Genomic DNA, 124,597 nt, shown 5'->3' with positions numbered 1-124,597 from the left:
TTGTTGTTGAGGCTGTGCCAGCTCAGCCAGGCCTCCTAGACTTGCATCCCACTGGCCCTGACTGGGCCTTGAACCTTTCACAGTGGCCAGGGTATGGGTTAGATCACACCCAATATCGTGCTTCATTGCATGAGCACTGAAGACCATCTGACCCAAAACTGGTACGCAGAGGGGAGCCAGTTGCTCCCAGAGGGAACCCCAGAGTCTGGGGCCAAAAAGGGAGGAAGTTGTGTATTTGGGGGGCAAACAGTAAATGATCACCCCAGGTTCCCTAAACTCTTAACTGTTACTGTCCCAGACAGGCAGCGTGGGCCTTACATGGAAGCTGGTTAGACAGGCAGAATCTCACACTCCACCCAGACCAGCTGAATCTGAGTCTGCATTTTTAAAAGATCTGCAGGTGATCTGTGTACCTGAGTTTGAGAAGTAGCACTTCAGCACACTGCCCTTTTACAGTGCACCAGCAAACTCAGGGTACTTACACTGTGACCTTACACCATGGTGTATTACAACACTGTTACATTGCCACCATCCAAGGGGCAGGCCCAGTTCAAGATGCACTGATTGTTCTGGCGAGGTCCTTCACAGCAAAAGGAGCAAGCAGATCAGGTTGGCAGTTCTCTTTGGTCTCCTTCAGTTTAGAACAGTCCTCAGCTTTCCTTTACTTTTGTGACCTTGACACTTGAAGAGTTTACAGGATAGCTCTCAACTTGAGTTTAGTGTATATATATATATATTTTTAAGATTTTATTTATTTATTTGACACAGAGAGAGAGACTTCACAAGTAGGCAGGGAGGCAGGCAGAGGGAGAGGGGAAAGCAGGCTTCCCACCAAGCAGAGAGCCCGACGCAGGGCCGGATCCCAGGGTCTTGAGACTGTGACCTGAGCCGAAGGAAGAGGCTTAACCCACTGAGCCATCCAGGTGCCCCAAGTTTGGTATATTTTCATGATGAAATTCAGACCATGAATTTAATGGGATAGCACAGGGATTTTCTTTGGCAGAGATGTCACAGAAGTGACACACTGTTCTCACTGTATCCTGCCAGTGAAGTTGCAGTGAAGATACACACTTGGATCACTTGAGCACAGGGGTGTCTGCCAGGCTTCTTCCCAGCCGAGTTCCTTCTTTGGTAATTGATAAGCATTTTGTTGGTAGGTGCTTTGAAACTAAGTTATCTGTTGCTCATTATGCTTTTCATTTATCCATTTTTCAATTTCTATGAATATAAACTTGTAGTTTCCTGTTTTTTTTTTTTAATTTTATTTATTTATCAGAGAGAGAGAGGGGGAGAGAGCAAGCACAGGCAGACAGAATGGCAGGCAGAGGCAGAGGGAGAAGCAGGCTCCCTGCTTTATTTATCAGAGAGAGAGAGGGGGAGAGAGCAAGCACAGGCAGACAGAATGGCAGGCAGAGGCAGAGGGAGAAGCAGGCTCCCTGCTGAGCAAGGAGCCCGATGTGGGACTCGATCCCAGGACGCTGGGATCATGACCTGAGCCAAAGGCAGCTGCTTAACCAACTGAGCCACCCAGGTGTCCCGTAGTTTCCTGTTTTATTCAATGGCTTATGACCCCATAGTATCATCATTTATTTTTATGTTCAGACCATCCTGGATTTGGCCCTGGAAGCCCATTCAAGCAGGCTTCTACATCCTTCTGATCTGTCCCCATCATTGTGTGAACACTTCTTTTCACAAGAAAGTGTTTCAGGCTTGCTTTTCCACCATCAGTCCTTAGACCCAGTGCTTAGAAAGCAGAAATCTTCCTAAAAAATCTTGGTGCCCTTGAGTGGTAAATGGTATCTAGAAGCCAAGATCTGAGTGGTAAGTCCGCGCATTGCTACTTGGGCATCACTGCCCCCAGACCCTTTGAGGAGGCAAAGTTAGGAATGCATATACGTGTACACAGGTCTGTATATGTGTGTGTGTGTGCAAGTGAGCACAAACATATACACACCTACCTGTACATTAATATATCCAGTTCCCAAATTCTAGTACACCAGAGTTGATTATAATATTCTTCTTTTCTGTGTTTATAACTCTCCTTTCCAATTGCAAGAAACCTGGATTCCACTGGCCTTCATATTTTCATTCATTTTGTTAATTCTCTATATGTAAACCAATCTCCCATCCACACGGCATTTTTTTCTGGTGTGGGGATACTCTCCTCACCCTGCTGGGACTGTATCTCCCCCATCAACTGTCCCCTAGTCCACACAGATGCCGTCCTCATCCTAGTCCAGCCCACCCTGGTTCCTCATTGCATACCCATACTGTGGTCACCTAAAGGCTTTAGGTCTGAAAGCAGAAGGAGGAAGAGAACATGGGGCTTTTTCATTAACTCTCGAATGATTCTAAAGTTCATGAGGGCGACAGCCCTCCATCATCTACCACTCAGTTTACAAGGGACCTTAAGAACTCAGTGGGCTCTGGTGCGCAGAGCTGTGGGGGAAAGGGGCAAAGTGCCAATGCCGGAGAATGGGAGAAACTCCAGCAGCTGCCATTTCCTTTTTTGCTAGAGGATCCTGCTTTTCCACCCTGGTTGTCCTCCCTGGAGCTTTAGCAAAAACCCACTGTGGACCCACCCTGAGATTCTGATTTCACTGGTTTTGTTTCTGAAACCAACCAACCAACCAAAAAACTGCTCCTCCCCACTGTGTGCAGGTGGTCTCCTCAGCCCTTCCCTGCCCTGGAAGGGGGAGAGGCCTGCCTGTGAATAATTTTCAGAAGCAAGGGTTGCAAACCCTTTCTGTTAAGGGTCAAATGGTTGCAAGCTTTGAGGGTCACTCAACTCTGTTGCAGTGTGATAGCCACCACAGACAATTCTTTTTTTTTTTTAAAGATTTTATTTATTTATTTGACAGAGATCACAAGTAGGCAGAGAGGCAAGCAGAGGGAGAGAGAGGAGGAAGCAGGCTCCCCGTGGTGCAGAGAGCCCGATGCGGGGCTCTATTCCAGGACCCTGGGATCATGACCTGAGCCAAAGGCAGAGGCTTTAACCCACTGAACCACCCAAGCGCCCCCACCACAGACAATTCTAAAGCACGCGTGGCACGCTGCGTCCCAGTGAGACAGTGTTTACAAAAGCAGGCAGCACACTGGATTTGTCGCAAAGGTTTTTAAATTTGCAGTTTAAGACCCTCAATTTCAAATTGTGCTATTTACAGGAAAATTTTAATTAAGCAGAAAGTAATGACCTGTGTTGACTCAAATATTTTTTTTCTTTCTCTTTTTTTACATAGGCACCACACTTAGTGGGGAGCTCAACACAGGGCTTGAACTCATAACCCTGAGATCAAGACCTGAGCAGAGACCAAGAGTCAGATGCTTAACTGACAGAGCCACCCAGGCGCCCAACTTAGTTTTTCATTTTTTAGTTTTTCAACTTAGTTTTTCATTTTTTCCTGCTCTTGTTCTATAAAAATGATTTAAGACCTAATCTTGCCCTGGGTCAAGCGGGTCTCATCAGTCAGCTTCACAAAGAGAGATCTTGCACTTTTCTTTCTCCCTTAGGACCTCATTTCAATTCCAGATTAAATAGCCAGCAGTAGGGGTATTTAAATGGCTGCCAAATCCAGATGCTAATCACAGACCTGGAAGACAAGACTCAAGTGTTAGTCACTTAGTAGAGGCCCCTTCCCTCATCCCAGCACTGGGCCTGGAGCGCCCATCAGACTCTTGAGGGAGAGAGCAAGGGACTGACAGGGAAGCCGACAGTGAGGAAGCCTCTCCCTGGCTGACCTGTTATTTGGAAAATACAGCCGTTGCTCATGCCTGAAAGTAGACACCCCTATTTTCATAGTCAACTAGATCATTCAAATCTCAAGTTGTCCATTTGTTTTTGATAGTAGGATTGCTTCTTCCTTCCAAGTGGCTGGGGACAGAGGAGTATCCTGATCGCTCTCACACCAAGACCCCTCTGGCAGGGGAGGCAGCAGGCCGTTTTCTGCCAGCAGCACATGGGCTGTGAGCAGCTAACACTTAGAACAGTAATATTTGAAGCAAGGGGTTGAGATATTTTTAACACACACCAACTCAGAGGCCGGATAACACTTCTCGGCTTCCCACGTTCACGGCCTGTGTTTACTGTTTTCTGTGAAGTTGGAGCTATTTCTCGTTTCCCCAAACTGTGAAAACGCTCCACTGCCCCCGTTACAAGTGAACCTCTTTATTTTTGTTGATCCCACTCTTGCACCGAAGTGGCTTCCGTTAAAAGCTCTCCTCCTCCTTTCAGTAAACTGGAACGTGTTTTCATGTAGGAACATGGGTTTTAAATGACTTCTTGGGCCTCAACTCCCACTCTCCTAGCTCTGAGCTTCAAAGTGACATTTTTTATCTCTTCGGAGGACAAGTGTGTGAGGAAACTCTCCATTGCATGTATACAAGTAATCTCTGCTCAGGTCTTGATCTCAGGGTTATGAGTTCAAGGCCTGTGTTGAGCTCCACACTAAGTGTGGTGCCTAAGTTTAAAAAAAATTTTTTTTTTGAGTCAACACAGGTCATTACTTTCTGCTTAAACCTCAGAAAGCACAGGACTTGCAAAGCAGGACAGGAGCTGGGCTCATTGTTCGTTCGAGGATGCTTACTGGATGCCAACCAGGGCCAGGTTCTGTTCTAATTGGTGAATAGGAGAGGAAAAGACATAAGCAAGTAAATAATTTAGAGTTTCAGCATGTGCATGCCTGGGGCAGAGTTGGTGAAGATACTACTTTCAAGAGATCTCTGTAAGCACAGATCCCAAAGGCCAGCCATTATCCAAACAAATGTTGAGGGACACGAAGTATGAAGTCGCTTAAATGTTTTTGCTCTGCCTGAACTGGATTTTGTTTCTTTTCTTCTGATGTTTCTTTTCTTTGTGCAAAAAAGAAAAAGATAAGTGCTTATTTTGAATTTGCAAATGCAGCCATTTCCTTTATTTGTACTAAGGCTGCATAATGTGGGCTTTGTAAAGTCCGCAGGTCTGAAAGCAGGATACATTCCTAATGGAAAACAGCAAAGTGATAAATTACCATGATTGTGTACCCCCTGCAGCTATTAGCTCGACCATACTTCAGGAATGTTGCTTTCACTTTACAGAAACTCTACAAATATTGGTTTGTCAGAAAGACAAATATTAAATGGGAAAATTGTGCTCAAACACATGAGAAAACATATGCAGAACACACATTGCAGACTTGGGGAATAAATTGTACAGGAAGAACAATTTGCAATATAAGGCTTGCTTAATAATTTACTGGAATTCACAAACTTAGCATTTATGCCAGGCACGGGGTATTTGACTAAATGGAAGAAAACCTTACAATGTAAGGCTGTCCGAACTGGAAACATTTGTTTTAATGTGAAAGCTTGCTTTCCTAGAGAAACACCCAAACAGTTCAGAGGTTCTAATTTGACTTTTAACTGAATTTAAAATTTAACTGGATTGTTTTGGGGAAGTTAGAGTCCTAGCCATGTGATAAATCACTGTTGATTCTGATCACCCTGGGGGAATTAACTGCTGTAAGCCTGGATGTTTCTCAACTTGAATGTGAGGGAAGACGGGTGCCCGATGCACAGTAGCGGGTGCCCATGGTTAGCCCCGCAGAACTCACAGACCTGACAACAGCAGATGGGGGCTCTGCGGCCAGAACTGTGCAAGGTCTGGGCTTACAGACATGACACAAAGAACCAGGCCCTGGGGAGTTCACAAGCTGTGGGGTACCTGCTCTTTTAAGTGGCTGTGGGAGTCCTGGAGAGACAAGAGGCTAGGTGGGGAGATGGGCCAAGAAGCCACAGAGAGTAGCATTCCCCCCTCTGCTGGCCACCACAATCTCACCCCCACTCCCCAGGAAGGAACAAGGGGATAAGGCAAAGGGGAATGGGGAGTATGCAAGGGACAGCTCTGCAGCTGTCGGATGCTCGTTCTGACACTCAATACAGATAAAACCCCTTCATTTTCAGCGTCCATTTACCATATATCCTCTTTTACTAATTAATTCTCGCCAACTTTGTACCTCAGGGATCTCAAATTAAGTATCTGTTTGTCCTTGTAACAGAGAAGCTGTGATACTATCAGTTCTCTATACACAAACTACACCATTTAGCAAAGAAATTCTGGCCGCAAGAGGGGCTACCACACAATTTTTAACTTAAAATTTTAACACTAAAGTCCTTGCAATGATAAAAGTGATTATGTAAAAATTTGATAAGACCAAAAATGAAGAAGCTTACAGGTTTTTGGAGTATAATTTATTCAAAGCATTTCAATTTCACATTAAAATTATATTAGGTTGAAACACATGAACATAACAATCACATGTAAAACATGATACTTTCCAAAAGTTTACAATGACATTTACTTTTTTTAAGAGCTGTTTGTTTATAATTTTAGTCTAAAACATATTATTGAGTGCTAAATAGTTCTCTGTTTCTATTTGTTTCAATTTGGCTATCAGATATTTAGAAAGCATTTCTTAGCCCACCTAGAATATACAATTACATTGTAAATATTTAAATTCAAAAGGGGAAACCAGTCGAGCCGTTAAGAATGCTAGATGAGGGGGGTTTGTACTCAATTTTCTCTGCACACACCTTGCATTTTACCAGTGTCAATATAGAAGGCTGGCTTAGAGTCACTTCATGAGAATAAGACTGTACTGTCTCTGGAGGAGACAGAATGGGGAAGTCCAGGGTATACCCCAAGGTTACACCTCCTCTGAGACCTCTTTCAATGAACACCAATAAACTGTTGCTCCTAACTGAGGGTTGGCATAACTGCAAAAAAATAAGGTCTGCTTCAGTGGAATCACTAATGGGAGTGAGGTTCATGGCCAACCAGACAATACAGGTACATACACAATAGCTCCAGTTTCTGCCCCTGGGGAGCAAACAAAGGAGAGCTTCATTAATTCCTCGAGACTGGGACTTGGCACTGACCAAGGCCTCTGAACCCCTAGGTCTAATTACACATAAAAGAGATAAAGGAAAGCATGGCCAATCCCACCATGTTTACTTCTTGGCTTCGCTCCATCAACCCCTCCCTTTCATGCCACCTGCAGGCTCTAGATGAAGGATGGGTGGGTGCCCAACTCAGGTCAGCTTACTTCCCACAAGGCAAGGGCTCTCCTCATGGGAATAGCGGGAACCACTGATTTCAAATGGATAAGGAAAACACCAAAATGAGGATAAACCTCAAATAAAACATTTTCAATGTTTTGGATAATTAATTACCTAATCCTCAGCTAGGTCACTGTTACATATTAAGATACTTTTGTAATGGTAAAGTGTTTCACAACCCAGCCTGAATTCTTTTATAGTAGCAACAGATAATATATATGTTAATAGGCATGAAAGACAATTTGGGGATAGCTTTGATAAAACTGAAAACAAACCACAATTTCCTTCATATATAAAATCACACATTCAAGGGATAAGTATGAAGTAACAAGAGCCTGGTGTAGGGGTATACTTGTGCCAACAAACCTGAAACCGAGACAAGAGGAAATGCACTGCTCTCTGCTTCAGGATCAACGTCACGGCTAGGACTCGGTCCTAGAGATGTCTATGAACAGAGCCTCTCAGAAGCCTCCACGGGAGAAGAGCAAACATGGCGGGGAGCATCCAGGCATTGCCAAAGAGCACCCTGACCACGGGCAAGCAACAGTCTCTGAGTTTCTGTTTCTCACCGGAAAATGAGTGCTAGGTGTGACGACTTACAATATGCCTGCCAGTGCCAGCAATTTACAAAACTGGAATATTATGCAGGGTTTCACACATGAAGAGAATTCCTATCATGGAATAGTAAAGCCTTAGAAAGCTCACTGAGCATCATTTTGTCTATGTCCACAATTTTCAGATAAATAATATTAACAAGAAAGTCTTAAATAAAGGAATAACATTTTTATGAAAATAATGAACAAAACAGAACAGGGGACCTGAAGAGTCACTGGGAGAAGACCCTGAAAACTTACAGCTTCAAACATCAGAAGCTGTGAAAAAAATGCTGTAGATTTATGCTGTAGGTGAAACCCCCAAAACTCTAGTGACTAACTGCACACAGCTCTTGTTAATAAAGTGTTGGACATATACACATTATGAATAAAAAAAATACACAAAGTAACTTTTCATTTATTTATTCTGTCCTCTCAAATGTATTTAAAAAATAGCATTTTAGACACTGAATCAAATACGCACAAAATAAAGTAGTGCCTGCTTGCTTCACAAAGGGTTTTCCCTTGATTCCTTCAACTGCTTTGCATAAAATTCAAAGCTTTCCTGTTAAGGAGACAAAAAGGGAGGGAAGTTACAGTTACCAGCAAGAACTCCTGGGACAAAACTCGAAAGTCATATAAAACAAAACAAAGCCCTCAAATGTTACAAAGTGCTGTAAACTGAGAGCAAAGACCGCCAGGCCCGTGGCAACTGCTCTCCCCTCAAGCCTCAGCACTCCTTTCTGTTCATGAAGTTGTAAGGGCCTGCTTAGCCAGAGCGAGCCATTTTGTTGTTTATGCAGTAAACTTAGATTGACCCCGCCCCCCTCAGAGGAACTTAGAAACAAGTCGGGGAAACCAGAAAAATACGACTGACCAGCCCCTGATAACGGAGCCCAGATACAAGGACGTGTCCGGCCAGGTGGAAACGTCCAATCAGTGAAAGCGCACGTATTACCTCCCTACCCGCCAAGGATGAGCCAAGCCAGGTGGAGACATCCAATCAGGAAAGCACCTCCCTAACCACCCAAGACTGTGGGCCCTGCCTTTTGGGCGCCAATTCTGACCAGAGTGATAGGCTAGTTCAAATTAACTACTATAGGGTAAATTGTAATTCAATTGGCCACCTGTGTGTGGCCAGGCTCAACCACATGGCCTTTACTCTATAAAAGTTAGTCTGTGAGGCTGGGAGGGGTCGCCTCTTTGCAAGAGACGGACGGCCCTGGCCGGTCAGCTTGATTCTCGATGCTTGGCGTGAAATAAAGCCCTGCTTAACTTTCGCTTTGTATCAGTCTCGTCCTTTTGTCCATGGACCCTTTCAAAGTCACTAGTTGAAGGGCTGCAAGTCCAGAGTGAAAACTTTACCAAGAGCCTCTGGTGTGTGTGCGCATGTGCAGGCAGGCCTTTACGCCTGGCTATGGGAGGCTCAAATAAACGTGTACCGACTGGCAGCTTAATGACACAATAAAAACGAATTTTGCATGAATGATTTCTCTTATTAAAATAGAACAGAACAAAACAAAATTTCCTGGGCAACTGATTAAAAATGGGCAGAGGATTTGAAGAGACATTTTTCCCTGGAAGACATCCAGATGGCAAAGAGATACATGAAAAGATGCTCAACACCACTCCTTACCACAGAAATGCAAATTAAAAACACAGCGAGGTAGGTAGCACCTCATATCTATCAGAATGGCTAGGATACAAAAGATAAGAAATAACAAGTGCTGGCAAGGATGTGGAGAAAAGGGAACCCTCCTGTACTGCTGGTGGGAATGTGAAGTGCAGCCACTGTGGAAACAGTATGGAGATTCCTCAAAAAACTAAAAAATGGAAAGAGCACATGATCCAGCAAGTCCATTAATGGATATCCACCAAAAGAAACCAAAAACACCAAACTGAAATTAAAACACTTATTTAACAACACCCCCCGCATGTTTACTGCAGTATTATTTACAGTAGCCAAGACATAGAAACAATTTAAGTGTGCATCAATGGATGAATAAAGAAAACGTGCTATGATACCCACAGAATATTATTCAGCCATAAAAAAACCTAAAATCTTGCCACCTACAACAACATGGATCGTCCTTGAGGACTTTAAGCAAAATGTAATAAATCATACACAAAAAGACAAATATCATGTATCTCACTTATGTAGGAATCTAAACAAAACAAAAATCAAAAATCAAATAAACAAAAAGCCCCAAGCTCACAGGTGGTAGAGAATAGACTGGGGGTTGCCTCAGGTGGGGGGCAAAAAGGATGGAGGGAGTCGAAAGGTATGAATTTCCAGTTATAGAATGATTAAGTCATTGGGATAGAATATGCAGCATGATGGCTCTAGTCAGTAACACTGTACTGCATATGGGAAAGTAGCTGGGAGAACATCTTGAATGTTCTCATCACAAGAAAAAAAATCCGTAACGTGTGGTGATGGATGTTAATGGATTTACTGTGGTGATCCTTTTGCCATATACACAAATACGGAATCATCACATTGCACACCTGAAACTATTAGAAGGTTATGTCAATTCTACCTCAATTAAAAAAAATAAAACAATCCAGGGAGCCTGGGTGGCTCAGTGGGGGTTAAAAAAATAAAACAATCCTTCCTCGATGAAAAAATAAAAACCAACTTGCATAAAATGAACAAGTAGTTCATGGGGAGACAATGAGCTTGGCTATTGAAATACAGGCCATTTTAAATCCTATTTCAAGTTGAAATGATGAGAGAACTGTCCCAAGGACATTTGATAAATCCATACCTATAGCTGAAGGTCTGAGACTGACCTTGTATTTCAAACCTCAGCCCCACGGGGCTATGTTCTCCCACAGCCAAACCTGCTGGCCAAATGCTCAGTTCCTGAAGCCCTCCTCTGAGGCTTCTTCACAGAGATCTAATCCTTATGTAATTAAGTATTCAACTTTTTTTTTTTAACACATTAATAGGAAGCATACATGAATCTGTAGAGTTATCTACCCCCCCTTAATTAAGAAATACTCACAGGGGGTTCGGTAAAGGGGACAGGCTCTCCAGCATTCTTCAGCAAAAATGCGTAACGCTTTAGAAACAGATTGTTCAATTTTACATTCCTTGCCATCAGATGTTCATATAGCGCTTTAGCAGATACAACATCCTTGTCTGAGACTGGAAAAAAGATATTAATCACAGATAAATCACTATAAATACCTTCCTCTTTTCCCAACAACAGTTAGCCATTCAGGGACTCCTGAATCCCTTTATTCCAAGACAAATGAATACTTAACTACTTTAAGCAAAAAGCCACATCCAGAGTCTACCAGCTCCCTCACTCCTCCCCACATCTCTCATTCAGCATTATTCAGGATAAAAGAGAAGGAAGATGACAAATGAGGCTATTAAAAGACCCGTACCGTAATAGTTAAAGTGACCACAAACCAAAGTCCTCAATCATGGAGTAAACACACACCATTCAACCCTCTTCTGCTTAAAACCACACTTGAAATCAAGCTGATTCAAGGACTGTTGTGGTGACGGTCTTATAAAATACGTGGAAATCTAGACCTCCATCGAGATACAGATCATCAACTAAACAATACCAAAAAGACTGGCAGTACATTCTGCTGTAAAATAAGCAAATATGAGGAACATATTTGGCTACCGTAACAAAAAATATTCTAAATACATTATCTGCATAAGAAAACTATACACATCGACCTAACATTAACAAGTTATACTAATATTTATTTCACTTCAATGACTGATGAAATAAAATAGCCCAGGGGCTAAATTCAGCTGGCTCTCTGGTCATGGCTGCCGGTATGGGGATTTCACTTCCAGGTTTACCATTGAGATTACAAGGGCTCTACTAGCAATTACTGCTGGTAGTTCAACTCTTTAATTTCGCATTAAATTGTCAACACCAACAATCCCCTACCCTACAACAGTGCTGCAGGACCAATCCCAACTCTAGCAGTGCCAGGGCGAGCCCCCAATATGGATGCAATAGAAGTCAATCCAAGGATCAATCCAACAAGCCAAGATCTCCCAAAAGGGAGCAAGCATGGATGCCTCATCAGTTCTCACTGGACTTCAACAGATGTCTGCTGTTTGGGTAAAGTCAATTTCCTGTCTATAGGAAAACTGGTACCTGTAGGGGCCAAAAGCTTTCCTGCACCTTCATGGTCTCCTTGCTCCTCCCCATCCCAATTCCCAAGGGGGATTATACAATTTAGTTAGCAGTTTTATACTGTTTTGACACTATTTTATGGTTATTTACTCATTATTTAACATCTCCCAAACCCCCTAATAGAACTTTGAGAAGTTTTACAATTATTGCCTCTATTTTGAAATGTATCACTGTCCCCTCATAAGGATGGAAAAGGGAGAACCAAGTTACTAATTCCGATTGTAGTTTGCTGTCCTGACAACAATAAAATCAATAAAGCAATACTTTGTTTATCCCTTGCCTCACATGAGCAAATCAGTGAGTGGCAGATGGACAGATGATCATAAGTAGGAAGCGAAATGCTCCCATTTATCTTGATTACCGAGAAAACTTTAGCCTGGCTTCCTTTTATGTGTGATGAGCTGGCAGTCGGGGTACAAACTGCTTAAAGACTGAAATTTCAAGTGTGATTTAAAGTAAAATCTTGGGGGGCGCCTGGGTGGCTCAGTGGGTTAAGCCGCTGCCTTCGGCTCAGGTCATGATCTCAGGGTCCTGGGATCGAGTCCCACATCGGGCTCTCTGCTCAGCGGGGAGCCTGCTTCCTCCTCTCTCTCTCTCTGCCTGCCTCTCTGCCTGCTTGTGATTTCTCTCTGTCAAATAAATAAATAAAATCTTTAAAAAAAAAAAAAGTAAAATCTTGGGGCCTGCCTTTTTTTTTTTTTTTTAAAGATTTTATTTATTTACTTGACAAACAGAGATCACAAGTAGGCAGAGAGGCAGGCAGACAGAGGGGAGGGGAAGCAGGCTCCCCACTGAGCACAGAGCCCAATGTAGGACTCGATCCCAGGACCCTGAGATCATGACCTGAGCTGAAAGCAGAGGCTTAACCCACTGAACCACCCAGGCGCCCCTTGGGGCCCACTTTTTAATTAAGGGGTCTGTTATTTCAAAAGTGTAGGCAGGTTGGAAGGGTACTGAAGGAGCAAGAAGGCAAGTCACGTGACAGTCTTAAATATGTACCTATTTCATGTTATGTTTCAGGTGGCCTTGGGGAGACTGGATTCCTTCCCCAGTATATACACCCAAGGGGACCTCCAAGTCTTTCCGGGAGCCTGGGGTCCTATTCAACATAACTGGGCCTTGCTGAAGATGCTCATGATACTTCTTTATGTTAAAGTTATATGCATAATTATATATTTTTCTTAAATATAGTTTTAAAACATTTTCTAAAGCTAAATCGATTATTCGTATCATAGTTCTCTGATATTTAGGATTACTGTCTTTGAGTGGAAGACTTAGTTGACTATACTACAAATATCTAAATCACTTAAATAAAAAGTCAGATTAAACTTATTACCATAGCTTTTCATGACTGAAGTATATGCTTCTTCCTTTTCAATTAATTCAGGAATCAATTCTAACAAAGATTTCAGAGTTGATGCCTAGGAAATTAAATATAGGAAATGTTAGCATAACTTGAAAGAAGAATGAAATAAAACACTGATATGTGGATACTATATCAGGAAATCTTCACAACTACAACACAACCATCTACTGAATTTAATAAACTTTTTTTCCTTCTGTATATCTTAATATTTACTATTCATTTAATAATTTACAGCTAAAACAAGCATTTTTCCAAAGTTAATGAAATTCCATTCACACTTCCATAAATATTTTTCCAAAATATCTTTTGTCAATTGGCAACCTTACCAAGGAAGTTACAAGAGTCCAAAGAGTAGAAAGAGATATTATTAACTGTATCTTCAGGTGGCAAGATTTTTAAATAAAATGTGAAGAACTGGGTCAAACATTCTGAAGTTTTCCCTGCTTTGTATATACAGAAGATTTCCAGATCTCACTGGAATATTTACTCCATGACTTTCAGAGGTCATTTGGACACAACAATGGGTTTACTTCCAGTCGTGAATACAGACCTGCTAACCTAGTGATAACCAAACACACGATACTGCCAGATGAATCAAGGATGGATTTCATAAACCTTTATGCCATGTTCCCATCTCACGAAGGAAACATCTGGCTTACTTATTCTGTCAAACAGCTAGACACTGTAACTGCAATTTTTAAAAAATTCTAATTCACTTTTTACACATTTATTCAGTCAATCTATGTAAGTGGACCCGCATCTTTCCAGGACTTCCTACAATTCAGTCTCCCGGGAGGAATGTTCTCAGTAGATAGATTACTGTACGCTCCCTTTCCATCTCCCGAGCAAGTCAGTAGGCCTATGCCTAAATGCAGAGTGACAAGTGCTTTTTAGAATTCTTAATATTTTTTTATCTCAAATTTAAAAAAACAGTCTCTTTGAAAAGCTGCTTGCAGTAAATAAATATGAGTCAGAGAGAAAAAGTTCAATTAGGTAAATAAAACACACACACACAAAACAGTGTGCTAGTGTGAGGGAAATTAAGGAGAACTAGACCTCTCAGATTGGAAACCGAAATGTTTCAGTCTCTCTAGTGCTTTTAGGTACGGCACTGAACCAAAGCTCTTAGGTGAAACTCAGTACACTGAACAAGACTGGCTTCTAGCATCCCTGATCTGCCAGTAAGTCAAGCACAGTACCTTTCCTGGTCTCTGAGAGCTCCTCATACAGAACACCAAGAAGATTGAAGTTTGTTCAGCAATTGCGCCACATCTCTAAAAATTGAAACATCATTCAGTCAATGAATGTTTTTGATAAACAAATTAGACCAAGGTGAGTATTTCCAGTTAACAAAGTTCACAATAATACAGTAATATATCATGACCAATGGGAAGGACTAATCGTCAACCGGTTTTTGTATGGTAAGAAAACAGAAAACAAACGTGAGCTACTCTGAGCTTTTGTGAATTATGTCGCCCTTGGCGCTGCGAGTATAAAGTTTGTTTAAAAAGAAAAGGGAAAAATTAAACTAATGCTTCAACAACCACAGAATAAGGTTTAGGCCTGCAAAGAAAGAGGAAAAAAAGAAGCACTATTCCTCTCCAATTATTCTGCCAAGCATTCACAAGTGAGCTAGGGATCATAAGGTTAATTATACATTTAATAAGGTGTCAGGGAGATAACTGCTCGTTTCTTTATAAAAATTAAAATGTACAAAGCAAGTTCTCTTTAAAGTATAATTACCTACACTTATGCATACAAAAGGACTGATTTCAATCTCTCTATTTTATAAAAGGCTTTCATTGCAACAGACAGCCAGCGCTTGAGAAAGAGACAAAAGTTAAACTCAAAAAAAAAAGTTTATATGACAGACCAGATAAATCAAGTGTCTATCCAATCTTAGATGCTATAGTGAAATCAAATATGGCAAGACAATATTTTAGTTTACACTCATCACAGATGTCATTCTTTTAAGTTTCTCAAAGCACATAGTGCTTTCAAAGCTTTAAAACATTGTCAATACTAAAACGAATAGTATAAAAAGAACTTTTGGGGACACACAGAACATTTACATTATAAACTGATGTTTTCGACATCTTTGAATAAAGTATTCTTTGCTGCAGCAAGAATAATCTTTTACTGTTTGACAAGCAGGTAAAGGATGGGTAAAGGGTTTATCAGCGGAAGCCTCCATCTACTGAAGGGATGACAACGAAAAGACCGCGGCTGCCGCATCAGCACACAGCTGTCACTGGGAGCCCCTGACAGGCCACTGTGTGAGTGCGGCTCCGAGGGCCCAGGCAGAAGCCCCACCGCCTCCCGGCCGAGGCTGCTATCAGCGTGCACTCTAGCCAGCGTCCCCGACGATGATGGCTCAGGACAAGCTGGCAGATGAACCGTCAAGTGCCGCCTTCTAAAGAACCATGAAAATAGTGTGTTAAAATGGAACGAGGACGATCACGTGTATAATGAGAGATGCACAGCCCCTAGTAGGCACACTTCGAAATGTACACACCAAGATAAGGCCTCAGAGTTTATTTCTTTCAGATGCAACCTCTAACATTAAAGGCAGCAAGGTAAGACAATGGAAAAGATTCCTAGAATCCCTCTATAACATAAAATGCCTTTTCTGTTAAAAAAAAAGGGGGGGTGGTGAAGGAAGGAAGATGAGGGAAGAAAAAAAAAGGCAGGGGGGAATCAAATCAAACCAGACAAGAACATTCCCAATTAGCTGGAGTTTATCTCTGTCCAGGAACAAAAAGTGAAAAAGCCTTAGACACAAGCACCGATTTCCACCTTTTACAAAACCATTCACATAGAGAAACTTCTCAAGAACTCCTTTTAAAAATGGTTTGGTTCTGTCCAACTAGATGGACTTTAAGGATCGAAACCAGAGCTCCAGCACAGGGGTGCAGTTTCACCCCACTTAACTACCACTGAATGTGCTTTGCAGCTCATAAAAATGGAACTGAATCTAATACTATTTACTATCAGAAATTGGTCCCAGGCCTCATTCTGACACAGGGAGTCTACACAAACACAGCCGTTGGCGGGATCACGGTGACTGTTTGACTGCCACCTGCTGGGAAGGGCTCCCCAGCGGTGCCTGTTTGTGTACACTGCCAGTGGCAGCTCCGATCACCCACCGTTCTGTCGGCACTTGGCACAGCTTTATATTTAGTGCTGTTAAAATGGCATGAATGCAGTTGTCTCCTTCCCTGAAGATTGCTAATTTAACTGAGAGTGCGGGCCACAGAGACCTGCATTTGTCATTTAATGTGTCTGTGACACACAACTGAATAGAAAGCAAATTCAACTCTTAATAAACCTTGAATAAGGCACTGAGAATGTTTGAGTATTCAAGTGAGAAGCTGTACTTGAAAAGCAAACATTTCCTACTTTTTGTTTGCAAACTGTGTTGCCATGGTGATGCTCGGTCTTTAGAGCATTAGAGAAATTAAAGTAGGAAACCAAAAAAAAAAAAAAAATAAAGTAGGAAACCAAAGGAATGGTTTTGCATTACCTATCTGCACAGAAACATTTGTCTTTAAATCTGCCAGCAAAACACGTCTTCCCTCACTCCCCTTTAAACCACAGAGTGTTTCTAGCCTGGACTGGCATCTTTACTTATAATCCAGTCCTTGTCACGAGGCTGTGATCCACACTGCACATAAAAGTACTGGAAATACCATGCATTCTACCCCACAACTAGGTCTAGTGATTTCTCAATTTACTTCTCACAAGCCCCAAGCCCCACTCCAGGTGTCATTACCTGTAGGAGAGCTCTGGCATCATCCACTTTGCCTGATTCCAGAAGCTGAAGGAAAAGATCAGTGACGGGTTTGTAAACTGCAAACTGATTGGCCAGTCTCTCTGCCATGATGCTTACTGAAAAAGTAACAGGTAAGAGAAAGCTTTTAACTCATCCACAAACGACATCAGGTCCAGCCTCACCAGAGAGAAAATGTGCTTCTGTGTTCTTTTTTTTTTTTTTTTTTTTTTTTAAAGATTTTATTTATTTATTTGACACAGAGAGATCACAAGCAAGCAGAGAGGCAGGCAGAGAGAGAGAGGAGGAAGCAGGCTCCCCACGGAGCAGAGAGCCCGATGCGGGACTCGATCCCAGGACCCTGAGATCATGACCTGAGCCGAAGGCAGCGGCTTAACCCACTGAGCCACCCAGGCGCCCCTGCTTCTGTGTTCTTTAGCAAGAACAGCTCACTTACTCTTTTCAACTGCTGGTTCCAACTGCTCCTCTATTACTTTTCTGAATAAGTATGCCAAGCCAAAGTACTGGGGTTCCACAGTTCGATTCTCTGAAGTAAGCATATTCTCAATGTTTTCTATTGCAACATCTATGTTATTGCTGCAAGACAGAGTAACATACATTGTTAAAAAAAAAAAAAAAGTCTCTGCTTTTGTATTAATATTGCGGGTAGTTTTAGCATGAGAACTTACTTTGAGATTCACATATACAAATACTTTAGGATGAAATGGAAATATAAATACCACTAACCAGATAAAAACCACTATGAAATTGGAATCAATCACATGGAGGTGGCAAAGACAATCACTAGGCAGTTCATGCTACAATAATTGAAATAGCTACTTTTGGTAAAACACTGCTCTGAAGACAAGACTAAACACTTAACATATAGAAGAATCAATGACAATAACTTAAGAAAACAGCTTAAATATCTAATTTGATTTTGCAGCTCTCTGGGTATAAAATGAAAACTTATTTAAGAGCTATAACTTTGGCTTTATGACCTACAACTGCTCCCTACTACATGAGGTGAAGATCACGTATAACACTTCAGGATTCCTAAAGATGCTAATGATGTCTTCAAAGGTCTACTTGCAGGTCTTTCAACCACAGTCACATGAATTTGTTTTTGTTGGTTATCACACAACATTTGAAAAATAATCCATTTACACTTAAATTCTCGGAAAAAGGTATCTTTACAGTTTACATTAAAAAAATCAATGACATTGGGGCGCCTGGGTGGCTCAGTGGGTTAAGCCGCTGCCTTCGGCTCAGGTCATGATCCCAGGGTCCTGGGATCGAGCCCCGCATCGGGCTCTCTGCTCAGCCGGGAGCCTGCTTCCTTCTCTCTCTCTCTGCCTGCCTCTCTGCCTGCTTGTGATTTCTCTCTGTCAAATAAATAAATAAAATCTTTAAAAAAAAAAAAAAAAAAAAATCAATGACATTAATCTCACAAAACAAACTGAGGGTTGCTGGGGGGAGGGGCGTTGGGAGATGGGTATGGGGTTATGGACATTGGGGAGGGTATGTGCTTTGGTGAGTGCTGTGAAGTGTGTAAACCTGGCGATTCACAGACCTGTACCCCTGGGGATAAAAATATGTTTATAAAAAATAAAAAATTAAAAAAAAAAAATCAATGACATAGCTTTACATAACAAGTTATGATAAAAATGATCTGCATGATTAGGTTTCTGGTTAAGGTACTCCTTGATATATACTTTACAGTTATGATACGCCACTCTGAAGCCAAATAATCAATTTTGTTGGAATTCTTACCTAACACATAAGAATTCTCTAATAAAAAATGAATACCCTGTTATAATACATTTTTCTTATGGGTTTTAGTGAGATAATTATTTAATAGTGAATAAAAACACATTCTCCATATCATATAAAACTGTTTAATATGGTAACATTCTAAAATTCATCCAGCTCTTCTTACTCGGATAACTTCCCTGATCTTCTGGCTTAATAGATCTACATTTTCTTATTAAGGGAAAAATTTAAAGTTCTATCTGGAGGGAAACAGTTTTAAAAGGGAAAAAAATAAAACTTCTCAGCCCAGAGAAATGGGAACAAACAAAACCCCCCACAAAAACAAACTAATAAATTTTAATGATCAAACCCATTAGCTGCATGTGAGGTTAACTACTAAAGAACACCTAAAAGCATGAAGAGTGTCAATTTCATAATCATCCCATGAATCTTTAACTTGGGCAATGTACTCTACTAGCCAGGCTAATAAAAATCAAGTATTTATTTATTTCTATACAGTGGAAAGTCTATGCAAGGAATCTACAGATGGTAGTAAGAGAATCGCCTCTAAACACCTTTTTATGGATATGTGTTGACAGGCGGGGAACGGTAGGACGGTGGGGAAAACAGACATGCACATTTTTAACAAGCTTGTGTGTGCCTCTGCTTCCACAATGTTCTGGTATAGCATCACCCTCAAGTGTTGCTGACAATGAAATTAATTCATTTTCCACATTTGTGTCAGTATTCAACAACAGGGGCCTGACACGTATGAGTGAGAAAAGTTATCAACCATGGAAAAAGTTTCATGGATTTAAAATTTTGATAAATGTCATTTCAAGGTCTAATTTAAAGCTAAAACACATTTCACAACATATAATTATTCCCTAATAGTTAGAGAACAACCAGCAACTGGCATCAATTATTTCCTCTGCAATTGATATGGTTTCTAACAGCCTAAGAAAGGTTTTAAAAGGTGGTATTTGAGATAATGTTCCTTCCAGTATCCGACAAAGGAAAAGTTGAAAATACTCACTTCTTTATTTGTGCCAAAGCAATATTATTGATGAAAACCATATTTGAAAGTCCAATTGAATGTTCGAGTCCATCTACCATCTTCTGAATCGCCTGAATGCTTTCTACATCACCCTTCAAGGCACATGCCTGAATAAGGCGGGTCACTGCCAGCCTAGAAGGTATCTGCTCCAGATCCAAGGCTGCTTTTAGTGTTGTTAGAGCCTCTACAAAGAAGAGCAGGCGACAGAGTTTTTCTTTTATGAACTATACTGCCTAATGCATTTTGAAAACTAGCTCTTAAATATGAACACCAAATGGCTACACAAAAAGCTATGAATAATTTATTCTAGATTACAGAAAATATTAATACTTTATGATAAAACTAAAAAAAAATAATGATTTATTTGAGTATAAAATATCAGAGACCAGAGAATTTCTTCTTTAAGTAAATCAGAGAGAAAATAAAATGCTACTGACAGAATGTGGGTTCCCTTCAGGGATAACATTCAGTGTTATTCAGCGATTTCAAGGAAATTGGCAAATTGAGAAAAATATAAACCAGAATCTTAAAAATCAGAGTCTCTCAAAATATTGTAACTTCTACCACATTCATACTTTCCCAGATTTTATAACATTCAATAATTATGTGATTATCAAAATCTTCTAATATCCAAGAGATTCTTCCTTGAAAACAATGTCTCTTTCTAGTCTAAACAGGATGGATTAGGCGGCAGCAGCCACATGGGGCCATTCAACTACCACACTATCAAATTCATTTTACATGACTGAACACTTAGTAGGTATTTGTGTGCACTTTTTTCAAAGAAAACAATGATCATCAGATTCCCAAGGGTACAGCCACAGTTTTTTTTTTTTTTAAATAAGTACCTGATTATGGATAAATATGGAATATTCTTTCACTATAGGGACTCATGTGCCAGTATAACGAAATCATTAAAGATAAAGTGGCAGACTGGAGGGAAAATTTAATACTCAGAATAACAATCACCACTACCGCTACCAAAAAAAAACTTCATGGCTTTTTCAAAATTAAAGCAATGTAACCCAGAAAACACTAAGATTCTGAAGGCAGCTCCCAAATGAGAACAACCTATCTTCTACCCAAGAAATGGGGAAAGGGTAATAATTAAGCAGTCTATTAAAAGTGCTACATTAAAAAACAATGCGTTCAGTGTTTATTACTGAGTCAACAATTTTTAAATACTCCATATCTACAATCTAAATCAGTAATTCTCAAATGGGAAAAGAGAAAAAAGAAGGTAGTTTAGAGGTACATTCACCAAAATTTTATAAATACAGGTGTATCTAAGAAACAAAAATGTTACTTATATTATTTTAGTAATATCATCTATTTTTTAAAAACCTTGATAAAATCTTCTTAACTGGTAGTCATAACCAAATAATCAACTTAAAAACATTCCTTTAGCCAAGAGTACTATCTGAAGGATGTTCTCACCACCGGAATTAAAAGAGTTACAAAAACAAGATAATGACAGTGATGATAGTAACCAGCATCCACTGGACCTCTTCTACCTTTGCTGAACATTTACTACAGGCAGACATAGTAGTAAGCAGCTACACTCACAAGTGCCCTTCTGAGGTAAGTACCGATTTTGTAGGTAAGAAACTGAGAGCGTTTCAATAATTTGCCCAAGGTCATACTGCTAGACACGAATCCAAGAATCCAACACCTAGAGCCTGCATCTATAGGCATATGTGTAAGTGAGAGAGAAAGAAGACTGGGAGAGTTGATCATTTTACATCTACCTGAAGGGGAACATGGGACCTTAGAACCTAAATCAAATTCCCGTAACAGGACTCGCCTTCTGAAGTTTAGGACCTAAGGTACACCCTGAGTCTTTTTCAGTCACCTTAATTTCCTAGTAATACTGATTATGTTGCAAAGGTGCCACAAATCAGCTATTCGCATTCTAGAACAGGATTTGCTTATAAAATCATGTTAAGATTGAACTGGTTTTATTTTTGTTTTAGATGGGACGGTGAAAAAGAAACCTGAAAAGGAGAAGAGGATTTCACAAACCGGGAACTCTAGTCAGCCATGGAGCAAGAGAAGGAGCCAGAGACTGTGCCAACACCATTTCCATCCTTGCCGACGGTCACTACATTAATGATCGGTGGCAGTGTCACAGCTCCTGCTCCTGCTTTCAAGCCGACCTCTGGCTGAACTCAACAGCTGAGAAGAAAAGATGTGAAATCAATCACATCATCAAGTTTCTAGTAGTTTCCACAGGGCACATTCTTCTACAAGTGAAGGACAGTAGTCAAGTTAAACAAATTCAGTTCAGATTCAGCTCAAAAATTAATCCTTTGAAATGAAAAAAAGTGGATCTTTATTTCCACGTCTATAGAAATACAAGCTTCTTTATATGGGGAACAACTTTAACTTTTCATGTTTTAAAACTGTTTATCATTTCTAAAGTATCAACTTGACAAAAAGGCTTTTTTTTTTTTTTAAAAATAAAAAATAAGATGAAAGCTTTTAAAGTTTTAGTAACAAGCTCTGCCCAAAAGGCTGTCTGGATGGACTGGCCCTGCCTGGGGAGTGCTGAGGTAGAATACTGCAAAAAGAGAAACCACCACTTACATACTCAGTCCTAATCAATTAGGAGGACCTCTAAAGACCAGCAAATTTAGGTATTATAGGTAACAGTAAAGGTGCACAATTAGCAACTTCTTCTCAGGGATGTGAAATTATTTTATAAACACGCCAAGTGAGGAATAACATTATTAAAGTCCAAGGAAGAAAAGGGATAGTTAGTTAGTTTTTCCCTTCAAGATTTTCTGCGTGGGTTTTGTTGTATTGGCAACACTGTGGTTTTAACAGTTTTACTGTATTGATTAAAATTCAAATGTAAAGCCCAAGGAGAAACGTTGCTTACCTAAATTTAAGAGAGTCATCATCTTTCCCCTTGGGAGCTCATTCCTAAGACCTCGGATTCACAAAAACCCTCCACTGAACAAATGGCCCCCTTCCCAGTCCTCCCCGAAGTCGTCTCTGCAGCTTTCTTGGGTTATCTTCTTAACATTAATTGAAAAACGCTAAATTCCAAACTCCAAACAAACACTGTATTTTATTGCTGTTGGTATTATGAACTATTGAAAAAGTATTAGATTAAGTTTTAAAAATCAATATTATAATCATTTGGTGCACAATCCCACACATTTAACACTCAATTTAACTCATTTGCTATCTCACACACAACCAACACAATATGCAAGAAACAACTGCTGGGAATTGTTTCAGATGCTCTCTAAAGTATGTTAATTTCCAAAGCAAAATGACTTGTGCTGTGAATTTTAACGCACTTGAAAGCCTGTACTTTCTCTCGTTCTGGAACACAAATTTTGCATGTCTGAAGAGCTGTGATTCATCTTAAGAAAACCCATCTTGTGTTAAATGGAATGGAAACTGGACTAAGTGGTCAAATGACAAGTACATTCATATTCAAGCTGTATTATAAATGCATGTACAGTAATTTACGTCTCTCAGCTACCACAAAAGGCTCTTGATAAGCAGGTAATTTGCTAAATGGACTCCTTTATCCAAGTATTCGAAGGGCGTTACAAGAAAAATCTGCAGAGGCATTAATGTGACGTAAAGGTCAAGCATTGTGACATACCTTTCAAATAATCCCGCCTAACTTGCGTTATGATGAGGAGGCTGTTGGCAGCATCGTTCAGTGTGAAGCCCTTGATGTGGGTCTCAGCGCTAAAAGAAGCAGACATTTAGAAAGGAATTACTGACATGCTTCTGATACGATAATAAATGGTTGAGCACCAAGGTGAAATTATAAAAACTACTGTTCGTATGTTAAAAATATTGCTGCAAAATATCGACCTGGAGACAGCTTTTGTGTTATCCTGTCAATGGTTATAGAAGGATAATTTTTTTTTGCATTCTGACAGATGACAAAGTTGGAAATGAGCAACAAAAGAAACAAAGTACAAGATTTTTTTTAAACAATCGGTTCAGATTCTTGAATGCTGACATATTAGATGATAAAATAACTGCGTGCCCTGCATTGTTCTGCTGTATCCTAAGCTGGATACTTTTTCCTCTTTTCTCTACATTCACCATAATTATAAAATGTAAAACTATTCTTTCAGCAACAAAAATGAACATTTATTTTCAGCACAGTATATTTTAAATATAAACGAAAGCATATTACTAACTAACACCGTATCATTTGGTTGATTAATTTTCAAATTTCTGTCATCTAGCTACATACAGTTTTTAAAGGTGAGCAAGCGTACTGCTGAACTAAAACCATTGTTACCTTAAAATTAAAAATCTCACACAACAATCTTGTCCCAGCCATTTCATTTGAAACAAAACCCCCCAACTCCTTAAAACTCGAGAGCAAAATTCGGTTTACTTATGGCTAAAACCTACATGATTAAAAAACAACCCTAGCCTGAGATGACTTCTGTTCGCTACACTGTTTGCACATGTCCTGTGATGAAATTTCGGCCTCCTTAATGCCCCTAGGGTTCATCTCCCGATTAGGAAATCTCCACAGGTCACAAGGAGCAAAAGCAATTGCCGCCATTTGCCTTATCAAGCTCAGCGATGATCCTTCTGCCAACAACCTCGGCCTGCCGACATGAACATCTAAGCCGACGAGATTGTGAGAAAAGCAGGGTCACTGCTAAATTATTCTCGTCAATCCCAAGAAAATCCTCCAAAGACACTGTGACGTGCCCATCCTCTCAGTCACTTCCAGCCTCAGAAATTCACCCCTGCAGTCCCCAGGCACAGGATTTTCTTACCCCACCCCCTCCACCCAATCCTCTTAATCCCACCAAAGCACCCATTGCTCAGTTTGACTTTTTTTCCTTTGTCCCCATCTGTCAAAGCTCTTAAATCAACAACCCGTGCATGAGACCATAAACGGCATAAAATAAAGGATTTACTTTCTCAATCTTAAGCATGATTAAGTAAACAGAAAACACTATTAAAATTAAACTCACTTAAGTCATCATTACATATATTATATCATATTTACATGTAAATATTACCTAAAATTCATTGAATCCATGCGGTAACAAAACCTCCGTTTTGACTGACACCGAGTGTGAACCGTTCACCTTTTAAAAACCTCAAACACAGAACATTTTCTTTCCATGATCTAAGCTGCCCATTCAATACAAATACAAAAGCGGGAATTAACAGGAGACAGAAACTCTCCCAGTATTCAGTATTATATACTGAACACTCTATCTTATATATGCACAAACTGACCCATCAGAACCAAAATATATTCCAAAATGAAAAAGGAGAAAAACGACAAAAAGTTACTTGCAGAGGTCTCCGTGTTCAACAATAAAAGAAGTTTCTGCTTCTGACCCATACTATGGATGTGACCTTTTATAAGGAAAAAAAATATCTAGTCCAGAGCTGTCAAATTAAACTTTCTGTGGCGATAGGAATATTCATTATCCATGTCGTCCAACAGGGTAGTCGCTGGCCACATGTAGTGACTGTGATGGAGGAATAGAAATCGCAATTTCCTAAAAATACAGTTTAGTGTTATCAGAGATCTAAAAAAATAATCTCCTTTACTGCTCTTCTTCGAATAAGCAGTTCCCCTCCCTCAAAAGAGTTCCCTACATCTAAATTTTGATTTTGAAACATGACAAAATGTAACTAACTCTAAAAATTTAAGAGAGTTGGCTAATCTTTTAAAGGCTGCGGTTACTGTTACTTTTGAGGTTCCATAACTTGGGAGAACAGTTTAAATATTCTTGTTGATGACACTCTCCTAAGTAAGGGTGCTTCATTTTAACCAACAAATCAGAGACAGTGAAGGTAGAACAAAAGCAAAGACTGCGTTCTTTAGTTTACAGAGAAAACTATTGCTCTTAAGACTTAGCAGGTAAAAACACGGACTGAAACAACAAACAGACTGCTCTTCTGGACTGACAGCAGAGGGCCAAAATTTGAGGGGGGTACTGCTACTTGCTATAGTGACTCATGTGGTCATACCATATTACAATAAACGTGGACACTAAAAAAAGCAAAATTCTCTTTTACTCAGAGCACAGATATACAACTGAAGAAGAGATGACCCTGTTAATTAGAAACGTGAACTTCAACTACCAGTTCTGAATTTCTAGCCAAGAGTTACTTTCAAAATAACCCAGTGTAGATCTAACCCAAGATACATTTTTTTAGATTTATTTCTTTGAAGGAGAGGAGAGAGAGAGAGAGCGCACACGCAACACCTCAAGCAGCCCCATGCTGAGTGCAGGGCCCAAACGGGGCTTGATCTCAAGACCCTTGAGATCATGACCTGGGCTGAAACCAAGAGTCAGATGATCAACCCACTGAGCCACCCAGGCACTTTACCAAGATACAATTTTTTGTAGTTAGATGTAACTAACATTTTTCTGGTTCAAGGGAAAGCATGTGCATCTAATCCCCAGTGAGGTGCCTATAGGCATGGTAAGGCTTTGCATCCAGGATTTTCTTAGGCCCACCCAGCTACAAGTGAAAGGCAGCCACAAAATACTCCTGGAAGAGTAACATAATTAAGATAGAAGTGCCCTCAAGAGTACAGAAAGGCTTTATGAAGATCTAGAGAAGGAGGGAAAGAAAAATCAAGCTACATTTTACACATCGCAGACAGAAGGGGAAATGGAAGGGTTGTGCTTGCAAACATCCAGATCAGTAGCTTTCCCACTTGTGTGAGCAAGATCCACAGTCACACAAAGAAGAAACATTTCATACTACCTATCAGTGCAAATACCAATACAACTCACAAAACAATCTTTACATACGAAGTGCTTCGATATTTTCTATTCTATTTAAAAAAATGCTGGTTCTGATCCACTAAAGAGATTCCGTGACCCAAGTGCTGGCTGCAACTGTAGTTTGAAAAACCACCTGTCGGTGAGCCATCCTCAGTGAAAGGTATGCACAATGCAAGAACACTCTAGGGTAAGGCAAGAAAATGTTGAAGCTTCTGTTTTTACATCTTATTATCCTCTGAAAAATTTCTATTTTATGAGTATGTTTTAAAATATACTTAACATATGCTACTTTGGTACAATTCACTATTAATGGTATCTGATCAAAATGTTTACAACATACAATTATTGAATCACTTGGGTATTAAATGCAGATCCCTGGGCCCCATACCAGATCAAATGAATCAAAACCTTTGGGGTGGGCTGTGAGGAATCTTCTCAAGCTACAAGAGTATGAGGCTCCAGGGGGCGGGAGGAGAAGGAAAGGAAATAAAAGAATGTGTGGCTCTGCATTCTAGGACAAGCCCAATTAAAATGGGGGAAAAAAAAGGTAATCTATATTTTGGGGGAAGTATTTCAGGATCAACCTCAGGATTAAGAATTTTAAAAAAACCTTCCTTCTCTGCTTCTATCCCCTCACTTAATTATACCCAGTTCTCAACACAAGAGGCTCCTCTTTTCTCTGTCCCTGCTCCTCCCAAATCACTGTTGCTTTAGAATGCCTTTGATTACAACAAGTAGTGTTAGGAGAAGGGTTTAGGTAATAATTTCCTGAGAAAAGTAATTTTAGGAAAAACTCCCACCCCCTTGATGACTCCAATGATTACAGATGAAGGAACGCTGTTCAATGTCAAATTTTCCAAGTCGCTAATTTAGCATCTCTTGGGTATTTTAGAGATATGTAATTTAATTAGCAACTGAGCAAACACACAAATGAGATACAGAATACATGAAAGACTTATGTTTGAGAAGCCTTAGTGTGACTATTCTTGCTATAGGACATACAAGATGATTCAAGACTATAGGTATACAGACAATGTGCATATGTGTATACATACATGTCGTACTTGTATACAGATGGATCTATACACTCACTGTACATACATATACACTGTCCATGTTTATATGTATTTCCATAGACAAGTACAGTCATATACTTTTTCCAAAATATAATGAAACACAAGCAGTAAATATGGCCCAATGGTGCATAACTTTAACATAACATTGGTATTAAGAGCAGATCTTCCAGCAAACTGCAAGAATGGTACTTTCTAGTCAGGATTCTAATATTCCAAAAACACTGTGACTTAAAAGCTCTGAAGGTCAAAGTTGAGCCAAGAGAGATCATTTCAGAACTTGTAATACATTAGGAAAAGGCTGACCCTTGCCACTGAAAATAAGGCTACTAACACATCACCAGGACAGGTCTACATCACAGAGGTCACTGCGCTCCACTCCATTCTAAGCCTTCTCTGGTATCTCCTTTGGGATAAGACAACAGAATCTATTAACTGACACACCAGGTAGGAAAACTTTCTTGTTCTGATTAATTTTACTCTCAGGAACTATCCAGAGGAAAAAAACCCCTACCACAACCACCCAACAGATTTTTTTTTAAAATTCAAAATCAAATAAAAAACAGAAAGTTAAAAAGAAAAGGCATTTAAAATGTATTGAGCACCTCTATTTTCTCCACTTCACTCTATGTTCTTCAACACCTAAAAGGAACCTTTCTTTCTTTTTTTTTTTTTAAAGATTTTATTTATTTATTTGACAGAGGAGAGAGATCACAGTAGGAGAGAGGAAGGGAAGCAGGCCCCCTGCCGAGCAGAGAGAGCCCGATGTGGGACTCGATCCCAGGACCCTGAGATCATGACCTGAGCCGAAGGCAGCGGCTTAACCCACTGAGCCACCCAGGCGCCCTAAAAGGGATCTTTCAAGTAAGTCTTATCATCTTAGCATCCACTCATCATCATAAGAAGAAATGAGGTTCACAGAGGGGATAATTTCTCCAATAGAAACTCAAGTAAGATTCGAATCCCTGCCTAAGTTCAAAGCCCTTCGGCTATTTTCACTTTATCAGGCTCCTTCTACCACAAAAGGCTCAGAGAGCTAGACACTAAGTAAGAAAAAGAGTATGATAAAGGGAAAAATATTATTTTTCAGTATATGGACTTCATAAATGAGTGGAAGCTTTATTAGGGGAAGAAAGTGTACTGCACTGTGGAAGGCCAGTAAAACTTATATTTTTATAGATTAAAAAAAGCCCATAAAATTAGAAAACCAGGGGTGCCTAAGAGGCTCAGATGGTTGAGCATCTGCCTTCGGCTCAGGTCATGATCTCAAGGTTCTAGGATCAAGCCCTATGTCAGGTTCCCTGCTCAGCGGAGAGTCTGCTTCTCCCTCCTCCTCTGCCTCTTCCCCTGCTCATGCTCTAAAAAAAAAAATTAGAAAACCATTTCATAGGATTTTTGTATGTAGTTGAGGATAATTAAGCAGCTGCTACTACAACAAATCATTAGGAAAATCCTAATGATAGGTGATACTTTTTTAAATGACAGGTTTAATAAATGGACTAATACTTACAATTCTTTCACTTGCACTGCTTCTATGAAACTATCCTTCTCCAACAGTAATTTTATAAGATTGCTGTAAGTCTCACTGTTGAAAATAATGTTTTGCTTTTGTGCCTTCAGGAAAATAGTATATGCATCTACGAAGGAAAAAAAGCAAAAAATGAGATGATGTTATTCTGTAATGTCAAAAAGAAGGAAAACCCCCTAGAGCAAAGCCTCAAAGCCATATACGTGTTTGTTTTCATGTTCACCCACCACAGCACTCTCCAGAGACACACACACTGACCAAAACAACAGATACAGTCACACTCCTCATCTTGATAAAAACAAAGTCACAGTTTTGAACAATCTACTTAAGCCATGTGGCTGGTACCTGAAAGGACTTCCTTATAAAATTACTTTTCTTTTCTTTCTTTTTTAAGAGAGAGAGAGAGAGAGAGAGCAAGCGCACAAGCAGGGACAGACACAGAAGGAGAGGGAGAAGCAGGCTCCCTGGAGAGCAGGGATGGGGGACTCGATGTAGGACTTGATCCCAGGGCTCTAGGATCATGACCTAAGCCGAAGGCAGTGGCTTAACCAACTGAGCCACCCAGGCGCCCCTGAAATTACTTTTCATACTAGCTCTCTAAAGTCAATAAATTATTTTCATGCCAATAAAAATGAGAAGTAGCTCTTCTCAATTTGTCAAAAGATGATACCATTTTCAAAATCAATTGCAAAATGTGTGGTAAAGTCCAAATAAACCACAGGTATAATTTAAATTGAGGGGAGCAAAAGATGCATTTTAAAGCAATCTTTAATCTATAAGTGGGTGGTTACAATGGTTAACATTTCAACACAATAGCATTAAAGTGAATATAGCCTATAATTCTAAAATTAGGAGATCAAATTATTTGGCTACGACAGGACTTATACAAAAACATACAATTTTCAAATATACAGGTATCTAACAAGTAAACTAAGCAACATTTGTTTGACTGATTAACAGTTTTATTTCACTTGTTCACAATAACTGTCAGTGAATGAAAAGATGTTACCAAAAGAGAAGTATCTACACTTTTCAGTCACTTACTTTTCTGAAATAAAATTGCCTGGCTATAAACATCCAACTGAAACTATAATCCACTCTCTGGTGTGTATAAACAAATCACAATAGAGATGGGGCACCGTGAACGATCATGTACGACCTTCGGTGGGTATAAAGCTCAATATAAGAAAATACAATACATGCAACTAGGAGTGAGCAAGATATTAGTGCTCTGAAGAACATTCTGAACTACTTCAGAGGTTTCTGAACAAGCAGATGTTATATCTGTATTCCAAGGTTAGGGCAGTTTGCAAGAGCCCTTCAATTAAACTGAAGTGACAATGTCAGAAACTTACTCTTTCGTGCTAAACTCAGAGAAAACTAGAGAGAAAAGGTATGACATTAATATCTGCATCTTAACCAAGGAGAACAGATAAAATCCATCATTCAGTCGACAATGTTCCCTTTTAAGGAAGCTGAGAAGTCAAATGCAGTGCAATTATAGTCTACTCCCCAACAATCATCGTTTGCTCAATGAAAATATACAGGAGGTACAATTAGAATATTTAAGATTAACAAAATAATCAGGAAATCTTACTAGTTGTTTTCTAAAGTTGTAGTTTAAAGATTAGAGAGTGAGCATGCGTGTGGGCACACACACGTGAGCAAGGGGAGGGGCAGAGAGAGAGGAAGCAGACTCCCCAATGAGCGTGGAGCCCAACACATGGCTTGACCTGAGATCCTGCAATCTGTGAGATCACAACCTGAGCTGAAATCCAGAGTCAGACGCTTAACCAATGAGACACAGGCGCCCCTAAAATTACAGTCTTTGTGTGAAATTGCTATGGCTGTTTATTATTCTCTATTAGTTAAAAAAAAGAAAGAAAGAAAGAAAGAGGCAATCACTGTAATGCCCCAAACTCATTTGCCACAGGTTTCTGGTGTGAAAGTCAGTAAGTATACTAAACTATCAGAAATTCGATAAAGTACTAATGTTAACAATCAATTTTCAAACTATTCATGTTTTGCTAGGCATTCAAATCCTGGAATAGACAAAAGACTAGAAACTCTGAAGAACAGGATAAAACCAGTTAAATAAATATAAATTGTATATTAAAGCTAGAATAGGGGTATGTTTATAATAACAAACACTGCATTATATTTATTAACTGATTTTTACTTAAATGAAAATAATTTTTAAAAAGGTGACATATGAAGGGGTACTAGTCTTGCAGCAGTTAACTATACACTAATTTTATACTCCTTTCAATCTAATTAAAATTCCACTATTGGAATAGTACCCATAGTCATAATTTTGTATTTAGGTTTAACATATATATGGTGAAGACTCAAGGATGTATACACTGAATATGCCACAAAGGAAAATGACCCAAAGGATAAAGTCACTATTCATGATTGAGAAAATATAAGAGCTTAGCTTATTCTTTCCTCATATACTTCATGTCAGTGTCACAAAATTCTAATTAAGTCAAGAAATTATGAGGTTCTGTAAATTTCTAAATTGATTCTTTTCTACTGAACAGAGTTCAAAACTGTCAATATTAAAATTTTAAAAAAATCTGCTGCATATTGGTTAAAGTATCATAAAGCATACTTGAAAATCCACACAGTATCGAAGGAATTAAAGATGATGCTAGCATGCTATGGAGAAAAATTTAAAAAAGTGAAGGATACAATAGTAAGATATGATTTTGAAAGAGTACAATGAAGTCTAAATAGAAATGTCTATCATGTAATAGGCAAGCTGATACCAGAGGGTTCAAGATGGTCATAAAAATTTTAAAGCAGTCATAGTAGTGGTAGGCATGCCACTTCAAGAAAGTCTACCACGAGAGAAAAGGAAGTGCAAGACACAGACCTCATGTCCTGCCTCCAACCCTGAAATAGTGCTTGATCAATTCAACATACACAAGAACGGTGCTTAATTGCCCTAATCATTTTCTGCTTTCAAATAAAAGCGAAATACATAATAAATACATCTGCCAAAAAACACTCATGATCATGCTATTTTCAAAGTATACTTTTTAATAAAATGTATGCCTATTTTAGTTCTTATTATAAGAGATTTCAAATGTACAGAAAAATATAGACCCTTCCATATGCCCATCACCTACATCTAACAACTATTACCATTTTGCCATTCTTGCTTTATCTTTGTTCCTTATGGTTTAGCTATTTTAAAATATATTATAGATAATCTTGATTTTTTTCCATCTTTTAGTACTTCAGTAAGATCTCAAAAGTTAAGGACACTGTCTGATAGATCTTAACACCACTATTGTATCTAATAAAAATAAGACAGGGGCACCTGGCTGGCTGAGTCAGAAGAGCATGAAACTCCTGATCTCAGGGTCATGAGTTAAAGCCCCATGTTGGGTGCAAAGATTACTAAAAAAAATTATAAGCTTAAAAAAAAAGAGAGAGAGAAATAGTTCCTGAATATTATCTACTACTCAGTTGATGTTTGTTTTCCCAACTACCCCAAAATGTGTTTGTTAATTTAAACTTTTTTTTTTTTTTAAAGATTCTATTCATTCATTTGACAGACAGAGATCACAAGCAGGCAGAGAGAGAGGAGGAAGAAGGCTCCCGCTGAGCAGAGCCCGATGCAGGGCTCAATCCCAGGACCCCGAGATCATGACCCGAGCTGAAGGCAAAGGCCTTAACCCACTGAGCCACCCCGGCACCCCACATTAAAGAACCAAAGAAAATAATTAATACATGTAAGTTCCATCTCCATCCTAGAGCACTACTAATTTGTTAGAAGGACTTAGATCCCCTGTTGCTATTAGAAGCATACAGATTTACCTTTGCTTCTCTTTTGTTGGCAGGCATTCAACAGATCTTTCTGGATATTACTTTCTGTATGTGAGGGTGATGAAAAATTCAGGGAGTGCTTTTCATCTTCATACCACAACTGGAAGAAAGAAGTATTCAGTTAAACAAAACCTGGTATACAGAGTGATCTTTTTAGAATGAAACTGGGCTAATTATGCCCTACAGTTATACTGACAACAAAACCTGTTAGGTTTACAGTTAAAAAAAAATTACCTCAGGTACGTCAAACGGAACCTCTTGATTACTGTTTCTAAGGATTTCTGCTAATAATCTTAATGTCTTTGCACGTGGAATAATATTTTCTTCTTGCATTTTATTCCACACAGCATCAGCTTTTTGCCAGTCACCATTTACTTCTGCAAAATTTTGAATAAGCAGAAATTAATGAACATACTAAGTCCAATTCTTAAAAATGTTTAGAATATTTTCCCTATTTAATGTTAAAGTAAGCATTATTCCAAATATTGCCTCCAGGGAAAAGAACAGGATGATTGTGGACCCAAGGCAAAAAGACTTTCTTCTGTATGTCTTTTGAGTTTTCAACAATGGAAATTCCTTACCTAATAAAAAACAACAACCCCCATCCCACTTTACTACACACTTTGATGTGAATAAAAAGTCTGTCTTTCTAAGGTAACCTGAGAAACCCACTGCTGAAATCAGAATCAGAAATAGGTAACAATTCAACTATGCCCATGAGATTTTGGAAAGATAATGTGTACATGTATATAGTGTAATACACAGCTGGAGGTCTGAAGTGATTCAAAGTGCACAAATGTATGATTTTCTTCAAAAGTGTCAAATCAACAAATCCCTTTCACTTAGTAGAATAGGGAGAATTCTGTCTCTTCTGCTGACTTGAAGAATGTCTATGATATTATGTGATAGATTTTTTTATCCCACTAATGCCATCAGACTAAGTATTATAGGGCAAGGAAATAGGCAGACTCCTTCACATTGAAAAACTGAGTTCCTGTTATGTGTAACCTAATCTTCACAAATAGCAAAAACTTAATAATCAAGACTTAATTTTTAAACATTCTAACAGGTTTTGAAAAGAGAAACGGTCAAGTCATTTAATATAATAAACTTACGCTTGTGAAAAACCAGACCAATATATTAAAAATATCATGACACTAATTAAGTTCAGTGAAAGTATTACACACAAAGAAATACTATTTCAACTGTGGTTTTTGAAATTTTCATATATGAATAATGAGTATCTTCATTCTGTATAGTCAACTCTAGGAAGGGGGCTGTTTCAGAGCACAAATGTTCTAAAAAACATACATAAATATGTTTCTCAAAAATAGCAAAATACTGAAAGTGATGGGATTTTCCTAGATTCCCCCACACCTGTCCAACTGAAAAGCTACTTTTTTTTGGTAACCAATGACTCCTGGAAGTAAAAAACTCAAAAGAACAAAAACAAAACACACTTATGCTCCATCAGAAACCTACAACAAGGGGCGCCTGAGTGGCTCAGTCATTAAGCATCTGCCTTCAGTTCAGGTCATGATCCCAGGGTCCTAGAATTGAGCCCCACATCAGGGGGAGTCTGCTTCTCCCTCCCCCACTCCCCCTGCTTATATTCCCCCTCTCGCAGTCTCTCTATCAAATAAATAAATAAAATCTTAAAAAAAAAAAAAAAAACCTACAACAAAGAAAAAGGTAATAGTAAGAAAATTTCCCCAGGTCATACACAGATTGTAATGATTTTCTACATACTTTGGTAATAAAAGCAGTCCCATATAAAACCCTTAAATTTACAATCTCTTTTCCCAAAACAAGACTCTCATAAGCTAATTATGCTTTTCCTTCATTAAAATGTTCTCATGTAATATAAAATTCAAAAGTAACTTCTCAAGTATGTGAGTATATAAAACTAACTGGACTAAACAAATGAAAAACAAAACCCCAAGTTCCAGTATCTTTAACTCTACAGAAGAGAAAAGGTGGAACATTCTGTCCCCTGCCAAAAGGTATACCTGTGGATTGTGGAAGACATAGTTAGGGAAGGTTTCCAAGAACTGGTAACAGCACCGCTAAGGTGGTTTTTACAGAGATTCATTTCTAAGATAACATGAACACTGAAGAGAAGATGGATGGAAGATGGACAACTCTGTCTTCAACTATAGGAACTCTATGAAAGTAATTTTCTTCTTCTAAAAAAGGCACACATATATGAAAGCTTCCACTTTAGGAGGACAAAGATATTACAGAGATGCAGCTTTAATTAAAATGGACTAGCAACTTTAAAAAAAAATCTCAGAGTGCCTGGGTGGCTCGGTCAGTTAAATGTCTGCCTTTGGCTCAAGTCATGAGCCCAAGGTCCTGGGACAGTGCCCCGAATCAGGCTCTCTGCTTAGCAGGGAGCCTGCTTCTCCCTCTTCCCCCCATGCCCAATGCTCTCTTTCTCTCAAATGAATAAATAAAATCTTTAAAAAAAAAAAAAAAGAAATAAAGAAAGAAAGAATGAGCTCATAAAAAGTTCTACCAGGCCAAACATTTTCTCAGGTATTCACAATCCAAAATACAAATTTTTCAAGTACAATAGGACCACATTTCATATATTATCCCATATCATATGTTCCTTTTCAAATAAAATGGAGTCCATGGTGCTTTAATAAATTATTTAACTTCTTCAAATAATGGTCCAAGGGGAAAACGGAAAGAGGGGGCCACAAAGGAGAGGCTGGTTGAGAAAGGGGAGGATCAGGGTCATCACAACCACATTATCAACTTACAGCACCACAAAGGCATGAAGTATACAACCTGGGTTATAAAGTATACTTCATGATAATAATTCCTGACTTCCAGCCTTACAAGAGGCCACCCTCACCTTACAAGGATCTTCAGACTACTGGCTCAAACACAGAGCAAGAAAACTGAAGAAGGTGTCCAATACAGCCAAGAAAGGGGATGAAGGAGAAAAAAATGGTAATAAACCTCAAAGACTATTTATTCCTAAATGAAATTTTAAGATGAACCTACGGGTTGTTTTCTTTTCTTTCTTTTTAAAGAAAGCATCAGCAAAAGGTCATCTGTATAGGAAAAAGAGGTTTGTGAGGCTGGCTACCTCCACCTTCCCTGGACTACCCCTGCTCCTCGTACATCCTTCCAGTTTTTTTTTTTTTTTTCACTCCATATTCTTAATCTTGGTTATAGGCCTAACTGCACAAAGCACTACCCTATCTGCTGCGTCCTCCCCAATATCTAGCATAGTTAGGGATTATGGTCCTCTGTGGGGACTACTTTAACTGCTAAGACTCATTTGGATACATTCAGGGTTTTTCTTTTTTTCTGAAGTTGGTATAAAATTAGAATTTAAGCATGAAATAGTTCCTCAAAATAAAGGGGTGGGGAAGGACAAGAATTAGCACTTGAATAATACAGGTTATAACCCACCAATTAAGGACTACACTCCTAAAACCTAAGTTTGCTAACTGCGTATATTCAATAACAACCTCAGTATTGTGTGCCAGAATTTAACCATTAAACCAAAGAACTGAATTTCAAGAATTTTAAGAGTTTTAAAAATTACATAGCAAAGTGTGCATTTCAATGCAACCAACAACTGAAATATAAATTTTACAGCAAGTCTTATTTATACCATTAACATAGAAGATAACAGAGAAAACACAAGCAGGCAGAGAGGCAGGCAGAGGGAGAGGGAGAAGCAGACTCCCCACCAAGCAGAGAGCCCTGATTTAGGACTCAATCCCAAGACCCTGGGATCATGACCTGAGCCAAAGGCAGATGCTTAACTGACTGAGTTGCCCAGGTGTCCCAAAGATAAAGCTTCTAATGATAATAAATACAAATTCAAAAAGACAAATGAATTAAGTTATTCACTGCTGTCTATGTTTGGTGAAGGTAAATTTCCCATGAGAAAAACAAAATAATCTGATCAAATGTCTGGGGGAGTGGAAGGATGAAGGGATGAAGAGAGGGCGGGGCAAGAGGAAGAAAGGAAGAAGGAAGGAAGGAAGGTAGGTTAGTTACTGACTTGTCTAAGAGTTGCTCTTCTCCACCCAAATACCCTAAAAGAGACTGCAAAGTTCCCAGATGTATAAACTGGAACTGACATACTAGAACACTGTTTGGTAATAAAGATCAAGTGTTTCGGAACACAAATACAAATCCAGCCTAAGGAAACAACTATGGGCGTGAACAAAGATTAAGGCACAAAGATAGCACAAATACAGCACTGTTTTATAATGTGTAAAATGAATTTCTAGTCACATGTCTAGCATAAGGAGATTGGCTGGATAAATTCTAGTACAGCCATGCAATGTAGTCATTTATAGGTAAGAAAATGTTTATAATATAAATTCAGTCAAAACTATATTAGAATATAATCACATTTTTAAAAACTGTTTAGCAATGAGTCTGTGTATCAATATGCATTTTTCTGGAAAAAGATTTTTTTTTTTAAGATTTTATTCATTTGACAGAGAGATACAACAAGAGAGGGAATAAGAGCGGGCGCAAACGAAGAGGGAGAAGCAGACACTCTGCCAAGCAGGGAGCCTGATGTGGGGCTCGATCCCAGGATCCCAGGATCATGATCTAAGCTGAAGGCAGAGCATAATGACTGAGCCACCCAGGCACGCCTGGAAAAAGATCTTATACACATGAATGAACATGGTAGTGATTATGTGATGTATCGGAGTGACTAGTAAGTCTACCAGAGGACTTAAATAAAAAGAAAAAATTAGGGGCGCCTGGGTGCTCAGTGGATTAAAACCTCTGCCTCAGCTCAGGTCATGATCTCAGGGCCCTGGGATCCAGCCCTGTATCTCTCTGCTCAGTGGGGAACCTGCTTCCCCCTCTCCCTTTGCCTGCCTCTCTGCCTACTTGTGATCTCTCTCTCTGTCAAATAAATAAATTAAATCCTTAAAAAAGAAAGAAAGAAATAAAGAAAGAGGAAAAGAAAAAAAAATTGGTCTCTCCTCGAAAAGTTCTATTAAATTCTGTGGCCCTGATGAAGATTTTTCTTACCTTTTCATTACTGCAGTAAGACTGCCAGAAACTATGAAACTTGTCTGGTGTCTAGTGATACAATAAAACAATCTGTGATAAAATTCAATCAGGCCTCTACTTAAAACTCTATTGAAGACCACACATTTGACAATCACTAGACCTTCCCAATATTCCTTTCTTGCACCTGCCTTCAACAGAATTAATGTCTGAAGATGAAAACATGACGAACAGTCAGATTACTTACTATACAATTTTAGTAGACTGTAGTACAGCTGGTCTCTATCACATTCAAACAACTTCTGTGTCAGCTCCACTAATTTTTCTAGAACTTCAACCTTAAAAATAAGATTAACAGATGGATCTACAATGTGTAAAGGACATATTTTATAGCTGACAAATCTCAGTTTAATAATCCTTCCACCAATCTTTACCCAAAGGGCAGATTAACTTCACTTCAAAAGTTAAAGAGCCGAGCACACCAATGTGAATGGACTTACTGCCACTGAAGTGAACACTTACAAATGGTTAAAATGATAAATTTTATGTTATATATGTAGTTTACCACAATTAAAAATGACTTTTTTTTAAGCTAAAAAGCTGAAGAAGGACTCTGTAGTCAAGAACAAAACATGAACAATCATCTGGCTGAGGAAACCTCATGAAGATACATTCTGAGAATTCAAAGACACTGCTGGAAGAAGATCCAGTGAATACACTCTCCAGTTAATAAGAACACTCCTACACCCAAGTGTTATACTCCTCTTCCCCTGTGGCTTCCAGTTGGCGGGATATGAAAAGATATCTGCACTGGAGGAGACGTAAAGTAGAAATTCCACTGGGCTACCCTAAGTGACTCCTCGGGTCACTGAGGACTGAGGCAGATTTAAATTGCAAAAGAAACAAGGTTAGCCTGCTCAAGCCAACAACTTAGGATAAGCAGGCTAAAATCTTCAGGGCCCAAATTAAAAATTTTAGGGATTCAACTGCACCTCAGGAACAAGAATTAAGCTACTACTTATTTGGAAAACCACCAAAGATAGTGCTGCTTCCATTAATAATGCTCTATGTCCCAAAATCCCCGAATGCTCATACGACATGTAGGAAGGACACTTGCTTTCTACTCACAGTTTTAGGTGGTCGAGACCAGAAATTAAACACAAACCTGATTACTTGAAATACATCTTTCACAAAACCACTGAAGTCTTGTGGGTCGAGCTCTAATGCCTGGAGTCTATAAAATAAAATCATCAGAGAACGTGTGAGGTAAGGCTCAGCTAAATGTGAATTTTCCCTCAAAGACAATAGTTTTCATCTAATCCACTGCCTCCTTCCTAAACAAATATAAAAAAAGAAACCTATAACTTAATACCAGTTACCAAAGACTTTTAGGATTAAAACAGAGCATAAATAGGAACCTATATTTAACCAGTATCTAGAATATTTGGGTTATGTCAAAATATTGCTTTGCAGGTCAATTTTCATTCAACAGATCTTTAAACATTAAGATGGTTAAACTTTCTTTACTATACAAAGGAACCTTGACTCAGTGTACTAAATCAATTCTAAAAGATGTCAAATTAAACACACACACACTTTAGAGATCCCAATGGATTCAGGAAGCAAAAATTAATGTACACATACTTATGAACCATCATCACAACAATAAACCAATGGCTTTCACTTTTAAAAGTATTGTGACGGCCACAAATGTTTGCCTATTATCTAAAACTAAATGTGTAGAGAGCGAGGTACTTAAGCAAGCTAAGTACTTAAAATTAGTTCATAGTCTTGGTTTATTTCAATTACTGAGATATATGTTATATCCTCAATCAGAAATTACTAGGGTTTAGTCAATAACTCTGGTGGCAAAGCAGTTCTTTTTAAATTTTGGATACTGGAATAAAAGGCAAACTAATTCACACATAATTCCAAGGATTTGTCACTCTAACTACAATATTCTCATCATGTCTAAGAGGGTTTCCCCATTAAATAGTACATTTCAATCACAGCATTATGATAAGAAAACTACATACTCATTAGCCCTGGCTGCTCCAGCTTAGAGGAGGTACCTCCACTGATTTCTCTGCTCAGCTTTGTTGACTAAACCACAGATCCCTCAAATCTGATCTCTTATTTAGAAGTCCTCATGATTTTTTATTCCTTCAAGTAATACTGTACAATGTTAAATTAAGAACTGAAGCAGACAGTAACATCTCAGAGCTCTGGTAGGATGACAGAGAAACAGGCACAGCAGAAGTTGTAAAAGTATTCTCATTCTGACTGTGCAAGTATATGCATTCTGGGATAGAAGAAAGAAATGCTGAATAGATCAACTGCTGAAATATATTCTCAAATACATTAATATTTACATCTCCACACAATTTCTACTCAAGGATTTTCTCACATTACCTCTTTGATTTCATAGGCATTACTCTGAAAATGAAACCAATAAAAATGAAACCAAATGAAATCAAATGTATACAAAAAGCCCTTCCAAAAATACTAGACTATCCTCTTTAGAAGAAGGCAAAATCCAAGGCATACAATCAATTATAGCTTCAACTGACTGCTGATGCAAAACCAATGATCTTAATAGCACAACTTTTATGTTTGTAAACGCTTCTTTTTGGTGGCTGATTAATCTGCTTGTCACGAGCAGGACAGCTGACTTTATAGAGCAGATAGTCCTAGGTTTCATTTTGAAATTGAGAACTGTTTTCACATTGTAAATCTCTATCATCAAAAGAACATCTAGGTCAGATTAACTAAATCTCCTAGGCTTCTATAATAGTCTACATTTCTGTATCTCTTAACATCTTACTGAATTTTAAACACAAGTTGAAAGCAAAAATAGAAAATATAATAAAACTTTGGAGAAGAACAGAATTCTAATTGGGATGTTATATATATCAAAAACCAATTAATTAGAACAGTTTAATTAAAACAATAAACTTACCTAACTTTTTCTGTTTTTGCTACATACAGTCTAATTAATGAACACTGAGAATAAATTAATTACTCTAATAAAACATCTGGCAAGTTTGTTTCCACCGAGGTTACTGTGCTCTAAAATATTCTTTGTGAAGTTCCAATTTAGCACCAGGTTCACTTGTATAAGAATAACAGTAATGCAAAATACAAAATAATTTCTATTTGTTACATTACTCTGATGTAAATTTGTTGTTACCATAATAGGCTTCAATATATACTAGTAAAAAGACCTATCAGGTAATTATTATCTTTAAAGTGGAAAGAAATGAAGATTCTTCAGAAAGAAAAACCACCTTAAATTTGACCCAAACAGAAGTTTTTACCTGTTTGATTTTTCCTGCTGTTAGTGTTAGAAACATGAAATGGAAAACAAATGAACAACTATCCCAGCCTCATATCCTCTATTCAACATAGCGGGGAAAAAAATGAAGTGCATGAGAGGTAGTGGACAAGTAAAAACAAGAACCCAACTATTTATCTTTATAGCTAGAATAGCAAGGGGAGAAAAAAGTATCATGGAACTTGTTAAATCTTTCAATTATCTGTCCTTTTCTCTAAAATCTTCAGGGATGGGGTGACTGGGTGGCGCAGTAAGTTAAGTGTCCAACTCTTGGTTTCAGTTCGGGTTGTGATCTCAGGGTCAGGAGATCAAGCCCCACATCAGGCTTCACTTAGCATGGAGTCCGCTTGAGACTCTCTCTCCCCTCCTCTGACCCTCCTACTACGTGTGCATGCTCTTTCTCTCAAATAAAAGGACATCTTAAAAAAAAATCTTTGGAGACAGACTTAAAGACTATGTCTAGAATAAGGAGGAAAATATGATTGAGCAAACATGACCCACTTAACCACATGTTACCGGAGATATTAATAAGTAAACTAACTCATGGGTATGAACTGACACGAGAACTGACATCTCTTGAAATTTGGGAGGTCAGGGGAAAAAATATCTCTAAAAATCCTTCTGTATCTATAAGATCCATTCTGGCTTATTAAAGAAGGCAAATTAAGATGAGACCTTGCATGTGATCTAGCAAAGAGCAAAGGTAAAAGCCACAAAGACTGTCACTATAATCCAAACTTTTGGTCCTAAACACAAAACCATAAAAAGAGTTTTGCCCCTGAGTAGACTCTGGCTACCATATAATGGAAGGGTAACAGCAGATAAGAGGAGAAAAAAAAAAATCAAGAAAGAATAATTCTGAAAAAGGGTAAGTTCTTTTGGTGGTTCAGATACTGAGGGGTCAGGGGATCATGGAGATTATACTGCAATGTATATACAAATGCATCAAACCAAAACACTGCATACTTTAAACTTGCACGATGCTATAACTTATCTCAATTTTTTTTTTTAAGATTTAATTTATTTGAGAAAGAGACAATGAGAGAGAGCATGAGTGAGGAGAAGGTCAGAGGGAGAAGCAGACTCCCCGTGGAGCTGGGAGCCAGATGTGGGACTGGATCCGAGAACTCTAGGATCATGACCTGAGCTGAAGGCAGTTATCCAACCAACTGAGCCGCCCAGGCGTCCCACTTATCTCAATTTTTAAAAAAGATTTTATTTATTTGAAATAGAAAGTGCGCATAGTTTATGCCCGTACGAGTGGGGTGAAGGGCAGAGGGAAGAAGACACCCTGCTGAGCAGAGAGCCCAATGCTGGGCTTAATGCCAGGACCCCAGGATCCCGACTCGAGCTAAAGGCAGGTGCTTAATTGACTGAGTCACCCAGGCACCTCCATCTTATCTCAATTTTAAAAAGACAGCGAGATCACAGAGGTAAGAATGAAGAACAAAAAGAAAAAGTGAAATCAGGACCCAATTTCAAATTCCATGACTACCACTAACTAAACAAACTCCATACTAACACTCTGAACTAAAGATTCCTGCTTTAATTACTTCTCAGAGTTGTTTTGTGAGCCTCATATAAAACTGTACATGAAAATTAATTGAAAGTGTAAAAGTGTAACTAATATTACTTATATTGTTTAGCTTGTAATCTAAATTTGAACCTCAAAGGAAAAGGCTGAAATGAGAAATGCTAACCAAAATTAAAGCAGACTCTGTGTTTCTACCTAGAAAACTCAGCAGCCCCTGGCACATGGCAGGCATGAAGTTTGTGATCACTGAACTGCTCAAAGGGATAAGAATAAACATAAGTATTTCTTTACAGAAACCTTTAGTGTAGTTATTTAACCTTTCAAATAATAATTTAACTTTTCTCATACTTGTATATAACACCCCTCCCTGGACTTAATGTCCTGTCTTAAAACACAAAATGAAGTACCCAAACAATATTAATTCATTAAATGACCTTGCAATACTTCCATCCTGGGAGGTGACTTAAGTACCTTAAAAAATACTTTACTGGGGCGCCTGGGTGCCTCAGTGGGTTAAGCCGCTGCCTTCGGCTCAGGTCATGATCTCAGGGTCCTGCGATCGAGTCCCGCATTGGGCTCTCTGCTCGGAAGGGAGCCTGCTTCCCTCTCTCTCTCTCTCTCTGCCTGCCTCTCCATCTACTTGTGAGTTCTCTCTGTCAAATAAATAAATAAAATCTTTAAAAAAAAAAATACTTTACTGATGGGGCGCCTGGGTGGCTCAGTCTTAGTTAAGCATCTGCCTTCAGCTCAGGTCATGATTCCAGAGTCCTGGGATCAAGACCTGCATTGGGCTCCCTGTCTAGCAGGAAGCCTGCTTCTCCCTCTCCCACTCCGTCTGCTTGTATCCTCTCTCTCGTCATCTCTCTCTGTGTCAAATAAATAAATAAAATCTTAAAAAAAAAACCAAAACCTGACTGAAAAAATGAAGTCCTTTCTTAGTGAGAAAATACCATCTTAATATATGCCAACAAACTGGACAACCAAGAAGAAACAGATAAATTCCTAGAAACATTTAACTTTCCAAAACTGAATCAGGAAGAAATAAAAAATTTGAAAAGATCAGTTGCTAGCAATGAAACTAAATCAGTAATCAAAGTCCTCCCAAAAAAGAAAAGTTCAGGACCAGCTTTACAGATGAATTCTACCACACCTTTAAAGAGGAATGAACACCTATTCTTCTCAAACTATACAAAAAACAGAAGAGAAAGGAAGACTTCCAAATTCATTCTATGAGACCAGAATTACCATGATTAAGGGGGGGAAAAATGAATTAATGAAAGGAAAAAAGAAAAGATCATCTTATTTTATCATAACTTCTAGCAGAAGAGCAAGGGAGGCCTGGGCTTTAGACCAAATCTGCTATGATGACCACAGAAGAGGTATCACTTATAAGGATAGAACAAAATTTCTGTATTTATGCGTCAGGGGCTTTAACAGTAATGCATTTCACTTACTTCTAAGAAATAATCCTAAGTAAATCATCTGAAAACCAAATATACCTATACCTATAGATTAAGATGTGCATCATGATGATTTCTTTTAAAAGTAAATAATTTTCTCAGAAGACAAATGGGCAAATGAACTTTAGTTCACTCACACTATGGGGTGACGTGGTCATTAAAAATAATGATCAGAAGAGTTCTTAATTACGCATGCGTCGAATGCAGAAACAGTGATGTAGGATAAAACTATGGTTCTATGATTCTATTGATAAACATTATCAATTTACTTCAATTATGTACAAAAGAAATATGTGTTAACTAAAGGACAGAAAAACCACAGAAATGACTAGCTGAGTAATGGGATTAACAGTGCGTCTTCATACTTGGCCTATTTTAAAAAGGAATCATATGTAAATTTTATTTGAATCTATTCACAGGGGAAAAAGTCATATCGATCATCATCACTGGTGCAACATGGACTACAAAATACTGACTGGTATTATTAGATAGGTTTGTAAAAATAATTTGTGAACATGTCCCCAAGTTCATTCCAGAATGTGCCAGAAGAACATTGAGAGGATCTAGGGATAGTTACCCTGCAGATGAGACTGCAGGAGACTAAAGAGTTGACTTCAATACAGGAAACTGTCGCACAGAAGGAAGGGAATAAAAGTTAACACTTACTATTTAATAATGGACCAAACACTCTTTTGAGTGTTATCTGATAAGAGCCCTAAGAGACAACACAAAGACAAAAGATGGAGGCACTTTCCTGCCTCAGGGTCTTTGCACAGGGAGTTCCCTCTACCTGAAATGCTTTTTTTTTTTTTAATATTTTTTTTTTTTAAAGATTTTATTTATTTATTTGTCAGAGAGAAAGCGAGCGAGATCGAGCACAGGCAGACAAAGTGGAAGGCAGAGTCAGAGGGAGAAGCAGGCTCCCAGCGGAGCAAGGAGCCCGATGTGGGACTCGATCCCAGGACGCTGGGATCATGACCTGAGCCGAAGGCAGCTGCTTAACCAACTGAGCCACCCAGGCGTCCCTACCTGAAATGCTTTTGCCTCCACTCTGTGTGGCTGGCCCCCCTGGCATCCTTTAGTTCTTATGCCAAACATGACTTCCTCAGAAAGACAGAGTCTGTGGTATATCCTTCTATAGCAATTACTGCATTATACAGATTCATTTTTAAAGATCTTTCTCTAGGACGAACATCTTTCTCAAGATGTCATTGATATTATTTATTATTGGGACGCATAGATGGTTCAGTTGGTTAAGCGTGTGCCTTCGGCTCAAGTCACGATCCCAGGATTCTGGGATCAAGCCCTTTGTCGGGTTCCCTGCTCAGTGGGGAGTCGGCTTCTCCCTCTGCCCCTCCCACCACTCATGCTCTCTTCTCTCTCTCTCTCTGACATAAATACATAAAATCTTTTAAAGAAAGTATTTATTATTGATATGATGAAGGGAGAGAGGGAAGAAAGACAGGGAGGGAAAGAGGAAAGGAGAAAAGAAGGGAATAAGGGAGACAGGGTAAACTGGTCAAACAGGATAGACCTCAAGGGCACTATGCCAAGTGAAATATGTGAGGCAGAGAAAGACAGAGAGTATGATCTCACAAATATGTTGACTCTAAAACAACCGAACTTCTAGAATGGTGTTTGCCAGGGGCTCAGGAGAAATGGGGAAATATTGGTTAAAGGGTACAAACTTCCCTTGTAAGATGAACAGGTTCTGGGGACCTAATGTAGTGCACGGTGACTGTAGTTAACAATACTACAGGGACGCCTGGCTGGCTCAACAGAGGTGTGTGTGACTCTTGATCTCAGGGTCTAGAGTCTGAGCCCCACACTGGGTATAAAGATTACTTAAATAAATAAAACTTAAAAAAAATGTTTTTAATAAAAAAGAGAAACAATACTGTATATCTATATATGTTTATGTATAATCTATATATGTTCATGTATATATACACCTATATCTAGCTACATTTTTTTTTAAGTAGGCTCCACACCCAGTGTGGAGCCCAATGGAGGGCTTAAACTCCTGATCCTGAAATCAAGACCTGATCTGAAATCAAGAGTTGGACACTTAACCGACTGAGCCACCCAGATGCCCCACTAAGACAGTAAATCTTAAATGTTCTCATCACAAAAAAGAAACTGTAATTATGTGCAATGACAGAGGTGTTAACTAACGCTACTGTGGTCATCATTTTGTAAAATGTAAGTAATCAAATTAACATGCTGTACACCTTGAACAGACACAATGTTACATGCTAATTATATATTAATAAAGCTGGGGAAAAAAGAATTTTTTAGAGATTTCCCCTTTCCACCTTTTTGCTTGACCTCTAATATGTGTTAACAGCTTCATCAAACTCTCAGATGTTGAAGAATACCATATGCATCAACCCCTCACCTCATGCTGCATTTCCTCCAGAAAGTCTTGCCTAATTTCCTTCACTGGGAGTAAGTTCCATCCTTGAACTCTCAGAAGTATTCATACTTTTCTTATGGCAGTTAATACTTTTCAGTCTCAAATCATAATTATTCTCATACATTAATCTCACATTCAAGGAGTGGCACATTAGTTCTTAATAAATCTTCATCTGATTCTCTCACTCTTCTTCTTTTGGAAGAACACACTTTTTGTGAGTGTAAGAATTTATATGCTCATTATAGAAAATGCAGGAAATTCAGAAAAGTATAAAACAGAATAGCAGCTGTTAAGTCCACTCTCCTGTAATAATCCATGTATGGAAATAAAATGTAAGACAATATTAAAATGTACTGTATAGAATACATGATATGTGTACCCCAGTTCATTTAAAAAACAACATGAATCCTATTACACATTGAATTCTGCCTCTTCTTTCTTTATTTAATGTGAACATTTTTATGACTGGCTTATCTTCTCTCCCACAGTGCTTGAACTATAAAGAAGCTTCACTGTATACTTTGCTTTGAAATCTTAACCCTAGCAAATCTACCCATTGATAAGACACTAATGCATTTTGGGGAATGATTAAAAAAAAATATTGCTCAGTATTTATAATACTCTTTCACACGCTGATACAGTCACAATTTATTATTTTCTATTACTTTCTATATTCTCAATAATCCTTAGAACACTATAAGAGAAAATTCCAGATCTTCAATTTTAGTAGTGAAAAAAGCAAGTTCCCATTTTAATTCAAACCCAGCTAATCATTAATTAAAAAAAAAAAAGAAACTAGAAATGTGCTTCGGAATATTCCCATGTTTCACACACCTGCTGTCCTACCCTAAAATACCACAGGGGTTCTGTAAAGCCATTCTTTATCCTTTAAGCAATTTTGTACACATCCACTATGAAAATTCTGTCATCAGTAGACAGCATCCCTAAATGATTACACTCAATGATGCTGTATTTGGCAAAGCTTTAAAGTAATTAAGAGGCAGTTTTCTCTTGCCTATTCATGTGACAACATGTACCTTTATGCTAAACATCATACTGTGAATTAAGTGGGGTAAAGCAGATAACGCAATCCCTACTTTTAAGGGGCAAAGAGAATTAATATTATTGATTACTACCATAATCCAGAAACATGCAAGCTGCTTTACATACATTATGTGATTGAATCTTAAAGATACTATACTCCCTTTTATAGAAGAGGACGCTTAAGAAGGTTTAGTAACTGTCCATTACCGCACTAGCAAGTAGATGGCAAAAGGAGAACTCGTGATTTTGGCTCTTCTATTATGTCTTGATTATTACGTAAAGAGACACACGAGTTCCTATGATAGAGCCTCTCAGTCACTATTATCTGAATACCTGAGCTTCATTTTCCCTCTGATCAGTGCCCTGCTAATACTGATATCAGGCACACAGAGCAGCAGAACTCAAAAGGCAGACAGCTTCCTGCATTTTCAGACACACCAGACTTTTTTTTTCTTTTTTTAAAAGATTTATTTGAGAGAGAGAGAGAGAGAGAGAGAGAATCAGCTGGTGAGGGTCAGAGGGAGAAGCAGACTCCCTGCTGAGCAGGGAGCCTGATATGGGACTGGATCCTGGGACTCCAGGATCATGACCTGAGCTGAAGGCAGACACTTAACCAACTGAGTCACCCAGGTGCCCCCACCAGGAACTGTTATTGAAAGAATTTATACGATTTTCTAGAAAATACAAGTGAACTACTTGAGCTACCGAAGAACCTGCCCAAAATTGCATGTCCCACTTCCCTCTGACAGAAGGACAGATGGAGTTGTAAGACAAACTAAGAACGTTCTGAATCAACTGAACAGTCTTCCCTTTCCATACTTTTCTCTTCTTCGAAAAATATCAAGACAAACTATAATTTTCAGGGTTGTATGCCTCCATTTTCAACTTCATGATAAGCAGTCATCAATATACAAATAAGAAGGCCAAACACCACCCTGTGTCCCATCTGCCACGGGAACTTTTGGGAAAAGACATGGAGTCATGACAACGTATGATCTGACAGAAACAGGATTACTGATTTTATTTATTTCACATTAAGTAATTTTTCTTAAGGTAATGGGTCTATCCTCTGTGGAATGTTTTATTTAGAGGAAACAGAACTGCTTAATAGTGAAGTTAATTGTAATTTGGACAGACTTTATAGTTGCCCTTTGACTTACCAATTTCAGTAAGCAAAATTTCAATCAAGCCTAGATAAAATACACTAATCCTAAATAGGCCAGGTTTGTCACCTACCATTTCCCATAAGCTGCTTACCATAGTTTAAAAAAAGAGAAAAGGAGAAGAAGAGGAAGAAATTTTAAATTAAATGCCAAACAGTTGCAGACAGCACTTGTTTGGCTGATTAACTTGTAGACAAGCATTACAAATAAATCTGAGCATGGTCTGCAGCAAATTAAATTCCACCGCTTTTAAGAACAAAGAATTCCTTGGCAAAGAGGATTAGCAACTTTACACCCAGGAATGTCAGTTTAATTTAATTGTTCCACAATCCAAGATTTAATATGCAAATATCATTCTGATACATAACAGTGAATTTAACAAAGTGAGGAAACAAATTCAATATACAACCAGGCTGCCTTTACTGAGCTGTAATTATATACAATAAAGAAGCTGGCCGAGCAACCCCCCCCAGCCCCCATTATTGGGACTGAATTATATTAACATGAATCAGAACAACGGTAATTAAAGGTTAAAAATTTTAAACATATTCCAATTAAGAGTATAAACAGCTGTACCATTAGAATCCTGTAGTTAAAAACCATACCTCAATGATCTTCTTGGCCTCTTTGTAATTTCCTGTTTGTAGGAAGGCAAAGAAGAGATCATACAGCATCGTCATTTCACCTTGTTCTTGGCTCACAAAGTTCATCGCTAGAGAGTAGAAGAAAAAAATATACAAAGAAACAAATTATCACTTGAAGTTCTGGACAAATAAAAGAAAACTTTAAAACAAATATTTACAGTAACTTGAAAACTAGCACTGTATCAACCAATTTTCCATCACATTCCTTACCTGACAGCATACATTTACAACAGTTAAGTACCTACGACTAGCTTCAAAGAGAACTGGTGAGGAGAAGTGGGAACAACTCCTCAGAAAAGGCAGATCACCAAGAAGCAGAGCAAAAAATAACAGAGAGGCAACTATGCAAAATGAGTAGTTATTAAAATCAAGGATATTGACAACACTGAAAATCTAGCTGATCCTGTCCTTTTTATTTTAGAAGACTAACAAAGTTTCCCTGGATGTGCTTCCCTTCCTGTTAAATTTTCTCTTCACAGCAATTCATTGAGATTAAATAGCAAGAGGGGAAAAACAACTACAGCAAGATATTGGAGGTGACCAACCTTTCTGAATTAGATCAGTCTCGCCCTTCTCTATCAGTTTACATAAGATATCATGAATCCTTGGTAATACTTTATATTTTTCATAGCAGTCGATGGCGACTTCCAGAGCAGCACCTAAGTCATCCCTTGGAAACATCAAAATATGAACAATGAATAAAATATATCTAGACCCACAACCATGAGCAGTCAAAATGTATCCATTTGAGCTTTAAAAAAGGCAAAATGGAATAAGAGAGAAACAATCCTTATATAGTATAAATAAAGGTTCTGAGTACAGACATCAGTAAGTTACTTTCTCTATTTTCTTTCCTTCACCTTTCATTATTTCATTTGCAAAATAGCAGTCTTTTTATTTTTATTTTAAGTTGGGCATGGAGCCCAACATGGGGTTTGAACTCCTGACTCTGAGATCAAGACCTGAGTTAAGATCAAGAATCAGATGCTTACCCAGGCCCCCCTAAATAGCACTCTTTTCAAAAAAGTACAAATAAATGAAGGGATACTCTGAGATTATTATAAATAAAATCTGATTTCAGGGCACGTGGGTGGCTCAGTCGTTAAGTGTCTGCTTTTGGCTCAGGGTCATGATCCCAGGGTTCTGGGACAGAGCTCGGCAGAGCTCCCTGCTCTGCCCCTGCCAGCAGCCTGCTTCTCCCTTTCCTACTCCCCCACCCCCGCTTGTGTTCCCTCTCTCGCTGAGTGTCTCTCTCTCTTTCAAATAAATAAAATTTAATAAATAATAAACAATAAAATCTGATTTCAGGGGCGCCAGGGTGGCTCAGTCGGTTGGGGGGCTAACTCAGTTTCAGCTCAGGTCATGATCTCAGGGTCCTGGGATCGAGCCCCCACACCAGGATCCACACTCAGCAGGGAGTCCGCCTGTCCCTCTGCACCCCTCACGCTCACACACCCATGTCCTCACTCCTGCTCTTTAAATACATAAATAAATAAAGTCTTTTTTTAAAAATCTGATTTCATCTATTAAGTTGCCATAAAAATACATTATTTCTAAAAACAAGGACTACTATCAAATATTTTTTCTAACTACTTATATGTATTTACTATCCTCAAAAATTCTAGATTTAGGAAACATTAAGAAATATCTATCAGCAGTTACCAAGGAATTTTCAAGTATTTACAACTCTATCATCCTATTTTTAGTACTGCCACCTCTCCAGACAGGAGAGGGAGAAAATAACTTCAGGATTCATATATACAGAAACTTACTGTGGCTAAAAACTCAGACATTCTTAAGATCGGTGAATTCTAGGAGAACCCTCATTTGAAGGGAAGCTTTTAAAAATTATTTCCAGGGGCACCTGGCTGGCTCAGTCAATGGAGCATGAGACTCTTGATTTCAGGGTTGTGAGTCTGAGCCCCATGTTGAGATTACTTAAAAATAAAATCTTTAAAAGAAAAAATCATTTCCCGTTGTAAAGTCAAGGTTTCTCTTCTGTGGTAACAAACAAAAAAATTATCTTTCAATATTTTCATTAAGTCAGAATTTCTTAAGAGTGGAAATGTAGTCTTTTGAGTCCCCCAAAACTACTTTTTCCTTTAAAAGGAAAATGACAGTATGAAAAATATGTAAGACTTCGGAAAAACTGTAGAAATTATGTGATCCAATTCTACATGCCACCCTCCTTTATTTTTAAACAGATGAGGAAATTAAAGCATGTAAAGACTGAATGATTTGGCCCAAGGTTACTAGGGTAAACAGAGGAAGGCACTGCCTTCCCACTTCCCACTTTCCGCTGACTACATCTACTCGCACTTTATGCTCCAGTGACAACACTGCTGCCTGTTTAACCTAATAAGGTGGTGCAATGTGGAATAAGAAATTAAAAATTTTTGAAAAGAAAGTATGAAATATAGAGAGATATGTGGTTAGTGACAGTTCTTGACAGGCTCCGTGGAAAAAACACCTTTCTCTCACATGCCATAGTTTTCAAAAGGAGGAAAGCATTTTTAAAATTTCTGCTGAAGCCCTAACATTTTGGTCCATTATATAAATGTTATGTTGCCCGAGACTGAATTACTATTTTATCTAGATTAAGATTTTAAGCTGTACTAAAAGGAAAATACCAGGAAGAAGTGTTAATTTTATTGCAATAATACTTGACACAGTGAAAGCCAGCCGATCCTGCCAGAGCTCTCTACCTTATCCCCTTCCCAAGCCCTGTTTACAGTGCATCTTCCGGCACCCCACAGAGTCATTTGAATTTTTGTCATTTGGGGTGAAGACTAAATTACAGGTTAATTTCAAAACCGCAAGTAGATGTTGCAGGCTAGATTACTGTCATACAAGAGAAATGCTACAGAAGCTACCACATATGATATAAACCTTTATATAATCAGTATTTCCCCTTTGCTTCAGATACAGGTTCAGTTATTAGCCTTCTACAATTCCATTTAATGAAAAACTACTAAGATGTTTTCAAGAGAACTAACACATACTGATTTTTTTAATGATCCACTTTCTCAGATCAATTCCCAAACTAGAACAGTGTGTCTCAACTGTATTTCCCCTACATTAGGTCAAAGCTATCAATAAATGAATGAATAATTGTTCTGTCAATCAAAGAGACATGTTAATAGCCTTTGGTCTCCAAATACATGCTTCTGAAGATTATACATCCTCAGAACAACAACAGAAACGACAAGAATAGCAAAATGGAAATAATTCATATATTTGTTAGTGATTTTAAGTACCAATGTCACTGCTCTCAGGTTGCCAACAAAATGAGTTAGAAATCTATAATGAAACATTTCATATAAGTGGACTGATGACAGAAATGAACTACTGAACTGGGGAGGGAAAAAAAAAAAGAAATGAACTAATAATTAGTCCATTCTTCTCACAATCCCTATCATTTACATTCTGACTCGTGCTTGAATCACATATTAAAAAGAGAGAAAAATGTTCATCTCTCATATAATATGATGTCATCATTAATCTTTCCTACTAAAGCTTAAAAACCTGGGTGATAAAAATGAAAAACATTAAAAAGTATCTAAAATTGACACTGCTACGAAAACAGTTATATACTCACAGGACTTTTGAATCTCAATCCCACTTATTAAGTCCTGGCTCGGCTGTAGCCATGTGATAAATTTCCAGAAGTGGTGATGAAAAGCAGATTATCACAATGGCTGAACTCAAGGAACCTGTGGGTTCCCTCCCAGTTCGAATTCTCTGATTAGAGAGGTTCTATGTATTGGAGCTTATGAGATTTCAACTCAAATGTATCACACTGGCAGAAAAAATCATCACGCTAAAGTACCATTTCTTCTAGGCAAGATGAAGTCAGCAAGAACAGCAAAATATCCAAAGGAAAAAAGTGGATACTGCTTTATACCTGAGATGTGGGACAGCACTTTACCACTCTGTGTACTTCTAGGTACTGTGATCTAAGATAGAATGAGACTTCCTTGGTATACTTTAATAAACTACAGTAGATTTAAAACCCTACTCTAAAAAAACAGTAATGTTTTGAAGAAATCTTATTGGTAACATTAATTCTGGATGCAAAACAACTTGTGGTTCTATGCTTACTTCAGTATGTATTCATAATTCTGAAAGCTTTATATATAAACGTGTTACAAATTTTTAAGCCCATTCCTGATAAAAATTTAGCCTCTGCTTTCACACACTTCAAATAATGCTAAAGGAAAGCCAACTCTATAACATACTTATATCTCTTAAAAAAAAAAAAAAGGCAAACCCACTACAACTTTCTTTCAATTAGATCCTCCTCAAAATACTTCAATGAAGTACATAAAACAATCTTCATGAATGAAACTGTATGTCAATAAGTAAGCAATAATTTTAAAAAATCTGATTGATGCAAATTAATATAAGCTTTATCAAAATTCTGTAAGTCCATGAAAGAAGAACAGGAAAAAGAAAGATTCTATAATTCTAAATTTTAAGAACAAATATATACCAGAGGCTGAGTCCAGTAGGTAATTAGAACAGTTAAAAGAGAGTTTTATTTATTGGGGTGCCTGGGTGGCTCAGTTGGTTAAGTGTCTGACTCGTTTTTTTTTTTTTTAAGATTTTATTTATTTATTTCACAGACAAGAGATCACAAATAGGCAGAGAGGCAGGCAGAGACAGAGGGGGAAGCAGGCTCCCCACCAAGCAGAGAGCCGGATGTGGGGCTCGATCCCTGGACCCTGGGATCATGACCTGAGCCAAAGGCAGAGGCTTTAACCCACTGAGCCACCCAGGCGCCCCCCGACTCAGTTTTTAACTCAGGTCATACTCTCAGGGTTATGAGATCAAGCTCCACATCAGGATCTACGCTCAGCACAGAGTCTGCTTGAGATTCTCTCCTCTCCCTCCACCCAGACCTATGTGTACATGGCTCGCACTCTCTCAAATAAATCTTTTTAAAAAAGATTTACTACTAAGAGTTTTACTTATTAACTTCGATGTACTTGGCCCATATTAAAGTATACTCCAGACTCTCCAACTCACTTTTTTAAGGGCACATGGCCCTATACTCCACACTACAAACTATAACTTTGCATTATTTCATGGAGGAACTTCTAAAACTGTAAGCTTTTGAAGCCCATATGGCAAATCTGATACCACCTTTAGTTTTACTCAGTATTAATGGAATTAAAGTATGCTCTACTGTCACTGACAAAAAAAACAAATACTCGATATACATTCATATGAGGCATCCACTGATCATAAAAATAACCAAACAACGATACCAGGAAACAAAGCACTCCTAAGTCAAATTCCTCACCATTCCTAACTGTAAAAATTGTAAATGCATTTCACACAATCCCGTACTGTTAGAACAAGAATGACTAGTGGCAACTATCTATATTCACCTATCAACTTCAAACTTAATCTCTTTATAGTAACTTACTTTCCAATTCAGAGAGGATACTTACTTTAAACCACCAAAAAAAATGACAAATATTAATTTTTAATTGGAATAAAGTGCTTCAACATTATGCATAAAGTGTTAGTGAAGTGGCAATTTACCTAAAGGGATTACTGACTTGAAAAGCTCTCAAAATCTGAAATCAGTAGAGAAAAGGGGAGTTTATGGGAGGAAAAAAGTTTAAAACAAGGCAAAAAAACACTTCAACACTCTAAAAACAAACTATTCTGTAAATCTTAAGCAGTTGTTCAGTGTAAAGAGAAATCAATTCAAGAGAAAGCATCTTCATAAAAATTATTGTTAAGAGAACCAGCCTTTGAAAGAGCTAAATGTTTTTTTTTTTCCTGTTCATCATCTATAAATGAGGAATCTTCAAGGAGACTGGTGTTGCAATTACAACTAATCCTCCCCAAAAAATTAACTGTGTTGAAGGCTTTGTAATTTCCCTAGGTACAATTTAGCTGTCACTTACTTTAAAATTTACTCAAACATGCGTTCCGAACAGCACTAACTTCACATGTCAAGTGCTTTCCAGCCAATTGAGTCTAAACTGGAAGTCGGTGTTAAACAACTGAATGATTAGACAAGATAGCTCATTTCCCTGCTCTTTTGTTCAGAATAAAATGCCACATTTACATTATCAGGCTCAACAGGATTTTCTGACAGAGGCAGAAAAAAACCCTACTGAACACTGTCCGTACTAAGCACATGAAGCCTGTCATTTACCAATCATCCTTCAAAAAGCAATAGCCATGAATGTAACTTAATTACGACCCAATGATCCTTGACGAAAAATCATCTTATCACTGTCCTGTCCCCCTAGGGCAAATGAACCACTTTTGTCCTTTGGCACTGATGATGCTAAATTCTTAATTGCAATAATGGAGTAAAAGAGCCAAACCTCCTTAATTTCCTTTCAGCACATAAAGAGTTTTACTCTCCAAGGCAAGCATTCCCATAAATAATAAAAGTATCCAGTACAAATGAAGATGCTAAAATTGAAGGGGAGTGTATATGACAGAATAACCAGCATTTTAAAAAAAAGTGTATTTCCCACTTACATAACATTTTAAAGTGCTACAGTGAGTTTTAAAACTTTTATGATTATAGGTTCATCTTACAGAAATTGTGACCTTTATGAAGAACTCAAGATTAACTTAGCAAGAGTTCTGGGAGGATTAAATATACTAAGTCTATGATTCGCTTAAATGAAATGCATGTGGGCACATACAGATTATAGCACAAATCAGCACAGAAAAGTTCTTAATGGAAAGCAGAAATTAAAGCTTCTTTGATCATCTGCACTAAATAATCCAGTTAAACAGCTTCAGATATTTTTCATATGCAATGAAACCAAAACAGATAAGCTATAAAACAAGTGAATCTGAAACTATATCATACCAATTTTTATACTTTTAAACCTAATGGCCCAGCTTTTATTAATTTCATTTCCTTTACCAGCACATGAAGACTAACCAAAAGGTCTTTTAACCTATTTTAAAGCGTTTTTTTCCTTCCTTAATACGGAAGACCCAGATTATCTTCCAGAATCAGGTAGGATTTCAGTAAAAAAAAATTTTTTAAGTAGTTACCAAAAAAATGTTTAAAATAACATTCATCTGGACTACACACAGAGATGTGGCTTATAAAATAATTCTAACGAAACGAAACACATGAAAGTTTTGTTCAACTCTGCATTATCTTTCCATTTTGATAATACAGAAACAGATTAGTTTACCAACTTCTTAACAATTGTGCAAACCTGTTATTTTGTATTTTCCTTTGCAAATAAACAGAAACAAAATGTTTTTTCCTCACACCCATAAAGTTTTTTATACATTTTCCAAATAACAAATTGACACAGGATTACTTTCTCCTGTGTTTTTTTACTGCTATTAAAGTCAGCCTCAAAATTAAGATCTTACTGAATCTTAAAGATCATCTTTCTGAAAAGCCCAATTTCATGGATTTGTTCCAGAATTACAATATTTAAGGGACAGTCTCTTTAGAGTCTTTGCAGTGACATTCCAAAAAGATGCTTGTCTTTGAATGAAAAGATGAAGATTTTGTATGATGTTCTGAAATGCATTTCATACTTTTATCTCAAATCTGAATAAAAAAGGCTCATTCTCCAAATGAGCTCACACTTGCTGAGGTCAATTACATGATATTACTGAAGATAAAACATATTTAATCAAATCAAATACATGTGGACTTTTTGGCAAGCTAGTGTAGTTAATCCTTGTACTGTACTTGTCATGATTCTGAATTAGTTATCTTCCGTCAGTTCGGGAAAACACAACTGCAAAGAAGTTTTCAAAGATAATTTTTCCCCCAACTTATCACAGACTAGAGGTGCTACTACTGTTTTCTGCTACTTTATAAACATGAAATTTCCTTTATCTCTTCCTCATTATTCTCATGACTCTAACAGTCAACAAAAACCTTTTTATTACGATGAACTGAAAGATCTTGCCATGGAGACTGCCTCTGCAAAGCAAAGATAGCAAAAAAAGACTAGGCAAATCAAAATAGTAGGTAATAATTTCTTGATATATCTGAAAGTAGTTAAGAAATCATAAAAGAAAAGATACTAATTCAGATTTCTCTAGCCCAATTAACAGGGACAGCCACATTTTACTGAGACATACAAATCTCCGACTGTACCCTGCAATCAGAAACACAGAGGATGCTCCAGGTTAACATCTGAATCCCATGGTATTCCCATTTTCCTATGAGTAAGCTCTCCTTGGTTCATGAGCCCCATCTGCAGACCTCTTTCAGAAAACTTTCATGTCTTCTCTGTCTTCAAAGTATTTCTATTTGTAAGATACTTTTCTACCATGGCCTCATTTTCATTATAAATTATTTTATTTTTGCCCAATAGAGGAGGAGGGCCTAATTCTTCTGGGCACAGGGCCCATTTCTTTCAAATCCCTATGCAAAGCTCCACATGCAATTTGCAGAGATGGGTCTTTCAAATAATCAAAAAAATTCTAGTAGGAAGCATATTAATTATAGGATTTCTATATAAAGTTGGCTGTGAACATGAGAACTCAGTAACACGGTAATTGTTTGAATCACTATTTCTTTAAAAGGATGTAATGCTGAGATTGTAGAGGTTAAGATCTGGCCAATCACCTAACTCGATAAACTATTTTTCGATTGGATGGCAAAGAAATTATTTCATCAAACATATATGTGGAATTATCTGTGTGTGTATAAATATGTATACCCCCATTTCCAAACATGGAGCTGAGATAATTTTGATTCCCCATTTTAAATTCAATACTGAATCATTCATTATATCCAATTAATTATACCCTCTAATAAATAAAGAAAAACCATCATAAATTTGGGAAGAATATAAGAACTATTAAGATGTATCTTTTAATTTTTCTCCTGGCATTGACAGGGCCACATCCATACCAAAATCAGAAAAATCCCATACATTTATCATGATGAGCCCTGAGCAATATAAGGAAGTGTTGAATCACTATACTGTACACTTGAAACTAATATAACTCTATGTTAACTACACTGGAATGAAAATGAAATAAATAAAATCAGGAATTCCCGATCACAAAATAGGCAGATTAAAAACTGCATTAAGCCATGAAAAAGACGACAAAGAAGAAAGATCTAGGAAATTTTTTAAAAAAGGAAAACAAACATGAAAAGAAAACAAGATAATAAAGGATGCTTAATGGTTTTACTAAATGTTTCACTTACAAGAATGTAAGGTTGATTTTAATGATTTGCATTGCAAATAATATCTTAAATTGGGCACCAACTTCAGCATTTCAAATGTAAAAAATTTCAAACTCCAGAAACCTCACCATATCAACAAAATTCACCTTCCTCCTCCCCACCCCCCTCAAGACACAGAGACATCCTCTACAGTATTAATGGAAGCTACAGTCACTGTATTGGCACATGCTATTAAAATCAAATACCACATGGAGAAAAGGAGAACTGAAGAGATGCTGCTACATTATTACCTGAATGACAGTCACGATGCATAATCAAAAGCCCCAGAGAATCCTTCCTTCTTATATTAATAATTAAGACCTATAAGGCTCAAAACTGGGAAAAATTAGATTCAATTTCATGTACTGTCATCACACGCCCCACAAAAAAAAATCACCACAGACCATTCCATGGAGAAGCAACCCACAGGACACAGACAGGGCTGCTGGTCATTTTAAAGGTCAACCAGTCCATATTAAGTCCTCTCATTCCATGGCAAACACCCCCCAAGGCTTCCAAGGAGCACAAAGTACTGACAAAACATAATCCCCAAATAATCAGACTCATTATTTTAATGCCAACATTTAAAATTCAAAATACAATTAACTTACTTTTCCAGATACAGAGTGACCAATGGGGAACTTAAGGCTGAGGATGGTTTCGCTAACCCTAGTGTCATGATGGCTTCATGCAACCGTTTCACTGTTTCAGTTTCACCTCTTAGAGCTGCGCCATTTAGGATGTGGAAAAAGGACAAGACTGTTGCATCTTTGATAAGAACATCCTTCTCTTTCATCTCCTTTAGAATGTTAATAGCATCTACAATGAAGTAACACAAAAGACCCTTAGGTAATTTCATGTAGGGAAAACAAACTGCTATTAAAACAGCATTTCAAGCCCAGCAGGAATGTAAATTCTAGTGTATAATGCCGATTTCAAGTTAATTACTACTTGCATTTCTAAACGAGACTACAATTATAAATCCACAATAGCATGGTTTTATCATTTCCCTGCAACTTTGACTACAAATTATAGATAGGGACTGTGTGCCCACTCTGCACCACATAACCCTGTACGGTCTGCCCTATAGCTGTAAGATCCTCCTAAATGGATGCTTTTATCGTTCAGAGCTAACATCTGCTAAATCACATCATTGTTTCTTCAGCAGATGGCTTGTCAGGAGGCCAGATAATAAAGATGTGTTTACACTGTATATACAGCCAGACTAATGGTCTGATACCGATAGGGCCTGTTTGCTATGTCGATACTAATTAGCCAAGCAGAGCCAATGAAAGCTTTCCAAAAGACTGCATGTTAATACATTAGATTCATTAAGCTTCATTAGGAAGGCAGAAACAAACATTTCAGGATATGGAATAAGTGCATTTTTATAATGTTGTTTTTAATTATTGCACAGACAAAATGTTTTGACCGCTTCACGAAAAGTGATTTTAGAAAAGCAGACTAAACCTTATAAAGAGTTTTCTGTTAGAAAGACTTCCTAAAAAAAAAAAATCCAACATTCAAATCAAGTATTTTCTCCACACATTTTTTCACTATAAAAAATTTTTAGAAAACATTCTCTAGAAATAAAAGGGAAGAAAGGAAGGCTAAAATAGGAATAAAACCCAATGAGAAATATAAGAAACAAGTAACAGTAAGAAGATATGATCAAGTGTAAGTAATTAGGCTTAGCATTATCTCAACAATGAGCAAATTAGAGAATGCATATCAGCTATACAATCAATGAGGTTTTCTCTGCAAACTTCTAAATAAAAACTTACTAAAGTATGTATTTTTGATAATGTTATTAAAAGTTAAGACAAAGACTACAGCAAAATTCATATTCTTAAATAAAGGTTATGTTTATAGGTTTTATGTTCAGCCTTCAGATGTTCTTAAGCAAAAACAAAGCCATTAGTGCAGGCATATCAGCAAATTGTGCCATAAGTCATGATCTTCAAACTCAATCCAAACAGCAATGCTAATAAAAACTAGCTGTAGAAATGCAAAAAGCACTGAGCTGTGCAAATGTAAATGACAAGCTTGCCAATCCATTAAAACTAATGGCCTACACTGTCCATGCAGCTCTGGATGGATTCACATGCAAATTTGTATGCAAAGTGTTCAAGCACTTTGCAGGACATGATATACCATTAATATCAATTCGCATGTTATTCCAGTGGCAAGATACTTGCATCACACATTTCCTTTATGTGACTTACCTTGGAGCTTGCCATGTTTTCCCAATACTTTTACAAGGCCTACGTACTTGCCGGTGTCAAGGACAGCAGATGAATCTAAACGGTCACTAGAAATTAAAGGCACATTTTAAAAGTTGACTATGAAAAGAACTGCAATAGCCATTTTATCCTTTTCAAAAATGCATCAGTTGTTCTGAATTATTATTAACATAGGCTTCTACATTTCAGTGAAGGTGTATTTTTGAAGCCATATTCAAATGCACATACCATTATATTCAAAGTGACAAAAGAAGTAAAAATCTACCACTACACATATATTGCATCACCCCATCTGCAAATGATAAAAATGAAGGAATTCTTTTGCTTCACAGCACTTTAGGTGATTCTAACTTTGTCATAAACGTTGAAATACTCCAAAGGACATATTTTTAATTAGTAACTCTACAATGATGGGAAACTAAAGATACCTGAGAAATGGACAGAATGTTGTTCACACTATAGAGAAAGGGAAATGTTAAGCCTTATAAAATAGTTACCATCACCCCTTGTGTGATCTGCAGTTATATAGTCAATGGGGAAAAAACCTTGGCTTTAAGGGACAAGATGTCTTATCATACTTAAACAAAGACTCCTTGCTGAAAACAAGCCATAATTAATCAAAGGGAGGCATATTATGAAATACTAAAAACACGGACAAAAAGAATTTTTAAAAATTACATTCTGTAGGAGTAATATTCAATTTACATGATCCATCAAGTACTGTCTATCAGCATAAATGCTGATGATTTGCTTCAGTTCCAGGGTACTCACAATTCTTGTTTCAGGTTCAATGCATCTTCTGCATTATCATGGCGACAGCACAAATTTATTAAAGCAGCATAGCCACCAACAACCATGTCGGATTCATATTTTGCTTTCAATTCAAGAGCTTTTTGCATGTTCTAAAATAAAGGACATAAGTAAAAAAGAAGTAAGAAATGACACAAAAGTAAAAATGAACAACCTCTAGCATTCAGAGTACAGAAAAGTTAATAGCGCTTTAAAAACAAATGGATCTATGTTATTAACTTCATCTTCCTCCTTTGTTATTTTTATTCACCTTTCAAAAAGCAGGCAAAATACGTCTATAGGGTTTAAAAGATTTGTTACATGTAATGCAAAAGAAGTTGCTGTGCCAAACTTGATATTTTAGCTTTGTAGGTATTATAAAAAAGATGTCCAAATTAAATATGTACAAAGCCAGCCCCCCACTCACAGTCCAATTGCCATACACAGAAATAAGTATCATGGCAAAGTTTCTCAGAGTCTAGTTTAATATCCAAGCAAAGTGAAAAAATCTTTTAGAATTCAACAGTACTATGTTATAATCTTAAAGTCAGTTATGTTTTTTTTCCCCTAAAAACACAGGCATACGACCAAATCATATTGAACCAGAAACTGAAAAAGTCTAGTGAAATACTGCAAATTGCAGGCACACACTAAAATGAACACAAAGTACAGCTGGACGCCTGCTGAAAAAAGGCAAGAGACCCTTTATCTCAGAAAGAGCTTTTTTCCAGCAGGAAAATGGAATTTCAATCCCTGCATTAACAACCCAGTAATATTTGACTTGCAAATGACTACTGCATGTATCAGTTGCTTGACAATCTAGATATAAGAGACCGGAGCCATGGCTTGAAAGGACATTTGGCATGTATGATAAACCTATCACGGCTGTTACTATCATTCACTTTGCAGATTATCGTAAACAAACTACAGCAACCCGAAAACATGCCATTCAAGGTGTAGCTGAAATTAGTTAACCTTTCATTTAATTGCATTCTTCACACACATGCCATATAATAATCAATTGTGAAAATCATAAATATTGTATTTGGCTTTGCTTACTTTTATCTATGAAGAATTTTTTTTACCTTAATAGCACATTTGAAATATTTAAACAATTGTTACCTCTTCTGAACAAAGCGCTAGTATGAGTTGCTTTAGGACATCTCCTATAGGTTGATTTGCAGCTTTTAGTTTTTCAAGTGTAGACTCCAAAACAGATGATGGCAACTGCACAGTCTACAGGAACAGAAAGAAAAGGAAAGAAATTTACTACAAAAAGAAAATGTACCCCTTGTCACTCTTCAAGCTGACCTTTCCTAGGTATTATAAATGCTCTCAAGTACATTAATCTGGGGATCTGTGGATGAACTCCAGGGATTTTTGAAGCTCCTGGGTACCTACACAAATTTCTTAGATACCACTGATTTGTCTGAGATAGGGAACGGAATAGCTGTTACCAGCTTCTTAGATGTACCCTGATGAAAAAATGTTAAGAACCACTGGTTTTATAAGGACACAACCTAGAATTCTCTTTAAATGTGGTTATAGCATGCAGAATCTACTCAAAAACCTACTTACTTTTCGAGAGTCTATCTTCTCTCTTTCAACCAATATATTAACATCCTAAAATTGAGATTTAAATAAGAATTAGAAAATACATGGAAAAATATATTAGCAAATGTCAAAAGTGAATTTTAAAACTTTCAGCTCATATTACTATTTTTCCATCTTCTCAAAATCTTTCAGAAATTTTATTCATACTTCATTAACCGTGGTAATAAGTATTTAAAACATATCCTTCAATATATAAACAGTATTTATGAACCATCAATGAAAAGCTAGCGTTTAATGGTTGTCATTTAAGTAAACTGTTTTTGGCCAAAAAGCATCATAGTTAAATACAATTTTAACACGCTTTTAAATACAAATTAAGCATTTTTAAAAGTTGATTACTATTCCACACACACCTTAATCAATTCAGGAACATGGTAGCTATCCAGTAGATTACGAATGCCTCTGTAGATATTTTCAGGAATTTTTACATTCTGTGCAAAGGGAAAGGAGGAAAAACAAAAAAACAAAAACAGGCTGAGTTTTAGACAACCAAACTGAAATTTGTCTAACAGAAATTATCCCAGACATAATTTAAGTCTCCAACTCGTGTATGTCATTGAGAAGTGGTCTGGTTGTACTTAAAAGCAGCAATTTCAAATCTAATAGATACATGTCAGACAGGACAGGCATTATATAGCAAAAAATGAAATGGTACCATCTCCTTCAGCTGATGGAAGTATTGTCTCAAACGCTCCTCCTTGGCCTGTACCTCTGAGTCACTCATGCTGTCAATCAAGTTATAAAGAAAATAGCCAACAGCTTCTGTGGAAAAAAACAAGAGAAAGCATTCCACTAAAATTACTGAGACTGTCATGTTATCAAGATTAATTTATAAGAAATCATTTTGGTGTGAGATGTCACCCTGATGAGAGGCTCTGAAATGGCAACACTGATCACTGAGGCATAGAGATTATGTGGTTTGGGAGCACATATCTAACTGGTGAGTGAAAGGAATATTAATTATTTTCAGACCGAGTGACAGCTTTTCAGTACTGAATGTTACTTCAATCTATTTTTTTCTACCACTCTGTGACAGAAGTGGTCCTGCCCAAGGCCTTACCCATTTCCTGTCCAAATCACGAGTAGGAAGAATAAATAAATGCTTTGTATACATTTCTGCACTAATTTTTTTGTGGGCAATATTTAGGGAACACATAAAATTAGAAACGACTGTCAAATGTTGAGTACAGAAAGTTAAATAATTTTAATAAGCAGATACAGTAATCCTGTGGAGAGCTGCCTATTAGCCAATGAAAAACCAAGATTAACAAAGATGTTTTGTAACAACAGTAATTTTCCTATGCGTTCAAGCATAAAATGTATAGGGCCATGTGTTAATACCTAGGATAGAAAATCTGAACTTTCAAGAAGGGTGCCTTCTTAAAGAAAGCCATGTATTATTCTAGGCCTCATTATATGGAAAACAAAAATCATTAAATGTCAAAATAATGTATTTTGGATAATAAATTATACTTAAGTGGGAAAAACCTAAAGATCTCCTTTACTATTTTATACATTTAAAATTAACTATACCTCAAAAACATTAAAATAACAAACACTAAGAATGACTGGTCTTTAAGCCTATTTTCACACGCACTGTAAGAAGCATTTCGTCAGTGTCTAACCAGAAAAAAGCCTCCAACCCTGTCTTTAAAAACAATTTACAGTGATAAAACCGAACACCTCAGAGGTCTCAAAATGTTGTGGTTATCAATATAAAGATTTATAACCAAATGTTTTCAAATTTCACTTTCAAAAAGAAAATGTTTACTGCTGTAATCCTTCTAGCCCATCATTACACAGAAGAATGGATTTGTGGATAAGTTACAATCATCGAAATTGAAACGCTACCCGTTGGTCCTGGAGGCTCCTGGCAATAACGTCCATCCTTATACAACAGTTCTGTTATCTGGTAAGACAGAAAATGCACGCATTGCAGCAAGAGAAGCAAACAAGAACAAATACAATCTGAAATTGAATTCTTGAAATAATAAAGCCTCTCCCCAGTAAGGTATTATTCTATATCACAGTAATTCAGCAATACCCCCACCTGCCAAGGAAATTGTTTCATTTTTAAACAATAGGTTTGTCTTTAAAAACAAAAACAAAACAAACCCATGTTGAAGGAAAACTCAATGTTTCATGAAATATCCCTAAGAAACCCTCTAAATGCATTTGTTTATAGATTGTTTTAAATAAACTGTTATAAACGGGAAATAGCTTTTAGGAATTATCAATCAGTATTATTTCTCATCGTGTTGTTTTTGGTCTTCCTGAAACTGGACCAGTTTCCTCCTTTTAAATAAAGTATTACAGAAATAATAAAGTAAAACTGGTTGGATCATTAAACAGCTTAATTTTTTTTTTTAGTTTTTTTTTCCCCCCAATGACATTTTCCCAGTTATTTTAAAGGCATTAAAATCAAAGGGGTGAAAAGCTCTCATGTGCTTGTTCTCAGATTCCTATCAGTTGAATGCACAAATACTAAGACATACATAACACATATTCTTCAACATTAATTCTGCTGGCAAAATTTTAGCTGAAGAAATCCAAATATGTATTTTGTGATGAAAATGATTATAAAACCAACAGTACTGGACTGTAACTTTTGAACACAGTATCTGACATCCTTAGTCTGAAGACAGTAATAATGGAAACATATGGCTCTTTTCCAAAGTCACATGAGTTAGGAATGCTGAACTACTTTATGTATATTCTATGATTGCACTTGCTCTTAAAATTGTGCCTAGCACATATTTAAAGTGTTAACAGCTCAAAATGCAATTACTTCTACTACTATTAATTTGCTAATACAGAAAATTAGGCAAAATTGACCATATCCCACTTCACTCCACCATGAAAATCATGCTGGACTTAATGACAATTCAAAGGATAGTTAAGGTAGAAATTACTCAAAAACAAAGCAAAAATGGAAAAATTCTCATTTACAAACTGTTTTTTAACCAACACAGATATGTTTAGAAAGTGGAAAATATATCATACCAGAAGTTACAACCATACAATAGATCCAAGATAGCTACATTTAATACCAAATTTTGAATGAAAACACATTTTATGAATAAACCAATAAAAAAAAAAAAAAAAAAAAAAAAAAAAAAAAAAACCACTTCTAAATACACATTTCCCAATCATAAATTATAACTGTGTAGTTTGGCAGTGTAATACTTAAAACAGAATTCAGTGAAATTTAGATCTTAAAAAATATTTAAATTGGGAATTCCAGTTAATAATGTACATTTATTTTCTTTAGCTACAACTATGTCTTGCAATTTAGCAGTAAGGGTAATTGTACTTCCTGCATAAAGGCAGTTAATATCTTAAAAGAACAGCAGTTTAAAATTGATCTATATTTCATTTATACAGAGACAAATATGTGTGTGTATATGTTTTTTAAATTAGTTATTAGATCTGTAAATCAAATTTCAGTGCAATAATGTTAACAGCTTATGAAGAAGGATCACTTCAATAATAAATCTCATGCTCTAGGAAGACAGTTTTAAAACTACCAATTTCAAAATCTAAAGTCATTAATTTATAACAGCACGTCATAAATGTATGAGTATTACAACTTTGGCTCTCAATAGCTTTTTATACATCACCTTAGGAACTGCAGAATTAGTAGTACTTACCTTGCTCCAAAGATTTATATCCATAGACCTGCAGAGGGCAGCAAAGGATTAAAAATAAATACAGAGGTTTTAAAAACCATCTTAAGTTAAAACACACTAGCAATGATTATTTGCAATGCATACAGATCCAACTCAAAAATAAGTAAGAAAATGTTTCCAAAGTTAAGCTGAATTTTTAGGACAAGATACTTTGGAAAGGCTGATTCTTACTTTGAACCATCAAAATTAAAGATTAGTATGGACAGGAATTAGTAAGAACCCTATCTTTGGGTCCAAGTTTGACAGAGCAGGATACGTATATACCCTAAAGCATCTGCTCAGAGACGGATTATTATTTCTAATGGTAAAGATAGAGCCCATAAAATGGATTGAACAACATCTTCACTAGGTGATCAGAATTAACATCACTAATGAGACACTGATGAACACTGTTTTTTTTTTTTTTAGATTTAACTCCCTGAGGACAGAATATCTATCACTGCTATGGTATTCCAGGTAGTAATGGACTTAATCAAGGGGAACCATCGTAAGGAACATACTATAAACTAACTGGCCTATATTCCCCCAAAATGTTAATGTCATAAAAGACAAAAGCTGAAAAAGTGTTCCATACTAGAGAAAATTAAAGCTAAAGGACAACTAACTTCCTTCCCTAAAGTAGATTTCAGAGAGGAGAGGAAACACACACACACAAAAAAAAATTGATAAAGTTAGAACAAAAATCTATAGAAGGCAAAAATGTTCCATCAATGCTAAATTTCCTGAATTTGTTAACTGTACTATGGTTGTATAAGAATATCCTTGTTCTGTAGTGGAGCCTCTGGCTGGCTCAGTAGAGCATGGAACTGTTCTAAGTTCAATTCCCAGGTTTGGGGTACAGATTACTTAAAAATAAAACCTTAAAAAGTAAAAAAAAAAAAAAAAGAATATCCTTGTTCTATAGAATTGCATACCGCCATATTTAAAGGAAAAGGTTCATTATACATGCAGCCTAAGCCCAGAGAGTTAAAAAAAAATTATTATGTGCATGTGTATATATGGAATGATAGATGGGTAGACTCATTCATTAAGAGTGATGTGCCAAAATGCTAAAAGTTAGTAAATGGCATCTTTTAGAGTTCTCTGTGCCACTCTTGTAATTTTCTGTAAATCTCAAAATTATTTCAAAGAAAGCAGAAAGAATGGCTCACCCAAATTGTTCCTATTTAAATGAAAAGCCACTTATAAAACAGGATAACCAGTGAACTCTGGTCTTCTACTACTTCCAAGCTTTGTAAATTTAATGTTAAGTTCTGTATATTTATTTATTTAGTATCTACTTATTTTGATTTGAGAGAGAGTGAGCTTGTGTGGATGGGGTGTGTGTATGGGGGGCAATACAGAGGGAGATGGGAGAGAGAAACTGAAGATAACTCCATGCAGAGCACAGAGCCTCACAAAGGGCTAGATCTCAGGACTCTGACATCACGACGTAAAGCCGAAACCAAGAGTCAGACTTTGAATCAACTATGACATCCGCGTACCCCATATAAGCTCTTTATTCAAATATGTCACCTACTTTTTCGAAAGAGTATGTGTTTTGGAGTGACTGGGTGGCTCAGTAGTTAAGCATCTGCCTTCGGCTCAGGTCATGGTCCCAGGGTCCTGGGATAGAGCCCCGCATCGGGCTCCAGGCCTAGGAGGGAAGCCTAATTCTCCATCTCCCACTCCCTCTGCTTGTGTTCACTCTCTCGCTATGTTTCCCTCTGTCAAATAAAATCTTAAAAAAAAAAAAAAGCTATGTGTTTTAATGGTAATTTTATAATGTAAATGTAATATAACTGATTAAAACTTATAGAATAGGGGTGCCTGGGTGGCTCAGTGGGTTAAGCCTCTGCCTTTGGCTCAGGTAATGGTCTCAGGGTCCTGGGATTGAGCCCCGCATCGGGCTCTCTGCTCAGCAGGGAGTCTGCTTCCCTCTCTCTCTACCTACTTGTGATCTGTCAAATAAATAAATAAAATCGTTAAAAAAAACTTGTAAAATATACTACATATATTTATTTACATTATAAAATGTCCATAAAATCTATAAGCCTTTTAAAACCTGTACCCTTACAAGCCTTTATAGGCCTCATAGGCCTTTTAAAACTTGAGGTTGGGCAGCTTTGAGTGGACCGAATTTTGGTACAGTGAGTTAACAACGCACTTATTTTTATTTTAAATGGGGGTGCTTGGCTGGGTGAGTGGGCAGAGCACACAACTCTTAATCTTGGTTTGGTAAGTTTGAGCCCCATGTTGGGAGTAGAGATTACTTAAAAAAAAATTTTTTTCAGAATGAACTACCAACACATGCAACAACTTGGATAGATTTCAGGGTCATTATGCTAAGTAAAAAAAGGGCAGTCTTAAAACATGACATACTTTATGAGTCAAATTATAAATATCTTTGCAAAATAACAAAATCATATATATGGAAAATAAATTAAGTGGTTGCCACAGCTTAAAGGAGGAGTGGAGAAGGAGGAAGAATACAGGGGGTCACAAGGGGGGTATGTGTAGTGATAGAATAGCACTTTATCCTTACAAAGCTATACATGTAATAAAAGTCAGAACTACATACACACACCTTGTGCCAATGTAAAATTCCTGGTTCTGATAATGTACTATAGTTAAGTAATATGTAACCAGTGAAGGAAAACAGGACACAGAGGGTCTGGAAAACAGGACACAGAGGGTCTATGTGCTCTCCACCCATTTTTTTCCTGTGATTTTATAATTATTTCAAAATAAAATGTTCCATGCCCCTGTGGAATCCTCTTCCTTATGATGAAATCATCCCTCCCACTGAGGCACATTAAGAAAAAGTTTTGAAAAAGAAGATGGATTCTTATCTATAGATAGGGAAAAAATGTTTACGAAACCCTATGCTTGGTATAGTGTTTATTTTGATTTGAGAAAAATTTTTTGAGAAATCAGTTAACAGAAGAAATGATGAACTGACCTAAAAAAAAATTACAGCTCTGAGCTTTGGCAGAAAACAATCTCTCAATTTTTACAAGCTTTCATCTCACCCATCTACTGATTACAGAGCAGACTCCTCTGACTACTTGACATTTTTATATGTAAAAATAAAAGAAAAAACCTTTTTTTTTTTAAATTTTGCCAAATAGTAAGTGAAAAGTGAGAACTCAAGATATGAGGATAAAATGCTATGCAGTGAACAGTAAGATACAATAAAAGTCTATATTGATAAAAAATAAGACATCTTTTTTGACCAGGCTAGGAACAGCTTTAATTCCAAGGAATTTTTTTTTAAAGATTTTATTTATTTATTTGACAGAGAGAGATCACAAGTATGCAGAGAAGCAGGCGGGGATGGGGAGGAAGCAGGATTCTTGCTGAACAGAACCCCCGATATGGAGCTCAATGCCAGGACCTTGGGATCATGACCTGAGCTGAAGGCATAGGCTTAACTGACTGAGCCACCTAGGCACCCCAATTCCGAGGAATCTTTTTTTCCCCAAGATTTTATTTATTTATTTTGACAGACAGAGATCACAAGTAGGCAGAGAGGCAGGCAGAGAGAGGAGGAAGCAGGCTCCCTGCTGAGCAGAGAGCCTGATGCAGGGCTCGATCCCAGAACCCTGGGATCATGACTTGAGCTGAAGGCAGAGGCTTTAACCCACTGAGCCATCCAGGTGCACTTCCAAGGAATCTTAATCTATAGGTGCCTACCAAATCTAAGAAATTGGGGGTGTGTGGGAGGAGAAGTGAAATCAAGAGTTTGCAAGCAAGAGGCCAATGCCCAAAGTTCATAATATTAAGTGGCAAAACTTATACTGGTTTGTTAGCTTGTGGTATCATTAGGAAGGTGATCTTAATTACTGTTCATTCTGTCATATGTGATATTATAGTACTTATATTGTTATATTTATTTTTTATTTTTTTTTTTAAAGATTTTTTTTTTTTTAAAGATTTTATTTATTTATTTGACAGAGAGAGAGATCACAAGTAGGCAGAGAGGCAGGCAGAGAGAGAGGAAGGGAAGCAGGCTCCCTGCTGAGCAGAGAGCCCGATGCGGGACTCGATCCCAGCACCCTGAGATCATGACCTGAGCCGAAGGCAGCGGCTTAACCCACTGAGCCACCCAGGCGCCCATATTGTTATATTTAAAATAAGTTCTGGGGGCACCTGAGTGGCTTAGTCGGTTAAGCATCCAACTCCTGATTTCAGTCCAGATCATGATCTTAGGGCTGCTGAGACTGAGTTCCCCATCTGCCTGAGATTTTCCCTTTCCTTCTCCTTCTGCCCTTCCTCCCATCCCCCTCTAAAAAAATTAACAATAAAAAATAAATAGGGGTGCCTGGGTGGCTCAGTGGGTTAAAGCCTCTGCCTTCAGCTCAGGTCATAATCTCAGGGTCCTGGGATCGAGCCCTGCATCAGGCTCTCTGCTCAGCAGGGAGCCTGCTTCCTCCTCTCTCTCTCTGCCTACCTCTCTGCCTACTTGTGATCTCTGTCAAAGAAATAAATAAAATTAAAAAAAAAATACACGCACACATATAAAAAAATAAAAATAAGGGGCACTTGGGTGGCTCAGGTGGTTGAGCATTCAGCTCTTGGTTTTGGCTCAAGTCATGATCTCAGGGTTGTGAGATGGAGCCCTGAGCTCAGTGGGAAGTTTCTTGAATATTCTCTCCTTCTACCCTTCCTCCAATTCACGTGCATGCCCTCTCTCAAATAAATCTTTAAAAAATAATAAAATAAAAAAATAAGTTCTGAGCTAAATTACTAAGTATTTATAGGTAGAATGACAAGAGATCTGTAATTTAAGCAGTCCATCCAGAGGTAGAAGAAAGGGTTGGGGAAGGGAAAAAAATGAAACAGGATGGCCAAAATCTTAACTACTGAAGCTGGCTGATGGATCCTTTCCAGAGTTCTACTTCTCAAATGTTTGAAAACTCCCATAGTAAAACACAAAGACATACCATCTCTGGTCTAAATACTGCACCTCCACTCCAATTCTCAACATTAATCAGCTGGGTCTACTTTTTAAGAAAAGCTACAAAATCCTATCTCTCATCAAACAACCTCTAAAAAATAAAAAAAATATTAAGACTGTAAATTGCTCTCAAACCTGGCATTAAGTACCCAGGGAAGGCATGGAGATAAAACTTCATAGCTGTATATGCATCTAAAACAGCTGACAATGACTAAAAGCCCCATCTTTGAATGTGAACCTTCAGGACAGATGGCACAGGTTCAAAAAAAAAAAAACAGAATCTAGGGACGCCTGGGTGGCTCAGTGGGTTAAGCCGCTGCCTTCGGCTCAGGTCATGATCTCAGGGTCCTGGGATCGAGTCCCACATCGGGCTCTCTGCTCAGCAGGGAGCCTGCTTCCTCCTCTCTCTCTCTGCCTGCCTCTCCATCTACTTGTGATCTCTGTCTGTCAAATAAATAAATAAAATCTAAAAAAAAAAAAAAAAAAAAAAAAACAGAATCTTTTAGAATTAAGCTTTTGTATGAACAGTCAACACTTCACTGTACATTTACTCCTTAATTCAATGCAACCTAACTTCTGGCCCCAAACCTCCACTGAAAGTACTCTTGTTAAAATTACCACTAATCTCAACTCAAAATTCAACTCAAAATTCACTTTTTGGTCCCCTCTAAGGTTTGAGAATTGTGTTGCTGATCATTCTCTGCCAATCTCCCACTGATGCTACTCAATCCCTTTCAGAAATTCTCCTTCTTTCCTTATCCTTAAGTAATCCTCCTTACTAAGTTCTGAGTGCCTTACATTCTTTTGTTTTTAAGACAATCCTGCATGTAGATATTTAAATTCCTTGTTTCACGGAAGAGGAAACAGACTTAGAACGGCTAAGGAGGGATGCCTGGCTAGCTCAGTCCGTACAGCACGTGACTCCTGAGCTCAGGGTTGTGGGATCGAGCCCCACGATGAACATAAAGATTACTTAATAAACCGAGAACGAACAGGCTAAGTAAAGTATCTTCACCTGAAATTCCACAGGCACCTCAAAAGACCCCATAACTGATGATTATCCACCCTTACCTGCATCCTTTTCTCCCCTCTTTGAATAGCCATTGTCAGTCTTATGTCATTACACAAATCTTTCAATGGCTCAAAGTCCAAACTTCATGCCTTGGAATGAGATCATTCATGAAGGGCCCCAGGCTACCGTTCTGGTTTTATTTCTTGCCATTATTTCATAGTTTCTTGGGCTATCATTACATCAATCTACCTTCCGGTCCCCAGATGCACTGTTCTGTCAGCCTCAATTCCTTTGCCTAATGCCCTTCTTTCATGTTGGACAAATTCTTACTCACCCCTTGATACTCAGCCACAGCCGTTCTCTGCACACCTTGCCCTGACCCATTCCTCCCTTAATCTCGGCAGTACCTTCACCTCCACACACTTATAATTATCAAGATACCTCTGCAGTTCCTTTCTTATTTTCTGTTCTCCAACTATAACAACTTGGCGAAAAGAAGTTTCCTGTTCATCCTTGACTCCCCTATTATTTTGTGGTCCCAACCCTCGGCACACACAAAAAAGAGTTAATATTTCTGAGCACTCAAACTGTAATTCATTAGGTACTCCCCCTCCTCCTTTAAGAATATCATGAGTGGGAGCCTCACTGGTTGATTAAAAAGAGGAGTGTACCATCTGGCATTTAACTTGGTGAATTCAATAGGGCTAATATCAGAAATCTTATTTGTGCTTTCTTTTTTTAAACCTATGAAAAGCAGCACCACTTCAATGGCATAAAGCCCCACTTGCCAAATTCAGACTACTGCCATCGGGTCAGAGAATCCCTCCTTCAATCACAGGACTCTTCTGTGGCAAAAAAGATTTAAATGCCTGCCTGTCAATTCTGAAGCATTTATCCTTTTGTTATGTTATATCCCCAGCCAAGTTTTGAACTAGTTTCAGTGACATTTTGTCTCTCAGAAGTGACTCAGTATTTCTTGTGGTGGAGTTCTCAAAAATACACAGTATGTATACTGCCTTCTTTCTTATTTGAACTTTGCTCAGCTAGCACTATTGTTAGAAGGAAAGTCTTACTCATACTTAATATCATCCTTGGATCTGACATAAAAATTTACGAATTTTATCAGTCAGATCTAAAAATGCCCTTTAATGTATTCTTAAAAATTGCCTTATGTTTTAAAAAAGTTTAGAACTGGGATGCCTAGTGGCTCAGTCAGTTAAGCGTCTGCCTTCGGCTCACATCATGATCCCAGGGTCCTGGGATCCAGTCCAAGTTGGGCTCCCCAATCAGCGGGAAGCCTGCTTCTCCCTCTGCCTCTGCACGCTGCTCCCCATGCTTGTGCCTCTCTGTCAAACAAATAAATAAAAATCTTTTTTTAAAAAAGATTTTTATTTATTTGACAGATAGAGATCACAAGTAGGCAGAGAGGTAGGCAGAGAGAGAGAGAGAGGGAAGCAGGCTCCCCGCTGAGCAGAGAGCCCGATGCGGGACTTGATCCCAGGACCCTGAGATCATGACCTGAGCTGAAGCTGAAGGCAGCAGCCTAATCCACTGAGCCACCCAGGCACCCTAAATAAAAATCTTTAATAAATAAGTTCAGAAGCAAAAATTCTCTAGTAATCTTCAATAATCTCACCCTAACTAAGCAGTATTGAATTTAAATAGTATTCTACAGATGACTTTGTCTGCATATAATAACAATTTATAAATTGGAAAACTTCAGGAAGGCATATACTTGATTGGTAATTAATGACCATGTCTTGAGCTTATGAACTTACAGAAATACTAGCTCACCACTCAAACAGTACTCTTAAAAGACATGAAGAAAAATAGTATTAGTATTTCAAAAATATTGTGGGAGAGCATAAAGAGTTAATCTGGGCCTATAGGTAGGTTACAGAACACATGCTGGGAACTACTGACTCACAGACCCTGGACCTGCCACTTAGGAGGAAGTTTACTATGCCAAAATCACATGCCAATATTGAATGCATATCCAAGGTTCCCTTAGAATTAGCCAAAGTGACTGATAATCTCATTCAATGCTCTATAACTTCTTACATTGTGGATGATTATAAACAATTACTTTGGTAAGGAGTAACTAAGTGAATCTGTTCTGTGTTAATCCTTACAGGAGCTGCAGTTAATTTGGACTCTAGTGGGAATGCCAATCAGCACTCAGTTTTCTTCTACTCATTCAGCCAATTCTAAAGTTGCTAGAGTACAATGGGACTCTGGAGAAGCACACGATAGGTGACTGCATAGCTGTATTAAATGTCCTGCAAGGGGATTTTTAAAAAAAGATTTATTTACTTGAGAGAAAGAGAGAAACAGTGCAAGCACACAAATGTACTGGGTAGGGGCAGAGGGAGAGAAAAGATAGAAATTTAAGCAGGCTGCGCTCAGCGCAGAGCCTGACATGGGGCTTGTTCTCACCACCCTGAGATTCCCCACCCAAAAGTCAGACTATTAATTGATTGTGCCACCCAGGTGCCCCCCCTTGCAAAAGGATTCTAAAATATATATATTATTTGATTCAGCATCAAATAAAAGAAGGCTACATTTTAACGCTAAGATACTGGATTACAACAACACTGATTATGTTCTTAATTTTTAATAGTTTATGAGGTGGGAGAGAATACATCACCTCTAGTCACAAATGTTTCAAAATTTGCACATATTCCTATAAATATTGCCAAATTACCACAGCCTGAAACTTTTCTATATCTACAGTAAGAAAAACTCACCAACATAATATAGTTTTAGAACCTACAGATTTAAAATACTTTCCCAGAAGGGACTAGTTACAACCTAACACAGAGCAGAATACCAGAGAGGAGAGACCCTTAAAGAGAGTTCTGGAGACCTACAGCTGTCTTTAGTGCAGTACTTACAATCATGTGGGAGTGAGGGAAGCCTAGGGAACTATCTGAGACCTTTCCAGAGACTGAAGAAGACAAAACCCACACAGGCATGGGAATAGCTCACATTCCCAATGATCTCAAAAATACATCATGAGGTAGGTACACCTGGTTGGCTCGGTCGGTGGAGCATATGACTCTTGATCTCAGGGCTGTGGGTTCAAGCCCCACATTGGGTGTAGAGAGTTCTTTAAAAAAAAAAAAAAAAAAACCTTTAAAAACAAACAAAAAAACCCCCATGGGCTAGTGGACAGAATATTCAGAAGGACACTACCTCAGTAGTGGGGCTGAATTAATTTAGTGGGAATAATCCTAGACTTAAGGCTGCTCTAATCCTGTGTAACAAAGCAAAAAAGCAAGCACTAAGAAAAGAGTTCCAAGAAACTTCACTCAAGACATCAGAGCAGGGCGCCTGGGTGGCTCAGTGGGTTAAGCCGCTGCCTTCTGCTCAGGTCATGATCTCAGGGTCCTGGGATCGAGTCCCGCATCGGGCTCTCTGCTCAGCGGGGAGCCTGCTTCCTCCTCTCTCTCTCTGCCTACTTGTAATCTCTCTCTGTCAAATAAATAAATAAAATCTTTAAAAAAAAAAAAAAGACATCAGAGCAAAGTTCAAAGATATTTAAAGGAATAATTTAAAAAATATAAGTATCCACCTTCAGCAGAATAAATTCCACATCAGGCATCCAATCAGAAACTACCATGAAGCAAAAATGTATGATGTACAATGAGGGAAAAAAATTAACCAAAGAAACAGTCCCAGAAACAACACAAATGATAGAATTAATAGACAAAGACATCAAAACATCTATCAATAACATTTCCGCACAGTCAAGAATGAAGAAAAAAGCATAATGAGTATGTTAAGGAGATATGGAAAATGTATTTTTAAAAATCCAAACTGAATTTTCAGAAATGAGAAATATATCTGGGATGTACTTCTGCCTCCAACAAGCCTCTACACTGCAAAAATTAGCCTACTTTACTCAAAATAAAGGCCATATGTTGTTTACCATATTTCAGTCTGATCCCAAACAGCATCTCCAAACTCTACAATAAATACTTGCTGAATTAAAGGCAATGCCTAAACACACAGGAATTCTGTAAAAAGGCCTCTGTAATTAGTTCAACAGTATCATTCATGTGCCAGGTATTAATCTAAGCACTGAAGATTGTGCAATAAACCAAACAAACACAGAGCTTATGTTCTAATCATCCAAACAGCTGCTACAAAATCTGTTATAAAATAGTAACAAAAGATACGAATGTTTTTATTTAAACCATTTATTTTCCCAAATTACCACATTTTAGGTTGCCTAATTTCCCAGCCCACGATAAATCAAAAACAGCAATTATTTAAGTGTGTGTAGGTTACTTACAGCAAATATACTGAAAGTTGTAACAGTGACAGCAAAAATTCTTACAAGCAATGTGATGACATAAAATTAAAAAGCAAAAACAGAGAATGCAGCAAGCAGATGCATTTACTGGAGGGACAAGCAACTCTGCATACTTTAATCATTAAGGCACTTATGAGCTCAATGAATGACCCAGGTTTGTATCAGAATATACAACTTGTTCTTTTCCCATCACACCAGATCAACTTTACAGTCTAAGTACCTTGTTTAAGAAGTCTAGGAGACAAACCATAAGAGACTCTTAATCACAGAAAACAAACTGAGGGTTGCTGTAAGGTGGGGGAGGCGAGAGAGGTGCAGGGGTGGAGGGATGGGGTAACTGGGTGATTGACACTGGGGAGGGTATGTGTTGTATTGAGCAGTGGGTATTATATAAGATTGATGACTCAAAGACCTGTACCCCTGAAATAAATAACACATTATATGTTAATTTAAAAAAAAAAAAAAAAGGGCTAGGGCGCCCGGGTGGCTCAGTCGGTTGAGCGCCTGCCTTCAGCTCAGGTCGTAATCCCAGGGTCCTAGGATCGAGTCCCACATCAAGCTCCCTACATGGGGAAGAGCCTGCTTCTTCCTCTCCCACTCCTCCTGCTCATATTCCCTCTCTCACTGTATCTCTCTCTGTCAAATAAATAAACAAAATCTTAAAAAAGAAAAAAAAGCTAGGACATGTGAAATATGACAACTGCCATTCAAACGGACTAAAAAAGTATAACATAACGTTAATCGAGTTACAGAAGGAAATACACATGACCTGTAAGTTTATATGAAAAACCTTTCAAGACATTTGTCAAGGACAAATGACAATGTTACTATGCTTCACTTCATAATACATTATAGGACCTTAATTATTTTTATGGGTTCTTTCTTAAAAATCCAGCTCTACTAGCATTTTTATCCAGCTGATTATGTATTCTGCATTTTCAAACTTTAGTTTTAAAGGCACAGTCCTTGGTTTGCTTGTTTGTTAACCTAACATAAAACTATCCCTGAAAAGAGCAGAACTGCACTGGCTAAAGAAAGGGAAGTAACAAGGAATCCCACTAACCTGTTCTACCTCTCCTTTCCTGCCATGGAGTATCTGGAGATGTCTAGAGAAAACCCTTCTCCCACCAACAAACAGGCTAAAAATTACTGAGCTTTTTAGTATCAGAAGTCATTAACATTAATACAAAAAGAATGACAAAATTAGAAACTCGTCTTTTTATAGCTACCAGTGTGAACAGCCAATTCAACAAGGTTACCTATGGCTGCTAAAACCGCTGAATCAAAGGTTCTAAGAAACAGGACAGACCCACTGTCTGTCACAAAGTATCATCCCATAGACTTCTTACTAATCACAAAGGGAATGCGGTTCCTTTGCAAGAGATATGGTGGCCACCAGCATAACCAAGTGATCACACTTAGCTGATAGCACCACCATTATATCTCCTGCTGCAGTAGGAGATGCCATCACCTATCAAATATTCTTGCTAAAAATATTCAACCTGAATCTGATACTGGGAAAAAACTAGATGAATACAAATCTACAGAGAAAGTAACCTGGACTCTTCAAAAAAGTCAAGGTCATAAAAACCAGAAAAAGGCAGGGGAATTATTCTAGATTAATAAAGAGACAGCCACCACATGCAATGCGTGTATTTACTGAATCCTCAATCAGAAAGTAAAACAGCCATAAAAGAGGTTTTTAGAAAACTATCTAAACATTAACTATGTATATTAGATGATATTAAATATTATTATTTTAGGAGTGACACTGGTATTATGATTATACAGATGATGACCTTATTCTTATGAGAGAGAAGCTGAAAGATCCAGTACCCTGATGTCGACAGCTCCAAGTGGTTCAGTAAGAAAGAAAAAAGTCTATATACATATGTGCTTGTGTGTATATATTAGAAAAAGTGTTTAGAGAAAGCAAATATGGCAAAATATAAAAAACAGTGAACCTACTTAAAGGGTATGTAGGGTTTTTCTTTAATATTCTTTCAACTCAAAATGTCTGAATATTTTCAAAACAACAAAATTGAGGGGTGCCTGGGTGGCTTAGTCTGTTAAGCATCTGCCTGCAGCTCAGGTCATGATCCCAGGGTCCTGGGATGGAGCCCTGCATCAGGCTCCCTGCTCAGTGGAGAGCCTACCTCCCCCTCTGCCCCCTCCCCATCTCTGTTCATGCGCACACATGCACATGCTTGCTCTCTCTCACTCTTCCTCTATCGCAAATAAATAAAAATAATCTTTTTAAAAAAATAACAAAATTGAGAGGGGAAAAGGTCACTAACACCCCTGAGCACAAAGAGGAAGACAGCAGTATTACACTGACTGAAGTTACCTTGAAATTAAATACTCAAAACAATCTCACGTACAACTTTGTAACTCCAACCCACCATTTTCAAACAGTGCTTTCTTCTTTGAAACACAGATTTTGCCAAATTTGTGGGTATTTTTTGGAAAGATGATATAAAAGACTGCCTACATTCAAGTCAACTAGTTGGTAGGAAGAATAACACAGAAATGATTATTTTAGGCCGCTGGTATATTGGAAAATAAGAATATCTAAATCTTTCCTTATAAAGGTCACAAAAACAGGAGAAATCAGGTAAATAATATAATAAGGTAATCATCTTACCTCCTAAAGCCTAGACTTAGACTGCCTCTCAAAGAAGAGAATGACAAAGGCTGTGTATTTGATTCCACTGCAAAAGAAAGTGATCATAATTAAAACCCAGACCAAAACCCCCCAAATTATTACTTCTTTGGAAACACATAACCTTTTAATTTTCATTTTGGAAATTTTACTTTTAAAATGGAAATGTTCTTATACAAAATTAATTTGATAACAGTTATATATATATCTGCAATATAAGCTACTCTTTAAAAACATTTTTACTTCATTTTCATGAATATATACAACTACTGAATTTATAAATATTCTTTGGTATAAAGGGTAATATCTAATCATCTACCGGCACACTGAGAGTCGGTCTGGTACACATACCAAACTGTATGTTATTAGACAACGTGGCACTATGAAGGAAGAGACTAACTACCCTATAGGACTTCGGTCCTTTAAAGGAGAAAAGTTCTTTTCCCAAAGCAGCAGTGGGTCTTACTGAACCATTCATACTTTGTCATTCCACCGTCCACTATGATCAATGACTTCACTCATGTAGGAATGACAACCCAGAGTCATAATAAGTCTTTACCTCTGTTGTGTAACTGATTTAGTCACCTTTCACTTTTCTAAGTATCTGCCTGCTGTACTATTCATTTTGTCATTTAACAATCTCTATATTGTATGTTTCAAAGCTGACACTGTAAGCCTGATTTGCCTTACCACATAGGCCTGATTCATGTAACCCTTACCATAACTAGCAAGAGCAAAAATCAAAGTAGGCATCTCCTGATTTTATTTTTCCCTGTCATTGTATTAAAATGGTGCCATGTTAAAGTAACCGATTTAATCTCTTCACATGTCATATGACTATTAAACGATCCAAGATGCATAGAATTACAGAGGAGGTCATAGTACACATAAAATTCTGAAAACAGATTATAGTTTAGAAAAGATTAAAATACCTGGGTAACGTAAAACAATAACAACAAAACAACAACAAAAAACAGCTCAAGGAAAACATCACAGAGGATTTTAAGAGTATTTGTTCATCTCTCCTAAATATGAATAAAAATTTAACTCACACACATAAGGAGAGCTGTTTTAGATCAAGTGTTATATCCCTGAACAGAGAGGACAAGTTCTCAGCGGTTTTATGCAGCACTTGAAAATCTAAAAATCATTTTTTTAATGTTCAGCATTCACTCACTCAAGGAACTTTAAAGTAGACATGACTACGTGTCTTTCAGCAACCTCTACTCTGCTTAATCAAATTAATTTTCCATGCCTACAAACCCAAGTGGGAAAATGTTTCCTACTACCGCACAAACTGGATCAAGATAAGCCAGTACTCTTTTCTACCACCTGAAATTCCTTGTGAGGTAGGAACCAAAAGGGCCTACCTAGGAGCTGCCTCACAGTGAATATCAACAATTACAGAACTGTTCTTCAAAGACCTGTAACTCAAAGCAGGAGGGGACGGCACTGACATGAGTAGTCTGAAGTACTCTTTAGAGTTCCTGGAATTTTTCTTTCTCAAATTTAAAACATTATAATCTCTTAAAAAGTTATTTTTATACTATTCAAATTAGGATTTTTCAGAATACTGTCAAATTTTTAATCATTAAAAAGGTGACCAGAAACATCTCAGCAAGATGAAGGCTGCTGACAAAAAGCATCTAGTTTCCTTAGCAACAAACAATGCTGAAAAATCAAGGCTGACAACGAAGTGCAAAGGATGGTATGATAAAGGGAAAAGGCAGCTCTCGTGTATGCACCTTGTGCACCCGGATTCCTCTGCTAATACCTCTGTTTTCATCCTGTCAGTAAGGCAAATCTATATATTATTCTGAGTGGAAGGCAAAATCAATACCCTCAGACAGCAGCTGGCATTAAAACCCAACCTTTAACTCAAATAACTATAACCTCTAACAGTCACCATTTTTCAGATTGAACACTTCGCCCTTCCCTTACAATATTAAGATGAAACATTTTAAATACCAATAATAGGGTTTTTGCAATGCTTCCACCTATACAATTTGAGTACACATTAATCTGAGCTTAACTTCTAACATTTCAGGAGTTTGGAAACTGATGTTTGTGTGTTTTGTTTTTAAATGACATCTTTTTCACAAGATTAGAAAAATAGTCAAGTAATGTTATAGATGTATTCAAAAATGAAGACTTTAAGAAATGTCTTATTTAGTAAACTGTAGTAGGGGTGGAACAATAAGGTTAAAATTAGAAGACCTTGGTTCTCACTCAATCACTAACCTTGACCAAATCCTTTAACCTCTCTCTGCCCGTCTTCATCAGTGTAGCTAATTTTATTGACACGTGATGAGGACTATAAAGCACCACAGCATTTGTAAGTGTTTAGTAAATATCTGCTATGTTTTGGTTAATGAGGACTAGGATATGGGCTTCATGTAACAGTGGCTATAATAGGAATTAGTTTAGAAAACACTTTCAGAAACAATAGCTCAAATGTTTTCTTTTTTCCACAAGGACTCCCACAAGGTAGATAAGTAACTATCCCCATTTCATGAAACTGAAACAGAAAGACCCGTTCCAGGTCCCATAATCAGCGGCTAAACTGACTTTTAGTTAGGTCTTTTTAACTTTAAAATTATTTCCAAATTATCCACAAGTTCAACTCATCAACAGTCTTATCAGTCTAACTTAAGCAAAATATATAAAAACCACATAAAGTTACCTTGACCTTCCCTGAGGTAGGTGTCGAGAGCATGAACTACCCTGTATGCCCTTAGTAGTAACTGAAATCAATACCTGTCAGGTTTACTGCTGTTTCATACTTACAAAATGATAAAATAAAGGCTAAGTTCCCATTAATTGCTTCACTTCTCAATTCAGCTTGTGAAAATACATTACTTTCATGTAGACATCCATTTTCCTAGGGATAAAGCATATTTCAGTGATAATACACCTCAGCTACAAATATCCTGATATGCCAAATTACGCGCTTTCCCATTTCTTTGTATCACCACATTCTTTGATAATCTGTCCTTTTTAAAAAAACCTAATTTTCTAGAACAATATGTAAACTGAATAACAGAACTTTAGCAAAAACTGTAAGATGGAGTTCCAACATTCCAAGTTAAATGCTTATCTTCAAATTCAGATAATATGCTACCCTTAGAATGCCTTCCCTCTAGGAAGTTAACTATTGAAGGCCCTAGAACAAATCTCTCATTCACAACAAACAGTGCACTGATCTAAAGTGATACTTCAGGACATACAGTGAGGTAAAGATCAATTTTAATTTTATTTAACTCCAAATGGTTAATCACATGTCCCAACATCATCACTTCTTTAATAACTTAAGTTTCTGAGCCAAAATTCAGTTCTAACACATTTACTGAAGCTGTATAATAGCACAATATTTAAAACCACCCAATCAATAGTAAGCAATAACTAAAAATAAATTATGGTATATCCATACAATAAAACAGCATGCAACCATAAAAAATAATTGGTGGAATTACATACTGTAATAGAAAGTGCCGAGTGAAAAAAAGCAGGTTTTGGGGAAAGAAGAATATGTGGGAAAATTACTCTTTTAAATATAATTTTTAACAGTAAAATATGTATAGCACAGGCTCAAAATACTCTAAGTACTTAGGGAAGAGAAGTAAAAGACACTCAAGACATATACTCTGCCTTTAAGAGGATTGTAATTATGTAATTATTTCAATGAAAGAAAAGAACACTCCAAAAATATTAGAAAAATCTAGGCATTATGTGAATAGCCACCTAGGAAACAGATCTTTTGAACAAAGCAGTTTTTATTAAAAGTGTTTGGTGCTCTGCCACATTGCTCCTAATTGTATAGCATTTTGTTTTCCAAGTGGAAAGTACAACCCTTGCTGATCCAATACATGCTCCAAGTCAGTTTCTTCCTGTGACCCTTCATAAATGCCTTGCCTATTCTGATGGGAACAGGAAATGCTGGGTAGGAAAATAATGCCTTGGAGTCAAACAAAAGAGTGTTTTAAAAAAAAATGAGTAGTACATATACTAAGAGTATATTATGAAAATTCATACACAAGTGAAAAGTAAAGACCAAAAAATGAAAACTGCAGTTACACTGCAGAGTGGGATTAAGGAACATCTATTGTTTTATTTACATTTTCCCCCGGTTATTGGCCTATCGTCTTTCAACACACAAGAAATGCTGCTTTACCTTTTAAAGTTTTTTAAGTTTAACCACTATAGACTTCACACTAACCAGTATTTTTACAAAACTTTAGAAAATTCTATATAGACAATGACCATTTTTTAGTAAGCTTAACGACTTTTTTTGGTTACCACTAATGAAAGAGGAAAGCACTCTCTTAAATTATGAAATTAAAACCACACCTGCTTATACTTACCTGCAGAACAGCACGAGCTGACCTCACACTATCAAAGGATGGAAACACATAATTTATATAGGTCTCTTGATCAGGACTTACTCCCATTTCACGCATTGCTTTGAGAACTTCAATTACACCTATAAGATTAAATTTAGAAGCACACAGATGAAGCACTTGGAATTAACAAAAGATCAGAAAGTTTAGTTCATTTACTTTCTGAATCACAACATAAGAAAAACTACTCATTTTGTTTGTCTAAAAAAGAAAGCAAAAAAGCAACATAAGTGGGAAATACGATAAATGAAATTAATTCCTCCTTTCTTCATCTATTAAGTAACAAGTGCTAAGGAAATATTCTAGAAATGACAGCCATAAGAAAGTCTAAAATAATTAAGCAAAATGCCTCATGCTCTGTATCCCAAATGAACAGAGGCCATAAAACATCATTGTTATTACAGAGCAGTGATAGATTTTCTGACCTAAGAAAACTGGACCCAATAAATGCTGCAGAGGGCAGGATGAGCAGGGACTCAAATAAATAAAATCTTAAAAACAAAAAAACCCAAAGCTTCCCCCTGGAAGTCCCTATTTTTACCCTATCATAGCCCCCACAGAAAAACTGTATTTCTATAAACTTGTTACATAATGAGCTCTAGCACAAATACTTGATTGTAAAATTCCCGCTGCACACAGAAATACAGAGGCAAGTGTGACTACGTTATGAATATCTGAACATTTTTAAAGATAAAATTCAGATTATTATTCAGGGTAAACAGTTTATTATATTTAAAATCACCTAATGGGTCTTCAAAACCTTAGATGTTTAAATATATTTCTTAAGATATTAATACAGGAAAAAAAAAACCCTCAAAAGACAAAGCACATGTTTAGTGATAAATTTAGGAGAATATGCATATAAAGTTAGTCCAACAAGCCTAAGAATACTTGAAAGCAAAATTTAGTAAAAGTATTCTTCTAACAATTCACTAAAAATTACTAGTAATAACATAGGTAACTACTGTAAAAAATGGCAAATCAGACTGCACTCTTCTTCATATGCAAAGATTACTAAGTACTTGAGAGGAGGGCATATATGGTAGTTGTTTTTCAATGACCTGTAATAGACTTGTGTTTAATCTAATATCCTCGAAGTCCTTCCTCACCAATAATGACTGCTTTCATGACCACAGTATAAAGTAAGTAGCTATGTTTCTGGTAAGACTCTCCAGTGAAATACCCAAAACATAAATAAATAAATAAAATTTTAAAAATTTAAAAAAAAAAAAAAAGCTCAAAGTTTAATGAGACCTAGCTTTCAACCCTGTTCTAGCACTTAATGGCAATGCAAATGTGAACAAGTAATGTCACCTTTCTGAGCCGCAATTTCTTAGCTTACACATCTGAAACAGCAATATGGCAGAAATGTGCCGTCTAGATACTTTATCAAACAACATTTGGCTTGGGGCGCCTGTGTGGCTCAGTCATTAAGCGTCCGCCTTTGACTCAGGTCATGATCCCGGGGTGCCAGGATGGAGCCCAGCATCACGTTCTCTGCTTGGAGGGAACCCGGCTTCTCCCTCTCCCACTGCCCTTGTTTGTGTTCCCTCTCTTGCTCTCTCTGTCAAATAAATAAATAAAATCTTAAACACACACACACACACACACACTACTTGGCTTAATCCTTCCTAACTGCCACTACTGTTAGATTAAGCATTTCAAACCTGTGTTGTATAGGGGTCAACTGTATTAACAAGGCTTTCAAGTCAGTCTACCGGGGTGATATACTTCTCTATGTAATAAAGCAAGCCAGGAAGGTCTTAGGAGTCCAACAATCTTTATTTTAACAAAAGTGTTAAAGTGAGTGCTCCAAGACCAAAGGCATACCTTATATAAGAAACCAAGTCTCATAGCTGCTGGCAGGTGCTTGTAACATCACAAAATATGCAAAAACCTCTGCTTTTTCCTGGAATAAGAACCTGGGATCAAGTCCTTAATATGCCACCAAAAACTGGTTTTTAGCAGCTTCTTGTCCATAATATATGATGACAGTAAACCTCTCTATTTAGCTCTCGGGGTCATCATTTAAAGGAAAAAAAATGTGTGAAACCCTAAAAATACTAAATAAATGTTAATAATAACAATAATGACTTAATATCTTAGCTGTCTTAAAGTACCCTAATAATCTTTTATATTTCCTTAGATGATACAGAGAATAAATGTAGCATAGTAAGGTATATATTTGATTTTCTAATGTTTGATAATAGGCCAACAAATTGATTGTAAATAGAAGAGTCCTATTTCTGTACAAAACACTTCACCCCAATATTTATGCTTCAAATTCATCATTTTTCCAATGATGTGTATTAAAGGGAGGAGTGCATTCCGCTCATTTAGATGACCTGTACTGCCAGCATTTTTAACTTGTGTCTTTTTCTAACTGAAGCTAAAGCTGGTTTAGGAAAACCTAGGGTCCACACCTTCTAATCCAGTAAGTTCAGTCACTCCCTCAGGCATTCTGAGGGAGCATACAAGATATTTACTTCAAGAATTGGCTGAGTCATAGGCAGACAGAAACGTTTATCAACAAGGAGAAAAAAACGTGATTGATCTCACATACTTACCTCCTCCTAAAAAATATAATTTGTGTTTCTTTTTAAAGAAAAAAGACTAAAATAATCATATATTAACTTAAATATAAACATGATCCCAAATTTCTGTGTATGTAGAAAACATAAACTAAGACTAAGCCATCTAACAGAAGTATTTCAAAGGCAGTCATGACAAAAGTTTATCAATCTAGAGGAAAGTCTCCATTCAAAAAGTTTTATAAGAACTGAAAAAATTGGGGCACCTGGGTGGCTCAGTGGGTTAAAGCCTCTGCCTTCGGCTCAGGTCATGATCTCAGGGTCCTGGGATTGAGCCCCACATCAGGCTCTCTGCTCAACGGGGAGTCTGCGTCCCCCCCCCCGCCTTGTCTCTCTGCCTACTTGTGATCTCTCTGTGTCAAATAAATAAATAAAATCTTAAAAAAAAAAAAAAAAGAGAGAGAACTGAAAAATTGTGAACTTTTAGGAAAGATAAATGGTTTACCTCAACAATTTTCACCAACTGTAACTGTTTACTCCACATGACTTTACACTTGCTCGTAGCCAAAAGGCTGAGAAGCGATACTCCACATGACTTCAGGCTCTACCCAGGGCATGCACTCTATTAAATAGAGGCAATTCCTTATTTTGGAGAAGTAGTCTCTATTCAACCCCTTTACTCAACTGGCATTTAAGCTTTCATATTGGTCCTTCCTTCTATATTTTACCCCTTCCAAATATACCCAGAGATGTAAATCCTCAATCATTCTGGGTTATTTCCTCTCATTTGGGCCAATCTGCTAAAATTTTAAGTGGTGACTTTCCCATTTGTGCCCCAGAGAAAAATACTAGTAAGCCATGGGGAAGTCGCTCGGAGAATAGTTCTTAGGGCTTGGTGATGGCTGAACTGTTCGAGAACTCAATATGCTATCATCACAATGTTGCTGAAAACTCTTGGTTCAGTTTGATCTGACCTCTAAATACCTGTCTCTGATTTCCTGAAGGGTTTTATTTAGTCCTTACAAGAAACTCCTCTACAAGCTCCATCACGGCAGCCATTAATTTTCTTCTGTTCTTTCTACCAGTTTACATAGGACTTTTCCCGGATGAAGAAAAAAGCTCATTGCACTAATAAAAACGTGCCCTTCTTACCTTACCCCAAAGAAACCTTATAGAATATGTAGAACCATTTTATTATTACATGAAGGAAAATTGCAGAATACACACTTAACTATATTTCTGGGCCTCCGGCAAAGGAGAAACTCGTTTTCAAAAACTACAACAAAACTGGCACTGTCTTGTACCTTTCTCAGTTTTTATGTTTTTCCAGATAAAACCTTCCCTGATTAAAAAACTTGACAGGACTTTTTAAAATGTCCTTAATGCAAAAACCAGCATCTAACTTACACTAGTTGAGACTTTTTATAAAGTAAATATAGCGTAACACTTAAAATGTTTAATGTGGAGGTGTTCCAGTATTTTAAAAAAGTGTCTAAGAGAACAGAAATCCTCAGTTCTAATCCCAGCACAACTGAGAGCTAAGTGTGGAACCTAAGGTTGGTCATCAAATCTCTCTGCCCCTCTCAGTTGTTTCATTAATATGAAGTGAGCTTTCAACAAGGCACTCTTGAAATCTAAATGATAAGATTCCATGAAAGGATGGATTGAAAATAAAGCCCACTTGTCTATTAGTTCCAGCTACAACTATCGGAAGAAATTACCTGAATTCTTTCATGTTTACTAAGTTGCTAAAAGATGTGGTAACCAGCTGAAGTCTAGATATAGTTGTAAGGTTGAAGAACGCAAATTTTCCTGATGAACAGACAAATATTTCAACAGGGGGTGTTTTCGAAAGTATTTTCTCATCTGTGTAAAAATGGACAATATCAATATGCCCAGAGATTTCCATGGAATGATGTAAACTTTCTCTGGTTCAAAAATACTAGGTTAAAGGTTACTTCGTGGAGCTTTCAGAACTGGAAGATAAGCAAAGAGTTAATCGACTAGCATATTGTTTTGACAAAGATTTTTCTAAAAAGGATTTTGAGACTTTTATAGTCAGAAACAATTAGGGAATACTTGTTTCACTATTTCCTTTAGACCAGGAGACGACTATATATTTAAAATAAAATTGCAATATGAAAGTCTGCTAAAAGCACTTTTTTTGTTGTTTGTGCATTTTGTTTGTCACCCAATGTCATACTAACAACTCTGCATCTCATTCTAAAGCACATTATATTGCGAGATAAAATGAAAAAGACCATTTTTTGTTTCCCCAAGGGGGAAGTACTTCTGTTAAAAGCATCTTTTTATGAGACTACTCTTTCTGAATTACCAATAATGCAAACCAAAGAATTAGATACTGTACTCTAAAATTTAATATTTGTTCAATTCTTATTCATATCCTATAGGCATCCCATGTGTACAAGGGGAAAGTATGCTAAATGCTTAAACGTACTTAAGAACCTGAAAGATTGAACATTTCTGTCCTTCAATCAGCAGGCTGTCAGGTCATGAGCACTCATTTCACAAGAAAAAAGTTTTGCTGTCTTTCCTATTATTGTAAGTCGGCTCAGTTAAGGAGACTGGTCCACAAAGAAAATGGCTTGATTATGCATAACTTTATCTTGAATAAGGCTAGACAAACTAATTTCAAACAGTATATGCAAAATCAACACTAAAGAGTTTTTCGAAAAATTTAAAAATAATGAACTTCTTAAAACTACACCCACAAGTTTGAATATCAAGATCAGAGATAAGTTAGTAGTGAAATTAGGATGAAAGAAATCCACTATGTTTTTAAAAATGCTTATGTGAGGGGCGCCTGAGTGGCTCAGTGGGTTAAGCCTCTGCCTTCAGCTCAGGTCATGATCTCGGGGGCCTGGGATCGAGCCCTCATTGGGCTCTCTGCTCTGTGGGGAGCCTGCTTCCCCCTCTCTCCCCGCCTGCCTCTTTGCCTCCTTGTGATCTCTCTCTCTCTCTCTGTTAAATAAATAAATAAAATATTTTTAAAAAATGCTTATGTGATTCCTGACTGTGATTTAAATCAATTCTATTTTCTCAGAAGATCTACTACTCAGAAATAAGTCTGCCTTCCCAAAGACTTCAATTAGATGTGTGCAGAAACCTATTCTGGACCTCTGAACCATTACAAATCTGTGAAAGGCAACACCTAACCTTGAACATCTTTCTCCTTCTGACGTCCCACTAGCAATGGCCAGAAATAATGAGTTCTGACAGGAAAACCTTCTTCCTTCAGAGCCTTCATCAGAGCTTTTGCCAAATCTGCAAGAGATACCATAAAATATTACATAGCTATCTCAGCAAAACTTATTTGTATCAGTTTTAATGATGAGAATATAGTACCAGTTTTATTGGCTAGTAAAGCGCTCTGAAGTGTGAACTGCAAAGGAGATGCGTGCATCTGGGACTCCTTTAACTTCTTGCAGTAGTCTTTCAGCTTCTCTGCAGGCTAGGAAAAAAAGACACCACATCAGCTGGATCCACAAATATCCTACCATTTGACCTTCTGCAAACATTCTGCCACTCCTGGGATGAAAAATTTGAACCTCTCATCCTCTTTCTACCTCATCAACTTACACACAGAAACAAAGTTTTCATAATGCTTATAATTGGTCTAATCTCATAATATGGTCTTACATTTTGTAGACTCTTACTTCACTGCCTATTACACTGTCTACAAAGTAAAAACAGACAGAATACCGTATCCATAGTCACGCAGTGTCGCAAAAAGAAACTGCCAAAATCACTCAGACTGCCTTCCCTTGATACAGGACATGCTAATAAAATTTGGAATGCTGTATCTTCCAATTTCTCGGTGACTAAAAGCAAAATGAGGTTCATTGCATCTGGGAAGAGAACAAAGATATTTTCTGTTACTGAACTGAATAATATTTTTATACTGCAATCACTATGAAAGACAAACTTATAAAGTACAAACACCAAAAGGACTATCTGCCTAAATAATAGTGAAATACTTCCAGGGGCGCCTGGGTGGCTCCAGCTAGTTAAATGTCTGCCTTCAGCTCGGGTCATGATCCCAGGGTTCTGGGATCGAGTCCCACATTAGGCTCCCTCCTCAGACGAGAGCCTGCTTCTCCGACTCCCTTTGCCTTCTGCTCCCCTGCTTATGTTCTCTCTTTGTCAAATAAATAAAATCTTAAAAAAAAGGAAAGAAACACTTTCAAATCAAAACATTCTGACGTGCTCATTAACTCAAGCTATTTAGCTTATTACGCTGACTTTTAAAAGAGTCCTATGTTCATGTACAATAAATACCCTGATATTAAAGAACTATAATTCAGATTTTTAGAAAAATCATGAAAATAAATTTTTAGTAACTACCTGGAATATATCTTCTTTCGTATGTAATTTTTTCCAAAATTTCTGGGACATGTTGAGAATACCCAGCTTTACTGAAACTAAAAATAATTTGCAATAAATCACGGTCCATAAGGTAAAGATCAGACTTCTCCACCTTCTCCAGAGTCTGTAGGCAGTTCCAGAAATTAGAAGAACAAGTTAGAAACCAGTATTTTTAAATTAAAGCCAAATAAATTAAAATACCAAGATTTTAAAAATCAGGAACATATACCATCTAAAGGTTTAGGACTTCTCTTATAAAGCAGAAAATATTATATTTCGGCAATAACTGCTGAATCAACACCAAGGTACCAAACTATAAAAATTCTCTTTCAATACTAGTGCCTATAAGAAATACCTTTAAAAATAGATAGAAACTATACTTTTCTGCTTCATGCAAAATGAACACAAGTTTACATCAATGATTTTATTTTTTATACAAATGATTTTGATTTTAAGTATTTTTATTTATATGACATAAGTCATACCTGCTTAACATGGTCAATGTCACCCTTTTCAGCATATGCATTCAATAATGCTAGGTATGTGTCTGGACCAGGCTCAATTCCAGCCTCTTTCATCACTGAGAAAATATTTTCTGCATTCTCTATATCTCTGGAAGTTATTCAAAGAATAGAGGTTAGATTACTACAATACTGCCCAATATAATATTATAATTCAACCTAAAATGTACGACCCTATTCTTAATAAAAATTCTTATGAACCACTGAGATGAGTTAGCAAAGGACATCAGAAAAGGGCAACTACATACTAAAATGCTTATAAGTCTCTGAAATAACAAAAATAAAAAAAACCTCAAAGTCTGACAGGCAACTTTTTCAAAAGAAAAACCAAATTGCATAATAATCACATAGACCTTAAATTAACATGTCCTTTTTAAATCAAGTATGCTATGACTCAAAGTTACTTTTCTAAGAATAACATTTAGGAAATTATCCTTCAAAAATGAAATTGTTTTCCACAGTATCAAGAGAGCTGTATAAGAGAACTGACTTTACAAAGTCAGTTACTTTGGATCTGGCCCAATTTTTAAAGTTGAAATTTTCTAAATCGAAGTTGTATTTAATAAGTCATTTAAAAGTTGCATGTTCTATCTCATACACTCAAAATTTTTGAGGGAGTAGATAAACATGGCTTAAAGATCTTCTAAAATTATTCTAATCTGAACCTTGCTTGAGAATAAAACCTTAGGTTGAACATTACCCGGCTCTTGCATGCCCTGTAACAAGGGCACTGAAAACTGCCTCTGTGACAGGCAGATCCTTAGTTTTCATGAATCCAAGAATTTTGCTGCAATAAAAGAGAAATGAAAATATTTCCTTGGAAATATACATCAAAACCACTTTTTACAAAATAAGTACATAAGATCTCATTCCCTGAAATTATTTCCATTATATCAAATTATACAACTTGAACTACTCTTGGTAAAAATAGCAGGTAAGTTTTTAAAACCTGATTATTTCTTCTATACTACTAATTAACCTTAAAAAGCATAGAGTTTAGGCGATTCATAGACCTGTACGCCTGGGGCTAATAATACTTTATGTTTATAAAAAATTTTTTAAATTATATTTATATTTAAAAAAAGCATAGTTTAATAAAATCCATTTAATTAAAACAGAATTATACATTTCAATTTATCCTTTCTTTCCTAAAACCTCCATCCAAAAGTAGCAGTAATTTTTACACAAAGAACTAAATGTCACAACTGATTTCATTATGAATCAACAAGACAGAATGTTGTCAATTTTATAAATGAATACAGTTTAAATGGCTAAGTACATTTCCTTTAGAAGATACCAATTTACGGGACGCCTGGGTGGCTCAGTTGGTTAAGCAGCTGCCTTTGGCTCAGGTCATGATCCCAGCGTCCTGGGATCGAGTCCCACATCGGGCTCCTTGCTCGGCGGGGAGCCTGCTTCTCCCTCTGCCTCTGCCTGCCATTCTGTCTGCCTGTGCTCGCTCTCTCCCCATTCTCTCTCTGATAAATAAATAAAATCTTAAAAAAAAAAAAAAAAAAAAAAAAGAAGATACCAATTTACGAAGACTAAAGCTAACTCTATACACCTCAGCATCTTTAAACCTCTGCTCTGGTAATCAAATTTTTAATTAAAATAGCAATATTCACTTGTCTTTCTCCTCCTACACAATTTTATATTTTATCAAAGTCATATTGCCAAATTTGCTATATTAAAATACTTCTGAAGTAATTTTCCTAAGAAGAAACTTTAATTAAAAAAAAAAAAAAGAAAAGGAGTGAATACAGCGAATATATTCTAGGCTTACAAGATTTACAAATGCGTTCACTTAAACATATTTATAGAGCTCCATACCTGGCACCTTCAATATCTCCCACATTACAATACGCAGCAATCAACCTCTGATATGTTACCTGTCAATGAAATGGGCCAGTTAATATTTTTTAAATACTATTTCTTTCCTGGGATTAAAAAAAAAAAAAAATGCCGTAACCAATGAACATTTAAAATAGCAACTACTTACTCGATTTGGTTGAATGTTTGCTTCCTCCATTTTTGCCAAGAAGTCAGTTGGTGAAAATTTATATTCATTTTGAAGATAGACTTTAAGTAAAGCATTGTAGTGACTTACATCATACACAGTACCTACAAATAAAATTTAAATCAAAATTTTAGAAAAGTACCTAAAATCAAACCCTTTATCACAACTAAAATATACATAAATTTAACAAACACAAAGGATAAAATGATCACGTCAGCATTTCACTCCATACTTAGACCCATCTATACAGAAACCCTATCAGAACAGAGCAAGCTAAGCATTGAAGACAGTAACTAACTGAATTACTATACAGTTACAAGTAACTGCTTATTCAGATGTTAAGAGGTCTCTTACCTATGAAGCACAGTATTCCCTTCCTGTTGGAAAATGTTGACAATACCTCTGTGTTTAAAGTGACAAAGATTTTTCAACAGAAAGCAGTTCTTGCCACAGTACAGACACACCAAGATGGACTAGGTCTTGTAGTTGTTTTACACAGGTAGGGTGGTACTATCAACTTTGCTTATTTACTCAAAGTGTTTCTTTGAAGGCTCCACTTCCAGTTGCTGAACACCATTACTGGTCTGCTATTGTTAATTTACCCCTATTCCAAAACCCTTTGTTTTCTTTCCGGGTCCGTCTTGCCTAAGGCCCCATCAATCAAGTTTACCATTCAGCCTTCCTCAACCCGCTGATGATATTATGTCATCATGATGACATATGTTTTACTAAGTTTGTATGAATTAAATTTCATGTCTTTACTTAACTGCCAGTAGCACTACAGGCCTGTGTTAAGAATCTGGTGTTAGTTTGAGATTCTAGACAGCAGAGATCTATTCTATTAAATTAATGTTTATCTTACTAGACATGTAGAGTGCTTACTATGTTCCAGGAACAGTGCTAAGTGCTCTGCATCTAGATCCAGTCCCAGTTCCTCCTCACAACAGTTTTGAGACAGTTTCTCTCATCCCCAATCTTATTGATGAGGAAAACTGACTCTTCAACTTGCCCAAGGCAACATGGCTTTGAAAGTGACCACAGACTTGAATGCAGGTGGTCTGCCCTGAGTGCCAAACTGTTAACCATTATAATGGGTTATACAGGAGGGGAACCAATTGCAACTCAACATCTGCGATGCGATTATACAACATGGTTACCATAAAGTGTCTGGAAACTTCTAAAACATCATCAATTCAAGTTGAACTCTAATAATGGTTGGCTATAGCTCTAAAGGTGAAGGAAGGTACATATATTTCACAAATATTTCTCCCAGTTCCACATGTGTTTTTAAGTTACATGACTTATTGACATGTGGAAATTTCTTTTTATGAAATCAATTCTTTATCTTCAACTTTTCTGCTGCTCTTTTACTGAGAAAACTCTTCCCCATTCTGAAGTCCAATATTCATCTTTTCTTTTAAAAACTTTTAAAAAACAAACTTGTCATCAAGATTAATTCTAGATGAATTCAGAACTGAGGTGAGTCTGTGTTTACTCTGTAGACTTTTCCATAGATGTATAACATGTTTGTTGAAGGATATTCCTAGACATTTTACATATTTGTGACTAGGTATGTCACATGATATAAATTTATGCATTCTGCTTTCTAACTAGGAAAAGTTATAGATTATTGAACATTTAATATTTCCTATTACTTTATTATAAATTGATTTTCTGGGATTTTGCAGATAAATAAGCACATCATCTAAAAAACAGTAATTTCTGGGCACCTGGGTGACTCACTGGGTTAAAGCCTCTGCCTTCAGCTCAGGTCATGATCCCAGGATCCTGGGATTGAGCCCTGCATCAGGCTCTCTGCTCAGCAGGGAGCCTGCTTCCCTTCCTCTCTCTCTGCCTGCCTCTCTGCCTACTTGTGATCTGTCAAATAAATAATAAATAAAATTTTTAAAAAGCAAAACAAAACAAAAAACCAAAAAGTAATTTCAAAAGTAAATAAGTAAAATAAAAAACAGTAATTTCTAGTATTGTTTCCTGTCTTATTTCATTGTGAAATATCAATATCACATGATATTGATATCATGTGATCATGATCAATGATAAATATCATATGATATTGTTGGCTTTAAATTTCAACATGTTAAAGAAGCATCCTTCTATTCTTTATTAAGACTAAGACTTCTTTTTTTTTTTAATTAAGAGAGCTCCGCGTGATATATGAGCCAATGCAAGGCTCACACTTACAACCGCAGGATCAGGACACTCAACAAATTGAGTCACCCAGGTGCTCCTTTTTGTTAAGATTTTTAAAAATGAGGATTAAACACTGGATCTTTTCTAATGGTCTTTTTAATTATGTTATTTTCCCTGAGGGTTGCTGGGGAGTGGGTTATGGACACTGGGGAGGTTATGGTGAGCTATGGTGAGCATATGGAGTGCTATGGTGAGCAATGTGAATGGTTTAAGACTGATAAGTCACAGACCTATACCCCTGAAGCAAATAATACACAATATGTTAATGAAAAAAAAAGATAAATTATGTTATTTTCTGAACAGATACAATGTTCACAGCTCAAAATTCTAAAGGCATTAAAAGGTAGGGTACAAAAATTGTATCTAGTATTTATTATCCTTCCAGAAATATTTTAATATTATATGGATATACAGATATAAACACTTTTCTTCAAAATGGTAGTATTCTATATATACTATTCCGCACCTTAATTTTGTTTATATTGTGGAGAACACCCACATTAGTAAAGAAGAACTCCTTCTTTTTTTTTTTAACAAGTTGCACAGTATTCCATTTCATAAACCCACCATAATTTATTTAACCAATCCTAGCAAGACACCCTAGAGTTGGTTCCAATTTCTTACTATTACAAACAAGCTACAATAAAGGATATCCTTTTGCACATTTGAGTATACCTGTACTGTATTCTAACAAATGGAACTGCCTGGTCAAATGATATGTGCATTCCTAACTTTGACAAACCAACTGCCTTTTTTTTTTTTGTTCTTTTTTAACTTACCATAAAGAGTAATAATTGTATGAAAATTATTTCATTTTTTTCATTTGAGTATAGCTGACAGACAATACTACATTAGTAAATTATTTTATTCTTAATGCCCCTAGATGTCACTATAACTTACCAAATAAATATTACCAAGTAGCTCTTCTATAAAATCGAATTAGAACATTTATGTAAAGAAATTATTTACCAAAAGAAAAAAAAACTACATCTTTTACATATACCCATATTTTTCAACAATCATACCCAATTTCTGAAGTTTGTCCCATATCCTATGAGCAAATTCTGTTCTCTCTGAGAGCTGTAGTTCAGGCAAGAGAGAACCACAGCTGCGCAAGAGAAGCAAGGCTTGATTACCACCTGGGCTACCTATGAAAAAAGAGAACAGATAATATTTAATGCAGTAGCAGTACCATACAGATAAATATCAAAACATAAACCAAAATCTGTAAATATTCAAAAATCTCCTGCCTCAGACAGTATTAAAAGTACCCACAAGCTGGGAAAAAACCTTACCCAAATCTACAAGTATCACTTACAATGTTACTAAAAGTTATGTTTTTAAAATTAGTTTGTTTTCTAAGGGAAGCTAAGATTAGCAATCTATGTAATCTGCAAGACTCTATACCATATAAAAATACCCAGAACTGAATTTATAAGCAGTGCTTACTGCAATTCAAAGGCTAAGCTTCTTAGTATCTTAAGAAAATAGTACAATACAGTACAGTTAAAACTCATCAATACCAAATTTAGGTTTACAATCAATTACAAAACAATACAAACTTCCTTCTCCCTTTTTCCATGTATCTAACGTGTCCCTGAAAGCTGACTTTTAAACCAAACAAAACCAAAAATAAACCACTTACTATATGATTCCATTTAATAAAAGTATCCTTAATAAGTAAATCTGCAAGTCCAGAAAGTACGTTAGTTGTCGCCTAAGGCTGGAAGGGATGAGGGGTTAGGGGATAAAGGCTAAGGATTTGGGAGACTTCTTTTTGAGGAGATAGAAATGTCCTAAATGTAACTACGGTAATAGTCATACAACTGAATATATCAAAAAGAGAAAATAATACAATAGCCATTAAGTGCACATAATTAGAACGGATACGTCCTTTGATACCCCTCATCATTAGATTCCACAGCTTCTTAATGTGAATGAAATCCAGATGGGTTTTAGGAAGCTGGTACATGTTGTGTAACTAGATGCAAAATTATGAGTGTGTTTGCATGTGGGCTTGTGGGGGGGAGAGTGGTAAGAAGGTCCACAAGCTTCTACTGGATTATCAGAGTAAGTGGCTCAAACAGATCGTAAAACTAAGTGAAAATGAAAGGGAAATAAGAATTACCAGTCTTTCTGGAAATCCATCATGCATAAGCATCTTAAAGAAAGCGGACATTATACAATGGAAGGTAAGAAAAACAGTAACTGCCAAGACAATTTACCACTGAGAGTGACTCTCTTATAAACTAGGGAAAGGAAAAAGACCCATTTTTAGTTATGATCAAAAAAATAACAAACAAAATTGAAAATATCAAATAATGTGTTCTACAGTGAGCCTGCCCACAAACAGGTATTTATTAAGACATTCAACTTTTTGCACAGAAAATTTTCAAATACCTGAGTTACAGGTACTGTCAAAGACTTTTTGTAGAAGAGTCTTTGGGATGCGGCCAGTTCTTCGGACAGAATTATCCAGTCTCATTAGAGCCCAGTCAAACTGACTGGCAGTCCTTCTATGAGAAGAAGCAGGCTCCTCTTGAAGATAATTCTTTTTCTCAACAGCAATGGCATATCGCCTGGCTTGGTTCAGTAGCCCTCTATAAAATGAAACACAATTGGCAATTAACTAAGACAATTCCTCATATAAGAGAACTTATATTTGTTCTCTTCTTGAGCAAAATTTATACAAAGTTTATTGGTTACCAAATACCTAATTTGGCAGGTAAATATCAAATTAAATACTCCTAAATATCGAATACCTAAATTCTGGTGCAAAAGCAAAAATGCTCAGAATGTAAGAAAGAAGTTTTGCCTTTTGCTTCAAATAAAATCACATGTACACACAAGTATGCAAAGTAAATCCCTTAAATAATTGATTTGGTCTTGAAAACCTTCTGCACGGAATCATTTCAAACTAAGACAATAATATGGTATGCTTTAAGTGTTTGTTTTTTTTTTTAATTTCCCTTAAGCAAAACCAGGTTAATGAAAGAAAATGAGGCAGTTTATGCTACAAAGCTCTTCTCATCTCTACAAATGAGACAAGAGATCTAAAATATATATATAATTCTGATAACTGCTTTCAAATGTTTTCTAGGTATAATCTCATTATGAATTTAATAAAAGACCAATGTCCAGGTTCAAATTATGCAGGGTTTTTTTAAAAGAATCATTCAGGACAAAAGAATTTCCAATCTGTCTAAATAAATTTGAAACATTTTATAGTAACAATGTTTCAGTTCCTAATTCATATCTGCTTTTCATCTGTCAAACTGCTAATTACATACTTTTCTACTTATTTTAACAACTACAATCATAAAAAATAAAACTGGTTATCTAGGGGCAGTGGGTGGCTCAGTCGGTTAAGCATCTGCCTTCAGCTCAGGTCGTGGGATTGAGCCCTACATCAGGCTCCTTGCTCAGTGGGGTGCTCAGTGGGGAGCCTTCTTCTCCCTCTGCCTGAGGCTCCCCCTGCTTGTGCTCTGTGTCAAATAAATAAATTCAATCTTTAAAAGGATTTCTGGTATTAAACATTAATTTCCAGAAAGTAAAAAAAGGGTCTGTCTATTGGGTAACGTCAGACTAGTACATGTGTGTTTATAAAGAGCAAAAACCTTTAAACCATTCAGTATTTTAATACAGAGTTTAACACGTAAGCCAAATGCTTTAAAACAATGAAAGCAGAGGTATTCCACACTATAGAAATACAGGCTGTACCTGATTTACAAATATCAAACTTAAAAATAATCCTTATGTGTGAGGATAACCCTGTCATAAATCTTTGAATCAAATTTACATTTACTCTGTATTCCAACACCACTTTCTAACACAAATTTTCTGGGGTTTTCTTGGGTTTTGTTTTGTTTAAAGACGTTATTTTCGTGAGAGCGAGCATGAGCATACACATGAGCAGGGGGTGGGAAGATGGGTGGGTGGGGTTGCAGAGGGAGAAGCAGGCTTCCAGCTGAGCAGGGAGCCTGATGCAGGCCTTGATGCCAGGACCCTGGGATCATGACCCTGAGCCCAAGGCAGATGCTTAACCAACCACCTGAGCCACCCAGGCACCCTATCACAAAATTTCTAATGTGCAAAGATTTACACATTTATCCCAAAATACCTTAAACTTTCCAAGAGCAGCCAATAAATATAACTAAGTAATATATACAAAGCACATATTAACGAAGTATGATGTAAAAATACTTACTAATCCAGGGATGCCTTTAGGATGATAACCCCATTTTTCTTGTATATGCACATCTTTACCACAAGTACCAAAAAAATATTTACAAAGTAGTGAGTTTAAAAATAAAACTGTTAGGATGCCTGGGTGGCTCAGTCAGTTAAGCTTCAGGCTCCTGCTCAGATCAAGATCCTGGGGTCCTGAGATGGAGACATCCTCCATCCTTAAACCCCTCCCCCCAATCAGGGCTCCCTGCCGGTGGACAATCTGCTTCTACCCTCTCCCTCTGCTCCTCCCCTCCTCCCCCACCCTGCTAGTGCTTTCTCTCTCTCTCAAATAAAAAAAGAAAAAAACTTTCCAAAAATAAATAAATAGGGATGGCTAGGTAGCTCAGTAGATTAAGAGGCTGCCTTTGGCTCAGGTCATGATCCCAAGGTCCTGGGATGGAGACCAACGTCTGGGCTCCATGCTCAACGTGAAGCCTGCTTCTCCCTCTGAAGCCTGCTTCTCCCTCTGCCTGCAGCTTCCCCTGCTTGTGTTCTCTTTCTCTCTGACAAATAAATAAATAAAATCTTAAATAAATAAGTAAAACTGTTGGTTTCTTAGCCTGTTATTAACCAGGAAAACCAGTCACAAATTGAATAACTGAGTATGTGATGCTACAATAAAGAAAGCTATACCAAAAGTTTCACCACAAGATTATGTAAATCACAAAGGCAGTAACTTGATGCTAGACCAGAAACTCTACCACCATGATCTGGGACAAATCACAAGCACTCTGGCCTTCAAGGATTCTATCTATGTAAACAAACTGGAAAACAATGGAAAAAATCAGGACACTAAGACAAAGTCTTCTTACTTTTACAAACCTAATGTTCAGTACATTATAGATGGCTAATTGATTAGTTTGTTAAAATAAGCTGAGTTAATTAAATGTTAACCACCTACAAACTACAGAAATATATACCACTCCTAAATATTTATCCTCTATTTTCAAAGGTTTTCTCTGGCCATGAACCTATATCTACTGGATCAGTTTTTACTGAACTATACCCTTGTTAGGCAAACACAAAATAACATTATCTTAAATCATCCAGAATATATGAAGTTCAGGTGAGTGTGCAATCAATAATATTGTTCTGGGACGCCTGGGTGGCTCAGTTGGTTAAGCAGCTGCCTTCAGCTCAGGTCATGATCCCAGCGCCCTGGGATCGAGTCCCGGGCTCCTTGCTCAGCAGGGAGCCTGCTTCTCCCTCTGCCTCTGCCTGCCATTCTGTCTGCCTGTGCTCGCTCTCTCCCCCTCTCTCTCTCTGATAAATAAATAAAATCTTTAAAAAAAAAAAATTGTTCAACAACGAAAACTGATTAATATGTAAATTTCAGAACTGCAGGAGTGCCGGGCTGGCTCAGTTGGTGGTAAATGCAACTTGTCATCTCGGGGTTGTGAGTTCAAGCTCCATGTTGGGTGTAGAGATCACTTCAAAATAAAAAATGTTTAAAAAAGAGAAAGAAATTTCAAAGTTGTAGTGAAATATATTTGCCAAGTTTTTTTTTTAACACAACTCAAATCTTGTAAGCTGTGAAAAAGTGCAAAAGTAAAACTTTTGCTAAAATTCAGTTTTCGGGGCACCTGGGTGGCTCAGTGGGTTAAAGCCTCTGCCTTCAGCTCAGGTCATGATCTCAGGGTCCTGGGATGGAGCCCTGCATCCAGCTCTCTGCTCGGCAGGGACCCTGCTTCTCCCCACCCCCCCCCCGCCGTACCCCTCCCCCGTCTCTCTGCCTACTTGTGATCTCTGTCAAATAAATAAATAAAAATCTTTCTAAAATAAAAATAAAATAAAGTACAGTTTTAAAATGTAAGATCTAACAAATACAAAATTTAGACAGAAGCCAGGTTAATAAACCAGAACATTATTCTCAACATTTTTTTTTTAATTTTTTTTTTTAATTTTATTTTTTATAAACATATATTTTTATCCCCAGGGGTACAGGTCTGTGAATCACCAGGTTTACACACTTCACAGCACTCACCAAAGCACATACCCTCCCCAATGTCCATAATCCCACCCCCTTCTCCCAAACCCCCTCCCCCCAGCAACCCTCAGTTTGTTTTGTGAGATTAAGAGTCACTTATGGTTTGTCTCCCTCCCAATCCCATCTTGTTTCATTTATTCTTCTTCTACCCACTTAAGCCTCCATGTTGCAACACCACTTCCTCATATCAGGGAGATCATATGATAGTTGTCTTTCTATGCTTGACTTATTTCGCTAAGCATGATACGCTCTAGTTCCATCCATGTTGTTGCAAATGGCAAGATTTCATTTCTTTTGATGGCTGCATAGTATTCCATTGTGTATATATACCACATCTTCTTGATCCATTCATCTGTTGATGGACATCTAGGTTCTTTCCATAGTTTGGCTATTGTGGACATTGCTGCTATAAACATTCGGGTGCATGTGCCCCTTTGGATCGCTACATTTGTATCTTTAGGGTAAATGCCAAATAGTGCAATTGCTGGGTCATAGGGCAGTTCTATTTTCAGCATTTTGAGGAACCTCCATGCTGTTTTCCAGAGTGGCTGCACCAGCTTGCATTCCCACCAACAGTGTAGGAGGGTTCCCCTTTCTCCGCATCCTCGCCAGCATCTGTCATTTCCTGACTTGTTGATTTTAGCCATTCTGACTGGTGTGAGGTGATATCTCATTGTGGTTTTGATTTGTATTTCCCTGATGCCGAGTGATATGGAGCACTTTTTCATGTGTCTGTTCGCCATCTGGATGTCTTCTTTGCAGAAATGTCTGTTCATGTCCTCTGCCCATTTCTTGATTGGATTATTTGTTCTTTGGGTGTTGAGTTTGCTAAGTTCTTTATAGATTCTGGACACTAGTCCTTTATCTGATATGTCCTTTGCAAATATCTTCTCCCATTCTGTCAGTTGTCTTTTGATTTTGTTAACTGTTTCCTTTGCTGTGCAAAAGCTTTTGATCTTGATGAAATCCCAGTAGTTCATTTTTTCCCTTGCTTCCCTTGCCTTTTGCGTTGTTCCTAGGAAGATGTTGCTGCGGCAGAGGTCGAAGAGGTTGCTGCCCGTGTTTTCCTCAAGGATTTTGATGGATTCCTTTCGTACATTGAGGTCGTCATCCATTTTGAGTCTATTTTTGTGTGTGGTGTAAGGAACTGGTCAAATTTCATTTTTCTGCATGTGGCTGTCCAATTTTCCCAGCACCATTTATTGAAAAGGCTGTCTTTTTTCCATTGGACATTCTTTCCTGCTTTGTCGAAGATTAGTTGACCATAGATTTGAGGGTCTATTTCTGGGCTCTCTATTCTGTTCCATTGATCTATGTGTCTGTTTTTGTGCCAGTACCATGCTGTCTTGATGATGACAGCTTTATAATAGAGCCTGAAGTCCGGAATTGTGATGCCACCAACGTTGGCTTTCTTTTTCAATATCCCTTTGGCTATTCGAGGTCTTTTCTGGTTCCATATAAATTTTAGCATTATTTGTTCCATTTCTTTGAAAAAGATGGATGGTACTTTGATAGGAATTGCATTAAATGTGTAGATTGCTTTAGGTAGCATAGACATTTTCACAATATTTATTCTTCCAATCCAGGAGCATGGAACATTTTTCCATTTCTTTGTGTCTTCCTCAATTTCTTTCATGAGTACTTTGTAGTTTTCTGAGTATAGATTCTGTGTCTCTTTGGTTAGGTTTATTCCTAGGTATCTTATGGTTTTGGATGCAATTGTAAATGGGATTGACTCCTTAATATCTCTTTCTTCTGTCTTGCTGTTGGTGTAGAGAAATGCAACTGATTTCTGTGCATTGATTTTATATCCTGACACTTTACTGAATTCCTGTATAAGTTCTAGCAGTTTTGGAGTGGAGTCTTTTGGGTTTTCCACATATAGTATCATATCATCTGCGAAGAGTGATAATTTGACTTCTTCTTTGACGATTTGGATGCCTTTAATTTCCTTTTGTTGTCTGATTGCTGAGGCTAGGACCTCTAGTACGATGTTGAATAGCAGTGGTGATAATGGACATCCCTGCCGTGTTCCTGACCTTAGCGGAAAAGCTTTCAGTTTTTCTCCATTGAGAATGATATTTGCGGTGGGTTTTTCATAGATGGCTTTGATGATATTGAGGTATGTGCCCTCTATCCCTACACTTTGAAGAGTTTTGATCAGGAAGGGATGTTGTACTTTGTCAAATGCTTTTTCAGCATCTATTGAGAGTATCATATGGTTCTTGTTCTTTCTTTTATTGATGTGTTGTATCACATTGACTGATTTGCGGATGTTGAACCAACCTTGCAGCCCTGGAATAAATCCCACTTGGTCGTGGTGAATAATCTTTTTAATGTACTGTTGAATCCTATTGGCTAGTATTTTGTTGAGTATTTTTGCATCTGTGTTCATCAAGGATATCGGTCTATAGCTCTCTTTTTTGGTGGGATCCTTGTCTGGTTTTGGGATCAAGGTGATGCTGGCCTCATAAAATGAGTTTGGAAGTTTTCCTTCCATTTCTATTTTTTGGAACAGTTTCAGGAGAATAGGAATTAGTTCTTCTTTAAATGTTTGGTAGAATTCCCCCGGGAAGCCATCTGGCCCTGGGCTTTTGTTTGTTTGGAGATTTTTAATGACTGTTTCAATCTCCTTACTGGTTATGGGTCTGTTCAGGCTTTCTATTTCTTCCTGGTTCATTTGTGGTAGTTTATATGTTTCTAGGAATGCATCCATTTCTTCCAGATTGTCAAATTTATTGCCGTAGAGTTGCTCATAGTATGTTCTTATAATAGTTTGTATTTCTTTGGTGTTAGTTGTGATCTCTCCTCTTTCATTCATGATTTTATTTATTTGGGTCCTTTCTCTTTTCTTTTTGATAAGTCGGGCCAGGGGTTTATCAATTTTATTAATTCTTTCAAAGAACCAGCTCCTAGTTTCATTGATTTGTTCTATTGTTTTTTTGGTTTCTATTTCATTGATTTCTGCTCTGATCTTTATGATTTCTCTTCTCCTGCTGGGCTTAGGGTTTCTTTCTTGTTCTTTCTCCAGCTCCTTTAGGTGTAGGGTTAGGTTGTGTACCTGAGACCTTTCTTGTTTCTTGAGAAAGGCTTGTACCGCTATATATTTTCCTCTCAGGACTGCCTTTGTTGTGTCCCACAGATTTTGAACCGTTGTATTTTCATTATCATTTGTTTCCATGATTTTTTTCAATTCTTCTTTAATTTCCCGGTTGACCCATTCCTTCTTTAGAAGGATACTGTTTAGTCTCCATGTATTTGGGTTCTTTCCAAACTTCCTTTTGTGGTTGAGTTCTAGCTTTAGAGCATTGTGGTCTGAAAATATGCAGGGAATGATCCCAATCTTTTGATACCGGTTGAGTCCTGATTTAGGACCCAGGATGTGATCTATTCTGGAGAATGTTCCATGTGCACTAGAGAAGAATGTGTATTCTGTTGCTTTGGGATGAAATATTCTGAATATATCTGTGATGTCCATCTGGTCCAGTGTGTCATTTAAGGCCTTTATTTCCTTGCTGATCTTTTGCTTGGATGACCTGTCCATTTCAGTGAGGGGAGTGTTAAAGTCCCCTACTATTATTGTATTATTGTTGATGTGTTTCTTTGATTTTGTTATTAATTGGTTTATATAGTTGGCTGCTCCCACATTGGGGGCATAGATATTTAAAATTGTTAAATCTTCTTGTTGGACAGACCCTTTGAGTATGACATAGTGTCCTTCCTCTTCTCTTATTATAGTCTTTGGCTTAAAATCTAATTGATCTGATATAAGGATTGCCACTCCTGCTTTCTTCTGATGTCCATTAGCATGGTAAATTCTTTACCACCCCCTCACTTTAAATCTGGAGGTGTCTTCGGGCTTAAAATGTGTTTCTTGGAGGCAACATATAGATGGGTTTTGTTTTTTTAATCCATTCTGATACCCTGTGTCTTTTGACAGGGGCATTTAGCCCATTAACATTCAGGGTAACTATTGAGAGATATGAATTTAGTGCCATTGTATTGCCTGTTAGGTGACTGTTACTGTATATGGTCTCTGTTCCTTTCTGATCTACCGCTTGTAGGCTCTCTCTTTGCTTAGAGGACCCCTTTCAATATTTTCTGTAGAGCTGGTTTGGTATTTGCAAATTCTTTCAGTTGTTGTTTGTCCTGGAAGCTTTTAAACTCTCCTTCTATTTTCAATGATAGCCTAGCTGGATATAGTATTCTTGGCTGCATGTTTTTCTCGTTTAGTGCTCTGAAAATATCATGCCAGCTCTTTCTGGCCTGCCAGGTCTCTGTGGATAAGTCAGCTGCCAATCTAATATTTTTGCCATTGTATGTTACAGACTTCTTTTCCCGGGCTGCTTTCAGGATTTTCTCTTTGTCATTGAGACTTGTAAATTTTACTATTAGGTGACGGGGTGTGGGCCTATTCTTATTGATTTTGAGGGGCGTTCTCTGAACCTCCTGAATTTTGATGCTCATTCCCTTTGCCATATTGGGGAAATTCTCCCCAATAATTCTCTCCAGTATACCTTCTGCTCCCCTCTCACTTTCTTCTTCTTCTGGAATCCCAATTATTCTAATGTTGTTTCGTCTTATGGTGTCACTTATCTCTCGAATTCTCCCCTCGTGGTCCAGTAGCTGTTTGTCCCTCTTTTGCTCAGCTTCTTTATTCTCTGTCATTTGGTCTTCTATATCACTAATTCTTTCTTCTGCCTCATTTATCCTAGCAGTTAGAGCCTCCATTTTTGATTGCACCTCATTAATAGCTTTTTTGATTTCACCTTGGTTAGATTTTAGTTCTTTTATTTCTCCAGAAAGGGCTTTTATATCTCTCGAGAGGGTTTCTCTAATATCTTCCATGCCTTTTTCGAGCCCGGCTAGGACCTTGAGAATTGTCATTCTGAACTCTAGATCTGACATATTACCGATGTCTGTATTGATTAGGTCCCTAGCCTTCGGTACTGCCTCTTGTTCTTTTTTTTGTGTTGAATTTTTACGTCTTGTCATTTTGTCCAGATAAGAGTAAATGAAGGGGCAAGTAAAATACTAAAAGGGTGGCAACAACCCCAGGAAAATATGCTTTAACCAAATTAGAAGAGATCCAAAATCGTGAGTGGGGAGAAAGGGGATAAAAAGAGGTTCAAAAAGGAAGAAAGAAAAAAAAACAAAAAGAAAGGAAAAAAAAAAGAAAAGAAAAGAATTTTTAAAAAAAGAAAACACCTAAGAAAAATGTAAAAAAGAAAAAATATATATATTAGATAAACTAGTAAAAAATCGTTAAAAAAGAAAAAGGTAACAGTTAAAAAAAATTTTACCCGAAGGCGAAAAAAAAAAAAATGAAAAAGAAAAAATTAAATTAACTGCAAGACTAAAAAAAATCACAGGAAAAAAGCCATGAGTTCCGTGCTTGGCTTTCTCCTCCTCTGGAATTCTGCTGCTCTCCTTGGTATTGAAACTGCACTCCTTGGTAGGTGAACTTGGTCTCCGCTGGATTTCTTGTTGATCTTCTGGGGGAGGGGCCTGTTGTAGTGATTCTCAAGTGTCTTTGCCCCAGGCGGAATTACACCGCCCTTACCCAGGGCCGGGGTGAGTAATCCGCTCAGGTTTGCTTTCAGGAGCTTTTGTTCCCTGAGCGCTTTCCGTAGAGTTCCAGAGGACGGGAATACAAATGGCGGCCTCCTGGTCTCCGGCCCGGAGGAGCTGAGAGCCCAGGGCCGCACTCCTCAGTGCGCGCTCAGAGAACCGCGCCCAGTTACTCCCGTCTGCCTGACCTCCGGCCGCGCTCCGAGCTTACTGAGCCTGCGACCGGTTCAAGGTAACACCGAGCTGTGAGCTTACTGTCGGCTCTGTCTCTGTAGCCAGCTTTCCCGTTCCTATACCCGCAAGCTCTGCGACAATCAGACACCCCCGATCCTTCTGTGACCCTGCGGGACCTGAGGCCACGCTGACCCCGCGTGGGCTTCGCCCCGGTTTAGCCTCTGGAGCGATGTCCCTCAGCGGAACAGACTTTTAAAAGTCCTGATTTTGTGCGCGGTTGCTCCGCCGCTTGCCGGGAGCCGGCCCCTCCCCCCGGGGGTCTATCTTCCCGTCGCTTTGGATTCATTTCTCCGCCGGTCCTACCTTTCAGAAAGTGGTTGTTTTTCTGTTTCCAGAATTGCTGTTCTTCTTCTCTTCGATCTGCCAATGGATTTTCAGGTGTTTGCAATCTTTAGATAAGCTATCTAGCTGATCTCTGGCTAGCTGAAGCAGTCTCAGCTTGCTACTTCTCCGCCATCTTGACTCCTCCCCCTATTCTCAACATTTTAAAGCTAATTTTTCCTCACAAACAGATCTTTAATGAGGCCAAGTCTCCTTCGCACAAGTATACTTGACTTTAATTAGATATGCTGAACTATGAATCCACCATAGAATGAATGACGGTGAAGGGTTACATACTTAACTAAAGGATGCTTCACTCTTCAAAAGGAAGTCTCCAGTGCTTCCCTACATGGCAGTGCTTTCTACATTGATTATTTGGCCCAAAATTTATTTTTAAATTCCACAGAAACACACCCAGTAGGAAATTAGGAACTCCATGCCTGGAACAGTACGTATGTTATGACAGAAGTAAAGAAGAAGTCCAGGGGTGAAAGTACATCCGTGTAGTGTAGCACCTACCTATCAGACTTGCACAAGCCAAATTCTGATGACCAAAACTGGTGTAACCATGTAAGGGAAAATTATTATTATTATTATTTTTAAGATTTTTATTTATTTATTTGACAGAGATCACAAGTAGGCAGAGAGGCAGGCAGAGAGAAAGAGAGGGAAGCAGGCTCCCCACTGAGCAGAGAGCCCCATGCGGGACTCTTAATCCCAGGACCCTGAGATCATGACCTGAGCCGAAGGCAGCGGCTTAACCCACTGAGCCACCCAGGCGCCTCATGTAAGGGAAAATTATTAACTTTTCATCAATGTGTCATAAATTGCTCCTTTGCATTTCTTTTTTTTTTTTTAAGATTTTATTTATTTATTAGAGAGAGAGCAAGCACAAGCAGGGGGTGCTGCAAGCAGAGGGAGAGGGAGAAGCAGGCTCCCCACAGAGCAGCGAGAGCCTTATTTGGGACGATCCTAGGACCCCGGGATCATGATCCGAGCAGAAGACAGTCGCTTAACCACCTGAGCCACCCAGAGGCCCTCCTTTGCATTTCTGAGTTAAACATCTTAGGTTCCCTCCAGAGACTCTGGCAATCACCACTGTATTCAGATAACCCTTTAACTTTCTCTGGCAAAATCTGGCATTGTTATTCTCAGTGTTGTTGTTGTTTTAGTGCTGGTGGCAATTATTTTAACTCTTCAGTACAAAAAAAATAATGATTTTATGTTTGAATGTCCTTATTTCAAAAAGGCATGCAGTGCAGATTATTTTAAGCAAGCTTCCATGGGACTCCTCTCTTAAGTCTGTACTTTTTTCCAATATTTTACCTTTTCAAGGCATTTTTGGGTTTACAGAAAAACTGTGCAGTGAGTACAGTTCCTGTATATGCTCTTCCCCCTCCACCCAGTTTCCCCTATTTATATCTTGTATTACTGTGGTACATGTGTTATAAATAATAAACCAATCATGATACATTACAGCCCGTAGTTTACAAGAGGGTTCACTCTGTGTATGTACATACCTATGGGTTTTGACAAATGTATGACAAGCATTACAGTAGTCACTGAATTGTTTCACTGCCTTAAAATTGCCCTGTGCTCCACCTATTCTTCCCCTCCCCCATTCTCCTAAACCCCTACAACCACACTTCTCCTTCTCTATAGTTTTGCCTTTTCCATAAATCCCAGGACTCCAGGATCATGACCTGAGCTGAAGGCAGAAGCTTAACCCACTGAGCCACCCACGCACCCCACTCATTCTTTTTTAGCTTCAAATGTGCACCAAACTAATTACACGTGTTCTCAAACTCTCCCTCCCAAGTTAACTCCGTTGCTCTTATGAGTCACTCTAGCATCTAACACTTTGGAGCTCCCAGAATTTAAAAAAAAAAAAAAAAAGGGGAGGGATACAGATATGTGATAGAGTGATAGAGTAGGTATAACCAGTAACTGACGTTTATCAAGCATTTAATGATGCATGCTAGGTAACAAAACTTATTACCATAATCCTCATTTTATTGATAAGAAAACTGAAACAACTTGCCCAAAGTCACAATAAAAGGTACTTAATGACAGGATCCAAGTCCCAGATCTGTATTTAGGTAATCTCTCTGAAATGAGTTCAACATGGCAGAAAGGCATCAAGGAAACGAACATGGCTACAATAGGGGGTTCACACTAGAAGTAATGAAAATTAAAACTGGACTGTGAGGGTGAGACTAGAGGATGGAAAGCCTCCAATGGCTGAAAAGAAAGGCATTTAGATTTTATAACATGTCCAAAAATACAAGACTGATGTCCATAAAGCTGCTCTCCCCACTTATTTTGCTGTACTGTTCTGTAGACAATGGAGATCTCAAACTTATTTCATGGGCTCACACATCTCTCATTTTACCTATTCCGCTTGAGTTTCCCTTAGCCTGTTGGTATGTATGATTACATGGACTGATTTTCAAATGTTGAGTCAGCTTTGCACACGTGGAATAAACCCAACTTAGTCACAGTATGTAATTCTTCTTAAAAAGTTGCATACAGATACTGATTCCAGTTAAGTTTTAACATGTTAAAAACTCAAAAATATAATGCCTCCTTTTATTTATTTAAAGTATGCTCCATGCCCCATGTGGGACTTTAACTCACAACCATGAAATCAAGAGTTGTATGCTCTACCAACTAAGCCAGGCAGGTGCCGAATAATGCCTTTTATTTATTTTTAAAGATTTATTTATTTGAAAGAGAGACAGAGAGAGAATATACACATGCATGTGGGATTGGAGGGAAGTCAGAGGGAAAGGGAAAGAATCTTAAGCAGATTCCCCATAGAGCATGTCTCAGTGCTCAATCCTAAAATCCTGGGACCATGACCTGAGCCAAAATTAAGAGTCAGACGATTAACCAACTGAGATGCCCAAGGTTAAGGTCAGGAATACATCTTAATTAAACCTGGACTGGGAAGGTGAGACTAAAGAATGGAAAGCCTCCACCAATTTTTTAGCTGAGCATTAAAAGCAGCAGCCATGCACAACAGAGAAGTACTCCAAGCAAGCCAGACAGTCAGCAGGCCAAGCAAGTGAGCAACACAGATGGGATGAGGTTGAAGAGGAAGACTGGGCTAGTGAGTGGGCTAGATCATGAAAACCTGTGACAATAGATGGTCTGGATTTTATTTTCAGTACAGATTTTATTTCAATTACAGAAATTGATGGTTTCTAAGCAGGGGATGTGGCGTGATCTATTTCCATTTTAGAAAGATTAGTCTAGCTGGGGAATGAAGAATAAATTAGAAGGTAGCAACAATTAAGAGAGAGATGCCATTTAGAAAACTATTGCAGTAGTCCAAGTAAAAAGCTGAGGGAAGTCTATACCAGAGTGGGTGTGGAAATGGGAAAGAAACACCTATCACCAAAGTTCCCTGACCATTTAACTGCAAATTCCAAGCAACAAGTCTCACCAATGCAATTTGTTCATTCTCACTTCCTTAAATATGATGAAGAAAATTTCATGTAAAAGTGCCTTAGAGGCTTACTTAATCCCCTTATACATCCTACCCCATTATGAACCATTTTCATGAACACTTAACAAGCACAATCTTAAGAGACAAAAATAGGGGCTCCTGGGTGGCTCAGTGGGTTGGGCCGCTGCCTTCGGCTCAGGTCATGCTCAGGGTCCTGGGATTTAGTCCCGCGTGGGGCTCTCTGCTCAGTAGGGAGCCTGCTTCCCTCTCTCTCTCTCTGCCTGCCTCTCCGTCTACTTGTGATCTCTCTCTGTCAAATAAATAAATAAAATCTTTAAAAAAAAAAAAAAGAGAGAGAGACGAAAATAGAAGGCTCCATGGCACTGCAGAAACACAGGAGCTCTGAGCTTTACGAGCACAAGACTGAGTCCTATAGACCAGCCTGACTTCAGGCTGTGCCATTTTATAAGATGGGTGGCCAAATTACTGCAACTCTAAGCCTGTAAAATCCGCAAGTTAACAGTATTTACCTCACGAGGCTATCACAAAGATTAACTGAGATACTGCAGTGTTTCCAAAAATATCACCCTTCTGCTAGGCAAGATGGTTTTAGGTAGTATTTAAACAAAAAATTTTCATTTCAGTCGTTTTATCTATTTTAATTAATATTTAAAAGTAAGTATCACATCAAGCTCTTTATTTTACTAATATTTTTGCTTAAGATAAAATTAAGTTATAATAACATCAGTTTAAACCTAAAACCAATGTTAAGAAGAACGTTAAATACAAGTAACAGTGTCAGTAGTACTTAGATCGGACCAAAAAATCTGAAGGCAGTACATAATCGCCGGAAGGTTGAGCAAAACTGAGAAAAGTATACATAGAGGACCCTGCAAAGTCAGCATAATAAATATTAACTGCACACTTCCCAGAGCACCTTCTTTTAAAAGTGTAATAGCAGAAAACACACTTATTTTTAAAGACCTAGTCAAATCTAAACTATGCCTATTTAACAACTATGTGACTCTGGTAAAAGTATTTGTTCTTTTTTTTTTTTTTTTTTTAAGATTTTTTTTTTGTTTATTTATTTGACAGAGAGAGAGGAGAGGGATGACAAGTAGGCAGAGAGGCAGGCAGAGAGACAGAGGGGGAAGCAGGCTCCCTGCTTCCGAGCAGAGAGCCTGATGCGGAACTTGATCCCAGGACCCTGAGATCATGACCTGATCCGAAGGCAGAGGCTTAACCCACTGAGCCACTCAGGCGCCCCGTATTTGGTCTTTCTAATCATTAGTTACTTCCTCTGAAGAAAAGTACCTACCTTGCAAAGATCATATAAGGAAAAAATATATAAAATTCCTAACAAACAGGGCTCAAAAATAGCTTTTATTATAGAACAGACTTGGTAAGTGTCTGCTGAGTGACCTTTGAAGAAAATATTTTGTAAAGCTATCTCAATGACCTTTCTCATGCAACTATTTCACAAGACTTCAATTCTCCAAAAAGTCTTGTCCAGTTAAGCTGTCCCCTAAACAGACCAAAAATTTTAGACTAGAAAAGCCACTTACAACTCTTCCACACTTAAAAGTCTCCTGGCTTGAAACACCAATTCCTTTCCACCTATCCAGACATCCCCTCCCTCTCAAGGTCTTCCAGTCCAAAAGTATGTCTCCTTTGTCTCAGCTATGACAGGAAGTGATGAACAGTTACACATGTTGGGACCTATGATGTGACATGAACAAGACACTCTTTAGGCTCTATAAAGTGAGACAGGGATAGACAAGATTTACTCTCAAGATTCCTTCCAGAGTTTACATTCTCAGATCTTATGTGCTTAGTTATCTGTGATAGTCTTTAATTTCTAAATCTATAATGTATCATATCACCTTTTTAAAAAATGTCTTTATGTCCATAAGCAATCCCCTCAACACCTAAAGCACAATATTACTCAAAACACTTCAAAACTGGGCATCAGTGTCTACAGTTAAATCCCCAACTGGAGATCCCAGATAAATTACTTGACTCTTCTAAGCTTGTTCCCTAATTTGTAATATGAACCCATAGAAGATGAAATACATGTGTGATGTATTCATATAAACAACTTGAAAATGGAAAAGATCTAATCCGAAGGTACTACTATTTATCCTCATCTCCAAATCCAACCTGCCAACATGCTGACCAATCTCCTGTTCACTCCCTCTCAAGAAGAAAAGGAAGTGGTTTGTTTTTATTTTTGCTTCAGTTCTGCACCATCTAGCTGAAGTCCTATGAGCCCTGATCTGTGGATCAATGTTGCTCCTACTGGTCTTTCCATCCCCAGCCTCTATCTCTCCTGAGTCTATATAAACTTTGTCAATACCTGTACCTCTCAAAACCCTCCAATGGCTCCCAATCATCAAATAACCAGCTTCTAATCAACCTTAATAGCTAGAAGGAATCAACGGGCCTTGGTAATATCAACTTCCATGACACCTAACCCCACGTAGCCACACAGGATGGAAGTATGGTCTCCAAGTCCCTCCATGCTCTCCTCCCCTAGAGCACTCTGACTACTTATTACCATGTGTCCTCTTAAACTCAATTGAGCCCCTACCACAAACAAATGTGACTGCTCTTTTCTCTGAAAAACCACAGTATTACGCTCTTCTTTTATGGACAACATATAGGAGTGGGACATGTGCCTATCACAACCCTCTGTAACTGATAAATTTATAAACACAAAGAAACCAGAGGCTGAATCATAACCCAGACAGATTCTTAATATTTGCTGAGAAAATCTTTTTCTCATTAAGAAATAAACAAGGGAAAGTTTTCTTTCCTTCCAACCTTAGAAGTCACATCATTCTGTCATAGGGCAGTATGTGCTCTTCACCCTTAAGCCAATCATCAATCTAGATCCACTTCCAAACAGATTTAATTCAAAGCTTATCTTTCTTCTGAAGCACAAGTCTGCAAACTCACAACAAAGTATAAGCAGCTTCTGATTCAGAAGTATGAGAAAAATTTAAAAAAAGTCTGGGGGAAAGCAATAGTATTTGCCCCTCAAACTTCCCACAGAAAATAAGGGAAGAGCTGGTTTTTAAGAAAAATTTGTTTAAAAAAAAGAAAAAAGTACTGACATAGGAATGAGAAGCAAGACTGAAGAATACAGAAGTATATACCTTCTGGCACTTCAAGTCTGAAAACAAATTAATAAAAGTAATTATTTTTTTTAAGATTTTTTATTATTCATTTGACAGAGAGAGATCACAAGTAGGCAGAGAGACAGGCAGAGAGAGAGAGAGAGAGAGAGGAGGAAGCAGGCCCCCCGCTGAGCAGAGAGCCCGATGCGGGACTCGATCCCAGAACCCTGGGATCATGACCCGAGCCGAAGGCAGCAGCCCAACCCACTGAGCCACCCAGGCGCCCAATAAAATTAATTATTAATAAATTAATAATTCTAGAATTTGACTCAATAATCCTCATCTGTCTTTCATAAGACATACTTAGAAAGCAAGATCGGCATGAATTTGTGGACGTTCACTGCACTACAGGCATGGATTAAATATCCCTTCAAATGTCTTTGCATGTCACAATATTCCTTCCTCAATGCCTAAGATTTTCAGTGATTTACTCAAAAAATATTTGATACCTATTATGTGCCACAAAGTCAGACACCAGGGGAGGGAAAAAGACAAAATCACTGCCTTCAAGGAACTTACAGCCAGGTCTGGAGGGCTGTTTGGTACATATAATAATGCTTAATGATTCAGGATCTAAGGGAAACACAAAACAGCAGAGGTCAAATGGGAGAAGCAATCAAGATTTAACAGAGAAAAGGAACACCTGAGTAGGGGAAAGGGGCGACACATCCCAAGAGTAAACACCACATTCAAAGGCAAAGAGATGTGCAACATGGACCCACAGAGCTCTGGACCAATAGTACCTTTACCATCTGGGGCTTGTTAGGAATGCAGAATCTCAGTTCCCCTGTCTAGACCTACAAAATCAGAATCTCCATTTTCATGACATCCCCAAGGAATTCTTCCCCCACCTCCCCCAAGGAATTCTTATGCTCATTAAAAAGCCCTGCTGTAGAGGACTCAGAAGTAGTAGTTTGGTATAGCTAGAATACAGAACACCATGGAAAGGAACCCTAAGAAGTGAGGCTCCGAGGCGCCTGCGTAGCTCAAGTCATGATTCCAGAGCCCTGGGCTCAATCACCACATCCGGTTCCCTGCTCAGCATAAAGCCGGTTTCTCCCTCTCCCACATATACATATACATATATATGTACACACGCATATACATATGTCAATGGCTGTCTCTGGGTGACAGAATTAAGGGTATCTTTTTTTGTTTCATTTATTTATTTAATATTTTATTTTTAAATAATCTCTGCACCCAACATGGGGCTCAAACTTAAAATTCCAAGACCAAGAGCCTCACACTCCACCAACTGAGCCAGCAAGGCACCTAAGGGTGATTCTTAATTTATTACTATTCTCTCTGTATTTTGCAATTGCTCTCCAAGGAACATGAGTTTTATAATTTAAAAATATAAAACAGAAGCACCTGAGTGGCTCGGTTGGTTAAGCGTCCAACTCTTGATCTCAGTTCAGGTGGCGCTCTCATGGTCACTAATTCAAGTCCTATGTCGGGCACCACGCTGGGTGTGAAACGTACTTATTAAGTAAATAATATAAAATAAAAATATTAATAAATAAAAAATTAATAAATAAAACAGTGTGACTGCAGTAGGTGGAAGAGTAAATATAAAGTGAGGAAATAAGGGAGACAGAAACAGGGACAGGGGGAGGGAAACTGACTCAGAGATGAGTCCAGAGTCCTAGGAAAGGGTTTGTTTTTTTCAGACGGGAAAGATCTTGGCATGCTTGCAGGCTGTGGGACAGGAGACTATATAAAAGGACTGTTAAGAGTACGAGAGAAAGAGGGAATACTCTTCTCATTGCTTGTTATGAGCTGAGCATAGTGGTGAGCAAGATAACGTTCTGCTCTTATGTAATTCACTTTTTCTACTGAGAAAACAAACAAAAAGCAGATTAATATTAGACAAGTCAAACACAGCATGATAAAACTAAAATAGGGTAGTTTTTACATTGAGTGCGGAGATAAACCTCTGAAGAAACAGCATTTAAGCTGAATCCTAAAGGACAAGAAACCATCTTTGCAAAGGAGAGAGAAAGGCCTTGTTATCTCTTGCTTTACAAATCATGAAACTGAGGATCAAAGAACTTAGGTAAGATTATACAGCAAGTAAATGGAATCCAGGTCTGATGAACACTCAGGCCAATACCCTTTCTACGAGATTCTGTTCTACTGTTTTCCTCAAACACAACAGGAACGATGAGAGATACCATCCACCCTCCTCTGGCCTCACAGGGATAGTTAAGAACTAAAAAATAAGAGTAACTGACACAACTTTCTCCAAATAAAGTCTTTGAAAGAAGAGAAATGCTTTCTGAGAATGCAGAGGCATGGTTCCTGAAGGTTAACTGTTCAGACCTAAAAACAAAATCCAGGAAGGCGGTAAGTTACAAGTAGGCTACATTCCAAAGATCTATAACTGCGTGGTTAAGAAGTCATAAAACTTTTCCTCCATATAATTTTATGCAGAGAATAGGTTTCCAGGCTGCTCCACAAAGATCCATGTAATCATGGTTATTACTATTATTATAACTAATAAAGCACTTACTAGGTACCAGGCCTTATGCTAGGTGTTTTTTATAGATAATCTCATGCAGTACTACCAACGATATTACCACTCCATCTAACTAAGTAAATTGAGGCCTAGAAATGTTAACTTGTCCAACGGCAAATCCTTAGCTCTTAGTCCTAAATTGTCTCCCAAAGTACCTTTATTTATTAACAGTATTTCAAAATCAGTTTTTCTCCAATACTAAAACCTCAGTGCCCATCTCCCTTTCTCAGATGGTCAGAATACTACTCCAGTACTTTTTCACCAGACTTCCTTATCCCCTCTCCAAGTCTATGCCAGACCTACTTCCTGATAAACCTCAATCCATGAAGCATTTATTCATGCGCGTAACACCACTAAGCCCTTGGCATCCTTTTATCCCCACGAAGTGCCCGCACATGTTCCCTTATTCACTCACTGACACTAACATAGCCCTACTGTGACAATTCCCAACCCATACCACACCCCTGTAAATATCGAGGAAAACTCCACTCCAGAAAATGTAGGCAAAAGCCCAAGCTGATCACAATTAAACGTCCCTATCTAAACTATCCCTTGTTCACCCCAAATTCCCAACCTATCCCTTCCACCCCCCAAATATAAACTTATCGAAATCTAAGTTTTAGCTCGTTACTGATCACCGATAATGTTCGCACGTGGGCCAGCATCCAAGCCCGTGAATCCTAAGGAGAAGAGTAACATCCGATCCCAGCAGCAGCCTTCAAAGCCCCCCGCCCCTCACCCCCCCTTAACAGGTCGCCGGTAGCCCGAGGACAGGAAAACGCAGTCCCAAGCGAGAGCTAAATCCATGCCGGAAGCAAACCCAGCACACGGCCGTGACCTTCTCAAGTCGACTGACCCTGTCACCCGAAACCCCCGCTGGGAAGCGGGGTCCAAGACCCCGGGACGTTTGGCCTTAGGGCGAGCAAGAGGGCACAGAGAAAGACAGGCAGGCCCGGCCCCCGCCAGCACCATGACCCCGGGGGACGCCCGCGCTGCAGACAGGCAGCGGGTAGCGCGTGGGCACTCACCCTGCAAGGGGCCCGCCGCGGCCGGCGGGCAGACAAGGGACAGCGTGCGGCCGGCTCAGGCCTCCTGCGAGGAGGCGCAGGGAGAGCGGGAGGCGCGGGGCTGCCCCGGCTCGGAGGAGCCAGCGAGCTGGTCTCAGCAGGGCTGCCATGGCTCGGCCGTCCCCACCGCAGGATGCACGCTGGGCGAGAAGGACAGGGGGAGCACGTGACCGCGGGGTCGCCCGGCGCGGGAGAGACCAAAGGCCGGACGCGCCAGACGTAGGGGGAGCCGCGCGTTGTTTTACGCTTAGAAGATAGACAAATAGATTTCTCCAAGGACATATGAGCCCCGTGTGATATGTTATTAACAACGTATCGTGCCTGATTATCTGAGCGGGATCCTCTTTTCATTTTCTAACCTTTCTCTCAGCATGTTCAATGCCTCCACCCTTTCACTTTCCAGTTGGTAGAGTCAGCAGAGGTCGACTCCTCCCAGGTTAGCGCAGGGGCTTGCGGGGGGCCAACTAGCAAGGACACCCGGGAACTCGCGAGAAGAGCCGACTATGAAGGTCCCAGCGTGTGGGACAGTTCGCGGGCGTGCGCGGTTTTTGTTGCCCGCTCAGCGCCGAAGTTGCCGAGCGGATGGCAACGTCCTGATCGGAAAGCTCTGAGAGGTGTGGGACTGAAAAACGTTGAGGACCTTTGCACTGTGCCAAAGTTAAATAGGATGTGATTTGTGTTCCTGTGGGGCTTGAACATAGTGTGAAAATACATGGGTCCAAGCCTAATTCAGTAAGCAGCGCCTCGCCTTATTTCAGAGGTGGGTGCTAACCAGGGTCGTCTGGTTTTAAAGGTGGAACTGAATTCATTATCTTCCCCAACTCCCACCCCGCTTCTTCGTTCGATAAACGCACCAGTCACCGAGGTGAGATAACGATAAGGATAAGAGTCTGAAGCCAAATCTGGGAGAAAACCGGAAGCCCTTGCCTTCACAGGGTTTGCAGTCTGGGCTTCCACTCCCTTTTCTTTCTTTCTTTCTTTTTTTTTTTTTTTAAGATTATTTATTTATTTGAAAGACAGATCACAAGCAGGCAGAGAGGCAGGCAGAGAGAGAGAGAGGAGGAAGCAGGCTCCCCGTTCAGCAGAGAGCCCGACGCGGGGCTCGATCCCAGAACCTCGGGATCATGCCCTGAGCCGAAGGTAGAGGCTTTAACCCACTGAGCCAAGCACACAGAATCTTCAGAATCTGGCCCCCAGTTACTTCAGATGTGGGCGGGCCCTCTCTTCTCTCCCTGACTTCATTCTTCCTCTAATCCACAAGGTCCTCCTCCCAGTTCTTTGAAGGGGCCGAACCCCACCTTCAATCTCTTTATCGTGACTTATTTTACATGACAGTTCTCCTTTTTTTTTTTTTTTTAAGATTTTTATTTATTTATTTGACAGAGATCACAGGTAGGCAGAGAGGCAGGCAGAGTCAGAGAGAGGGGGAAGCAGGCTCCCTGCTGAGCAGAGAGGTGGATGCGGGGCTTGATACCAGGGCCCTGGGATCATGACCTGAGCCTAAGGCAGAGGCTTTAACCCGCTGAGCCACCCAGGTGCCCCAGGACAGTTCTTATTCGTCTTCCCAAACTAAACTTTGGAGCCCTTAATGAAGAGTCCAGACTCGGCCTGTTTTGTTCTCTTCTGGATTCCCATCTCAAACAGTGCCTGGCATTGAACAGGTGTTCAATAAATCAGCGCCGAGTGAGTGAATTAATAAATTATACTACTAATGCCTAGTAGTATAACTCAGTATAAATCATTTAACCTTTTTTTGGATCTCATTTTCCTCATCGCTCGAAGGAGAGAGAAACTAGATAATCTCAAAATGCTCATTTACTCAGTAAATATTTAATGCAACCTACTGTGTGCTCAGCACTGTGTAGGTGCTTCAGCTACAAGAAAAGGTCACAGTCCCTGCTGTCAAGGAGCTGGATATTGAGTGGATAAACAGCCATATGGGGAATTACCATGGAGGGCTTCCAGGGAAAACTTCTGAGTGTTCACCGGGCAATGGGTAGGATACAGCTGGGTGAAAAGGGAGTGGAAGGGGCGCCTGGGTGGGGAGCCTGCTTCTCTCTCTCTCCCTTCTTGTGCTCTCTGTCAAAAAAATAAATAAATCTTAAAAAAAAAAGAAAAAAGACTGCAGTAAGTTTAAGAATACATGAAGGAAAGCAAAGTAGATACAGGGAGTATAGACAAACATTTTGTACAATATACTATGAAGGAGGGACCAAAGAGGGGTGGTATCTTGAAGGGGTGTGAAGTCAAGGGAGGCTAATTATTTTTTAAGGTGGAAAAAATAATAACATGTTTGATGTTGATGTAAATCATCTTTATGTAACTATTTAAGTTAATTTAAATTAAACTTCAAGAAAGAGTTTCTCAGTGATTAAGTACTCTCACATTAAGTACTCTCACATTTCAAGTACTCAGTAGCCACAAGTGGCTGGTAGCTACCAGATTGAACAGCATGGGCATAGAAAATTGTAGAAAATTTTGTTGCATAGGGCTGCAGTAGGGAGTGAAAATTTGATAATGCATGAGAGAGAGAATGAGTAACACTGAAGAGGCAAGAGGGAATAGGATCCAGTAAAAAGTGAAGGGGTTGAGTTTAGATAAGAATCTAGACTGTTCAGCCACCTACACAGAAGCAAAGATAAGGCAATGGTTGCAGATGCAACAAGGCTGATAGAACTAGTGGTGAGAATGAGTGGATGTTCTCCTAATTGTTTCTAGCCCCGAGACCCTTTATCCCTAACATTCTTTATGTTGCTGTACCAGGCTTCCTCTTTAAGTATGAAACAACTACTGATGAAATTTGTCTAGGCATTCATCCATTTATTCACTCATAAATGCATTCACTATTGAACACCTAAAATCTGCCAGGCAGCAAGTTAAGTGCTAGAAATACTATGACGAGCAAAAGCAGGAGTGGTCCTTATAGTTAGGGAGCTTGTATCCCAGAGGACAAGGCAGATATTAATCAAATAATAATATTAAATAAGTTACACACTGAAACAGGTTCTGAAGAGATGTGTTTCCATGAGAGAGTATACCTCACCTGGGAATCAGAAAGATCCAGAGAAAGGATCATTAGGCTGTGGTCTGAAGAATGAATCGTTAATACCTGCAAAGTGCATGCACACAGGTGTGTGTCTGTGTGTTTTGTGCATGTGTATAAGAGGGAAAGAGTGGTGTTTGATTGTTTTTCAGTTTAGACTTCCCAAATCCTCCCATTTCTTTAGATTACAGAAGCTGTGGCAAAGTGGAAGAGAAGTCCAAGTTGATCATCCTGTTTCTCCCTTAGCTTATTCTGAACTATAAAGTGGATTCAAAGGTTGGTTAAAAAATTTGGAGTCCCAGGGCGCCTGGGTGGCTCAGTGGGTTAGGCCACTGCCTTCGGCTCGGGTCATGATCTCGGGGGTCCTGGGATCGAGTCCCGCATCAGGCTCTCTGGGAGCCTGTTTCCCTCTCTCTCTCTCTCTGCCTGCCTCTCTGTGTACTGTGATCTCTCTCTGTCAAATAAATAAATAAAATCTTAAAAAAAAAAAATTTGGAGTCCCATAGCCTCTGAATAGAATCTTATTAGGAAGGACAGCTTAGATGCTAGACTTTGCAAAAGTACTTAACTACTTGATTTCCTTATTTGTAACGCTGGTAATACCCTTCCTCCCAGGATATTTTGGGAATGTTAGATAAAATAAGTAAAGTTCTTATAAGTACCAGGCACATAAGAAACTCTGAAAAATGATGTAGCTACCATTATTGTTGTTGCTGCTTTTCGTGAGCTGGTCTAAACCTCATGAATTTGTGTTCTTCTTTAGTCTCTCCTTGGAGTCTGATAATTTTTTGACACTGCCTAATAACCTAAAGCTAGTGTCTCAGACTTCCAACTCAGTTTATTCATTTGTTAAGTGCTTAGTGTAAGCAAAACACAGAGCAAGTTACATCTCAGGGCAAAGTAGTTACACCTGATACACTTAATGAGCTTGATATATACAGCAGTACAAAACGTATATTGCATCCAGAGAACAGTTACCAAAGGCATTGTGATGAGTGGAACAAAGAAGAGGCAAACCAGGTGACAGCTGGGCCGGAGAACAGAAAAAGGTTCCATGACCCTTCAGCCCTTGGAGGCTGGGGAAGACATGAAATAGTAGGCATGGTGGCGAGGGGAATTTTGGGCAGAGGGAACAAGAAGAGCAAAGATACAGGGCAGTCCTTCCTATACAGATATCCTTCCGTAAATTGCAGAATGTGTTTTTGGACTGAAATCTGCCCAGAGCCTATGGAGTGGAGGAGAAGATCACTAAACAAGTGACTTTCACGCTTCTGTGACTGACCAGTGATAAGAAAATACATAATAGATGACAGATACATGTGTATAAAAAGAAATGTCATAAAACAGTAATGAGGCTTACATGTGATGCCCATGGATATTCAGTAATCTGTTCTTCTGTTTCACTTTTTTTTTTAATGCTGCAATTGAGGGGCACCTGGGTGGCTCAGTCATTGAGCATCTGCCTTTGGCTCCGGTCGTGATCCCCAGGTCCTGGGATTGATCCCTATGTGGAGCTCCTTGCTTCTCCCTTTCCCTCGGCCCCTCCACCTGCTCATGCTCTCTTATGCACAGTCTCTCTCTCTCTCTCTCTCTCTCTCTCATTAATAGAATCTTTATAAACTGTTGTTTGATCCTGATTTGAACAAACTGTTTGTAAGAAAACATTTTTTAGACACCTGAGATGTATTGTCCAATACAAGGAATTATGGCTCACTTTTTTAGGTATGACATGGGCTGGGTGGTGATCCAAGAAAATATGTGACAATATCTTGATAATAATGGGATATGGGTGATTTTACCATTCTCTCTACTTTTCTATGTATATGAATGTTCATAAGGAAAAAGCTGAAGTGCTGACTGTATTTTGATTTCACAATACTCATTAATGTAGCGTGACTAGAAGTTTGAAAAGCACTGTACTCAATCATGTCAATGTAAATGCAAAGTAAACAGCACCCAGCAGGCAAGTGTACCTGTGAGAGCTGGAGACCTGTTCATAGGAGCAACAGGGTTGACTGACTTCTTCGCAACTAGTTGTTCAAACATCAAAACTTGCTGTTGTGCCTAAATCATTTTTTAAAATTTTCTTTAAAGATTTTATTTATTTATTTGAGGGGGGGGGGACAGTAGGGTGTGGGGCAGGCAGAGGGAAAGGAAGAAGCAGGCTTTCCACTGAGCAGAGAGCCCTATGTGGGGCTCGATCCAAGGACCCTGGTATCATGACCTGAGCCGAAGGCAGATGTTTAACCGACCGAGCCACTCAGGTGCCCCCTAAATCATTTTTTAAAAATAATTTTACATGTAATATGAAATATCTGAGATTGTAGCCATTACAATCTAAGACAAAGATTTTCATTTAAGACAAAAAAAAAAAAAGACCAAAGTGATGGGTTTTTTTAACTCTTTTTTTAAATTAGTTTTAAAGTTAGAATTTGGTGATTCATCAGTTGCTTCTAATACCCAGTGTTCATGACATCACATCCCCTCCTTAATGCCCATCACCCAATTATCCCACACTCTCATCCACCTCCCAGCAACCCTCAGTTTGTCTCCTAGAGTTCAGTGTCTCTTATGGTTTGCCTCCCTCTCAATTTTTGTCTCATTTTATTTTTCTTTCCCTTCCCCTATGTTCATCTGTTTTGTTTCTTGAATTCCACATATAAGTGAAGTCATGTGGTATTTCTTTTTCTCTTACTGACTTAGCCTAATACCCTCTAGTTCTTTTTTTTTTTCTTTAAGATATTATTTATTTATTTGACACACAGAGAGAGATCACAAGTAGGCAGAGGCAGGCATAGAGGGGGAAGCAGGCTCCCTGCTGAGCAGAGCGCCCAACGCCAGGCTCCATCCCAGGACCCTGAGCTGAGATCATGAC

General features: G+C 38.0%; 1 protein-coding gene across 1 annotated transcript; it reads right to left on the bottom strand.

Annotated features, from left to right (window-relative positions):
• Positions 1-8,092: 8,092 nt before the first annotated feature.
• Positions 8,093-118,841, bottom strand: LRPPRC (leucine rich pentatricopeptide repeat containing). Its single transcript, XM_045077743.1, has 38 exons — positions 118,641-118,841; positions 98,522-98,721; positions 97,147-97,269; positions 93,893-94,014; positions 93,724-93,782; positions 92,594-92,680; positions 91,858-91,984; positions 91,352-91,496; positions 90,710-90,855; positions 90,353-90,458; positions 90,164-90,271; positions 84,420-84,538; positions 82,846-82,939; positions 80,041-80,107; positions 67,089-67,116; positions 65,290-65,347; positions 64,094-64,200; positions 63,792-63,869; positions 63,403-63,447; positions 62,947-63,060; positions 61,807-61,937; positions 61,018-61,103; positions 59,404-59,611; positions 50,139-50,263; positions 49,555-49,661; positions 39,164-39,232; positions 38,246-38,336; positions 33,229-33,371; positions 32,986-33,094; positions 29,140-29,266; positions 23,424-23,512; positions 19,781-19,985; positions 17,450-17,589; positions 16,996-17,111; positions 14,423-14,497; positions 13,194-13,278; positions 10,694-10,836; positions 8,093-8,250 (listed from the first exon to the last, which is right to left on the bottom strand). The coding sequence occupies exons 1-38, from the start codon at positions 118,787-118,789 to the stop codon at positions 8,194-8,196; spliced, it is 4,188 nt and encodes a 1,395-aa protein (XP_044933678.1). The 5' UTR covers positions 118,790-118,841; the 3' UTR covers positions 8,093-8,193.
• Positions 118,842-124,597: the final 5,756 nt, after the last annotated feature.

This window comes from Mustela putorius, unplaced genomic scaffold (assembly GCF_011764305.1).
Source record: "Mustela putorius furo isolate JIRA1106 unplaced genomic scaffold, ASM1176430v1.1 tig00000224_pilon_pilon_pilon, whole genome shotgun sequence".
Classification (NCBI taxonomy): Eukaryota; Metazoa; Chordata; class Mammalia; order Carnivora; family Mustelidae; genus Mustela; species Mustela putorius.
This window is presented reverse-complemented; position numbering and strand designations above follow the sequence as displayed.

Bases quoted from the DNA above. Each gene is read 5' to 3' on its own strand.
- LRPPRC (XM_045077743.1), bottom strand. From the start codon at position 118,789: ATGGCAGCCCTGCTGAGACCAGCTCGCTGGCTCCTCCGAGCCGGGGCA. The intron at 63,061-63,402 runs GTAAGTAGGTTT...CTGTTCCTGTAG, and splicing joins AGAAGATAGACTCTCGAAAA to ACTGTGCAGTTGCCATCATC. The intron at 17,112-17,449 runs GTAAGTGAGCTG...TTACTTTTTCAG, and splicing joins GGAACCAGCAGTTGAAAAGA to TAAGCATCATGGCAGAGAGA.